Below are 138,269 nucleotides of genomic sequence, written 5' to 3' on the forward strand. Positions count from 1 at the left end.
TTAGTTTTAGCGAGGATGAATGGAAACTTGAGACATTCATTTTGAAGACTCTATGGTTCTCTTTTCGTGTGAACAAACAAAAACTGAGAAAGCTACAACGTTGTGTTTTAGTGCGGATGAATTGAAACTGAGACTTTTATTTTGAAAAGTCCAGGACTGCGTGGACTAACAGAGAAGGGGACTTTTAAATTGAAACCTGTGTGTTTTTACTGTGGACAAATGGAGACTTCAAATATATTTTAGTTCACGCTGCACGATCTTTCAGCCCAATAATCCTCTCACCGACGAGTTTCGTACCAGCAAGCTGCTAACTGCGCCAGAAAATTCAAAATATAATGTCAGAACACTTTTTTTACAGTGTTACGGGGACTCAAAACTTATATTATAAACTTTTCTGCAAATAAACACACTGACGACATCCATGTAGTGCTTATTTTTTTGTTTTTATCACCTTCTAAACCACTCGAGGCTCGATGGAGGCTTCACAGAGGTCTTGGCGAGCAAATAACAAAACAAGCGTCCCTGAAGACAGCCATGTCTCCATGGAGACAGACAGACAGGCGGGGGAGGGGAAGCGGTGTGTGTTGGGAGGTGGGTTAAGACACAGTACCTTCTCCAGCTGGGGTCGGGCGGCGGGGACAAGTAGGCGGAGTTATATGGCGAGCTGTCCACCTGAGGAGACAAGTGGTTAAGGAAACAACAAACTCAAAAGGTTGCAGCTCTGTGGTTTTATATCTGATAAAAAAAACTTCCTCTATTTCTCTTTCCTTTGGAAAACAATATTTATTTTCCTTTTCAGTTTTGACCACCGTCTGTTAAGATTCACAATCAAACTGTTTCCACTTCCACATTTTCACACTTTCTCCTGAACTGACTGTGTGTTCAGCGTGACTTGCACCTCTGGCCTGAGATTTCGTGCTTTCTCTTCCTTTTAAAACGTTGAATCCACTATTTCACAAAGCACGTCATTCATTTAATGTAAAGTCAGTGGTTCTTTGGAAAAAAAACAACCAAACCGTGGTAGAAGTGAAACCAATTGACCAAGGATTATTCTGCTAACACATGCTTCCACTCATCCATCATTTCTCATATCCATCCGCTGTACTGTTTATTCTTGAAGTGGCGAAGGAGGAGCTGGAGTCATCAATATTTCGTATTTAGTTTAGAATTTCACAACCTTTTAGATGCTGTCTTGGCTACTTGGACATTTTTGTGAGCGGTTATGAGCATAAATGTCCCCTTTGTCTCAGCAAAATGTGTTTGTGAGTTTCGGTAAATCCGCTCACTCGCGCGCACCAAACTCCACAGAGAAAATAGTCAATTTTACATCACAGCAAACAGTAGTTGTTGATCCACTGCTGGACTTAATCAGTAACGTCTCATATGTTCAAACTCACCACATACTTTTGACACAAAATCCCCAAAACACAAACTGAACAACTTTGTACATGTACCGCCGTGCGTTTCTCCTTTAAGAAATCGACTGGCATTGATTCGGTGCCAGCTGACGGCAGACTAATGTGAGGGGATGATGGGAACAAAAAGCATGCTGTGTGTCTGCGTCTGACCTCAGAACAGATAATAAAACTACCACTGACACAAAGACATAAAGCAAACCTGACATGCCATAACGTCATATCTGTGTATGTACGAGATGTTCCACAGCGGTGCATTGTTGAGGTGATTTAGATGCAGCAGACGGGGGGGGAATTCACAGACCCGGGGCTGCCTGTCGAGCTCATGTCATGTTAGACGAGGAGGCCGCGGAAATTTTACTTTACGGTCGTCTACAAATCTCATGTGAAGACTTCAACCAACAATGAATGTGTTTAAGATTTAAGAGATAGTTCAGGCTTTTGAAGAGTGGCTGTATGAGATACTGACACAGACACACCCAGCATGCAGCTGTTGTCCGTGGCTGCCAGTGAGGGCACTAAGAGAAACTGACTTTAGCCACTTAAAACTTTAATACATGATGCCTTATATAACATTCTTAATGCTGTATTGCACTGGTAAGATAGCCGTTATCTGACAGGAAACTCACATTTGTAAAGAGTTCACTCCTCTGCACCATAGTCCATAGAGAAAATCAGAGATTTTAGCTCACAGTCTGAGCAAAGGATTTCAAATGCTTCAGTTAGAAAATGACACATTATTGCAACCGAAACACCCTGGAGCAAGTCTGACGACCAAACACCGTAAATTTAAATACGCGGCGCTTCGAGTGTCAGGCCCGAAGCCTCCGCGACTCAAGGTGACAAAAACAGCGGTGAGCAGACGCCCGCGCCACAGCCAGCGGCAGAAATAAACCGTTGAGCATCATCTCCAATATTATCAGGCCGAACAAAAGGAGATTACATGCTTAAAGTTACTGATGGAGGCATAAGTGGATCAAAAACTGCTGTGGGACGTAAAGATCGCAGATTTTCTCGACGGACTTCGGTGCGGGAATCAAATGAAACTGTGTGAATAAAGGATTATTTCCTCAGTGAAAGTGAAAAACTAGTGGAGAGCTCTGATCCCAGGAAAACACAGCACAGTGTACAGCACAGTTCACCCAGGGTTGTCGTTACGTGGTCATTTACAGTACATGTAATTGTAGCTTTATTGCCGTAAAGGCTGGAAAAGCTGTGTCGGTTAAAATATGAAAACAGTGGGAGTGATCAACGATTTGTGGTATCTGTGCATCTGTACCATTAGTGACCTGGTAGAGAATGAAAGGATACTTGTCGGTTGCGGTACGGTCGGACCGGGGAGATGAAACGACGATCTCTCTGGACTCGTTCCACCAGGCCGTGATGCCGCGTCGACCGGTTGGACTCCAGAGTGGAAGGGAAGGAACCCTGAAAACACAGAGAGGGACAGATCTGAGATAAGTAGCAACAGAAAGAAACGGCGAGACACAAAAAGTGGCAATGTTTTTCAAGGACAGAAGCGTTGAATGTTATTATTAATAAGATTATTATTATATCTGTGGCTTTCCAGTCATTTTTGAGGGGGTTAACGTGCATAAAATCTCTTTAAATTTAGCACGGAGGTCGGGTCAGTGAAAAATGCGATAGTGGCATAGCGCACAAACCCGTTCGTAGCCCCAAGGCTCTATAGCGCCCCCAGAGGTCAGGTCATGGTCAGACAAAAGTGGTTGGATTGGGACTCCTAGTGGTAACTCTGGGTTTGTTTTACTTATCGAACTTATTCTTATTTATTAGGGACCAGAAACTTGCATGTAAGAATTAGAAGTTGTTCTTGCTCACAGGGTGAGTGAAACATCTAAATGAATAAACCAGATTTGTCAGAAATCAGGTGCCGCGACAGACGGTGGATCTGTGGATCTTGCAGACAGGTTCTGTTTGTTTGCTCTTCTCTGTTTATCTTGCATCCACGTGCACGTGAAACCATTTCTTCTTGGAAAGTCAGAACCTGGAAACGTTCACAGGAAAAAGGCACTGCAGCGGGTTCAGCCTCTCACATTCCTCTGCTCAGAGCAGCTAAAAACATCCTGCTACCTGCTGCCAAATTAATTTAATCTGCCTGACACCAGAGACACAGGAGCAGAGAGGAGGAGCAGGAGGAGCAGGAGGAGCAGGAGGCGCAGGAGGCGCAGGAGGAGGAGGTGGAAGAGTTCAGCTCTGCAGAGCTGATGACTCACAGATGACGCACTGTCCTCTGAACAAGCCAAGCTCAATTTCAACACCTTCTTTCTTCTTATTAATATTTTTCTTTTATGATTTCTTTGTTTTCAGGAGCAATGAAACCAGAAAATGTTTACATTAAAGACGCTGAGAAATAGAAACTTGCCTGAGATATAAAAATTTAAGTCAAAACTGATGAATCGATTATCAAAATAGTACAGCCCGAGATTCTGGCTTCTTAAATGTGAATATTTTCTTGATTCTTTGCTCCATACAACAAAGAAAATCATTAAAACTGCAAAATGTGACCAAAAACATCAACATTTCCAGGTTTGAGAAACACTGATTAACATTTTTCAGTATTCCATCCGCCAACTTTGAAAATATCCATTCATTGCAGCCCTAGAAATTCAAATTTATTCCTCATGTCACAGCAGATATACTTTTTTTTGCCATTGTAAAAAATAAATAAACATCAAAATAAATAACAGCTGTAGACGGTGCCAGCATATAATTCAAAGAAGGTAGCAGCTTATTCAGTGTACTCTTTTAGTACTTAGTCATATCAGGGGGATCTTGGTGTGTTTGACGATATCTGATTTCAGGGATCCAGACTTACTTTCTGCATTGGTTGCATTTTAGGGTGCACTCGAATATTTTTAACACGCCGACCTACAGGGCAAACAATTTAAAAGTGTTGCCTTTATTTTGTCAATTCCCCTTATACATTCATACTTATGTAAAAAGAAGATGTACGCGTAGGTAAATGTTTGTCCTCATTAGAAGCACAAACACAGTAAATGGTGACGTTATTGCTTCGCTGGTTGGATCGACGGGGAAAATGTTTTGTAACAGAGCGAAATATGAACACACAATAAACTCATCATAAATAAATGGAAAGGCAGACTTTATTCATTCACTACTGACTAACTCTTTTGTTTGAAATATGTTTATGCATCTATGCTCCCACACCTTGGTTGACATCAAATTTCCAGGAGCAATTCCCTCAAAAGAATGTGCCGACACAGCTTAAGATGGGAGGGCAACTTGTAGCCTAAAACTTGGCAGGTGACTTCCTACAAGCACCAGTGTGTGCAGCACCAACAATGTTTCAATTAGAAACGCAAGCGATATTAGTAGAAATGTGACAAATCACATGGAGAAATGAATGCAGCTAGGTATTCAAGGATTTTTCCAGGATCAATCCCCTCAAATTCAAGGACTGAATGTGCTGACACAGCTTAAGATGAGAGGACAACTCGTAAGAGCCCATGATGGCATCCACTTTTATTGATTTGCCAAACGCTCTGCATCTGGACATGTGATTGTCCTTTTTGGGATCTTGGTCAAAGTCAGTCTTTGTCATTTTCTTTAGTGAAACAAAGATCTTGGAATTTTCATTTCCCAGGCATCACGTTGTCATTTGCGCTCTCTTGTTTTAACTTTACTCGCTCATTGTTCTGCACGGAATCTCACGCCAACGGCAGAGAATGAGAGACAGTGGACAGTGTCCCCAAGACCGTATCCACGTTTGTCCTGCATAGGCCTTGTCTACATACATCAAGCAATGCAGGGCATGAAACAGCAGGTGGCGTTGTTACAAACAAGCAAGACAAAATTCAAGCACTTTCAGTGTCTATTTAGGGCGATTTTCAAAAACTCAAAAAATAACGATTCACAAACTTTGAAGGATTTCAAGGACCCGTGGGAACTCCGTTTTTAATAAATACTACTAGACATTATAAAGAGGTGTCGTGTGGTCAGTACAATTTTACATAGAGTTTACATTCAAGAGTGACGGTGCTTCGCTGGTTAGATAATAAACAAGGAGGTTGACTAGTAACTGGGTTTTAACGCCATCTGCTGGGATCAGACTGCACGATATTTCAGTCTTTGGCGATGGTCACCGCGTCAGATTATCGATCACAGTCGCAGATTATTACTGTGTCTTGTTCGGGGGGGACAAGACACGGCATAAAATATGACCCCTAACCAATCGTCGGTCACAACAGTGCGAGAAGTCATAGGTCATCGCGGAGGCGGGGGCCAGGAGTTGTCAATCGTGGCTACGGGAGCAGGGTGATGCTCGCGACCTTGTGCTCAGACACAAAATAGAAAAGAAAGGAAAAAACGGATTGAGGAAAAGATGCTACGCCGCGTCTGTGTCTTGTTGGTCAACGTCCAGGAGCACATCCCGGACGATGTACACAATGAATGAATGATATGAAAGCTGCATTGAACGGATGCAGTTAAAAAGGGGGGGTTCAAGAGTCTGTTGGTCGTCACCTGAAAGTCCTGCGGGCTCCTGCCGATCTGGTTGACGTTGGGTAACGAGCCGCCGTAGTACGGACCCTGACTCCTGGCAAGACGGAGCTTCTGAGCCTGGAGCTGAAACGACAAAGACAGAGAAAGCTGTTGATGGGAATCTATTATTCATTTGGTCCAATATTGCAAAATAAGTCGTTTACAATCTGCAAATACGCTTCATCTATTCCCGAGTAACCAAACTAGAAACTCCCAAACTGTCCCTTTAACCCTTTAGCAGAACAAGCGACTTCCACACGGCTCTGAGACAATTACAATACCTTAAAATATGTTCACTTGCCGTTAGACAGACTTTTACTCCCAGAAAAAACAAGTTTGTCGCTGTAGCCTTGACTCTTGTGGACTCTTGTATAAAGACGCTGCTGTGCCTGTGGCAGCCATTTAACATTGTGGAATTGTTTTGAAGAACCAGCCATGAACCAGATTCACGGGTATAAAAAAACAACAGAAAAGAGAAACCGCTGAATCTTGCAAACCTATAAATACAGGTCTATATTCACACACACTTTCTTGGAGAGTGTGATGAACTGATTTTGTTCAGTTCTCTCTCTCTCTGTCCTTGTTCTGTGCGGTTCCTCGTAACATCCTGTTACGGCACCACAGAATATTCATAGAATGTTGAATAAACTTTAAATTAAAGGTTTAAAATTTAAAAACTGAGCACCGGCATGTCAGTCCGACTCTTTGAACTACTTTCTGACCGTACCACTCGGCTCAGTACTCGCTGTATTTGCTGCTTTCTTTTCAGCAGAACAACTATGGCATTGGAAGTGACATAAAAGGGCAACCTGAACATGGTCAGAACAGAGGTGGGTGATATGTCTTCGTCCTTGTCCTCGTACAATACGATAATCGATATGCCAGAACAAATATTGATAATTAAATTAATAAATTAAGGCGCTCTTCACTCGCCAGGCGTCACTACGTCTTGTCTCCTCATGGTGGCGCTGCTCAAATGAATGAATTTGAGTCAATTTTTACTCGCCTACATTTCCTCTAACTATCTTTGTTACTACCAAACAAAATCAGAAGAAGAAGAAGACGAGTTGGTATTATGGTCTGTATTTATATAGAGCTTTTCTAGTCTTGATGAGCCGTTTCACACAACAGTTTTCACTCATTCACACATGGGTTTAAGTGTCTTTGCTCAAGGACACGTACAGGCGAGCAGGGCCAGGAAATGAACCCACAACCTTGCGGTTTTATTAGTTTAGTTTTTTTAATACTTTTACTTCTAAAACTTACGTACATTTTATATATCGAAAATGATTTTTGATACTCAAGTACAGTAAATACCGTATACTTTAAGACTTTTACTTAAGTAATATTCTAAAAACGTGTGCGAGAGAGAGAGAGAGAGAGAGAGAGAGAGAGAGACGTCCTCTACAAATTACACATTTGGTTCATATAAACTTAACCAGGTTCTCCGCTATGAGGTTCTGCCTCATTAGGACCAGGTTTTGGTCTATATGAGGACTACTAGTCCTGACAAGGTCAATGTTTATGGATGAAAAAGGTCCTAAAGAGGTAGCAAATATAAGAACAAACACAAACACACACACACAGAGACCATGAGTGTGTGGGTGGCCCAATCAGCTAATAGCATCAGGGTGTGTGTGTTGCTGGTGGCAGTGGCTCCATGATGAAGCTGTTCAGTATTGATAGGCTGTTGCATCCACCACCCCCTCACTCACACTCACACACGCACACACACGTATGTATTAAAAATGACATCACACAATCACAGATGCACTAAATACTGACCTATCTGCAAACGATAAAGCTGTGCCTTAACGACGTGTGGAGCTAGTCTAATCTAATCTGGAGATTACGGCTGCAACTAACTATTATTCACATAATCAATCAATCTCGATTAATCCATTAGTTCAAAATTGAAATGATGTCTTTTTTTGTTCACGAAACCAAAAAGGGATTCAGTTTTTAATGATTTATTTATGTCACGGAGCAAAGAAAGCAGAAAATATTCACATTTAAGAAGCTGAAAAATGGGCGTTTAATTTTGTAATTGATTAATAATTAGTCCCCCGCCCAAACCTCAGAATGACAGTATTCAGTTTACTGTCAAGAAGGAGAAAAGAAACCAGGACAAATTCAGCTATTTTTGATAATCGATTAATCAGTTTTCAGAGTAAAAAAAATCTAAAGGCAAGCTTCTCTGATTTTTCAGCTTCTTTCTTGTGAAAATGTTCCTGATTCTTTGCTTTGAAAACAAAGAAATCATAAAAACTAAATCAAAGAAAACATCATTACTTCAAGGTCTAGTTGTTTTTGAACCAAACAACTAGTTAGAAAATAAGCGACGACAGGTTGTTTGATGATCAAATAATCATCATTTGCAGCCCCACTGGAACTGACTCATCGCTTATTACATTATTACATGACCAGTTTAGTAATCGGTTAATTGCTGCAGTCGTGTGTATTTAAAACGCACACACACTGACAGATTCTCTCAAGTTACATGAGCAAAAAAACAAAGAGCCACTGAGACCTCAACGTTAATTATTAAGTTTAACTTAATCTTTTCTTACTGCTCGCACATTTTAATCTCTTACTCTTTAACATATCATAACTGGAAGTGATTCGGGGTCGAAAACTTATCAAAAACACGCGTAATATTATATAAATATTATGCTTTTAACTCCCTTCAGTCACTCACAGGCTGCTTGTTACAAACATGAACATGAAGGCCTGAGCTAATTAAAAATGTGCAATTAAATTCATTATGTGAATGTATTATCAGGGCTGCTATGGATCAATTACTAAATGAACTGACTATTATCACTGTTAGTATAATTAGTCAACTATTTCAACAGTCAATTCAAGGGTTTAAGTTTAAGTAATAAATCATTAAAAGTGAATAATTTTGGTTTATGGACAAAACAAGACATTTGAGAACATCATCTTTTCCAGGTTTCGGGAAACCCTGATCGACATTTTCTAGACGAGACAAATAACCATTAGTTAACTGTAAAGTCTGTGAAGTTGAGAAAATAAAATAAGAGTAAATAAGAGTTAAGATTTGTTATTAGGATTAAAATCCACGGGTGTGAATACACCAAATGAAGAGAGACCTAAAATTTGTACATTGTGTATTTTACAAAATCATAACATATTATACATATATTATGATGCATTAGTGAACCATTTTAAATGAAGAATTCAACCGTTGAGTGGATTCTTAACGGCAGAGATCCCACTTTGTTTGGTGAAGTTGACAGTTAGCTAGGCTAGATGAGGCTGAGCCGTCCACACTTTTAAAAGTTGACTGACGTGAAATAAAACGCATCTGTGTGACTTTACTGGCAGCCGAATTCACTAGGAAAACGCTACGATTCGCTACAAATGTCGGTTAACGTTGTCCGTGGTCATTTTCGTGTAAGTGTCCGATTTTAGAACGCACTTACGCGGGGACGCTCTCTCCCCGCGGAGCCAGCGTAGTGACAGCGACGTTAACATAGTAAACAAGCCAAGTTAGCCGTGGTAGCTAACGCTCGCTAACGACGCTAACCGCGTATCGGAAACGGGCAGCAAGAGGCGAGAAGTTTTTCCGCGGACACTGACACTGTCTGGGGACAACTGCTCACTTCTGTCCGACCAAGTTCGCTAAAAAAACGGACATAACAAAAGCAGAGCGCCACGTCCGGGGCGGCACGCAACGTTATCTCGGAGTCTGACAAGCCCGGGCAAGGCCTCTCTTCCTCCGGGCAGCTCTCCTCCTCCTGCCTCCGTCTCAGACTCACCCTGGTCGAGGTGATGTCCATCATCACCTCCTGGAAGGCGGCGGTCTCCTCGGCCTGCCGCTGGGTGTGCAGCGCTATCTTCTCGCTGAACTTTCGGGGGTTGGAAGCCCCGGACCCGGTGCCCGAGGTGGGTCCGGGTCCCGGTCCACAGCCGCCTGAACCCGTCGCAGACATCTTCACAGAGCGGACGGGACGACTTGACGTAGTGGAATGATTTTCATCAAAGAGTGGGCGAGACCGTGACGAGGTCTCACTCTGCCGCTAATTCCAGGCACCAAAACGTTAAAAAAAACAGTGTGCGCCGAAATCTGTCACTTTCAAAATGACTCACTCATCTTCGTCAAGAATTAAAAAGTGCTATAAACAAAGATGATAGTTTTTAGATCATTTATATATTAAATGATCTATTTATTTCGTCTAAGTAGCTATAATTCATGTCGTAAATAACGACAACAAACAAAAAATAGACAAGAACAACTAAAACACAAAACCGCAGCAGAAACAAAGAAGATATATTACAGCCAAAGCTTTATTTTTCAAAACAGAAAATCTAATTTAATTAATGCACAGTGACATTTTCACAAATTGGCCCTGACGTTACTGTTATTTCTGACTATTATTACAAAATTCTGCTTCAGGCAGTGTAACGAAAAAAAATAGATATTGGTTTCAGGTGTTTGGTCGAGTCGCCATGGCAACAGCTTCTCACCTGTACGAGGTTGCGTGAGGTCGAGGAAAGGGGCGTGAACAAGCTCCCTTTTAGCCTTTTACTTTGGTTTCTGAAACAAAGGATTTGAGTGAGTCATCCTGTCGAATCACGCAAACTTTGATCTGTGGGAGCAAGTGGCGGCGCGCCCTCTGGCGGCAAGTGTCGGCTGCTGCACCCCACCAGTGAGCCGCTGCAAGCAACTTCCGGTGGTCGTGATTAGTTCAGTTTCGCTTTTCTGCTCGGGGATTTTTACAGAAAAGAAGTAATAACATTTAAAAAAAATGTTTAATTAATAACAATAACAACATAATAATAATAATAACAGTTACATAATTTTACGTTACGTACGTAAGAATCCTACGTTGTCTGCAAAGTCTTGTGTTGATAACTGATTTTTTTGACTGTTGGAAATGTGCCTTCCCGTGGCTGGACAGATGATAATCCTGCCCTCTGGTGGTTGATTTCAGTCATCGCACGAGATCAATTTGAAATTGAAATATTAAAATTAAATGTTTTTTAAAAAAAAATATTTAAGGTATTTTTTGTATACACACGTAAAACATTGAACGTAAATTAATTTAGTTAATGAAATTGACAGCTCTGTGGACAGTCTTGTATTTGAATTGTTTTTGTTTGTTGTTTTTTATTGAAATATGCATATATTACAAACAAAAACAGCTGTGTCCTGCTTGTTTAGAGTAAAGTCGGTGGAAATACAAAAAAAATTAAAATTTGAATTAAAACTGATATTAAATTTTTTTTTAAAATAGTTACATAAATCACTAAAATTTCCAAAAATGAGGTGTGTCCTGTTTGTCTAAGATTAAATGATTGGATTTGGAGAGGTCACATGACAGGGAAGCTATTCAATATCTAATATTGTATTAATATTCATATAAAATATGTGATGCCCATTTTTTAGCAGTTTTTTACCATTTTCAACTGTCCAGCAGAATATAAAACATTATTATTTAATCCACATTAATAATTATTATTATCTTATCTGATGAAATGATGGCGGAATTAAAAAGAAAATAATTTAATTTACAAAAAATGGAAAATATGAGTCACTGTGCGATATAAAAACAATTTTCTGTTTAATTCTTTCATGTTGTTTCACAAAAACAAATATTACACTGCACACATTCAGCTCTCTGGTCCTTTGGTGACAGAATTACAAAAATACACTTTTGTCAGTGATTTAAAAACCACACGTTAATGTCATCACACACAAAAAAAGATGATTTCATAAAGAATATCGTCTGCACTCCTTTGGCATCATGGAAATTAAATTAATCAAAGTCGCCGAAATATATATATATATATATTTTTCCCTTTAAAAATAAAAACGTGTGAATTTTAAGGCTGGAGGTTTTTTGGAAACTGTTTTTTTTTTTATTACAGTTTGGTTTCATTTCCACAAAAAAAAACCTTTTTGATCCACTTCTTGACTGAATGACTCAAATATATACATATTTGAGTCATTCAGTCAAGAAACAAACAATTAATATCTCATCAACTGAAATCAGACTACAAAACTACAGATAAACATGAGTGAAAATGTATTAAAACAGATTTCCCAAAGTCGGACTAACACAGACCAGGGTTCTCTGCCCCACCCCCACGGCTAATACCCGGAAATAATAGAAGAAAACAGAGACCAAAACAAATTTAAATAATAATTTGCGAAATCCAGGCCGATAAATTTGCTGGACTGACGAGGACAGCTAAAATGATTAGAATCTTTCACGGAGATTAGGAATGCTAACAACTAGCCGCATGCTAATGCTGCGTTCCATTTACATCGGAAAATGCATTTACGACTCGGGTCACATTACCAGACTATCTGGTAAAAAGTTTTATTTTTTTTTAACAGTTCTACGCGGACACAGGAAATAATCCCTGATTTTCAAATCCAGTTTGCGTCAATTCAGTATATGGTCCCCGATCAACTTTTTCATCACCATTTCCGATGCCATTATCAGAGACTTGAGTATCTCTCGGCCAGCGATTCTGCAGATGTGTCCGGCAACGACGCCGCTTTGGCCAACTACGGGATCAACTAAAGAAAAAAAAAGGAAAAAAAGGGCGGAACTAATCCCAAACTACTGGCGTGGTGCACTAGAGGCGGGTTTAGAAGGATGGCGACAGAGACGCGATGTCTAGCAGCATTTGTATACGTCCAACATGGCTGATTCCACTTTTAAGCTCCCCAGTAAAAAGCCGTGAGACACCATTACTGTCACGTGCATAAGTCGTCCAGCTCATTGCTCTGAGTGGTTGCAGGTTTGCCCAATTGCGTAGAGAAGCATATTGATCTACGTCCATTGGTCACACCTCTTGAAAGCGGGGGGGTGACTCATTCGGGTGTTAGCCAGGCAGGTCTTTTTTACCAAATTTTACCAAACCGCTTGGCTTTTCCGCTCTTTTATTTGACGTACGTGTTTTTGATATGCAATCTGGTATCGGATTGATAATGAACATCGTATTTGGCTGAATTTAACAGTGTGTTTGTGAATGTGACTGGATTTTGGTTTCTGTACCTCGGGCCTCATGAAGCAGACTGAGGTTTGTTGCCTTGTTTCTATAAAAACGTAGCATCAGGGAGACAAGATTGTCGTCAAATGCGCAAACTCTTGCCGATTCTCTGCGTTGCCATGGCTACAGTTTGATGAAGAGCACAGCGGTCACCACAGCGAAGCCCAGCAGCAGCATGGCCACCTTGGGCATGCGGTGTCTGGGCGAGCTGAGCTCGTGGGGCAGGATCTCCATGAAGGTGATGTAGATGAAGGTTCCCGTGGCCAGTCCCTCCAGTGTGGAGCGAGCCAGCTGGTGCGCTCTGGTGTCGGTGAGACCGATGCCCAGGCCGATGCCCAGAGGAGACATGACTGCGAACAGCAGAAGGCAGCCGGCCACCACAGACCGCCTCAGACGGCTCTGGGACAGCTTCAAGGCCAGACTGAAGGAGATGATGCTCTTGTGGATTATCAGCGCCAGGCAGATCTCCAAAACCTCCTTCCCCTCCTCCTGCAGCCCCACCGCCAACCCCTCGAACACGGAGTGCAGAGAGAGCGAGAAGACCAGGATGAAGGCGCGGAGGGCTGACTGAGAGCTGAAGTCCACGTGGAAGTGGCCACCTTCACTGTCCCTGGATCCTCGACGGTGGTGATGGTTTCGGTCGCTTGCCTGGACACTGGAGTCCACCAGCAGAGACCGACGCTCCTCCACATGTGACGATGACTGGTCCTTGAAGGCCAGGATGATCTGCTCCAGGACCAGGACCAGGAAGAAGCCCATGGCCACGATGAACTCGGGCAGAGGGAACTGGAGCTGTGAGGAAAGACAAGCTCAAATTAAATATGCAGTGTGTCATTTTTGGTGATTACTATCTCCACCAACGAGGTTGTGTTTTCCTTCAGTAAATTGTCCTGCTGTTTGCAACTTCGTTTGTTTGTGATGGGTAGGTGATCACCCAGGTGTGTTCCCATTCAATTTTGGTAAGAATCTACCATGTGTGAAAACTTTGCTGGATCAAATAGTCTACCGTCTCATCTGGATTTGATCCAGATTACAGATGCGATAACATGGTTCAGTCCCATTGAACAAGTTCAGGTGTGTATTTCTCAGCGACATGTTAATGGATCAGGATGCAGCGCGGGAATATGGAGCTGATAAGAGTTCATCAACACTGTGAACTCATGACACAATGGTTTCATGACTTTAATGAGCTTTAATTGCGAGTTTTCAGACAGGAAACTGAAGGTGGGAGTCTCGCCACAAGCTTTTTTAATGAATCACTCACAAACGCGGTGTTACAGCCGGGACGGGCATTCTAATGCAATGAATACAACATCTTAATGTCACACTTCATTGCACCTTTTAAGTCTTTTTTGATCTGCTGCCAGTCGACGCAGGATGTCAAACAACTGACGAGTGGAAAACAGAGGATGTGGATAAGATTGACATCAGAGATAAAGATGAAACATCCGGTCACAGTGTTCAGCTTTTAAAGGTTTTTAAAAATCCAGATCCAGTCGTTTCAGACCACATTCAGAGCTGGTCTGAGGCAGAAGAACCTGAGGCTGAAGGCAGTTGCATGCGTCATCGAGATAAGACAGACTGGACTGGACTTCCGGGGATTTCCCTGTTACGTCATGTACCTTTTTTTTCTTTTTTTAAATCAAGTTTCTGAACACCTTCATTATTATCATGTGCTTCGTAAAAATGTGTCGTTGTTCTTACGATTATCTCCTATCAAAATGTGTGAACTGAGTCCTGGGATAGATCTGATCTGGTATGGTATGATCTGATCTGGTGTGACTTGGCCTGGTCAGAGCTGGTCTAATCTTGTCTAGCCTGGCCTGGTCCTGTCTGATTCAGTCTGGTTTGCTCTAGTGTGGTCTGGAAGGGTCTAACCTGGTTTGGTCTGGCTTAAGGGCCTGATCTCATCTGGTCTGGTTTGGTTTAGTCGGTCTGATCTGGCATAATCAGGTCTGGTTGGATGGAAGCGGATCTAGTTTGCTCTGGTCTCATCTGGTTTGGTTTAGTTGGTCTGGTCTGGCCTAATCTGGTTTGATTTAGTCAGTTTGGTCTGGCCTAATCAGGTCTGGTTGGATGGGATCTGATCTGGTTTGCTCTGGTTTGGGCTGGCGTAATCATGTCCAATTGGGCCTGATCTCATCTGGTCAGGTCTGGTCGAATCTGGTTTGCTCTAGTCCAGTCTGGAAGGATCTGATCTGATCTGGTTTGGTCTGGCCTAATCAAGTCTATCTGGCCTGGTCTCATCTGGATTGGTTCAGTCAGTCTAGTCTGGCCTTAGTCAGGTCCGGTCTGATTTGGTCTGTTCGAAACTAGTTTGCTCTGGTCTGTTTTGGCCAAATCTCATCTAACTGGACTTGATCTCACCCCTGGTCTGGTTTGGCCTGGCCTAATCAGGTCTGGTTGAATCTGGTTAGATGTGGTCTTACTGTGATCCCTGCGTTGCTGAAGGCCTCGTCGATGGCCTGCAGGTAGTCCGGCAGCAGGTCCAGCAGGCAAGTGGCAAAGAAAACTCCGCCAGCGAAACAGCTGATCAGACTGAGCAGTCGACGTTGCAGATCTGCGACAAACCACGTGAGAATTAAAGCAGAGGGACAAAAGGTCGAGATCTTATTGGTCAAGTTTAACAGTGGGGGGTGGAGCCAGAAAAGTGCCATCATGCCACTCCCTCCGGTCAGCCCTAGGGTCAACACCACAGCTGCCCTCATATCTTTACATCACGTAAATGCTTGCTGTAACTTTGGCTACATGTTTTTGTAAAAAACAAAAACACTCAACTTTACTTTCTTGTGTCTTTGGACAAATATTTGGTTTTGTCCTCAAACGTGGATCTTCTCCTCTGACTCACCTGGGTCCACGCTGCAGCGCCCCGACCCCCGAACGATGCAGAGCGGGGCGAACCCAAACAGCAGTGTGACGGACAGCAGCACCGCCAGTGCTCCCAGTTTGACCTCCAGGGTCGGGACGTTGGCCGGGTCGACCCGCAGCGCCGCTGTCTTCCCAGGAGACAGGAGGACAGAGGACGCCATCTTTGATTCCAGTTTCTCTGCACCTGCTCTGTTTGTCAGGCCGTGGGTGGAGCGAGTCTCAAAGTCCTGCCATCGAGTCTGTCAGACAGAAAAGGTAGTTAGGAAAGGAAGGTAGGTAAGGAATAAGGGTAGACAGGTAGGTCAGAAAGGTAGATAGGTAACACAGGAAGGAAGGTAGCTAGTTCGGTAGGAACAGTATGTAGATAAGGACAGTAGGAAAGTAGGTTAGTAGGTAGGTAATTAAGAAGGGTAGGAAGGTAGGTAAGGAAGGCAGGTAGGTAGCTCAGTTGATGGTAGGTAGGTAGATAGGTAAGAACTGAAGATAGGTAAGGAGTGTTCTGTAGGTAGGTAGGTAGATAGAAAGGTAGGAAGGAAAGGATGGCAGGTAGCTGGGTAGGTTAGTAAGTAGGTAGTTAAGAACGTAGGTAAGTACGGAAGACTGGGAGGTGTGTAGGTAGTTAAGGTCAGTATGTAGTAAGGATAGGAAGGTAGATCGGTAAGAACAGTAGGTAGGTAATGAGTGTTCTTTAGGTTGGTAGATAAATATGGTAATTAGGTGGGTAGGTTAATAGCTAAGCAGTTAATAACGGTAGGTAGGTAAGGAAGGCACGTAGGTAGATACGAACAGTAGGTAGGTAGATAAGGATGGTGGGTTGGTTAGTAGGTAAGTACAGAAGGCAGGGAGGTGGGTAGGTAGTTAAGGTCGGTATGTAGGTGGCTTGGTTGGTAGATTGGTAATAACAGTAGGTAGGTAAGGATGGTATGAGGGAAAGAAAGGTAGGCAGATAAGCAGACAAACCTCTACCTAGAGCTGCAACTAACGATTATTTTCATAATCGATTAATGTGTTGATTATTTTCTCGATTAATCGTTTGGTCCATAAAATAGCAGAAAACCTTAAAAAATGTTGATCGGTGCTCGTCAAACCTGGAAATGATGCAGTTTTAATCCATCTTTAATTTTCTGACATTTATCACGATAATTAGCACCACGTTATTTATTCACAGTAACCGTTTTGCTCACATCATGCCTGTGTCAGTCAGTCAGTCAGTCATCATCTAACCGCTTTATCCTCCACCAGAGGGTCGCGGGGGGTGCTGTGCCAATCTCAGCTACATCGGGCGATAGGCGGGGTACACCCTGGACAGTTCGCCAGTCCATCGCAGGGCCACACACAACTAGAGACAAACAACCATTCACTCTCACACTCACTCCTATGGTCAATTTAGAGTGTCCAATTTACCTAATCTCCACATTGCATGTTTTTGGACTGTGGGAGGAAGCCAGAGAACCCGGAGAGAACCCATGCAAACTCCATGCAGAGACCCGGGTCTTCTCACTGCAAGGCGAGAGTGCTAACCACTATTCCACCGTGTGGCCCATGCCTGTGTCAATAAAGTTAATAATAAACCCGGAGAATAAAGCTCAGGGAACAGAGTTCAGTTCCATCACACTGTCAATCATGTGCACCTTACAGGTCTGCTGCTCCATGAAAACACTGACTTCATCATATTCTGCTTTTTACAACAGACATGTGAAAAAAAACCATGGAAACAAGACAAAAAAAAACAGATTTTAGCCACAGATTATTAAGTCTATGATGACCTGCAGCTGTCTTTGCTCATTTATCTTATCTAGAGTGCAGTTTCTACCTGGAAACTGAAGTTCGCTCCCCGGCACCAAACTCCATAGAGAAAACCAACAAATTTAACATCACAGCTCACAGGAGTCGTTGATCCACTGCTGCCAATGTCAGTAAATTCAAACGTATTATTTTGTCAATTCGGTGTTTGAAATCCTTGGTTCAGGTTTAACCCATTGACATAAACTGACCACACGAAGCAGCAGCAGCCCAGCAGCTCCTGTGTCCCAGTGGGCTAAAAACAGGGATTTTCTCTATGGACTTTGGTAGCGAGGGAATTACAAAGCAAACTTTACTTTCCAAAGTCAGCATACGTGAAACAACCAAGTTAAAAACCTACTTTTTTGGTTTGTAATTCATTTATAATCATTTGACAGTTGTATTATCATTGTGTGTTAATATTTTACTAGTTGTACCTCCGGTCAGACTGTGTCAACAACAACAGGCTGCGTACGAACTTTAGTTTAAGAGTCATCGGATCCTCAAAAAAATACTTTTCTACTTTTCTTACCTTCAGGTGATCACATGAAAGTCCAGATGATCACATGAAAGTCCAGATGATCACATTAAAGTCCAGAACTCTCCACTGTTTAAAGGCATAACACGGTTCCTTTCTTCTCGCTGACTTTCCACACTTTAGTCCGGGAAGTGCTTGGTGACTCAGTTCCCATCAGCTGATCCCGCGTCAAGCTGTTGAAGCAGAGGCACGGCAACACGGCACACTTCCTGTTTTCAAAATAAAAGCTTCATTGTTTAAATTAATTAAAAGTATATGTATTTATTTGTGAATATTTAGTATGATTACTATATTTATAGGGCCACACGGTGGTGTAGTGGTTAGCACTCTCGCCTTGCAGCGAGAAGACCCGGGTTCGAGCCCCGGTTGGAACAAGGGCCTTTCTGCATGGAGTTTGCATGGGTTCTCTGGCTTCCTCCCACAGTCCAGAAACATGCAATGTGGAGATTAGGTAAATTGGACACTCTAAATTGACCGTGAGTGTGAGAGTGAATGGTTGTTTGTCTCTAGTTGTGTGTGGCCCTGCGATGGACTGGCGAACTGTCCAGGGTGTATCCCGCCTATCGCCCGATGTAGCTGAGATTGGCACAGCACCCCCCTCTGGTGGAGGATAAAGCGGTAGATGATGACTGAATATATTTATAATGTACTAATATTTTTTGGCTCATTTTTTTTAGATGATTTATCGTTTCTAATTTTATGTTTCTTTTCTTTCCTTGTTGTCGTATATTCTATGTGGATCTTATCTTTTATTTTATTTTTTTATGCTTTTCTTTAGGCTTATTTTCTTCTTTTCCTTTCTTTCCCCTTTTTGTGACTTTTATATTTTTCTAATTTTCTTTCCCTTTTCCTGCTTTTTTCCTCGCACTTTCTTTTCCCATCTTTTCTTTTTCTTCTTTATGGTGGTTTAATAGTTTCCCATGACGTTGCGTTACTGACACATTTTCATTCCATTCAGCTTTTTCTTATTTCTTTTATTTTCTTCCTCTTCTTTTATCTTTGTTTTTATGTAAACTGCAAGACATTTGTCAACATATAATTGACTCTACATTCATGTATTGAAACTCAGCTGTTAATATAACATTAAAGTGTTGTGTTTGACATAAAGCTTTTAATGCTTTTATTTTGAAGGCTGAGATGCTCGTGTTCCGGTCCTGTTGGGTGTAACTTGATGACGCTGCTGTTAAGAGGAGGAGCAGCTCCTGCAGGAATACTGGAACAGTTGGGTTTGTCCATGGCCGTTTCTCAATATCCATACTTGTGCGTACTTGTGCGTACTTGTGTACTCCCGTACTTATAAGTATATATACTCCCAGCTTACTTCTCAAGTATATACTTCCCAAGTAAGCAAGTACATACTTGCTAACTTGAGTAAACAAACACACTGAGATTATTTAATCCCACAAACCATTTAAAGTTCAGTAAATGATGTCAATGATTCTATTTTCTGTGGGAAAATCTGCTTACGTTTCTGGGATTAAAGGTGAAATTCGACACAAACAGAAAGTTTAAATCACTTTAAATCAGCCAGAAATCTTAAAGGGACAGTTCATGTGGTTCAGGGTTGCAGTTTTTCAACTTTTAAAGAAGAACAGAAGAATTCGATTATCAAATATTCAAATAACGACATAGACATAGACGACTCAGCAGTTCCCCAACCTCTTAAATGTGTGTTTTTTCATATAAAAGTGCTGATGGTGCGACACGTGAATTTGAACATCATGTGAAATCATAAACTGTGAACCTTTGTCTTTGGTGCAGTAAACAAACTCAAATAAAGTCTTTTTTACAGAACAGAAGTGAGTCTGTCACTGAAATATTCTACTCAAGTAAAAGTACCACTATTTTGATAATATTTATTAAGAACTCTTTTTACCCCACTGCCATCAGAATCCTCAACAGCTGAACGGGACTACAATAATCCTGTCACTGGTTACACTGTCATTCTGTTACATTTAAAACCTGTAAAGTGTTCACAGTACTTCCAAAAAACATAACCCCCGCCCCCAACTTATCATATCTTTCCCTTATCTTATAAACTCAAAATGATATTTGTGATATTCCATCGAGATATTGCATTCTATTTATTTATTTATTTTACGATATTTCACATTTCATCTCAAAATAAAAATGTTGGCTTTGATATGGAACGATGTTGAGTTCACAATAATAAAATAAAAACACATTTATGATGCAAAGTCAGTCTATAAACACCAAATAACATTCAAGCGAGCACGAGTTTGACACCTGACCTCGGAAATTCGGAGTTACAGAACGGAAGTGTCCTCACAGGTCCAGAAAGGCCAGCATGTGTGTGTGTGTGTGTGTGTCACAGTGACGGAATGGGAGCAGCGTCTGTTGTAGCCATGGCAACCAGGGACTCAGCTCCTGCTCACCTGTATCGACTGAAAACGCAATAAAACGAACGTATTTCAGCTTCAGTAACTTTTACGCCAATGTCGCGGCGTCTGCGGTGAAAAGCAACGACACAACTTTGTCCCGGAACACGGGAATTTAACCAGGAAACACGCGCGTGCTGCTCGTCTGCGAGGCTGGAGGAAAAGTAAGAGAGACGTCATTTTGTCCTTTATTTTTTATTTTTGTGTTAAATTCGCCTCAGAATCTTGGCCACATCAGGTGTTTTCTCTCTAAAATAAATGAAATATCAGCGTGTGACACGTACAAGGAAATTCAATGATAATGTAGGTAAATAAAGGCAGTTTAATGTATTCATTTTAAAACTGCTTTTATATACAGAAGCATTTACAAATACAATATATGGAGAAATTTGAAATAAAACAATACAAAGAATCTTCAGGTCAAATGTAAGTGTTAAAAATGAACAAATTAATACAAATAGAAAAACTGCAATATATGCTGGAAACTATTCAGTATTACTATTTTGTTAATGATGTTATAAGAATAGGTACATTATGTAAAATATCTAAAATAAATGTTCATTTGGACAAAAATGTTATCAGTCTAGATTTAATAAAATAAAATAAATTATTAGTAAAACCATTATCTGTACTTTATGTTAACCAGTTATTATTATTAGAGACAGATTAAAGCAGATTATAACAATATTACACAAAACTCTCTTTGAAGCACAATTCACTGCTGAAAGTTACAGATTTTCTTGCTTTTTTTGATGCTTTTTTGATGCTGTTTGTATCAAACAGCACCACCCAGTGGTTTACCTGCAGAGCTGCATCTGGATAGACTCAAACATGAGGGTCAAAGTGTTTTTAGTATAAGAATGTTCCGTGTGAGTGTTTTTGATGTAAACTGGCTGAGACTTTGACAACAATAATAATAAAAATACACTTTCTCCAGGTCAGATATCAATGTGTAATACAAAGTTAGTCAGTATTGTACGTGGGAGATTGATAACATTTTACTGTTTACTGTTGATTGTTGCTCTGTCCACAAAATACAAGGATTAATCATCACAATACTGAAAAAGAAAACTTCTACTCATTTTTTTTAACCTATTTACTGATTTAGTGTGAGTAAAACTTTGTCTTCTTCTCTTGTTGAAGTTGAACCACAGGTTACTCATGGAAACAAAGGGGAGCGAGGAAAATGTCCAACTCGGTCAAAAAAGCCAAACAGGGAGATAAGTCGCCACTGAAGTCCACGGGAACCCAGAGCAAGTAAGCCGAGTCGTCTCCTCTTAAAGATTGTCTATGTAAGACACAAAATGACCAGCAATACTTGTTACTGTAGAGGCCAGGTCTTAGGTTCCGGCTCTGGATGGCGTTGTGAAACCGCGCACGACAGTGGTTTCTTCTCTGCAGATGTTTCCGACAATGCGTCTGATATTAGCCATGGTTGATACTGAGAACTTCTGTCCTCCCATTACGTCCAAAATATGCCAATCCCACGGCGTGATAGATGCCAATTGTGTGGTGCAAAAATGCTGGGGTTGATGAGGTTGCTCCGAATGTCAGAGTTGGAAATCCGACTTCCAACAACTGGAACACACCATAAAGGCCCTGGTATACTCGCGTGTGAGGGTCCTGTAGTATCCCACTACACCATTGGTAATTTGTGCTATCCACGCACACTGTGCAATAACTAAGTACAGCTCCTTGTTTCTGTGTTCTGGAAACAACTCTCTACCATGTTTTCAATTGGGTCTTCAGGAGTTAGCTTGTGACGATACCTTCAAGGACTCATTTTGACTTGGGATTTCAGTAACCGTTTTAAACACAAATGTATCATTGTGCAGATTTGACATGTATCCCCTTTAAAGCACCACCATTTTAATGTTTCTTGTTTTTAATTCCAGGGCTTCTCATGATCTCAGGAGGCTTCAGTCCCTGCTCACCAAAACCAGCCCCAGACCAGAGGTGACCAGCGACAAGAGGCGCTTCGATAACGATACTGACGTAATAAAGAAGTATGTGCAATGTTTTTGTTTTTTTGCAGGAGGCAGCGCTGAGTCACAGCAGAGCTCGCAGATCACAAGGTCTGCAACATCAGAGAGACGCCATGAGACAACAGAGGGAGAGAGACAACAGCAGTGAAGCCTCTGAACTGGACAAATTCAGGTTCACCTCCCAACGGTTATTTATACTTATGTATGCTGTATGTTGAGAGAACACTCTGATTTTATGTTTACTAGATTTATGTTCAATAGAACAACATAATAGTACGCCACACGGCGGATATAGTGGCTAGCACTGTTGCCTCACAGCAAGAACCAGTTTCACCAGTTTGAATCTGGGAGTTCCCAGAAATCCTTTGTACTGAACCATGTAGAGTTTGCATGTATCCCAAGGTTCTCCATGTTCTCCGGCTTCCTCCACAGTCCATAAACATCCGATTAAGCTAATTGGACACACATTGACAGTGGGTGTGGATGTGGGATTAAATGATGATTTGTGCACCCCGCCTTTCGCCCTATGTCAGTTAATATGTAAAAAAAACAACCAATTAGCATGAGTCAGAATTTTACAACTCAAAAAAATCAGGTGGAAATCAGTCACGAGTTTTGCAATTTGGGGCAAGTCAACATTCATTATGAGCACGACTGTTGGTGTCATTTAAATAATCAGAAACCACTCTTTTGTACCCAACAACATTCATCTTCCAGCACGACATACAGAGAGCAGAGATGCTTCAGCAGTCACCCGCTGCATAAACACTTCTCCGACATCCTCGTGTCTTTGGTCAAGAACCGACTCTGCAGGTGAAGCGCCGTTCGTCTGTGTCGCCGTGAAACACAAGATGACGGTGACTGACTGGTTGTTATTTGTTCTGTAGCGACTGGATCTGCCAGGCTGCACCGGAATCAGTCCTTAGGGTTCTCATCTGCCTGAGATTATTGATCAGAGATCCTCAACATCAGGTATTAATCAATAGACTTTTAGCAAACTTGTGGTTATCTTTAAACTAGCATTTAGCTGATAGACAGACTTTTAGCTAACTTGTGGTTATCTTTAAACTAGTATTTAGCTGATAGACAGACTTTTAGCTAACTTGTGGTTATCTTTAAACTAGCATTTAGTTGATAGACAGACTTTTAGCGAACTTGTGGTTATCTTTAAGCGAGCATTTAGTTGATAGACAGACTTTTAGCTAACTTTAGTGGTTATCTTTAAAGCTTTAGCATTTGCTGATAGACAGACTTTTAGCTAACTTGTGGTTAGCTCTTTAAGCTAGGCTTATCTTTAAGCTAGTATTTAGCTGATAGACAGACTTTTAGCTAACCTGTGGTTATCTTTAAGCTCCCATTTAGCTGATAGACAGACTTTTAGCTAACAAAGATTTTATTTTGTTCACGTGGTAAAATAAGAATTATAAAAACACACATACTTTGTTATCCGACAAATCAGTCAATCAAATTAGTCTGTCAATTCAAAATTGCTTTATTCTCCCCCCCAGCTACAGAACAAGACACATCATAAGACAACAACCAAGGACATATAATTCATAGAATATTAAAGGAAAGGAAAATAATTGCACTTAAAATACTTTGAAATATTTACAGTAAAATACAAATGCAAGTAATCCTCAGTCGCCATCAAAGCTTAGAACGTGCACATAAATGAACAGTAATATGATCTGTAATGTAACCGTTTCCACTTTCAGAAAATCCTCCATCAGCTGCAGGGCATCACTTCACTCTCCAGGGTAAAGTCTCCATGTTTCCACGTCACAGGCTTACATTTGTGTGACGTCTTCACGTGTGCACACGTCTCATGTCGTCTTTGTTTCCTCCTGAAGTACATGGAGTCCGTCACCGCCGTGTATTTGTCCTGCGGTGACCAGGCGTTCGCTGCACAGACACTGGTCACGCTCACCTGTGAGTGATGTCACAGAAAACTTTAGCTGTGTGTTGACTTCATCGTCCTCATTGTCGCTTTCTCTACAGACATGTTCCAGAAGCTGTCGGCCGCCGAGGGTCAAAGGGCACGAGTCATCGAGAGTGGCGCTCACAAGGTGTGTGATGAGTCGTGATCATTTATTATTTATATTTTAGATTCTAATTTGTTCATATGATTATTTGATTGTTAAGACATTTTCATTTAGCCGAGCCACTGCACGTTTACGTCCGCAATTAAAAGGCTATACGTTGTTTTTTTGTACATATGTTGAATATTTTTTTAATATATATTTTAAACACTTAATTTATATATTTATATACTGTGCATACATATAGAGTATAGTTAGAATTTGTCTTTTCATACTTTTTTGTAGTATCATTTGTCAAAAGCGATTTTACTCAGTGTGAGATCAGTAAAGTCTAATTTAATCTAATCCACTCAATTATAATCCAATATAATCGATACTAATCTAATCCATACTAATCCTTATATTATCTAACCGAAACTAATCTAACCTAAAACAAACAAATCAAATTTATCAAAACTAAGATAATAAAAATTTACCTAATCTAATCCAATCTAAAATTATTGAAACTAGTCTAATCTAATAAAATTGTATCTAATCTCAACCAGTCTTCTAAACCAATATAATGTGATCCAATCTAATTGGATAACGAATTTGAAACCAATCTCGTCTAATCTAATCAAATTGAAATCAATTGAATCTCAACAAATAAAATCGGAAACTAATGTAATGTAATCTCATATTCCACTTCTAAATTTGCTCTCCTCATAACTCAGATTATAACTCAGTGTTGTGTCCATAGACTCTGGTGAAGCTTCTGTGCACAGATGACAGCAGTGTTCTGCTGGGAGCTCTGCTCTCTCTCACCACTCTGGCCCAGAGGTAAACACAGACACATCATTATCATCATTATTGTTTCACTGCATTCAAAACAGTTTAGATTTAATCTGGTGTGAAACATGTTCTTCTTCTGCAGCCCTGACTGTAAGGAGGAGATCGGGGAGCCACCGATCGTGGAGAGGCTACTTGTGATCCTGCAGGAATATGACATGCTGTCAAAGAGGTTACAACACTGTTTCTTTAAGTCTGTGCTTAGTGTAACTCTGTAAAACTATGATAGGAACAAAACTTGACTCGATAAATGAATAACAAAAAACTGTTCCAGATTCTGTAATCCCTCAGACTTTCAGGTAATTATCACGTACCACACTAGGGATTGTTATGGAGAACCAGTTGTAAATTTGAGCTGGTTCCTCGTTGGTCAGTACTGAAGTATCAATAAGTGCATGGACAAATCAAATCTGTTGCTATCAAAGTGGAAGCCAGCGGTGATATTTGATGGACTGGGTGCCTGGATCTTGACAGTAGTCACAAGTACTCTACTGCTATTGTTGTGTTTGTATTTTACTGAGCTAGTAATTCAGGTGATGCCAATTCCAGACTGTCTCCTAATAATTAAGACAGTGATGTTCTAATCTGGCCATCTAGGGGGAAAAACACGCAAAAGATTGGACTCACTTCGCTAAAATGAACAAATGCAGCAACGGCAACCTCATCAACCCTGGCATGAGAACCCAAGATGGCTGCCAGCCAGTGCTAATTTAAGTTATATTATGTTCACGCCAATCTCGAGTTTTTGCATCTATCGCGCCATGGGATTGGTGTATTTTGGACGTAAGCGAAGACAGAAGTTTTCACCGTCATCCATCGCTAATATCAGACGCATTGTCGGAATCGCCTGCAGAGAAGAAACCGCTGTTGTGTGCGGTTTCACGACACCATCCGGAGCTGGAAACAAATTGGTGAGTTGGTGATACTTGCACATGACGAGCAGACGCTCCGCAGCTGGTATCTGCTGAAGAAAGCTAGCATTTCTGCCACTGACAACGGCTCCAATGATGCTAGGCAGTTAGCATCACTTTTAAAAGGCCTAGATTTTAGCATCTGGGACGTTTCACTGGCAGAAATGGAATATAGTAGAAATCGCTTTAACATAAAATAAAGCAATGAAAACAAAGGAGGTAATGTGACCCTGACGAGAGAGGAGTGAGGGGTGAGTGGCAGAGTTGTTGCATTCTGCAGTTTCACCAGTTTAGATGTCACTATTCTGACGAACTGGTCCCGCAAGAACAAATTGACATGTCTGCACCGATGAATAGCATCGATAAGATGAATAAAGTATCGGTATCACTAAGCTGCACCATTATCCGTTCTATCAAAATACGTTACCCATCCTTACATCATGATAACTCCACCTGCAGGATAAGTGCGGAGTTGCTGAGGCTCCTGTCCCCGGTGCAGCAGGTGAGGGACCAGGTGAGGGAGCTGGAGGGCCTTCCTGTTCTGCTGAGCCTCCTGCACGGTCAGCACCTCAAGCTCCTGTGGAGCCTCACCTGGGTCCTGGTCCAGCTCTGTGAGGATCCAGCCACCAGGACGGAGATCCGGAGCTGGGGCGGGGTGCAGCAGCTGCTGCGGCTGCTCAACAGGTCGGTGACACGGTTGCTGTTCAAGTGAGACGACTGAAGCTTCCACGAAAGGTTTCAGAAGTGAATTCTAATGCTCAAAAAACTCGTTCAGCAACATGAAGCCAACCAGCACGTCCATGTGAGCCAGCCATCCATTCATCTTCTACCACTTTGTCCTCCACACGAGGTTAGCGGGGGGGCACTGGTGCCAATCCCGGCCGACATGTCGCCAGTTCCTCACACAAACAAACAACGATACACTCACACACCACGTGGGCCCCCTAAAGGTTATATTTGGGCTGAAAATATGAGTGCCGAGCAGATTTGTCCGTGGTTTTCCTGGTGGCCCCCATATGGGCTTCCCATGTGTGACCTTTTGTCACTGAAACCATATGGGACCTGCATAATTTGGCAATTTAAAGCCCATGCCCTGGTAGCCTGGAAAGGGTACTAAGTGGATAAATATGGGTGGGGCCACCATGGAAACCACCACAGACAAGCCCACTTGGGGCTACATGGACATTCCGGCTGGCGGAGCAGACATTTTCTATAATGGACGATCGCTTTTGTGAGAATCCAAAATCGTGATCACGTGTATTTTCCGCTGAAGAAGTCACTTCTGAAACTTTTCATCAGCGCTTCTTGGTCTTCCGCAACAATTGCTACACAGAGAAACCCAGAGAGAGTCAGGTGGAACTCACAGACATTTGTTTAAATTTAAAAGTATGGCGCTACAGCTTCAGCTGCAGTTTCTTTTAAATCTTACAGTGACAGACACTACGTCTGCGACCGTTCGTCGATCGAGATGCTCTCCAGCGCCAATGCAGCCGGCCGCATCCAGAGAGAGCACATCAGAGACGAGCTCAGCCCACAGGAGGAAGTGGACAACGCCGAGGCCCTTCAGTCAGGTCCGGCCAGTATAAGACACAAAAACATAGTGTTACAATACGAGGACTAAAAGTTTGTTGTGCTTTTGTAACGAGAACGAGAAGAGATATCAGGCAAGAGATACTTATCTGATACTTATTTTATACAACATCCATTGTTAGTCCCACAGTGTTCCGTTTACGTTCATTGCCGTGTTAAAACTATGAAGTCAAATCCCATTCAATCCCCCGTTTTCCAGCCTGTTGTACAGCGTTGACTGAGCTCAGTCTGGATGACACGTCCGCTCACCACATTGTGCAGGTAAAGGAAGAGTCTGTAATATGAACACAGTCCCAGCCTGTATATTAAAACTATGTAAAACGCTGATTCATTTTGTGCTTTACTTTCTAAGGAAAATGGGATCTTCATTATCGCAAAGTTGATTTTACCAAAAAGCTGTGAAGCAAAGGCCACGTCTTTGCAGGTATATATGTTATACGGCACAATTACACGTGTGAAATGACATTATAATGCAAATGAACATGTTTTTACTTACATAGAATCACGTCATTGCAAATCTGTTGACAGTGCTATGCATTCCGGACTCTTCGATTTCTCTTCAGTGTGGAAAGAAACAGGCATCTGTTTAAAAGGTGATGCTCCACGAAAGAAAGCAGTTATTTGGGGAGAAAATAGGTGATGTTGCACATAAATCCATTTAAAATGAGCTTCTGTTTATCGTTTACAGGCTCTTTCCCACAGATCTCTTTGAGATGTTCATCGACGTTGGCCATTATGTGCGGGACCTCACTGCCTACGAAGGACTGCAAACCAAAGTGTCACTCTACACTGTAAGAAAACAGCCACTACATTGGTTCCTCTGTTTGTCAAGGTGGTTTTGGAGCCACAAGATAAATACAAGATGGTCCAGACAGCCTTCAAACAGCCTAAAAGGGCACATGTCACCCCTGTGTTCATTAAGCTCGACTGGCTACCCTTAGCTGCCCGTATCAAATTCAAATCCCTGATGCTACAAAGTGCAAGGTCTGCTCCCGCCTACTTAAATGCTCTCCTAAAGGCTTGCGTTACCCCTCGACTACACAATCCAGACTCTTTTCATGTGTAGTTCCACGCTCGTGGAAGGACCTACCGAGCACTACGCACTAAGAGCAATATGCTCTTATTATAGAACAGTGGCAAACAGGTGGCCTGTGGGCCAAAACTGGCCCACCAGCTTTAATATCTGGCCTTGTAGACGAATTAAATAAACGTTTTTGTCTTTCGGGTGCTCCGTCTCTAAGGGACACAGCGGATGACCCGCACATTTGAATTGGCAGAGATGTTTATACTTCCTGACGCTTGGGACTGCTACAGGAACTGCACTGGATGTCAATTTAGAGTGTCCAATTAACGATGAGCAATGGGGATTGGAGACTTTGCTCAGCGGTACCCGAGCCCTTGACCTGGCAACCTTTTGGTCACAAGCCAAGTTCTCGTTCCACGTGCTAAGTACGTAGGTACTAAGGTGGATTGATTATCTTGGTGTTTGTTTTCAGGAAGAGGAACTGGACAGTCTGAGAGAGAGCATCGAGGCTGTAGACCAGAACCGACCTCCACTCAGAGTCATCAACGGTTACTCTGTACTGGACCATCTGGGCACCGGGGCTTTCGGAAGTGTCTTCAAGGTGCATTATTTTTGACTTGAAATGACATTAATTCATTCATGCAGATCAAACATAAAGGCATATTTTTACTCAGGTCAGAAAACAGAGTGGTCAGAACCTGCTGGCCCTGAAGGAGGTGAACCTGCACAACCCGGCCTTCGGCAAAGACAAGAAGTCCAGAGACAATAATGTGGAGAAGATCATCTCTGAGCTGACGATCATCAAAGAACAGGCAAAGAATTTTTTATAAGGGACTGACACTCTAATATGAAAAGATATTGTATTTCACTCACTCAAAAATCTATACATTTTTTTTTCCGAATTAACAAAATAATTTTCTCTCTTTTTCTCCAATTTTTTTCTGATCCATTTCTATTAACCAGTTTTTTCTCTATGTTCTTCCTCCCTATAGATGAATCACCCAAACGTTGTTAAATATTACAAGACATTTGTGGAAGGTGAGGATTACTACTTTTACTTAGTTGCAGGGTTGCCAGGTCTGTGTGACAGAACCAGCCCAAAGTCAGCACCTAAAAATAAAAAAGCCCAACATAAGAACACCGGACCATCGCCAAATGTCTCCAAACATGTCTTTGGCATGTATCCACTGAACTGGTGGATGAAAACAATTAAATCCAGCAACACTTTAAAAAACAGCCCTGCAGACCTGGCAACCCACCTTGTCCCTCAAACTTTAAATTATCAACGAATAATAAGCAACGATGTCGCTTTAAGGTGACAGGCTGTACGTTGTGATGGAGCTGATCGAGGGAGTTCCACTGGCCGAACACTTCAACTCTCTGAAGGAGAAACAGCAGCGACTCACTGAAGACAGAATTTGGAACATATTCATACAGGTAACCACCAACAATGTTAACCACTTCACCACCGTGTGGCCCATGGATTTTCTTTTTTTCAACAACCCACAAAAATACTACAATATGTAATATACGCATTAAAAACACGAGTCACCCGTGAGACATGAGACCCGGCCAGAAAACATCAGCACATGAAAAACTAGTCAAGGGAATAGCACCACCTGCTGGCAGGGTGGCAGCCTACACAGTGAATAATATTACTGATTTCCCTCCAAATACCACCAGAAGAAGCTCACGTACCAATGTACCTTTTGTAAAAAGAAATGTCGCCCACCCTTGGGGGGGCCCAGAGCTTCTCTGCTAACAGCAAAGTGTTTAACACTCCCTCAGATGTGCCTGGCTCTGCGGTACCTGCACAAGGAGAAGAGAATCGTCCACCGTGACCTCACACCCAACAACATCATGCTGGGGGAGAAGGACAAAGTCACCATCAGTGAGTGTGTGCGTCTCATGATTGTCACATCATGTCATGCCTTGTGACTTTTTTACGAGCTTTTTCTTTCTTTGCCCTCTGCGTGAAGCCGACTTCGGTCTGGCCAAGCAGAAGCAGGAGAGCAGCAAGCTGACGTCAGTGGTCGGCACCATCCTTTACTCCTGGTGAGGAACAATCAAGGGCAACGTGAGCCTTGATTTCTGCATGTTCAGGGTTAAAGTGACAAAAACAACACTGACACCGACACAGAACTACACAGCACGTGGTCTGCAGTTAGACCTGCACTGTTCGGACTTCATGAAGGCCTGGGATCTTTTGTTTTTGGCCCGCCCACTTAAAATCAAACTGTGATTGGTCAATTTGCCCATCACTCTCTGAATTAGCCTTCCCTGGGATTTGCAAAGTCCTAAGCAATTAATGAGCCAGCTAACCGGGTCTAACAGAGACGGACGATTCTGATTGGATAACATGTTTCAGGACAGTAACCCTTTCATTGCTGATGGGCACTTGACAGTAAACTTAACTTTAGAGCATAGATGAGAGAAAATGTATTAAATGTTTTGTATTAAATTAAATGACATAGATGTTTTAAATATAAATACATATACAGTATATATAATTTAAAACTCATATTTTTTGGTCCAGAATTATTTTTTGGGGTAGAAGGCCCTGAAGGTTAAAAATCACTACACACTTGACTGAAAACTTGGTTGTAGCAGATCGTCTGTGAGAAAAACTAGACAAAGTAGTAAGACTAAATTAAACTAGACTCACATCAGTAATGCATCCAACATATATTCAGTTCCTCCCTCAGGACTCAAGAGAAACAACATAAACACCAAAAAACCCACTTATTAACTCACAGGAGCATGGTCTTTGTTCCAGAGATTGTTTGGAGGGAAAAGGAGGGGTCAAAGTTCGTCAGGGCTGGCTTTTATAACTTAGGGGGTGTGGCTATCTGATGGTGCAGGTAGTGGGTGGAGTCATGTGTTGGAAAAAAAACAACATTAAAACTAATGAAAACAAACCTTTGTTTATATTTAAACGTAACGTACTGCAGCTTTAAAGCTTCTTACTCTTGGTCTACAAAGTGCTAAATGGTCTCAGACCAAAATACAACCCACATTTACTGAGATCATCAGGAACAGGTTTACTGAGTTCCTCAGACACAGAACCAAACAAAGTGCGTTTCTCTGTGTATGAACACAACTGTACAAATAAACGTGTGCTGTGTGTCAGTCCTGAGGTGGTGAAGAACGAGCCGTACGGAGAGAAGGCCGACGTGTGGGCTTTAGGCTGCGTCCTCTACCAGATGGTCATGTTACAGCCGCCGTTCTACAGCAGCAACATGCTGTCACTGGCCAGCAAGGCAACACACACACACACACACACACACACACACACACACTTATATTTAATGATTTACTCAATAATCCTGTTCTGTCGTCAGTTTATTGATCGTCTTCTTCTGCGTTGCCAGATCGTCGAGGCCGTTTATGAACCGATTGAAGGAGGAGTTTATTCAGAGAGAGTGACTGATATGATCAGATGGTGAGACTTTTATTTTGAAATATTGGATATAATTTATGGTGATGATGATTTGGAGAACTTCGTACTGTGATTAAAAACTTCTTATTGGGATTACGAACTTCATACTATCGTTAAGAACTTCGTACTGTGATAAAAAATTTCGTACTGTGACTACAAACTTCGTACTGTGATTACGAACTTCGTAGTGTTAAGAACTTTGTACTGATTAAAAACTTTGTATTGTGATTACGAACTTCGTACTATCGTTAAGAACTTAGTACTGTGATTAAAAACTTCTTATTGTGACTACAAACTTCGTACTGTGATTACGAACTTTGTAGTGTCGTTAAGAACTTTGTACTGACTAAAAACTTCATATTGTGATTACGAACTTCGTACTACCGTTAAGAACTTTGTGCTGCGATTAAGAACTTCAAACTTCATTATGACTGTGACTCACCATGACTCTGACGACCTGTCAGGTGTTTGAGTCCAGACGCAGACCAGAGGCCGGACGTCGTGGCCGTCAGCGCCAGGATCTGTGACCTGATGATGAGGCAGATGGACGGTCTCTGCATTTCCCAGAATGCACTGGAAAGGAGAGCCGAGAGAGACAGGAAACGGGCGCAGAAGTACTTCCTGGCGCGCGGGAGGAACTGCTGCGACTCGCACCTGTCGCAACAGGTAACGAGAAAAAACAAAATATCCTCAGAGACATTTAAAGGATGTTTTGTGTGAATACTTTCTTTACATCCAGGAAACGTCCTTCACCACAGAAGAATATCCGATTCCACAATCCTCCGCGGCGTGCAGATTAAACCGTGGCGAGCAAATCACCTGTGCAGGTGAATGTTTAAGCTCACACTGCCGAGGTTTTTAGACAAACTGCATCATATGACTTGTTGTACCGTGTGTGTGTGTTTAGAAGGCGCCTCGGACGATGACCCCGAACCTCCTGAAACTAAGAACAACACCGCAGCCTGTGTAGGAAAAGACAGTGGTAAGTTCTATGTTCACTGAGACAATATTTGTTCTTTTAGATTCAATAATGCAATGTTTGTTTTTTTTGTGTGTTGTTGTTTTCACCTGAAAGGACTGAAGTCCAGTCTCTGTGTTACACCTGATCAAGTTCTATCAAGGTAAGCGAGGAAGTTCTGATGTTCTGCCTCCTGGAACGTCAACTCTATTTCTTTTAAATGTGAAAATAATTAAAAATGTTCTGTTAGAGAAGAGACTGTGATCAGTAATTCCTCAGGAAAACGTTGGAGAAACTGCATTTAGCTGCTAAAAGTGAAGAAGACTGCTTTATCTTTGCCTTTTTTTTGGACCGGAAACTGAAGTTTGTAAACCGCTCACTCTGCCACACCAAAGGCCATATAGAAAACATAGCATTTTTAGCTCACAGAGACACAGGAGCTGCTGCTCTACTGCTGCCTCGTGTGGTCACTTTGTGTCACATAACAACAGATTTGAACAGTGGATCAACGGCTCTTGTGCGCTGTGATGCAAAATCGTTGGTTTTCTCAATGGACTTTGGCGCTGGAGAGCGAGAGGTTTACCAAGTTGTTTAACAGAGAGATGAAGACCGACCGACCCACAGTATTATTATTTCTGACTTCTCTCAGTGGCGATGACGCTGCAGCGCGGACGAAACAAAGACCAGGTAACTTTTCAACTCGACGCAAAAGCCTTTAAATGTCTTGACGATGAGTACAAATACGACACGTGGAGTTGGACTTTGTGAAACGTTTGAAAACTTCTCTCAGCGTCAGCGGGGATCTGCGTCTCGCAGAAGAAGCTGCGACAGATTGACGATCCGAGCCAGAGGCTCCTCGTGCAGCTGCACAAAGTCGTCTACATCTCTCAGGTACAGTCGTGACACAACGTCCACGTTAGACTTTACACCAGAGAGAAAGTCCTCGTGACTGTGTGGTCTCATCATCATCATCCTCCATCATCCCCAGCTTCCACCAGCTCCACACCACAACGTCAAACGGCGGCTCATCGAAAGGTTCAAAAAGTCCCTGTTCCAGTGCGGCAGCGACCCCTACAGCCTGAAGGTGGAGCTCAGCAAGGTTTGTACCGACAACTTGTGACCGATTCACCGAGTGCAAACGAGACGACTGACTCGCGATGACTGACTCGTGTTCGCAGCTGCTCCACTCGTCTCCAGAGCTGATGGAATTGGGCTCGACCAGTCCAGAGTGGTGGCCTCTGGTCCACCGCGTCCCAGGAGAGTCCGTCGCCGCTGAGATCGCAGGTCGACCACAATGACCTCAAATATTCGTGTTCACACACACTTTTAAATCTCATCTTGTTCTGTTTCGCCGACAGATGACGGGAATCTCAAAGAGGGAATCACGTACCAGCAGATGCAGGTCAGTTTTTTTTATTGAATTTGTACGTTTAATGCAGTGTTAGTCAACAACAAGGCTCCATACACATTTTTACAAACCAGGGGCAATTATTTCCCATAATCCAGGAAGCCCAAGCCTCTGGTGCTACTATCCCCATATCCTGATATTTTACTGGGCCCCTAAAACCAAATAACACTAGTTATGTGATGTGATATATCTTTAAAGGGCCCCTCAATCATTCACCCACGACAGATGAAAGGGGCCCATGGCAGAATAGAACATATTTTTAGCCAATTTTTCTTTATTCTTTCCACCTGATGAAATATTTAATAGTAATAGTTTAAAGATAAACGACAAATAATACAAAACAATTGCTTAACTTCAGTAACCTGTGAGACACACTGCACTCCAGTGAAATTATACAAAGTGTTTTCAATGAAATCCATGGAGAAAGTAAATGATTACATGAAATGCAGTAAATCAGCCAATGCTGATTATTAAGAAATGGCAAAGATTATAACTAATTCATTGTTCTACCTCTAATACAACTAAAATAAATTGATGATGTTTCTCCAAAGGGAATCATAGAAGAGCAGCTGGAAGAGAACAGCTACTATGAGGCGACAAACAGAAGGTGACCTCAGATTCATTTACATTTACACACATATATATGCATATATATATTATGTATATATGTACTATAAATAAAAAAAAAACTTCCATACATGTGTCTATAAATTGTAGGTTTTTAGAAATGAAGTGAGAGGATGTTTTTGAATTTTTGTTCTTCTCAAAAGGTAAGTGACATGAAATAAGTGCGACTCAGTGGGATATAATGTCTCAGGTGTTCACAGAAAACACAATAATGTATACGCACCGAAAATAAAAATAAAACGAAAGAGATATTTATAATAACGTTTGCATTTTGCTGTTTTTTCTTAGAGTTGCAGAGCAGAGGAACGACCGTCGACCGTACACGTCCTCATGAGTCACAGAAGCCTCTGCTATGTTACTCTTTCATTTCATTCCATCACTCTGATGTATTATTATTAATGCTATTATTATTATTCTAATAATAATAAATAATAATATGGTTGCAATAAAAAAATTACATATCATACAATTACTTATTTTAATAGCACCATGTTTTAATTGCTAGCTAACTATTAAAGGTATAGGCAGCTACCTTAGATATATAGATAATTACTAGCTAGATAGAAAGAGCTAGTTAGACAGCTGATAACTATATAGATATTTCATGTCATTATTATGTATTGCTATTATTAAGATGCAATTAAAAATATACAGATCATTTATTATTATTTTAAAACTATTATATATTGTATTTAAATAGCCAGCTAGCTACACAGATGGATATGATCCTCGCTACGGGGGTATCTAAATCTAAAATAATAGTTTATATCATTCTTATGTATTATATATTACTATGATCGCAAATGAAAATATACATGTTTTTTTTCCTTTTTATTTAAAATTGAAAAGCTTTATTATTGTTTAAATTCTCCACCTCTTAAATAATCTTAAATATTAATGTTTGTGCAGATTAATCACTGAATAGGTTGTTTTTCCAGGGCTCAGTGTTGTTGTTTTTTTGTTTTTTTAAAAAAGCTTTGTTTGTTGTGCACTTTGAAGCAAAGGGAAATTGTCAGTATGAGCTGTACATAGAAAAGCAAACGATTTATGAAATGATATACGTTAAATAAATCTCTGTTCATGCAGAGACATGTTTGCAACTCATTCATATTTAGTGTGGCTGCACGCTGAGGAAAAGAAACTGGAATCATGAAATTTAAAAGAAAAAAAAAAAGAAGATAAAATGTTGCCTAATAATCAACGACGTGGACGACAACTCCTACTTTGATGAAGCAGCGTGGAATCATGGGAGTCAGTGGTGGCGAGGAGAACTTCAGCAGCCAACAGCAATACGATAGTTGTTGTGATCTGTGAGTTAATAATAACACAGAATAAAAACAAACAAACAAACAAAAGACGAGTAATACTAAACCTCTCCTGACGTGGAAGTTGCAGCAGAGTCGCAGGAGAAAACTCACAGGTGTTAACGGTCAAATGAAAGATGGCCGTGATGAGTGACACCTGCTGCTAAAACCTGACAAAATGGCCGCCATTCAAACTGAGTTTCCTCATACGCAGGAATCAAGATTCAGTGGACTGAGTTTTTCATCAGTGCAGTGCTGCGACACACCAACAGGGGGCAGTGGGGGCCTTCCCTTCAGGCGGAGAGGCGGGACGACCTGGAACGACCTCCTCAAAGCTTCCATGACTAGCATTAAAATGCATAACCATCAGATGGCTAAAGCCAGATCCTCCTACTTACAATGTATGGATCCAGAAAATATGGGACATTTACCAGATGGAGCAAATCACATATTCATTAAGACTTCAAAAACCTATTTTTATTAAACGATGGAAACCTGTCATAGCTCACATCACAGCTAACATTACACATCACCATCACATTATGTAATTTGATACCTAGAGTGGATTTTTTCTCTTTCATTTATGTATTTATTATTTTATTTATAAATTCCTTTAAATTATTATTAACAATATGGCCATTCTTTGTATTGTATTTTATTCCATAATTTATCTTCCCTTTTTTTTTTTTCTTTCTCTCACTTTGGATTTATGTAATTGATTTTATGTCTTATTTGATGTTTTGTTGCGCTGCTTTAAAAGATGTACATAAAGGGAATGAATATGTTGTGCTGTCAAAATAAATAAAAATTAAGTTCAAAAAAAAAAAAAAAAAACTTCCATGATTCGACAGCGGGGGGTGCTGTCGCCAATAACGGCGGCATCCTGCAGCGTCAGAGGAAACATGAGCGCAAATAACCAGAAAACAAGACTTTAACGGACAAAACACAAGACAACGGGATTCAAATGTGACCTGTTTAGTTCTGTCGCACATGAAGAACGACCACAGATTGAATATGTACATATGAACAATGTTTTTGAGGCACAGTGAGTGTGTGTGCTCTTTAACGAAATGTACATTATTTATCTTGTTACGTTATAGAATTATTCCCACAGCCTTTCGTGTCATTTTGTTCAATGAAAAACATGTTTTCATAGAAAACATTTACACAGTAATCACTGAAGTAAGTTAAAACTATCAACAGTACATGTTTATTCATTCTAGATGTACATTCTGGGATTAAAAGTCATGTGTGTGTGTGTGTGTGTGTGAGAGAGAGTTTATTGTATTTATCTGCAGAAATCTGAGCTGACACAAACTGAGCTTAACAGATTTTATGTTGTTTAGGATTAAGAAATCCACATTGTATGTAAAAACTATAAATAATCCACAGGTTTTTCTATCCCTGCTAGACTAATGCTAACGATAATGTGACTTATTGAGGTAAAGTGAGTATCACCAAGTATGAAAGCAACAAAATCTAACTTTTTCTTTTTTGTTATAAGAAATAATTCAGATGAATGTGATACACATTTTTACAACACGCCTCAAAAAAACAATGAAATATTCCTTTCAACTGCTGAGAATTCATGACAGTAGCCCGACTGTAAGTTAAAAGACTCAGAAATAATCAAAAATCAGCATTCAGCTCTGATAGTTTCATGGGAAACTTTAAAAATATTGCAATAAAATGCAGTTGGAGTTTGGTTTATTGTGACAGAACGTCTGGTTCAAGGCTCTGGATCACAATCTGAATTCAACACAACTCATTTCCACTTGTGGCTGCAGAGGGCGCTGCTGCGCAACAAAAACAACTAAACACATACTGTTTCATTAAAAGAATTCTTACTGCATCGTTGTCTCTGAGCACAGACTGTGGGTGTGTGTGTGTGTGTGTGTGTGTGCACATACATGCATACATGAGTAGATCTTCAGCGCCTCCAGCAGCACCTCCCCCTTCCTCCAGGTCCTGTCGGTCTGTTTGGACACGGTATAAAAAGGACCACTATGTTTGTTTAAGTATATCACTGTTTAAAAATAAAAAAATGTTTCTACAGAAGCCCAAATGGACAAAGCAGCCCAACGTGAAAACCTGGTCCGTCAGTGGTCCGAATCCAGCGTTGTGGATCTGCGTGCGGGTCAGGGTCAACCCATCGGAGAAGGTCACGGTGTCCTGGTCTGGGGCGTAGTGAGTAGAAATCCTCAGGAGCTGGAAGACGAAACAGAAGCAGGAAACAAATGAGGCAAAAACAAAACAAAACAACGTTTATCGTCTCACTGAGAGTGATCATATCTACCCCCCACTGCTGCTATCAGAGAGTAAATTATCAGGCTGTGGCATCGTTTCCGTGGCGACGACAGATTTGACAGATCTGACGCCTGAAAATGCCGGTGAATAAAACATGCGGCACATTCTGCCTGAGGGCCTTTCTCTGTCTGTCACTCACTTTGTCTTTTGGCATGGATGTGTGTGTGTGTGTGTGTGTGTGTGACTCACCTTGTCAGGACCAGGAACCTCATTTTTGAGGATATCCTGGAGTTTAGAATCCGTGGGCTTCAGGACAGACTTACCAGGATGATCTGGTCAGCGATGGTCAGACCGGTGAAACCCCGGCACTCGCTTGGCGAACTCCACCACCGTGATGATGCACTTGGTGGTGAGCTCACTGAATTTAGAGTTCGGCTTTTACACTTTTTGGTTCCGAGAGCGTTCTGGGAACATTACCTTCTAGTTGCGTGAACGTTCCCTGAAAGTTTTCCCCAGGTAGTCCTCTGGTTGTCATGGAACGTTCTCCTGACGTGTTAGAACATTTCCCTAACCTTCAGTCAACCTTTGTGAGAACGTTCTCAACAGCAAACCTTTCATGGCGCTGGTTCAAACCTTCTCAGAGCTTGATCTCTTAGTTGTAAACACTGGGGACGTGATGTGGAGACCGCGGTGCAACGACAGGAGAACATTTCAGTTTTTGGTTCAAATGAAACTCAGGAGAAACACGGTCTAACTTGCTTTTGTCTGGCTGGGTGTAGTGTTGTAGTAGTCGAGATCGGTCTTGGTCTCGAGACCACTTTTTGAAGGTCTCGGCCTCGGACAAAGCGGACTCGGTCAAGACCACAACTGTGGGGATATCGATTTTTGGATGAACTTGTTAATATCACCCGAAATGTCACCCCTCCCGCCCCCTTTCACACGCCCCCCCACAAAAGTGCATGTGAGTGACAGGAGAAGAGGCCGTGAGAAGATGTCAGCCGACTCATGTATAATAAGATGTGGTTACCTGAACCACAAAGACTTCCTGTGCATAAATACCTCCAAAAGAAAACACAGTGCAACGTGTAAATTATGCAACGCGACGCTAACGGAGACGGCTGGGACCACGTCCAACTTTTACTGCCTTGGTCTTGTCTCGATACAATGTGGTTTTGGTCTCGGTTTAGGTGGTCTTGACTACAACACTAGCTGGGTGGCAGACTCAGGTCAGGATCAGGATCATCGGCATCACTGACTCGTTCATTTGGTTGTGAAGTGGCGGCAGAAGCCACTCACGCAGGTCAGCTGAACAGCGTTAATCTTGTTCCTTAGATCCAGCTGTGTTTGTGTTTGTGTTTGTGTTTGTGTTAATGTTTGTGTTTGTGTTTGTGTTAATGTGGCAGAAACTGTGACAGCTGCAGAGAATGAACACGCTCCAAATATAATGCAGATATCCTGCAAAGTTTCTGGGAAATTCAGAGACGTGTTTATATCCTGGATCTCTGTACAGGGGTGTTACTGATAATCCACTGAGCTCTGCTGCTGCTCGCCAAACCACAGTGACGTTAACAACACGTGTGTGTGTGTGTGTGTGTGTGTGGAACAGACACACCCTGACACGTGATAATGGATTACTCTTTTCATGAAGGGACCTGCACCTGTTTTTAGGTTTTGTCTCTGATATTGAGACTTGATGAACACGGCGTCGTAGATGACTTTGCACAATTATTTATAGATTTCACTACACACAAAAATGATCTCTTGTGACTCCACAATCTCATACATTTCTGTTCATATAGAACAAATCAGGTCTTAAAAAGTATCATATATATATATATACATATATATACATATATATATATATATATATATACATATATAATTATATTAATTATATTTATATATATTATGTTATATATAACATAATATATATAAATATAATTAATATAATAATTCTTGTAGGCCGCCCACTCATAACCTTTTATATGTGTGTGTATATATATATGTACATACATATATGTATATATTTATACACACACACATATATATACAAATATATATACACACACATATGTATAAATATTTATACACACATATATACATGTAATATGTTTATATAAAATGCTTAACAAAAACCTATTGATATTTTAGAATTCTGTCAAGAACTAAAAATAACAAACTGAATTCACTTTTTTTTTAGATGCAAATGTGAGCCAGAAATTAAGACTCTTTTTTTTTCCAAGTAAACAACAATTTCGCATCTTAATGAAGAAAATAATCATGTGCAACTGCAGCAACAACTCATTTATTCCATAAATATACATTTTCTATGTTTTTTTATCCATGCATGTGTTTGTTTTTAACATGTTGTGAGTGTGAACGTCACATTGACGCATTTTGAAAAGCCACCTGCAATGTCACTGTATCCCACGAGTAAAGCTTCCATAATCCAGTTTGTCTATAGGAAGGTAATTCAGCAACTAACTGTGGATTTAAGTTTGTTTTTAGGTTTGAATGGAGGAGCAGCTCTGTTAGTCTCTTCTTCTTTAAAAGGACTTTAAATAGATAAAGAAAAAAAGCTCCATTATGAAACATATATTACAATATTTGAATACTGTGTACAGTAGAAAAGATCTCTCTCTGTCTGTGTTTATTTAAATGTCTGTTGCCGTGCGGACAGTTTTGCATTTGAGCACTGTTGAAAAACACGCGCGCCTCTGTGATGAACGTGTTTGTGTCACAAACACAGTCAAACAGCCCCATCATTTGATGCAGAGCTTCAATCAATACATATTTAATTATAATAATAATAATATTTATTATGATTATATGATGATTTCAGGTGCTGTTCATGTGTGCTTTTCAATGTCATTCACACTCTTATATATCATATTAAAAACATTTTTAATACACCATGTTTACAAACGTCCTTTTTAAACAAAAATGATGTTTAATGCTAAAATATAATAATTATTATTGTTATCCATACATTTATTCGCGGATTCAAATGTAAATAAAAATAAAAAGGCAAAGCACATTATTATCATTATATTGATTAACATGTCAAATCAAAGTTGTAATTTATACTTTATACTTTATTTATACTGAACAAATGTAAGTTTTAGTGGTTGAATGTTACGCTTGATTCATTTCCGGCTGAAATTATTAAAATAAAAAGGTGAATTAGTTTGTTCTTTGCCAAACAAATAACAATAAAATACTATTTTTAGTAACATTTATGAGGGTCATTGTGTATTTATGTTGATGTGTAATTAGACACTTTGAGAGTGACCACCTCCTCTGTTAGATATTTGCAGGATGTTGCAGACGAACGCATGTTTTCAGGGCTTTTAAGTCGTTTTAACTTTGAGCTACAGCTGGACATTGTTGGCTTTGATTCTGGTCTCGAGACACTCAGCTCACTTTGAACATCGTCAGACCAGGTACCAGGTACCAGGTATAATATGATCTCTATAATCTATAATATAATCAGGTATATAATGTCTGATGGAAAAGCAAAACAAACCGAGCTGAGTCGTGGAAAATCGCCATTAGTGTAAAATGAACATGAGCGATGGGGATTGTGTACCTTGCTCAGGCCGCCCCCTCAGTCACAGACCAAGCTCTCTTTTCTGTAATCTTATCTTATCTTAACTCACATACAGTACATTCTTTTCCATTCACACTCGTGCGGCCTCGTGACTCACTGTGGTGTATTTTCCCAGCTGACGAGGGGAAGGTCTCTCTGTGAGCCCTGCACATCTTCTCCTCCATCAGCTTGTACGTCTCCGCCACCACCGCAGCCACCGCCTCTTTCTTCCCCTTCCTCCTGTTCCTGTCGTTTCTCACCGCTGGAGGAAAGAGCGACAACAGCTGACATCAGCGCTGACGCCTGAGCGACGGAAAGAACTGAAATGACATGTTAGAAATAGTCAGTGAGATTATGTGGGGATTTCTGGACGTGATTCAAAAAAAGACACTTAAACTTAAACTCATTTTCATTCAAGGATTAAGTCAGTCAGTCAGTCATCATCTAACCGCTTTATCCTCCACCAGAGGGTCGCGGGGGGTGCTGTGCCAATCTCAGCTACATCGGGCGATAGGCGGGGTACACCCTGGACAGTTCGCCAGTCCATCGCAGGGCCACACACAGATAGAGACAAACAACCATTCACTCTCACACTCACTCCTATGGTCAATTTAGAGTGTCCGATTCACCTAATCCCCACATTGCATGTTTTTGGACTGTGGGAGGAAGCCGGAGAACCCGGAGAGAACCCATGCACACACGGGAAGAACATGCAAACTCCATGCAGAAAGGCCCTTGTTCCAACCGGGGCTCGAACCCGGGTCTTCTCGCTGCAAGGCGAGAGTGCTAACCACTACACCACCGTGTGGCCCTTCAAGGATTAAGGATGCCAGTAAATCTGAGGATAACAGGGCCTGATATTAATGCTGGCGGGCCAGTTTGGGCCCACGGGCCACCAGTTGCAGACCACTGTGGTGGAACCATGTTATCTTTTTCACAAATGCTGCTGTAACCCTGTCATCACATTACAGCGTCCTCCAGTCCACTGACTCAGTTCAGGCAGCTGTAACACACATGTCAGGGAGGCTCAGGATTACGCAACAACACAATCTCTGGCTTCCTCATTCTACACCCACGGCCCTCCCCCCCTCCTCCCCTCCCCTGAATGCCCCATTTCACGTCCACATTGTGTAAAGTGTCCGACTCAGCTCATGTTACACGCTGACCACAGCAGTTACATAGCATCCGTCCGCCCGCTACATGTGCTGAGCTGCGTTTATGTAACGTGTGCCAGCAGCAACAATGTGAACATGTGTTTGGGTGGATCCGTCTCTGCCGCCCTATCACTGCCATCAGCCGCCGCTGTGTGACACCCACTCGCTGATCTGGGTCACAGCACTTGTGGCTGTTTGTTCCTCTGACACTGGAGTGTCAACGGAAGTGTCTCGGGGTTCAGGGAATAAACTTAAAGATAAATAAATAAATAAGGGATTGAGAGTGGTTATTAATGAGTGTTCAAAACTGTGGACGCACGCGCTCTGGCAAACTGCACAAATAATCTGTGTCGATAACGATGATAACAAAGTTAGTTAATGTGTTTTTTACGAAGCGCTAAAGCCATTCATCGTTGACCGCGTTATCCTCCACATGACCAGAGGGGGCCGCTCTAACTGCTCAGTAGCAAGAAACACAATAATCCATCATGACATCGCAATGAGAGATATTCATGACGACATCTGACAGAGTTTCAAAGTAAAAGTACCTGTTTTGATATGGAGTGATCTGTAAATCAAAAACAGAGGAATCTATTTAAAAGTCTGTGTTGACGCTGTAATTAAAACACCAAAAAAACTGCTCGTATGTGTCATTTCATTTAGCGTTGAATGTAATGTGTAATGTGAAAATTACGACCGAATGTCTTATTGTTACTGTTGTAAAAACATTGCGAGCAAATCATATTTAGTATAATATTCCATATCACACACTTGCTTTGTTTTTATTATAACTTGTGATGTTATGGGCCGCATGTGGCCCACGGGCCATCAGTTTGACACCTCTGATTCAGAATAATAGAAGAAGTAGTAGAAAATAGTAGAATTATTTATTATTTATTTACTTATACATGTATTTATTTATTAATGTATTCCTATATTTATATATACATTTATTTATTAAGCTGTATTTATTTATTTATTATTTATTTACTTATACATGTATTTATTTATTAATGTATTCCTATATTTATATATACACATTTATTTGTTAAGCTGTATGTATTTATTTATTTATTTCTACATTTATTTCTGTATTTATTTATGCATAAGTCAGGTTTCATCCTCCATATCAGAGAAGTTGTCCACGAAACATTGGCTCAGTTCAGTGCTTCCGTGTTGGAGATGATACATTTGCTTTATTTAGTCTGAGGACACAAGTTACAGAAGATACTGAGGAAACATCACGCCGCACATACTAACAACATTATTCTCTGTTATCGTCGCCTATTAGCTTAACTCCTCCATAAACAACACAATCATTGGGAAGCAGCTCAATATCCTCTCGACTGCTCAGGAGATGGAATAAAGATGGTCCACTCAGGTCTTTTTGGTTTGGTCTGAGGGAAGATTCTTCCACTGAAGCTTGAAGTCTGTCCATCTCAGGTTTGTCAGCCTTTTGACGATCTGAGGAGAAATAAAGAAATGTGCAAGCTTGTGATGACTAGTGAAAGCTCTGATATGTAACACGAGTGGTGGAAGTTGAGGAGAAGGACGAGTGCGGAGATGCCAGAACATTATCAAATATATTTTAACATCTAGCAGCTTCGGTATAGATACAACATGAGATTGAGATGCAGTCTGACGTAAGCGAGGCTAGAAAACTACGTGGGATGTTACCTGCTGGAGAAACTGTTCAATAACAGCTGGATCTGTCATATCTGCATCAGTCATAATCTTCATCCCCACCGTGGTCTTCAGTGTGGTCACTGTAAAGTACAAAAGAACAAGCACGTCACTCATGTACTGTGAAATTGAACTGAGACTTATTCTTCTTATTGAACTATCACCTTGATGACAAATGAAAGGCCGCGACAACGAACAGGGTACGTCATCACAGTAATGTTGAGGCCACACTTCGACCACACAGAACTGGTTTAAGCTTAGGTTATCTGGTTGAAGGCCTCTCCAGTTCTTGAAGGAACCGTGAGACCCGTCAGACCATGTCCATGGCACTCGGTACAGGCCGATCCAAGACGTCTGATTAGCAGTTTTTGAAAAGACCAAAGCGTTTTCTTCAGCGTTCTCAATCACAGCAAGGTCTGTGTAGTGTTGTCTGCAGTATTCCTGAGCAGAATTCCATGATTTCACAGTCGGGATGAAATGATAGACTCTCTCTGTTTGGTTTGTGACTGCGATGGACAGAAGTGAAGTCAGTGTCTTTATATTTGTTTGATCTTTTCTGTGCAAAAAGGCAACAATTATTACACTTTATTTGACACTTTCTTTTTCTGGCTCACAGGAACACGTCTAATATTTTTATAAACAGAAATAAAAAGTGATCTTTTTTTGTGGATAAAACCAAAACGAGTGCGGAGTTGAAGAAGAATATTTAAGGAAAACATTAAGAAGATCAATTATGAATTCATGTTGCATTTCACCAATTCATCTGTGCAAGTTCAATGTATAAGGATCGTACAGTATAAAGGGTAGTTCAGTGTCTATTTCATTAAAGGCTGACATGAAATGTTTGCATATCTTATGAATGTGTTTGTTGCCTTATCTCACCATTACACCGACAATGGTGTGTTGTTTGGTTAACTCATTTATTTATACAAGCACTTCCTCCTAAAAATAAACATAAACAGAGCTGATGTAACCTCAAATGTCTTCTTACCTGTGTAACAAACAAAAGCGTAGGCACCGGCACAGGTGGCGTCGCCCCAAGTTCCATCAGGATTCACGACGACACAGGATTCACTTCCATTCGTAAACGAGGGCTCGCCGCTCGCCCAAGCCTCAAAAGTAGTTTTGCCTGCTTCACCAGACACTGACCATCTCCAGGAGTTGGACTCATTTCCGAGGTTTTCCTTCCAGGATTTGGGGTCATCAAACAGTCCGATCCATGCAGCCTTATAAGAAAGTGTAGGTTCTCGCATGCTTGTATCATCGTAGCTGTCAAAGGTTGCCAGGTCGGTGTAATGCTCTCTGCAGTAGTTCTGAGCCTGGAACCAGGTCATGTTCTGGTTTATGTAGTAGTACATACGAGGAGGAAACTTAGAGCAGGAGCTGAGGCTCCATCCTGAGATTTGATGATAGAAAGTATCTTTAGTGTTTCATGATTGAATAGTTTTAAAGGTCCAGTGTGTAACAGTGACTGACATCTCATAGTAACACTGCAGAAATAACAAAATGAAGGACTCCTCCCCTCACCGCTCCCTTCCCCAAGTGCATCAGGCATCTACGGTGGCCTTTGCATACCGGGAAGGATGTTAACACTCTTTCACCGCTCTCTTACGCTCTCTGCTGTTCCCTCTTTGTTGGTTTATGCATCAGGTTCATGTGGACAGAGCTGTTATTTACCCTTTTCCTTTTTGGTTTGTCAATTCAGGCTGTTGTAGAAACATGGTGGTGCAAGATGGCGGCCGAAAGTAAACACACCTAAAGGCTTATTCTGAAGGTCTCCGCACACTGGACGTGACGCAAATACACGAGACACAAAGTGTGGATCATTCCGATGCAGCCGGACACAGCAGCTCGGAGTGAACGTCGGAAAATTGCCCGGGAAAAATCGACCATGATCTGAAAACTAACATGAAATGAATGCTGATTGATTCGAAATATTTGCAAATAATTTGCCCGGAAAAAAAACAAACATGTCCGGTGTGCAAAGGCCTTAAGGCTCCATTTTTATTTTGAAGTCATTATACAGTTATACAAACATGTATAGTTAAGTATAGGGTAGTATATTCAATTTCACACACTGGACCTTTAAAAGTTTCTAATCTCTTACCTTAAACCAAGCAGCCCTTTAATGTTTAAACAAATACACGTACAATTCATCATAATATCATCAATGAAATAAAATAATTGAATCTTTTCCCTGACGTGAAGCATAGAAACAAAGATGTACTCGCCTCTTCATTTCACTATCTGCACTTCTGTTTCTTTCACTTTAAAGAAATTCATTTAAACACTGTTTTACACGACAGTGCATGTAAACACTTGAACTCACCATAAAAGATCAGAGTCAACGTCACATAACAACCCATCTCTGATTTGACTGCAAACAAGAGGAAAGCAGGTCAATAATACAGTATTTTTTTTTAAAACAACAAAAAACTGCATACATATTTTCTGGATGTGTTCCAGTGAAGTGAAATAGAAATAATTATCCTCTATTGTCGTTATAGCATTACTAAAACAACAAATCTAATGGTGGCCTAAGACGTCAGCACAGCACTGTATATATTCAATCTATCTCCATTTCCAACATGAGTTTGAGTTCATGCATTTGTAGTTCTTTCATTTTTTTTAATTTTCCATCTCATTAACTCACTCACGAAGACTCACAATACTCACAAGTTTGAAATCCAGCTGCTGAAGGATGTTCAAATCTGAACTCCAAAGGAGCCGGTTCTAAACGGGATGTTATAAAGCCCTGGACAATTTACATATGCGACACGTGCGGTGGTTTTTTTTGATGCACAACTAACTAACCACCAGCAACAAACAGGCAAACAGGATTCAGCTGCAGAGCGCTAGAACCTGAGGTCATTGTGGCAGGAATAACACGGATTACATCTATAAACGCATATATCAGACAACATACAGTATATATATCTATATCTAATATAAGAACATTCAGACCGTACCTAACTTAACAGACTACCCAGCTCTTGAACAAGCGTTAGTCATTTGAAAACTGCTCGATCTCTGTTCTTGAGTCTGTGACCTGAAGATAAATCAGAAAATTCAATCGGATTTGAAAAAAAAGGAAGAAAAAAGTACTTTTTGTTTGTATTTCTATAGTTTTTTTTCCATCAGATTGCCTAAATTGTGCTGAAAAAAAGGATATAAGACACTCTATATTGCACACTAGTATAGCCTCTGTATATACGTTTTTAATATAGTAACACATCCTAAATCCTTTGAGTTCTAAGGGTTAATATAAAATATGGATGAGCATTTGCATCTGCTAATAAAGACTCTGTGTGGTTAACCTCTGCAGGACAAAGCCTCTCAATGAGTCTGATATAGGTAAATGAGACATTTGAATTCAATTCAAATGTCCAAAACACTAGTAAACAAAAACACATGAATAATCTGCGTGGCTGAATCTGAGACAGGTGTTGCATGAAAATAAATTATGCAATATTATATTATTAATATTGGCCAGTGATAATTCCTCTGTTTGAGAGTCGGTTAGGGGCTTTCTTTCGATTGATGGTGTTGGGGCAAACACAACTATTGTAAAGAGCATATTTTTTGTCCTTCCTAAAAAAAGATTTTTTCATCTTTCAAACCAAAGTGTTCATTTCAAATGACATGATTTCTTCAGTACCTGCTCTGGTGAGGTTCCAATAAAGCTGAGACGAAGATCCCCCAATTGGGGAACCCCGACAGAGTCACTATTCACTATTTTCGATCGTGAAAAAAGTTAATTTTGAGAGAACATTTCGAAGCTGGGCATCAAATTAAATCTATTTTAAATGTGACAAACACAGCTTAAATACCACCTATATGAATAACTTCGTACCAAGCTTCGTAAATACCGCTGTGTCAAGATTTATTGCACATTTCGCCGCATTTCTGGAGCTAACAAGCCACCATTTTGTCACAAACACACACCACATGGCTGAGACTCTGCTGTTTCCAACGGTGTACACCAAAGCAGCATACGACAAAGCATTAGGGAGATAAAAGCCACAGAATACAGACAACAGAAGTGTAAAATGTTCTTACCTTTCATGAAAAATTCATCTTTTCCCGGTTAGACTGACTTCCTGTGTTACATTCAAAAGCTTCCTGGCGTCTCTATGTGATGTCATCACGTTTTGAGAAGCATTACTCTATCCTAAGGCAGCAGCCAGGCACACCCGCGCGCTCTGTTGCTTCTCATTGGCTAACAAAGCTGTCAATCAAAATTCGGAGCCAACAGCGTCCTTCTATTGGCTGTAAGGAAGCCAATGAGATGTCGTCCATTCATTTAGACCACTCCCTCGCAGAGATACAGACCAGCACAGAGAGACAAGTCTCAGTGGACCCATTTGGTGTTTGTTTTTGGAATGGAAAACACACCAAAGTCTGCAGGAACTTTGAAACAATGCCATACATTGTTTTATTGAACATTAAAGTTATATAAAAGTGAAGAAAGTAGTTTTATACGTGGTTTAAATACAGATGGCACAGATGTTTCCAAAATGTGCCAAATGAGTCAATTTTTGCACTAAAATCTCTCTAATTTTGTTCTGCTTCCCTTGATCAAAGTCAAACTTTGCAGAGATTATGTTCACAGGTTGTACTTTGATGTGAGTGAATTTAGAGCTTATTCTCCATCATTCCAGAGAGATTTTCATCTTTATAATCTTTTTTTTTTTCCAGGAGAAGCTGAATTATTTTCATTCTTTTTGTTTGCCATCTTCATTTACTCTTCACCAGTAACACTGATATTTACACATCTTAACAAATCCCACAATTTTTCCCTTTACTAGTGTCAAAATAACCCTTCCAAGTTTATATCAGGCTGGTGTAGGCCAACAGCTCCACCCTGTGGAGGAGCACGGTTACTACTGCTCCAAGGACTGGAACACAAATAAAAACACAAACTAAAGGGTATTCTTCACTTGAATTTATTCATACTATACCATTTTATATTCTATGTTCATCAGATATTTATATATTTATATATATATATATATATTTATGTAGATATTTACATGTGGCATTCGTGTTGCCAGTAGAAGAAACATAAATTCCAACAAAGTGAACAGACAAAAACAAAGTGTCAAGTTCAGTGCTGTGCTGAAAGCAAACGCACGCAAAACAAATCTCATTTTGAAAAAAAAAGAAAAAAAAAAGGCGTCATAAAAACCATAAGTGACAAACAAAACACCTGGGTGTCGTTATATGTACAATAAAAAGCTTTACATGGTGCCGCCTCACGCTCATCTGTGGGTTGTTTCTGCTCCAGAACTCGTGCAAATGTCCCCCAGAAATCACCACGTCAAGACAATCAGAACAAACGCGACACGCGGTCAAACTACCAAAACTGACGCTTTCTGAGGCAAAGGGGAGGAGCCATGCATTAGCAGCAATCGTCACACATTCTTTCTCTTTTTGTTTGGATTTCCCCCGATAGCTCGCCTTTTTCTCGCCGCCGTGTTGTCAGTCAAAATGTTAACCACACAAACGTTTGTCACATTCACTCGCTCACCACAGAATTACACTTTGGAATTAAACGACAAACATTATCATCTCAAAAATAATGATATTCACCAGTTGCTCGTCGTTTCTTGGAAAGGTCCAGTGTGTGTGTGTGTGTGTGTGTGTGGTGTAGGAGCGCTTATTGGCCGAGAGTGAATATAGTAACACAGTAATGTGTTTGCGTTTGAGTGAGTGTGCGTTGGTGCGTGTTTCTAACAGAAAACAGCCAGAGTGTGCGCTGTGGAGCGGGAGCTTTCTACGCTGTGGTACGTGAAGAGTGTTAGGTGTCGCCAATTCTTACACACTGGACCTTTGAGAGCCAGTTAAGTCCTCTTCTGTCTGCGGGACACTTGCATGTGTTTGTGTCTCTCTTCTATAAATACAGTACGTCTGAAAGGTTCTTTTCTACCGACCTCGTCAACTTAAAAAAATAGAATAAAAAATGAACAACTTTCAAATACATTCTGGAAACACACGCAGAATAAGGGTTGGTCAAGTCCATAGGGCGAGGAGGTGGCGGCGCCGAGAGGCAGGTCCTGGTGGTGGAGGTGGAGTCGTGTGAAGGAAGAGGGAGGAGATTCACCCCGAGGAAGCTTTTCAAGGGTGAACTTTGAAGGAGAGCAGTTCCTCTGAGTGCATGTTGTTGAGCGAACGCAGCTCGGGAAGCTTGAGGAGCAGCTTGGTGAAGGTGGTGGCCGCCGCGTCGCCGTGGTTCTGCACGACCAGGTCTCGCAGAGCCCGGATCAGATTGTCCTGCAGGGCTTCCACCGAGTTCAGGTCCTGGATCCCGGAGCGGTCTGTGGGGAAAGCGCGGTTGCGTAAATGCTATGGATGTAGCCACCGGACGAGTCCAGAGTCACACATACGTGTACATTTACGACGTCAAATGGTAAACCGGTTCTTACCGGCTGAGACGAGCACCACGGCGGTGAAGAGGCTCATTTCGTCGGCGTCGAGCCGCAGCGCTGCCAACTTCTCGCTGAACTCGCACATGGAGTTGAGCAGCTCGCCGGCGCCCAGCGAGCGCAGAGTGTCCAGGCTGTAGCACTTTCCGCTCAGGAAGGTCACCGTCCGCTCGACCACGTTGAACAGTGAGGCAAATCGGACCATGAGCACCTGGAAGTCAAGCGGAGGAGGATTTTTAGTCGGACCGGCTCTGATTGGCAGAACCACAGTAAAAAAAAAAAGCTGCCTGTGTTTTTCCCGTTCTCTCACCTCGAAGGTTCCGGCCTTCAGGAGGCTGACCTGGTCGTGCTCGGGGAGGTTGCGGAAGCCGGGGATTTTCTTGGCGAACTCGACCACCTCCCGCACAGCGGGGGTGAAGCTCATGGAGAACTCCTCCCAGACCTCCTGGCTCGGCTTGTGGGGGTCCACGTAAGGCGAGGTGTTCATTGGGCAGACCTGCGAGAAAGAACAACGACAGAAGGTCACCGTGAGTTCAAACGCTTGCCTGTTATTTCAAACAGCGAGGGAGTAGAAAAGGTGAAAATGACTCACCAGGTGTGCTCTGCTGTTCGCACAGCTGCTCGCTCCATTATAAACATTTGAGGCAATCTGTGCGTTCAATCTGTGCTGTCTTTGGCTGTCTTCTGACAGCTCACAGCTGGGGGCGCTGTTGAGCCGCTGCTGGTGAACGCCCCTCTCGTCTCTGTAAGCGGCGTTGGTGACGTGTTGGCTGTTGCTGTACGAACTGTGCCGGTAAACACCGTTGCTGTTCCACAGGTTCCAGCTCTGTGGTTGCTCCTCCGCACGGTTTCCACACCGCGTCTCCAGGGCGACGGCGGACGGCGAGACCTGGCCTTGCCTCTGTGACCTCTGCTGGCTGAACGCTAAGGCGTGTTGGTGCTGCCTGCCGGTCGTGACGACGGCCTCGTCCTCGCCACTGTCTGACGAACAGGAGGAGGCGGAGCTGGAGTTGGTGTCCATGGACAGCACTGACTCAGAGTCCTGGGGGCATTGCGGCGAGGACGGGCTGGAGCACGACGGGGAATCGGAAGCTGAGGACGAGGAAGGCGAGGCGCCGGCGTCGCTGGTCATGGCCTCCATGGGCAGAGGCGGGCTCTGGTGGCCGTGCAGCATGCTGTGCAGCTGGCTGTTGTTGCTCATCATGTTGTTCATGGCGTTCTGCATCTCCAGCAGCATCCTCTGCTTTTCCCTCTTTGGGATGCGGCCGAATCGGACAGCTGGTGGGGAGAAACGGCATCCATCAGATGACACACTGCAAAGTACGGAGGTGCTGAGTGAACAGAGTTCAACACAAAACTGAACGCTCACCATCTCTGGACATGCCGACAGCCAGACACTTCTTAAAGCGACACTGCTGGCAGCGGTTCCTGTTGATCCTCATGATGGTGCAGTTCTCCATCTTTAGACACTTCTTGTACTGGATGTTCTGCTGGATGCTTCTCCTGAAGAAGCCCTGCGGAACCACAGTTGGCATAAATGAGCATAAACATTCGACATGAGACGGACAAGCGGAGGGGCGGAGCTTCGCTCCAGGAACTCTTCTCACCTTGCAGCCCTCACACGCGTGGACGCCGTAGTGGAAGCCCGAGGCTACATCGCCGCACACCTTGCACAGCAGCACCATGCCGTTGATTTCTGCAGAAACAGAGGTCAGTGAGTCACGGGCGGTTGTTTTTCTTTCCTTCCTTGATGAAACCCCTCCCTGATGCTGTGCTTACTGGTGATGCTGCTCTTCGAGGAAGCGGAAGAGCGGCCAGCCTTGTCCAGGCCGCTGCCGCGCTGGAGCCCGCTCTTGGCCGGCGGAGCGATGTCCACTAACATGCCCACGGCCCGGCTGGGCAGCGAGGGGCGGGGAAGAGTCGGCGACGTGGACAGGTAGCCGCTACTGGGGCTGGTGCTCATGAAAGAGTCAGGGCTGGGGGCGGAGCCGGAGGAAATGTAGGCAATCACACCTCCTGTGGAGAGAGAGTCACATGGTTCATTCATCAGTCCGGCACAAGGGGAGCTGGAGTTAAACCCAAGGTGAAAGGTCACCAGGTCACTGCGGGGTCTTTATGCTGCAAGGCATCGGTGCTGGCCACTACACCACCGTGCGAGGAGGGAAAATTGCCCAGTTGTTGTCGGACGTGGGAATTTCCATGTTGTTTGTCATTATTTGGCATTTATGACTGAAATGCTCATAAGTTTTAAACAACTGTGTCAGACTGTTCATCCTTACACATAGAATTCAAATAATACTCTAGAACAGAGACAACGGCAGGAATTACAGCGTAAACCACCGCGATAAAAAAAAAACTGGCAAATAAACAAACTCTTAGTAGGACAGTGGCAACAAAAAACTGTATCTCTGACACACCGTGTGTGTTTTCACTGCTGTGATTGACCTGCTTTATTACCTCCACTGCTAACTGGTTGGATAATGTGGTTACGTAACACGCAGGGGTCCGTGTGCGACAGCAGTGTACAGACGGGGTCAGTGTAACGCGGTTGTAAGGAGGCAAATCAAGCAGCAGCAGGTTATACAAGCACAGGAAAGGTCTCAGTGAGTCAAACCCTTTGAAATCGCCAACATTTTAGAAGTTTATTTGAACTGAAAAACCGTAAACAAAGTCAAAATATTGTTATTTTTTGTTACAAACTCAATTGTTTCTGCTGTTTTTTTCCCCATTGTGAACTTTTAGTGAAAGCAGATTTTTGATCTGAGAGAAAAGGTGTTTTTTGTTTGACCAGTTGTTTTTGGGTTGACTTTTAAAAAAGGTCACAGTTGACGATTGAGGCTTTAAAAAAAAAACATGTCTTATTTCTATTTTAATGCAAAAAAAAAAAAAGAACAATGACGATGTAAAATAAAAATGACTCAAATGAAGCATCTACTGTTGTTTTTTTCAGTGTGAACTCAAAGGACCAAGGACAGACAGACGATTACCTAACCACAACCATGACTGTTCTCTTTCAGGTCCGCCCACACGTGGACCTGTCATGGATTTCTGTGAAAGCAGCAGCAGAAGAACACAGAGAGAAAAAAAACTAGGTCAGCCGCAGCGCTTTCCCTCCACTCTCACGTGGACCCTGTAGCTCTGCCTCGCGCCGCCTGCTCAGGGCACACGCCGCATTATGCAACGTGCTGCGTCACGGGCCCGCGCCGCGCCCAATCAGCGACGGGAGTCGGCGCGGCGCGGCGCATGCGCCCACTGACCCCGCGCTTCAGCCAATCAGAGGCGTGTTCCCGCGCAGCGTGTACACACGGGCACATGGCTAGGCCACGCTGTCCATGTGAGCGCGAGGAGGAGGGTAACACTGTTGTTGTGTCAAATGCTTGAACACGTTCACGCTGCTGCTGCCTCCAAAAAAACACCGTAACCGCCCTTTAACCATCCACCATGACACTTACTCAGCCCTGTCATTACAACACTTACAAAAAAAAACAACAACTTTATGTGTATGTTCAAAATAAACACAGAATCTATGATTACTGAGCGCGCGCACACACACTGTACTTTTACAACTCATTTCCATGTCTTTAAGCTTTAATTTGACAAATTATTGTCTGTTTTTGCTTCTTCTTATCCAGAGTTGTCCTCACCTCGTCAAATATGAAGTATATATATCAAAAAGAGATTTATTACATATTATTGATGATAAAACACGGATTATGTGATCTGTAAAAAAAAGTTGATAAAGCCCAGTGAAGTAAGTTCATTCAAACTCTCTACTTATTTCTTTTTAGTTTGAACACTAATAATAATAATAATAATAATAATAATAAGTATTTAAGTGTATACAAGTGAAGTCTTTTTTTTCTTCTTCTATCTATAAAGTTTGTCAGCCATTTTGTTTTCCCTGTGTTTGTGTACATGTATGTGATCGTTCACACGTTCCCATTCAGAAAATGATCAACAAGAAGAATTAACACTACTGCCTAAATCTTCTCGACGACACATACACATATATATGTTATAATTACGCATGCAGTGTGTTCTACAGTCCTAACTCTGCACCACATTTAAAAGTTTGAATGACATTTACATTTGCTGCACAAACAGTTGAGTTAAAAAATAAAAAATAAATAAACATTAACAACAATAACAGCTGCATTTTTAAAGCGTTTTCATGCAGATATGTCCTGAAAATATGTCAAAACGCGTTCTTCTAACCGGGCTTGGCTGTCCCGACGTCCTCAGGCATTTTTCACCGACACGCGCAGCTCTGTTGTGGGTTTGAAAAGTGGATTCACCGGTGTCACGACGTCACGAAGTGCGAGGACGGTGAGGATTAAAGTCGCGTGGAAACAAGTGATGAATATGAAGAAGAAGACGTGGAGGTCATAGCAGAGAGACAAATCATCAGCAGATCCACAGACGATGTGGCTTCTTCAGAGAGACACTGAGACACTGAGACACAGAGAGAGAGTCTTCCAGGAGTCAAACACAGGAAACTCCCCCCCTTACTCTGTGTGTGTGTGTGTGTGTGTGACTCAAAGGAACTGAATGTTCTCAGTATTGCAGGCCACGCCCCTCTGGCAGGCAGATCTGGCCACTTTAACCCAGTGACACACTTTCAGGACCACGAGGGGGCGGAGCCATGCTCCCCGTCGACGTAACGGTGGAGGGGTGTCGAGGGCGGTCACGTTGCACTGCACAACGTGCGGGAGGGTGAGAGCAGCGCGAGGAACAGTGGCGGCACACAGCCGTGCAGCGTGCGAGCGCGCGCGCGGACTCACGCACGCGCGCGCACATGCTGCTGTTGCTGAAGCAAAGAATTATGTCTATCTATCTATCTATCTATCAGTCTGTCTGTCTGTCTGTCTGTCTGTCTAGCTATCTATCTATCTGATTCTATCTAAATGTCAGTCTGTCTATCTGTCTATCTATCTATCTATCTGATTCTATCTAAATGTCAGTCTATCTATCTATCTATCTATCTATCTATCTATCTATCTATCTATCTATCTATCTATCTATCAGTCTGTCTGTCTGTCTATCCATCTATCTGATTATATCTATCTATCATCTGTCTGTCTGTCTGTCTATCTATCTATCTATCTATCTATCTATCTATCTATCTACCTGATTCTATCTAAATGTCAGTCTGTCTATCTATCTATCTATCTATCTATCTATCTATCTATCTATCTATCTACCTATCTGTCTGTCTGTCTGTCTGTCTAGCTATCTATCTATCTATCTATCTAAATGTCCAGTCTGTCTATCTTCTATCTATCTATCTATCTGATTCTATCTAAATGTCAGTCTGTCTATCTATCTATCTATCTATCTATCTATCTATCTATCTATCTATCTATCCCTAATATAATCCATCTATCTGATCTATCTATCTATCTGATTCTATCTATTTATCAGTCTGTCTGTCTGTCTGTCTATCTATCTATCTATCTATCTATCTATCTATCTATCTATCTATCTACCTGATTCTATCTATCTATCAGTCTGTCTGTCTATCTATCTGATTATATCTATCTGTCAGTCTGTCTGTCTATCTATCTGATTATATCTATCTGCCAGTCTGATCTGTCTATATCTGATTATATCTATCTGTCAGTCTGTCTATCTATCTACCTGATTATATCTATCTGTCAGTCTGTCTGTCTATCTATCTGATTATATCTATCTGTCAGTCTGTCTGTCTATCTATCTGATTATATCTATCTGTGTCAGTCTGTCTATCTATCTACCTGATTATATCTATCTGTCAGTCTGTCTATCTCTATCTGATTATATCTATCTGTCAGTCTGTCTGTCTATCTATCTGATTATATCTATCTGTCAGTCTGTCTGTCTATCTATCTATCTATCTATCTGATTATATCTATCTATCTATCTGATTATATCTATCTATCGGGTTCTATCTATCTGAAAATTTAACATTATTTTATATTGTTTTTAATTTTTATTTTTTCAAGTCCCAGAACCTCTTGGGCAGGAAGTAGCCTATTTCTGCAGGAAGTAGATGCACATGCGTAGAACAAATTGGGTTTTCCAGTCCGACATGGATACTTTCACATGTAATCTCGAGCAAGTTCCCATGCTTTCCGCCTTCTTTGGTGTCTCTTTTGACACAAAACAAGAGTGTTGTGCTACTGGAACAAATCCCTGCACTCCTTCAGTTTGAGTGGCCCCACACGGATTTGAGCGAATGACGAAAGTCATGTTACGCGGCCCCTCATGGACCACTTGAAATGTATGACCTCGCCCTTTTCCTGTCACATGACAAACTGAACTAGTTAGCTGAACAAAATTAAATTTAACTTGATTGATTTATGAGTTTTGGTGCAAGAGAAATATAATAAAGAACAAGGGAAACTAATTTTATAATTTCTTATTATTGTTTGGACAAATCCGCCCTGCTCAGACATGGGTACTTTCTCATATAATCCCAAGCAAGTGTCCATGGTTACTGCATTCTTTGGTATCTCTTTTGGCACAACACAAAAGTGCGCCACCAACTGGACGAGAAAGTGTTGCGTTGTGTCGTTCCGCGGACCCGAATGGACTTTTTAAACAAAATGACATTTAAAGGATTAATGGATGAGTTCTGGTGCAAGAGAAATATAATAAGGAACAAGGGACACCTTATTGTTATTGATTTGGACAAACCTGCCCTGTTTCCCACACCTCGCGCACTAATCTCAATGACATCTCTGACCTATTTTAAATAGAACTGGCAGCTCATACTGTTCATGGCTAGAGAACATTCTGTTCTTGTACTGATAATAATTGCATGTCGTTATGTGACATTCAATGTGCTTACTGTATCAAACGGGCGGGGCTGGCTAGCTGCCCGAAATCACGTTCAGGTGGTTGAATTCAAGAGAACATTTCCGAGTTCATTGAACGTTACAGTGTTGCAGAGAAATGCAGGGAGTTTCATTCTTTCTTTCCTGAGATAAAAATGACTGAAATGGCGAGAAATGTTTGTTGGTTTGTGATTGAATATGTAAGAAAACGATAAAACGATAAAAATATGCTTTATTATAGATTTTGTTGGCTTCTTGAGCAGAAACGGGCAGAGCCTTCATTTGGTGACTCTGTCAAGGCTGCACTTTATCATCGATCCTGTTCATATGGACAGGACTTCGAGGCGCAGCCGGGTGGCGGAGGGTTTGGGAACTAGAGGATGACGCGGTCCAACCGGCTTCACCGAACAGTGACCTATAGTTTGCTCTGGGAAGAGGATCAGCACCTCTTCATCTGAGGCCATGGCACTCAGACGGAGAAGGGTGGATTGTCCACTTCAGGTCAGCGGGGAGTCAACTCCCCAAGTGTAGGTGTTTCAGGATCTCTTGGTCTTGTTGGCGAGTGAGGGGAGAGTGGAGCGAGAGGCTGATGGGCGGATGGCGGCACCAGAGGGAGCTGAGTCGAAAGGCAAAGCTTTCAATTTACCGGTCAGTCTACGTCATGGACTATGGGTAATGACCGAAAGAATGAGATCATGGGTATAAGCGGCCAAAAGGAGTTTCTGGTCTCTGGTTGAGGAGCATGATTATTCGGGAGAGGCTCAGAGTTCAGCCACTGCTTGTTCCGCATCGAGATGGTGGCCCGGGCATGATGCCTCCTGACCCGGGCGTGATGCCTCCTGCCCCGGAGTTTGATGCCTCCTGATCCGGGCGTGATGCCTCCTGGCCCGGGCGTGATGCCTCCTGGCCCGGAGTTTGATGCCTCCTGACCCGGGCCGTGATGCCTCCTGGCCAGGGCGTGATGCCTCCTGGCCCAGAGCTTGATGCCTCCTGAACGCCTCCCTGGGCAGGTGTTTCGAGCATACCCGACCTGAAGGAGGCCCAGGGCAGGACCCAGGACACGCTGAAGAGATTATGTCGCTTGACTGGCCTGGGGACACCGAGGTGTCCCACCTGGAGAGCTTGTTGCGGTGGACGGGGAGAGGAGCGTGTTAACTGTTACTCATGGAGACTTTTTTGCCCGTGACGCACAATCATATTGCCAACAATCTCATCCCTAGAACGTTAATCAGGAAGTTGGTCTGGAACAACGTCCTGTGTGACATTACAAGGATCAGATAGATTGAGTCTGTGGAAGTGTGCAGTTAACTCTCACAGGTTAAATCCAGCACTCGTCCCCATTCATTGTTGCTGCATCTGAGGGTTAGGGTTAGCCCACACCCATAGAGACTGAGTCATGTGACGTGCAGAGCTCTATACTTTGGTGGTTCATCTTGGCCTCATCCATCCGTCCAGAACACTCTGCTCCAGAGCCTTTGCGGCTCCTCTCTTCACTTCCTGTTTCACTGTGGTCTTCAGATTTTCCTGCTCATGCCTGATTTGCATCTCGTGGTATTGGTCATCTATATTTCTGCTTTCAAAGTTTGCTTCACATTTTTAAGACCGTGACGCTTCACTGCTCTCACAGACGGCCATCGTCGTCCTTGTCTGCTGCTCACTATTTACTTTCTCAGGACATTAAGTCGTTGTTTTGGCTTCACCTGATTTTCTGTGGCTCCGGTTCTCCGGTTCTCCCCCATTGATGTCACCGGTGAATTCATTCGGTGCCATGTGCCGTGTCCTCAGGTGTTTGGACAAATAAATGAATGAGCTCTTATTAAGTCTTATTCCTCTTAATGTGAAGTCTTAGCGTCATTTTAACCAAAGAACGGAGTTTCTTAGGAGATAAATCTGCAGAGTACTAAAACTTGCATATTAAATTAATATTTTCTTTCATTTCACGCAGTTCTAGTTATGTGCTCAATGTATAGTCTCTAAAACATCTAAAACACCGGGTGTCCAGCATGTCAGACGTCATAACTCTGAACTGCTAAACCTTTAACTTGGCTAAATACTTGATGGCAGTAATTAGAGCCCGAGTTTGTTGTGATAACTTTCGTGAGTACATCACGGGGCTTCCCCATACCACATGTACAGAACACTGTGTTCTTCCTCGTCATTAATTGTAATAAGTTTCCGCTGTTCTCTGTCTGCAAACTCGGACAGGACCAACGACATACCGTACCAGCTGAGTAAATGTGCGGTCGGCCAAACTACACACCTGCCAACCACAGGAATGCGTTTAATCCAGTGGGAGGATTTGTTGTTGCACGTGTACGTGTGTCGCACGTGTACGCGAGGGCGGCTTTTACGACAAACTCCGGGAGGTAAGAGTAAGAGAAGATTGCTGAAATACACAAGAAAGTCAAGTAAAAACAGAAACTCTCCCATGTGTTCGGCTAACATTTGGACGGAGTGAGAGCATCTCTTTATTTCCCAGGCTCAGCTGGTGCGGCCACAGTTCAAGCCTCGCAGGATTGGTTTGCTCTCGGCAGAACACGAGATCATCAAATCGTATTTTAAGAGCTGAACACTGAAGCACACATTTAGAGAATTGTTCAAACAGTTTGTTATAAAAAAAACAAACTCCCTTCTGGGGATTAAACCCATGTATTTGTATTATATTTCTGCCAGAGCAGAGCTTTTGTATTTTGTGACACATTATTATGGTTATTTTTATGGTTGTTGTTTATGTTGTTTATGGTTGATGTTTTTATGTCACTCCTCTCGCTGTGGTTTCTCTTTTATAAAAAGAGAGAATAGTGATGTTGGGCCAAAGCTGCTGCCATCAACTGGTTTTCCCATTGTTAGCACCCTCTCTCTTGGCCGGTTGAGGATTTTTCAGAGGGCTGTGGTGCAGGAAGTGACGTACTGGGGGCCCGAAGTTTTCACTACAATAGAGGATTTTGAGAGAAATCTCAGAAAAGCGAAAAAAGAGACGGCTTCTAAGTATATGACGTACAAGAAACAACTCGATTTCGGGGAAAAGAGCACAAAGTTTTGGGGAATTTGGTGCGACTCAATTTTGCCTCTGTTTTCACCTTAGAGGGCGCTATAGAGCCCTTGAGCAACACACGGTTCCGGGAACTAAGCCAATATCGCATTTTGGCCAGACCTGACCTTCATGCAAAGTTTCAAGAGTTTTTATGCACGTTAACGCCCCCAAAAATGACCGCAAAGCCACTGATAGAAAAATAATCTGAAGGATTAACAATAGGCTCCTCACATGAATTTGTGCCAGGAGCCGTTTTGGCCCCTGCCGTTCTTGGCCTGGGCCGTAGTAAATGCTTTCTTCAGAGAATCAGCAGAGTAAAGGGAAGGGAAGTGCATTCCAAAGCTGTGGAGCTGCGGCCTGGAAGAAGGAGGAGCCACCGAGTCTTTGATCTGAACATCTTCATGATCTTGTTGGCGCACGTGTTCTCAGAAGGCTGGAGGTGAAGGACGAGGCTTGACCATTAAGAGCTCCGACAGTCAATACTAAAATCTTGAGATGAATTCTAAAATCGATCGGCAGCCGGTGAAGGGAAGAGAAAACACAGGTCGCGAGTTAAAAACCTTGCTGGACGGACATGGACGTTTATTTTTGCGGTTCCTTCACAGTTTATCATAAAACAACTCCCAGGTTTCATAGGCTGGTGATGAGTGTTTTATCTTTACCTCCAACAACCGTGACATGTATCCTGAATTTACTACGATCGATCGCACTTATAACTACATGTTTAACTACAGCGGAAAACTTCAACAAACCTTTACTCTGAAAGCAGGATTCTCTGCTGACGTCTCTCTGATCTACATACTGTGATAATTACGAGGATCCTATATCTGACATAAAGCTATAAATGGAGTGATACGTGTTGTTGACAGAGTGTGTGTGTGTGTGTGTGTGTGTGTTATTATCTTGGCATGGTTACAGGATGTGGAAACCTTCAGGCATCATGTTTCTGCAGCACCTTCACTGACACGACAGCGCAGGGCAGAAAAGGGGGTCACAAACAAACGTGGATTGAGGTCACCTGCTTTCAGCTGGCAGACTAGCTGGTTACCAGTTAGTAACTCCAACTGGGTAACCGGTAATCCTGCTTGGTGTTCCCCAGAGGCGACGAGGACTTCACTCCACGCAGGGCCCGAGCCATGGATGGCAGGGGCCAAAACGGCTCCTGGCTCAAATCCGTGGGAGGAGCCTATTGTTAATCTTTCCGATTATTATTCTATCCGTGGTTTTGTGGTCATTTTTGAGGGTGTTACTGTGCATAAAAACTCCTGAAACTGTGCATGGAGGTCAGGTCTGATAAAAACTCGACTTTGGCATTGTTCCTGGACCTGTGTGATGCTCAAGGGCTCTATAGCGCCCCCTAAGGTGAAAACGGAGGGTAAAATTGAGTCCCACTGAATTTCCCGGAACAAAATGAAAGATTTCAAAATGTGAGGTCAGGAAACTCTTGCCCCCCCGACTTGTGTGGGGACACGAGGGCCCGATCATGACTACAGACGGCCCTAGTTTTATCTGTCGTTATGCACATCGCTACCTTATGTCTGAGTAGGGAGTTTACAGCGGATAACTGGAGAATAGCTACGTTCAGAGATGCTGAGGGGGGCGATTTCACTTCAGAAATTACAACTTCCGAGTACAACCGGAACGCAACGTGATACGGTTAACTCGCATTTCGTCTTTTATTTTACAGCCAACGCCTATCATATGAAATTTGCCAGAGTTGTAGTTTTAGTTACATTCGTCACCTTAGGTACAATAAGTGTCTCCGTAAAAAAAACATTCAATATTGCATCCTACGTAATTATGCTTTCACTCCAAGATCCTGGTCCAAAATGGATCTTTTTTTTTTTGTTAATATTCATCATCATTTTGACGTAATCTTGTCTATTTGGTGAGGAAGTAATTTTCCTGGTAATCCAGGTGAAGAGGAGTTGAAAAACAAATGGAGCCTATACAGAAAATACTGAAAAATTACTTAATTTTGAGGATTTCATTTGGTTGTTTTATAATTAGGACTAATGTTGGTAAAAACAAACAAACTAAATCATCAGATTCAAGGAAATTAAATTGACATGATGGGACATATTTGGCACTTAAGGTGCTGAGAGGAAAAATCCATGTTGTTAAGTTGACATATCGCAGTCTGTGTTATCCCTCCAACATACATCCAATAATCATGTAGCATATTTTGTTTTTTACTTCCAGTTCCCAGTATATGAAAAACCTCCTGTCGTAATCACTTATAAATAAATGAGGCTCTGGGTATTTTCACCATGAGTTACACAAAAACGTGGGAACCGCCCTTTTAAATCAACACTGTAACAAAAACAACACTAAAGAAACTCCAGACATGAAATCCTTTCCATTGTGTTTACTTTATTACCATATTTGCAGAGATAACTTAATCAAGGAAGCAAAAAATATACCAGACAATAAAGTACTAAAAATCTGAGATAAAAATAAGCCCCACCCCGCCCAACACAGATCAACCCCCCTCCCCCTGCCTGCCACTCCCCCTCCTTCTCCTCCCACCACCAACGTCACCGCCGTCTGCCGCGGGTTTATGTGGCGTATCGTTTTGTCCACTGTTTGGCTGTTCGGTCGTGTTCCGCTCTGTTAGTCGTGTACTGGGTGGCGATGCTTCCCACCAGGGGATCAGCTGCACAAAAGAATCAATCAATCAATTAATCAATCAATCAATAAGTAAAGTACAATTTCAATAAAACTGAGTTAAAGAACCTGTCGCACTTCATTTACCAGCAGAGGGCTTCAAAATAAGAGATTAAATAAAGAGAACAATAATCCCAACAACCACAAACTACCTGACTTTTTTCTTGTTTTTCCTTTTAAAGTAAAATAACATGACTCATCGGAATCAGACAAATGAGTCCTAACACAATCTTTTATTCATGACTCAAACGAAGTGTCAAGTGAGACTGTGGCGACACAAATAGAGAAAAAAAAACACAAAAAAACTTTGGTTTGTTTGTGAGTTCCCACAGTAGCTAAAAAAAATTACAAAACTCTATTTAAATAAAGAAAAAGAAAAAAGAAAAAAAAGGCGACTCTGTGGCTGCTTCCTCTGAAAATTACAGAGTGGATTTCTTACTGGAAATCTGAGCTTGTAAACCGCTCGCTCTCCTGTGCCAAACTCCACAGAGAACATCATCACAGGGACACAGGAGGAGCTGCTGGTCTATAGCGGCCTCGTGTGGTCACTTTGTGCCACTGAAGCAAATCCCAACAAAGCCTTTTTCTGGCTGAAAGTGGTGACACAGGACCAGGGAACTCAGGTTTTAGCCACTTAGCGAAAGACTCACCTATCAAACATGTGTCTGCTTTAATCTGGGACTTCTTTAGATTATGTTTCACAGCCGTTTGTGTCTGGAAATTGGACGTTTGTGAACCACTCGCTCTCCCACACCAAAGCCAATAGGGAAAATCAGCGTTTTTAGCTCACAGGGACACAGGAGGAGCTGCTGGTCAGTTTGTGCCACTGAAGCAAATCCCAACAAAAACCTCTTTTTTTTTAAACTCCTAAGACAAAATGCAGTTATCGCTGATTTCCTCCATGGACTTTGGTGTGGAGAGCGCGCGCTGCACAAAACACAAGAAACTTCCTTCTCCAATGTGAGTGAGTCGGCAGAATCCTTACCTGGGTTACAGTCTGTGAGCAGGGAGCAGATGGACAGCAGGACCTTGGAGATGGTGAGGGCGGGGCTCCAGTTGTCCTTCAGGATGTCCAGGCAGATCACACCCTGACTGTTGATGTTGCAGTGATAGATCCTCGTACGAAACGTTACCTGCGGTGACACAGACAGCTTTCTTATTCTCTTGATTATGCACCGTACGCGTCCCTTTAAAGTGGCCTTACGAGCCACCTGAGATCGGCACAGCGCCCCCACAGCTTTGTGCTCATATACATCGGCTGCTCTGTACCGTAATTCCTAAATGGTTGAATAAGTGAAAGCTATCCTGGACAAAGAGGAAGCAGAAACACTCACTCACTCACCATTTTTGTACAATTTTACAGCCATGAAACCTAAGCAAATCCAGACGGGAAGTGATTAAGTTTCCTCTTTTGGTTTTAGCTGCGCAGCAATGCAATATATTTAATAAGAAATAACCTGAATGTAAAAGCAAAGACGCGTATCTAAATTGACTGTCAAAGAAACGTCGTTAGAAGGCATCACATTAACCACGATGTGACTGAATGGAGCTGAAATCATCTCAGCTAATGAAAGGGATTAAAATGTAAATAATATGAAGAATAACACTGTGTGAGGCAGAAACAATGAACCTGGACCAGGGACTTCCAATCATCTTCCTGTGTAGGAGACAAGCACCCTCTGGTGGCTGAACAGAGGAGCTGCAGTCTGGCCTGTAAACTATGATGTGTTTAAGTTGAAGCTTTTATTAAAAAAGGTGATAATTTACAGCAAATTAAACTAAAAAAACAACGATAAATGATTTATATATGTGTATAAATGTAAATCCACAGCTGCTGCTTTACAAAATCAAATAAATGGGTATTTTCTGTTTAAATTTAGTTTTTCTTCTTTTTTTTGCTGTGGTTTCAACTTCCCGCTCACACACGAGCGCTTTTAGAAAAGAGAAGAACAAATTTCCTTTATTCACCGTTTATCAGTTTCATCACATCCACGTTTCACTTCAGTGGAATTTCACCAGGCCGACGATAAAAACCCTCACATTTACCGCGTTTGACGCTTCACTGAAGGACACAAATGATTTATTGTAAAAAAACAAACAAACTGGTGAAGTGGAAGAAGCATCAACATGGAGACTATTTTTCATCCGACGGCACAGACGCATCGAGGCAGCGAGAGAGCAAATCCACAGCTGAGAATAGTCCCCAATAAATAAATACTAGCACGACACTTCACTCTTGTACAAACACAGGTAACTCAACACAAACGTTTGTGTCTGGAAATTGGAAGTTTCTAAACTGCTCGCTCTCCCACACCAAAGCGGGTTTCAGCGGGTTTCTCAAGCAAAGGTTCCTCTACAAACTCTCACTTAAATGACTTGCTAAAAACACACGGCGATAACGTCAGTACCTTGGGGGGTTTGAAGGGATAATCGGGGGTGAAGGCGATGTCCAGGAAGAAGACGCCTCCCTCGTACACGGAGCCCGGTGGTCCCAGGATGGTCGACCTCCACTCATAGATGTTGTCTCCTTTGGGGCCAGCACTGCAGACGGGCGGAGGCACAGACAGACTGTCAGCCAACTCCAAAACACCACAAACTTCACCACCATATTTTTCCCTTTGTCATTTTTAACATATTGAAGCGTCTCTAAGTGCTGCCGTTCATACTCCAGGCCTGTATGCGGCGCTGTAATGCTGCTGCTACAGAAATACACACCAAACACATGAACAGTGCAACTGTTACTGATGCAATGACGTCCTCAAATGTCTCGTTTTAAACTTTTTTTTTGTCACGTGGAGCAAAGAAACCAGACAATATTCACATGTAAGAATCTTTAAAAAGAACAAACACCAGATTCATCAGCCACAGCAAACCCTCGATACATATTTCCAACCATCTGCGTTTGCATTCTTAAATCACACGGTCCATCAATAACGCCAGAGAAAGAAGAAGAAACAACATGAACATTTAAGAGAAATCAGAAAACTCAAGAAAGCTCGTTCTAATAAAAAAAGTTGATTACTTTAATAACCGATGAATCGCTGCGGCCTTAAAACAGTGTCTATAGGTTTGGCAGAGATTTATTACACAGTATGACAGTTGAAATTGATAATTATTGCAGTTAATATCAAACAATTATGAGTGAAAACTCATAATTCGGTCATTTTCAACTACTTTACGGCCAGAAAAACCAACAAGACACATTTTTTTTACACATTCAGAGCTATTACGAGCGTCATTTATCGCAATGTGTTTGCACAGTTTCTCATAAAATTGCCTAATAAATTGTGATACATACGGTTATTGAAGTATTGCGTCACTGGGCCGTGTAAGGACATGTCCATGAGGGTGTTGTCCTTTTTCTTTCTTGGGCGTATAGAGTTTAAAATAAAAAGGCCTATGAATAACTCATCATCATCATAATCATCATCAGCGCTTTTGTCATGTGTCATTTAAGGGAAATTCCACCAAACGCCTCCAAACGACTGTCAACTCTGAAGAAACATGATCACAATCTCTCCTCCTGTTCCTGAAGTGCAGATTTTAGTCACTTAAACACAATAAATACATAATAAAATACACACCAGCTCAAGCCTATGACATCTTAAGCCTCTTTATCTCACCGTCCGTTTGTAAACACACCAAAGCCCATTGAGAAAATCAGCGATTTTACATCGCAGCAGGCAGGTGTCGTCGATCCACCGCTCAGTAAGTTTAGTTGAGTGTTTTTTGTGACTTCAGCGCCCACGCGAGGCCAGAAGCTCCTGGACCAGAGGCTCCTGTGTCCCTGTGAGCTAAAAAATGCGGGTTTTCTCTATGGGATTTGGTGCAGGAGAGCACAAACTTCAATTCAAACAAACAAACTTCAAAATTTCCAGCCAAAAGTAGCCGACTAACAATGAGATAACGCGGCAAAGGTGTTCTGAAGATATCGTAGACTGAAGCAGGTTTTGCGCTGATTTTGCTGCAAATTAAACTTCAGAAAATCCAAACCATTTTCCAAAGGATGAGTTTGGGTGTGTGTCAAGTACACAACGCCTGAGTTCAAAGCAAATCCCCAGTGCTGTGTCCATGTGTCATGATCTGTAATCTGCATTGATTTTTCCCCTCAAAGCAGCACAGCTCACATGCAGAACATGTGGTCTTGAACCCCTTGGGGCCTCATGAGTACAAGACAGAACAGTATTGATCGTGAACTAAAGGGGGGTAAATAGATGTTGATCACGGTGAACACGGGTGTTTGGCGGAGCCTCAATCAATCCGATCAGCTCAGAAAACTTCACTTTTCGTCGGAAATCGGGGATGAATTCATTTTGATATCTCAAGGAATTCATGTTTCAAAGGCTCATTTTTACTTTTCCTTGAAGAGGTTGGTGAATAATCTGAACACAGATTATCAGCAATTGAGATTAAAGGCTTTAACAATGGGAAAAAAGACAAAGGGGATATTGTGCATTCCATTTGTAATAGTGAATTTTCAAGGAACTCCTGTGCAAAATACAACTTGGAGTGTTGTTATTTTAACCTGTATTGCTATTGTGATTGTGGTATTGTGATTTTTACACCACAGAACTTAATGACTCTGTTGATCCACTGCTGCCTCGCGTTATTTTGTCACTCGTGTTTAAAATCTTTCATTCAAATTCACAGCAGCAGCAGCTCTTGTGTTTCCCCGTGAGCTAAAATCGCGTCTAATCTCAATGGAATTTGGTTTGTGGGAGAATTTGTGTTTTTAGAAAAGGTGAAAAAAAGGCTGTGTAACAGCAAGTTTACGCCGCATAAACAAAATAAAAGATTCTATTAAGTGCACTGCTGTTAATTGCTCGGGGTTATCACCCCTCAGAAAACCCAACAATCACTTTAAACCGCCATGATTCATTGTTGTAATCCGGCAGTTTTTCCCAAGATATGATCGCTCCCGTCTCCTTCAAGTGAGTCAAACGCAAGCAAGGCTTCACTTAAATACAAAGGCTGGAAAACACTACAATTCACTGTCTGTAGCTGAACTAAGAATCCTGGCTCTTCCTCCTCCTGACTCGCTCACTCGCTCGCTAACTTCTCTCCGCTTCGTCTGCGTTTGCCTCTCCAGGTTTGTTGTGGCTACTTTAATCCACGATGTAAGCTCCTTAATGTGACCGAGCACATTATCATATTCTAATTAAAAATGACATTTCACTCCACGAAGAACAGGTTTTTACCACAGGGATACATTTCACTCCTGCCTTGTGAAACCTCTGAAGTCACTGCTGAAACACATTTCAGGAACTTTTAGTGCTGTTCGTGCCAGGTGTTTCCCCACAGCGAACCAACAGCTTGATCTTATAAAAAAAGACCCAAGTTTCAAATAAAATAAAAGGCTGGTTGCCAGTGGGGTACGACAACAAAAGCAAATTTCAACAGCTCCTGCCTGCTGCTATTTCTGCCACCCAGACTCAGCGTGAGGGGGAAAGTCTGAGGGAAAGAGGCAGCAGTGGAAAAGGTTTACAGCACGAGATCGAGATCCGACGCAACAACGTGTCCTGTGACGACAACAACCACAACAACGTCAGTCGTGTGGACGCCTCTTTGCCTTTCAAAGCAGGAGAAGAAGAAAGCCGTCAAAGCAGGCAGCAGTAGACGAGCACCGCCCCCGTTTCTGCACGCCGAAAACCATGATGACGATTTACCGAATAGATTTCACAAGTGGAAGAGTGAGCAATTAGCAGACGCTTTTATCTAAAGCGACTTACAAGAGAGAAATAAGCTACAGAGAAGAAGTCTTGAGAGGAACAGTGGACTGACAGAGGGTGAGAGTGCAGAAGGAGATGGTGCGAGGACAGAAGATGCTCTTGGAAGAGCTGGGTCTTCAGGAGCTTCTTGAAGATAGACCCTGTTCTGGTCACACAAAGAGTCTGGATCGTCTTGTGCGAGGTGTTGGCACCGGCGGACGACAGTAGTCGAGGGGTAACAAGAGTTCTTTAGGAGATTATTTAAGTAGGTGGAGCAGACCCATGAGTTCAATGAGAACAATTGTGTCCAACGCCAAGACAAAAGCAGTGACCAGTGCCTCGTGTCTCGACTGGCCGTGTCTACCGGTGTGATTTTGAATTAGTGTCAAATTGCGATTATTTGTAATTAAATTGTGATATGGTTCGCGATAATTCCTCTCATTTTCATGTCTGTAACATATTCAAAAAAAATGATTGCTATCTGATATTTGTGCAGCTCTGTGAGAGGAAACACACATGTCACACACAAACACACATCTCCTCAGTCAGAGCAGAACCACACTTAAAAAACCAGAAATATAACAAACACAGAATTCTTTGTTTTCCTTTGAGCAGCAAACATCTAGATGCCGTCCTCTTCTGTAGATGTCTGTGGCCTGAGGTGGTTTGTTTGATCTGCTGAGCCCTGACTGCAGAGAAGGCCCTTTCTTCTTTTTGTTTGGGGGGTGGGGGGGTGGGTGGGGGGTCAAAGGTCAGACTCAGCTGCTGACAGAACTGTGCAGCACTGAGCAGTGAGAGCCTCAGTGATTTGCCTCAGGCTGCTGCAGGAGGGAGGAGGCAGCAGCTCTGGTCTGGACCTTCCAGTTTTTAAGATAGTCATCATAATCACAACATCATCACACAAAGGTCAGCCCCAGCACGCACAGCGCCGCTTCCTTGTGTTAAATACCAGGTAAACTCACAGGTGACGTGTGAGTTTAACACTTACACCAGTTTCTGACACGTTACATTATAACAAGACCCATTGTGAAAATAATGCTGGAAAATAATCCCGACGGGTGCTGGATGGGATTTTGGATTCACCCTGACATCAGTGAGCGGAGAAGAACACTGAGATTATTCCCTGAAAGTGAGAGTGAAACTGACCTGCAGTTTGGTGGAGGGTCCAGTGTGATGTCAGCCAGCTCTTTCTGAATCCTGCACACAGAGAGGAAACAGAGTCAGTCACTGCAGGACCACACAGTTTCACCCCCAAGATAAAAAACTGTTTAGGATCTGTGTTACATAGTTTTAAAATTCACTTTCTTACCTTCCACTTATGCTTTATTTCGTTATCTTTTTAATGATAAATTAAGGATATTTACGTGTTGTTAGAAACAATGAAAAATGACTACAAATATAGTCAAATTCTGCTATAACACAAATATTTAGGCATAAAATTAAAGACAAATAATGAGCTGTTCTATACATCCACCGAGAAATTCTCTGCCAAATAATGAGCTGTTAAATACATCTACCAACAAACAGACTGCCAAATAATGAGTTGTTAGATACATCTACCAACAGACTGACTGCCAATTAATGAGCGGTTAAGTACATCTCCCAACAGACTGACTGAAATGGTGAGCTGTTATGAACCTCCACCTTATCAGGTGATCAGCTAAATATACGGACCTAAAAATAAAATTGGCATTAATTATCGGGTCATAGAAAAACCCACATCAGTTGCCCTCTATGTTGTAGTCCAGAAAATCACACATTAACACCAGATACCAGATTCCAGACAAACACCGGGTGAGATTTCAAGAAAAAAACAACAACAACATAATTACCAATTCATCGCGATAAACTCACCTTTTGGCGCTGGTGGAAAGCAGCTTGGAGGTCTTGCTCATGCTGACTTTGCTTTCCCGTTTCTTCTTGCAAGTTGTGTCCCTCTGTCTGGTTTGGCTGGATGAAGGTGGTGATGAGGAAGAGCTGGTGCTGGCACGGGAATCCTCATCCGACATACCGGTTTGGATTAATGAAGAGCCGGAACCTGGGGCAGAGGAGAACACGGCAAAAATCAGCCGACCACGCAACAGCATCAGCTAATTTGCCCAAACATGGATCTGTATTTAGTGTTGTTTTCGTTGAAGGAAGGGACATGTTGACTAAATTACGTTGTTATGACAAAAAACTAGGGTTGCAAAGGGGGCGGAAAAATTCTGGTTAATTTCCAGAAACTCTAAATAGGAAACATTTAATTGGAACAGTGGGATTTAATGGGAATTAGCTGGAACAGTTTGGATATCATTTTTAAAAAACGTGTCAAATATAGAAATATGAATATTTTGATTTCTCATGATGCATGAAAAATTATACTATTTTTAAAAAATGGCGGTAATATTTGCATTAAATCTGGTTAGTTTAGCCAAAAATTAGAATACAACATATTATTTACCAACTATATTCAAGTTCCCTACCCTGTCCAGTTTATTCCCATGGAAAGTTTCCAAATAAACCCGATTAATCGATTAGGTTTGATAAAATGTTGACAAGCGGAAATGACGATGTTCTCAAATATCTAGTTTTGTCCACAACCCAAAATGATTCAGTTTAATGACGTATTTTAAACAGAGCAAAGAAAATATTCACATTTAAGAAGCTCAAAAATCAGAGATTCAATAGATCCAGACAAACCTTCACACGCACAGCATGTTTAAGACGGAACTTATTGATTTGTAATCATACTCCAAATGCCTCAGCTTGTGTTAAAAGACCAGAGGTCATAATAGATTTAAATTGTATTTGTTTAAACTCATGTGGGTCTTCCTTCAAACAGGGCCGTTCTGTTTTTTCTCGCACCATTTTTTGTTCAGTTTTAATTTTGTTGTACAGCTTGAGCTTGTACAATGTGTGTGTGTGTATATATGTATATATATATATATATATAAAAAGCATTTAACTCAATTCAATGTTTGTGAACATTGGTGTATGACAATTTAGTGCCAAAAAAATAGCTCCCGCTCCTGTTAAATCATGATAATGGAAACACACATAAAGGTGGGTTTTTATTAAAAGTATAGCAAATTAACTGAATTTTCCAAAATTTACAAAAAAATAAAATGAATTTCCATCCGCAGCTCTTAGGGGAAAATTGAGTTAGTTCACCAAGAAGAGCAGTAGGTGGCGCAACACTACACGTCACAGTGTAAAACCCAGACGATGGAAACACTCCTATTCTAATTAAAATGAAATGAAAATACGATTGAATTTGGGGTTCATTTTAATTAGGCTGTGTGTACCACAATATCATTTCAAAAGCTACAAAATATAAACTTAGACATTGTGTAATCACAGTCAAACGTGTTTGTTTTCTTCCTGTTTTAAACCACAATTAAGTGGCTTTTACTGTACCGGGAACATTTTTGGTCATACAGCCCCAGTGGTTATTTTAAGTGAAAACACTACTTATATTGTACACTCTTGTGTGTAATTTACACTCTCTGATGAAGGGGGCGCTAACATAGCCGTGATAAAATTAGCTAGCATTTCTGAAAGAAAAGACCTAGCTAAGAGCATAGTTTGTCATCCTCTGTCCATAAAAGTAATTTAAAACAAATAAATGGTTTCTACCACTTTCATTCAAGAGCAAAAATCTATCTTTAATTAGCTGATATTTGAGCGATAATTATAACTATTTATTTGACAAAGAATTAGCATGACTACACTGGATCATATTGCCCAGCAGTTACTTTCATAGAAACCAAGCTTTTATTATTATGTAAATTGGTTCACTAGAGGTGCCTACTTCTATGCTAGCTAGCATGTAGTTTCCCGTCTCTGATGGATGAGGGCGCTAACGAGCTGCTTTTCCGTGACGGTAAATGAAACGCCATTCACGGTCAAGCTAGTCAAGATGACAGTTAACCATTTTGTGCATAAAATAGAGGCCGACATATTAAGTTAGACACTGTTTTGTCTTTGTTTTTATTCCTCTGTTCATAAAAGTTGTTTATTCAGGACCAAAAAAGTATCTTTAATCAGCTGATATTTGAGTGATGATTAGCGGTACATATTTGAAAAAGAATTAGCATGACAACAATTTTGATTATATTGCCCGGCAGTTACTTTCATAGAAACCAAGCTTTTATTATTATGTAAATTGGTTCACTAGATGTGCCTACTTCTATGCTAGCTAGCATGTAGTTTCCCGTCTCTGATGGACGAGGGCGCTAACGAGCTGCTTTTCCCTGATGGTAAACGAAACGCCATTCACGGTCAAGCTAGTTAAGATGACAGTTGACCATTTTGTGTATAAAATAGAGGCCGACACTGTTTCGTCGTTGTTTTTATTCCTCTGTCCATAAAAGTTGTTTATTCAGGACCAAAAAAAGTATCTTTAATCAGCTGATATTTGAGCGACGATTAGCGGTACATGTTTGACAAAGAATTAGCATGACAACAATTTTGATCATATTGCCCAGCAGTTATTTTCATAGAAATAGGGTTGTTATTATTTAAATGTCTTCACTAAGGTGCCTACTTCTACGCTAGCTAGCACGTCGTTTCCCGTATCTGACGGAGGAGGGCGCTAACAAAGCTGCTTTTCCGTGACGGTAAACGGAACGCCGTTAGCAGACGAGCTAGCTAGGATACACAATTTCACGTCTAAAACAAGGTCTGACGCGTGTTTTTGAACGCGGTGTGAATAAATGTCGGAGGTTCGTTACAGTTAGCTTCATCATGGCGGTGAAAACCTCCCCACACACAAAGCTGGTGCTGCCTGTTCACCCTCACCACCGCCTCCCTCCTCCCGCTTCACCCCCCGACACTGAGGCCCAACCACTTCACTGATGACACCAGTTACATTTAAACCTCCGGTGTTTTCTCACACTGCCTAATAAACTACAAACTGAACGTAAACGGGGGGCTAAACACGGCAAAGAAGCGTTTCTCAAAAAACGCCGTCAAACATGGTCCAGGAAACACTCCGCTGCTGCTGCTGCTGTTCCAGCTCCGCACACGCTCCTGTTTGTTTTCTCGTCTTTTCTGCGCCTTGAGAAGCGACAAACCGAGCGTCCACCACCGCCGAAAACACACACGGGCTCCGAACCGAGCCGTTACCGACACTGCGCCGCGAATCATCGGCCCAAACGCGCACATTTGTGCTCGCATTCGAAAACTTACCCCCGTCTATTGTGTCTGGACCTCCGCCACAGTCTCGGCTGCCTGCTGCTGCTGCCTGTCGCCCTCTGCGGAACGGAAGTATCCTCCCGCGGCTGCAGTGAGCTCAACGGCACCGGTGCTCCGCTGGAAACTAGAGCTCAGCGATATGAGCGGCGTTTACGTCCAATAGCGATTTTTTTTGGAGCGTAAATCGAGATAAAAATGTGATTGGACCCCTTCTTAAATTTATGCATTGATTTATTTGTGTCAACAAACATGCGTGCAAACACATGTACATGAATTAAAGTGTATCAATTAAAGGTCTAATGTGTAATTTTAAAGAGATAATTCATCTTTTTTTGAAATGTCCTACCACGAACTGTGAAAATGAAATTACTATTTTGATTAGACATATGGATATTTTAGGAAAAGTGTGTATTTTATCAGCAGAATTGGTTAATTTACGTACATTTACGTACATTTTCAGCAGATTAACGTGGGGTACGACAAACAATCGACACTACAAAATACACATACAAAATACTCACTTTATTAATGTTACACCTGCTTAAACCAATGATTTCTAAACAGTTTGTCTACTACTATTCATTTTTCCCAAGTGATCGTACTCTCCTGCACCAAACTCCATATAAAAATTGTGTGTTTTTAAACATGGTGGCACAATCATGGTCTTCTGCTGACTCGTTATGTGCATTTATGTCACTTAATAAATCAAAACAAAAGGATTTCAAACTCCAAAGTCTAAAAAAATCAGTGGATCAACAACTGCTTTGTGCCTTCATGGAAAATTGCTGATTTTCCCAATGGAGTTTGGTGCAGAAGAGTGAGAGGTTTACAAACTGACATCGAGCAGCCTGCACAGTCAGGCCTCGACTATGAGTCATCACGCCAGAGACAAAACAACCTGAAATATCACTTTATTTTAAGTCTAACTACTTCAGCTATGACTAAGTTGCTGCATCAGTGGCCGTCAGTTGAAACTGAAAACCCACACTAACTGACCACATGCCTGTGGTAAGACTTGAGAATTACTCATGACTAACACGGTGTTATTGTAATGTCACCACAGAGCTAAATATAAATGTTGATTGTTGTCACACACACACACACACACACAGGCAGTGTGTTGGTATTAAAGGGCATCGCTCGCTCTGTGTGTCCATCACGGGGCAAACAATCATTTCAAAAACTCCCGGCCAATCTGGACGGCGTCTAATAAATGACACACGAAGAGACCCGTTAAGTGGAAATAAAGGCCTCGCGGCAGTTAAATGGGGCATGAAGAACATCATGCGCTGTGACCTGCTGCTGCTGGACGCATGAGTTGTAAAGGTTTAATAGTGTAATCTCATAAGACTGTGAGCGCCGCTGTGCCAATGTTTTCACAGTAACACGTGCTCAGTACAAAAAAAACACCACTTGTAATCTCTTATATTTGAAAGATTTAAAGAACTTTCATGTAGTCCAACCCATATGAATGAATATGGAAAATATTCCATATCCAGACTTCTGTGCCATCTTTATGCTACGGTATCGAGCTGTTCTGGTTCAGATGGTTTGACGATAGCAGGAGAATCCAGAGATCTGATTGACCTGAGACTAGTTCTACATACTCTGTCTGAAAAGGTCCAATTCCTCTCTTACATACAGTACAGGTCCCTCAGGGCCATCGCAGGAAAATATCTGGATTTTTAGTGTGGATTTGAAAACGTAATATGGTTAACAGAGTTATTATTTCTAAAAACTTGGCGCAGGAAAAGTCCAGAAATCTGACTGACCCAGGAGCTGAAATGAGAAGTTTCCAGTACAACACAGAGCCATTTTGTGGTTTTTACACTTAAATATAATAAAGGACTCATTGAAAAACATCAGGATAATGTTTTATTGATCAGAGAGCTGGCCGGAGAAGTTCTGGAAGGTTCCAGTACATCTTTGCATTTTTACATCCAGTACAGTTTTAAATGTCAGCTAAATGTCTTGAAAGTATTTAATGATTCTCGTCCATTTCTAAGGGACTCCCTCCCTCACATTAATTGCATTCACTTCTGCAGTGCTGGGTTTCTGGAGCTTCAAACCTACGACGCCGTTATTCACCGTGGCATTTAATTACTGTGTCTATATCCCACTAATCTCCTGCACAAAGGCCAGGCACCTTATGAGTGGACGGCTTGATCTACGGCAGGTTTAACATCCAGCTGCAGAAGCTCATTTACCGTATAATCTGCACCAGGTTTACCGTACACTTACTGTCTCAGCGTCCATCACCGCAGCCATGTTTGGAAAAGCTTCCCACGAGGTGTCTCATTATTTATGCACCAACACTGGCCCATCAGAGAGAGGGAAACAGGTCGGGGGTTCCTTTCTGAAGTACGGGAGATCATCAGTACCTCACGCGTCTCCTATGAAAACCTGGAACTATTCCTTTAAAAAGGCTCATTTATAATGATAATCAAAACTTGTCATTTTATGTGTATTTTCTTGACAAAAAAAACAACCTTTACTAAACATTATTAGCATCTAAATCTACTATCCATAACCGTGGTTCCCAAACACTGGGTCGGGACCCACATATGGACCTCATCTCACAATTCCGAATTGTGAGATAAAAGTCAGAATTTTGACTTTAAAAGTGAAAACTGGAAGTAAAAAAACATCTGTTATGTTGCCGTAGTTTAGGGAGCGCTTGGTTTGTTTTGCTTTCTGTTGCCGGACGCCGTTTGCGTCGCCTGCTCGTGTAGCCACAGACACGAAGAAACACTGATAAGCCCTTAAGACGTTTGTTTATTTAAAGTTACGTGCTACAGCTTTAACGCTCACCTTTCTAATCTCCACGCTGTAAATTTCACACGTTTCTGTCACGTAAACAATTTCTCTGTCCGTCAAATGTGATTTTATTGAGCTCCGCTCACGAGTTCTTTTTGTGGCGAGCAGCAGACGAACAGATTAAAACATCAAACTTCAGTGTCAGGGGTAATAAAGATACACGAGAGAGCAGCGAGGGGAGTCATAATCCCACAGATACACTGTCTGATAAGAGGAAGTGTAAACATGTTTCCCGCTGTAAACTTTTACGACCACATTCACGTGAGACATGGAGTCAGTGGAGAGGTGAGAAATAATCCAAAAAAAACCCCAACAAGAAACAAGCGTTTTTTTGAACTCACGAGCCAACCACAGTGTGTTTTATTGGGTGCTTCAGTAATACAAGTGCACAACAAACCACTCTGCATTGGCAGAGGTGGCGCTATAGCCAGTAAATAAACACGTCCTGCCTCTCACAGGCAGACCCTATACATCTGTGGTCTGCCTCAAAAGCCTTTGAAAAAATACATACAGTACAAAGAAAATCAGAGGAAGTTTAAAAAGCATGAAGGAGCCATCGACGCAAAAAAAACCCCAACAAAAACAACAAAAACAACCTTCCTGTTCCATGCAGATCACATCATCAATGACAAACACAGAGAAAAGAAAGAAAAACAAAGTCAAAGCATTTACTTTATGTTCTGCACGTTTGTTCCAGGAGCCTCGAAGAAAACCAGAATACTTTATTTACTGTGGAGCTGAAGAAACAACGCGTGTGCACGCATGAGGAGGAGGAGGAGAAGAAGAGTCAGAATACAGACAGAACTCTGAGATTTGAGTCAGGCTTTAGCCAAAAAACTAACATTTAGTTTTCAGACATTTCTGAGAAAAAACTTTTGAGATTAGAGACAGAATTTTTATTTTTTTCTGCCAAAATCTGACTCTAATCTCAGAATACAGATTTACTCATCAGATTTCTGAGATTAGAGCCAGAATTTGTAGGGGAAAAAAACTTTTTTGGCTCTGAATTCTCTGATTAGAGTCAGAATTTTAAGAAAAGTCAAAATGCTGACTTTCATCTACATTTTATTTTTCAGAATTTTGAGAAAATGTCTGAGAAAAATAATCTTTTATGATTAGAGTCAGAATTCAGTTTTTTGCCAAAGTCTGACTCTAATCTCAGAATACAGATTTATTCATCAGAATTCTGAGATTAGAGTCAGAATTCTAAGAGAAAAATTATTAAATTTTTAGAATTTTGAGAACATTTCTGTGAAAAAAATTCTCAGAATATAAATCTCAGAAATGTATCTGAACTCTGAGATTAAAAAATCTCTGAATTATGAGTTATAAAGTCTGACTCTAATTTGAGCCACAATTCTAGAAAGAAACTTTCATTTCAAAATGTTTTTCTGTGAAAAAAATAAAAATTCCGAGCTTTCATATTAGAATTTTAACAGAATTCTAAATTTCTTCTCAGAATTCTGACTTATTTGTTCATGTGTGACCCTAATCCTAATCCTCTTCCATACGCATGATAATTATACAATTATGTTGATTTTTTTTTTTTTTACTTCCAACATTCACATATTGGAAAATAAAAATCCCTCAAATCTTTGTATAAAAAAGACGTTTTCAAGTCAACAAGGAACAAGAGGACTTTTGTCTTTTGTTGTCGTTTGATTTTCTTTCTTTTGTTTTTTTTTTACACAGAAAAGGTAGATAAAATGTTTGAGGGGAGGAGGAGGAGGAGGAAGAGGTGATACTGTTGCACTGAGTGAGTGTGCTTTGACAGACTAAAGGGGTGAGAGAGAGGTAGAGAGAGGTACAGCGAAGGGAGAGAGGGAGGGAGGGACATGAAGAGGGGCGGGGCTAACAGCGGCGAGTCTATGTGGCGTATCTCTTCGTCCATTGTTTGGCTATTCTGTCATGCTCTGTTCTGTTGGTCAGGTACTGTGTGGCGATGCTTCCCACCAGAGGGTCGGCTGCAGAGAGAGAGAGCGAGAGAGGGGGAGGGAGAGAGAGAGAGAGAAAGAGAGCGAGCATGTATAAAAGACGACGATGATTTCAAACCAAAAACATTTCATTTTCAGTGATGAAAACACTGATTTGTAGTGTTTCCAATATCGCATTTTCACCAGAGTTGTTAAGCTCGTTAAACAAAAGTGTATTTTCAACTTCCTGTCATTTGTGAATCCATATGAAAGCAGTTTTGTTGAAGTATGGACGTTAGAATCAAGGTTCCTCGCCTGTTTCCTCAGATTTCAGTGCGTCTGATCCGCTGCATGTTCCTCGTGTTTGCCCTCGGGAGCAGACGTGACTCTGGCTTTTATTAGCGTGACCTTCAGTAGACTTGATTACACGCTGTCAAATTCAGTTGAATCAATGGCCAGTTTATCGTATCAGAGACAAAGAATCCCCAGGAGAGAGAGACGGCGGTGAAGCAGCGCGGAGAACGACGGCAGGTTAATACTCCGGACCTCCACTATGCTCACGTGTATCATATTGAACATAAAGTCGCTCGGCACAAAATGGCCATTTAGCAGTTTTAAAAGGTGGATCAGTGATCCGCTGAGGACTGAACTCACTGTCCTCGTGATGGAGGGCGGTGCTTTAAAGTCATCGTTCATATTGTTTTCTCTGAGGTTTTCACACAGTGCTAAACGCTCCATCCATGTCGAGAAACCAGCTTTAGAAACTCACTGAAAACACAACATAAGTCAGGTCTGAACCAATCTTGGGAATTATGTTTTTTCCCATAATCTCACCTTAAAACAGTCTTTTTCAACTGGAAACTGAAGTTTAAAAAAAACCGACTTGTGTTCACACCAAAGCCCATGGAGAAAATCAGCGTTTTTAGCTCACGGGGACACAGTCGCTCACAGCCGCTGCCGGCCTGTTTGTGCCTTAGTTAAAGCTTAGGTAAATCCAAGAGAAGGATTACAAACACCCAAGTCAGAGTTATCCACGTTTTGGATTCACTGACGGAGGAAACAACTCCTTCTGGTTGTGACGCAAAATCGCTGATTTTCTCTATGGGCTTTGGTGTGGGACAGTAAGCGGTTCAAGAACTTCACTTTCTGCACAGAAAAGGCTGTAAAACAGGGAGGAATATGTATTTTTAAGAGAATGTTGACTTAGTCTTCATACACAATAAACATCCCATAATGGGTCTGAACATTCTACTGTATATGAAACGAAAGGCAAAGACAAAGATTTCTTGTTCTCATAAATATGGGTACGGAGCCCTGGAGGTGACATAGACAGAAAATGTTTTTAAAATCACTCACTCACACTCGCACATGTGAGATACTAAGTCACATGTGCAAGATACTAAATCGCATGCACAAGATAATAAGTCACACACGTGAGATACTAAGTCGCACGCGGAAGATACTAAGTCGCACGCGGAAGATACTAAGTCGCACACGTGAGATACTACTGCCACAGCGTGAGATACTAAGTCACATAAGTCACATGCACAAGATACTAAGTCACATGCACGAGATACTAAGTCACATGCACAAGATAATAAGTAACACACGTGAGATACTAAATTAAGCACCATTGAGATACTAAGTCGCACATGTGAGATACTAAGTCACATGTGAGATACTAAGTCACAGCGAGATAAGATACACACGAGATACTAAATTAAGCATGCAGGAGATAATAAGTCACATGCACGAGATAAGTCGCTGCGTGAGATACTAAGTCGCATGCAGGAGATACTAAGTCACATGCACGAGATAAGTCGCACACGTGAGATACTAAGTCGCATGCAGGAGATAATAAGTCACATGCACAAGATAATAAGTCACACACGTGAGATACTAAGTCACATGCGTGATATACTACGTCGCACGTGGAAGATACTAAGTCGCATGCACAATATAATAAGTCGCATGCACAAGATACTAAGTCGTATGCAGAAGATAATAAGTCACACGCATGAGATACTAAGTCGCACACCGTGGAAACCGTCATTTAAGCCAGTGTAACTCTACAAATAAATATTTTATCACAACTTGTGACAATAAAATTGTTAAGATTATTTTTATTGATCTGGCGGTTGACCTAATATTTTACCGGCAGTGTTCACTTGTTGTCATAGCAACTGTAAACCTCCTGTGTTAGCGGAAACAGGCAACATGTACTGTATATCCGGCTACTAAATCTGACGTAACACCCTTTCGAAATACGATTTCCGGGTCCCAACGCTTCGTTGAATCAAAACAGACGACAGAGGCCGAACATGTGAACAATTCCGATTTTTCTTTCTTCAGTGAGACCAGCTGTAAAATGACTCATACGTTGTTTTTTTTAATGTCCAAACAGCGGGAAACGGAGCCCTGGAGGTTGGGGTGCTAAGTCGCAGTTATAAAGTTGCGAGTTCAAAAGCGCGTGTGCTGTTCAAAAAGAAATTCCGTCTATGTCACCTCCAGGGCTCCGTGTACGGGCCCTCAAACTGGTGCATATTTTATTATTACTATTATTAAGTCATCCGACCACACTTCAAAAAACACCACAGTTTGATTATTTCTTTCTGAAAGAGATTAAAATGACAAGTTAGTATTAGTTTCTTCTTCAGCGCTCACTGTAGGTCACGCACTCTTCTCGGCAGAGGAATCGTGGTTTTATTATTTATAACATTGAGCCGTCGACTGTCGACATTACACAGCCTTGGGACAAAAAAGAGTTTAAACCAGCCGTGGTTTAATTTAATCTTTTCAAAGTGTGGAAACCTAATTTTGACGGTGTGTCAACATTTGGGCCTTGAGAATCACACACGAGCAAATCTTTTTATTTCCTTCATATAAATGAATAAATCCTCACAACAGAAGAAATAAAAGAGCTGTGTGTTGGGATGACGATCTCACCTGGGTTACAGTCTGTGAGCAGGGAGCAGATGGACAGCAGGACCTTGGAGATGGTGAGGGCGGGGCTCCAGTTGTCCTTCAGGATGTCCAGGCAGATCACGCCCTGACTGTTGATGTTGCAGTGATAGATCCTCGTACGAAACGTTACCTGAAACACATTTCATAACACATTTCCACCAGATTTCCTAGTTTAGTTTGTTTGTGTTGTGTCTAAAACCACGTCACCACAGTTTGACTGCGGCTGACTCCGCCCACATGGAGGAAATACTATAATACCACCAAAGAGTCGTGCTTGAACCCTTTGGCGATGGTCGAATTTGAAATGCGACAAATCTAAATCATTATATGCTACAAATATTTTTATCAATGATTGCATTCATAAAAACTAATCTTCTACTCCAATTACAACCTCGGGGAGTTTCGAATATTGAAATATTTAGACAAATAAATACCTCATCAAATATTCAACTTAAGATGAATATTATAAACGTATAAACAATGGGTTTATACGTTTGGTGTGGGAGAGCGACAGGTATTTAACTTTTCTTATGTAAACTGACACAAAAACAGCTCCAGGCAGAAGAGCATTAACACACCAACAGACGGTGATTTGTTTTGTCAATTAAAGCAACATTATGCAAATATTTTATCTTTCTTTCATGGTGCAGTAATTCATAATTAGACCGAGGTCTGTTTTTTTTATTCCCACTCTGTGTCTCAAACACCTGCTGAGATGAATGTGTGATCGAAAAATGTCAAAATAAACTGAAAAGTGATTCCCATCTATTAAAAAAAAAAAAAAATAGAAGACATAAAAATGTATCTGAGAATCAAAATGGCTGCCGAAGAAAATCAGAGCTACAACAATACGTAGCCGCAGATTAAAGGGATAGTTCCATTTTTCCACAGGGGGTTCACAGTGTGTCGAGCGTATGCTGCGTTTACATCATGATGCGGTTCGATGTGGAATAGTAAAGACCTGGTTTTCTTTAGTTTCTTTACGTGGTAGGCGGGGCGTGGGCTGTGACGTCGCATCAGGGGTCAAACTCTGTGCGATAATATTCTGCGGCTTTACTCTGGTACCCCAGAAAAATGGAACGGTAAGGGCCGATTATTTTGGTACTGTTCCTGTTAATTAAAATAAAATTTTAGGCATGTTCTTTGAAACATACTGTAGTGTATTGTAATACCAGGAGTGCAGTACTCACTGTGTTCGCTAGGCGGCACTGTAGCCTTGCTGTTGTGTTACTGTGTTTGTATTGAGACGGTATAATAATAAAAAGAGTGTTGTGGAGGGGACCCTACAAAAGTGACTCACGACCCATCTGTGGGTCCCAACCCAGTCTTTGAGAACCACTGCTTTTGCCACCTTGTGGGAATAGATGCGCTACAAATACATTTTAGATTTTTAAATTTTAAAGTAGATTTTGGGATTATAAATAGATTTTGGGATTATAAATAGATTTTGGAATTATAAGTAGATTTTGGGATTATAAATAGATTTTAGAATTATAAGTAGATTTTGGCATTATAAATCGATTTTGGGATTATAAATAGATGTTGGGATTATAAATCGATTTTGGGATTATAAATAGATTTTGGGATTATAAATAGGATTTTTAAGTATTTTTAACTGCTCTACAGTTTGCCTTTGTTCATTTTGGAATATAATTCTAAAATCTTATTACCCACTCACTAACAGTTGCTAATCCGGACCTGCCCTCCTCTCAAACCAGACTCATTGGCCCTGAGGTCATTTGAGTTTTTCTTTACATGGTGTTTAACGACAGTTTCATTAGGTCGACTTCACTAAACATATTTCCAGGTCATCTATCGCCACGTCAACCCCAGCGGCTTCCTCTTCGTTTGGTAATTTGACGACCAGATTAACATAGTATTCACCGCACAGCTCCCATAATAACGGACAACATTTCTAACACGACTGAGTTTAACGGTCAGAACCAGCACGGGAGTCAATTACATTTGTACGAACACAGAAAAAGGAGGAGACAAAGGAGACAGTGGTGATATAAACGAGCCCTCAGATAAGAAAGAGCACGTTAACAATAGATGAGGTTAAAAAAAAAGACAATGGACAGGATAAAGTGTGTCTCGGGATGAGTTGAGGCGATGAGCTGTAAACCCCCCACATTAACACCGATGTATCAGCGTCACTGTGAGGACAATGGGGCGCTTGATTGCTCCATTGAGGGACGTTTAACACCATTTGACCCAAATATGCCTCTAAAAAGGTGGGTATTTTATTAGACTGTGAATTACACCACCTGGGTTTTTACTGGATGTTATTATTTGATGGATTTCAAACAGCATTTAATTATTTTTTTATACGATTCAGACATTCACACACGTGCAAAAGCAGTTGTTATGAGGCGTCTATGAAGTCCATGAAGACAATCAGCATTTTTAGCAGCTCCTGCTCTGTTTGTGGTTTGTGTTGCTGAGGTAAATCCACACAAAGTGACAGTCATCCAGAGTGATGACAGGTTTGGAACGCACAGGCGGACGCAACTATGGACTTTGGTGTGGGAGAGTTTCTTCTCAAAGTGTGGTCTGTGGACCACTGGTGGTCCGTGAACGACCGCGAGTGGTCCGCAAGGTGACAAGTAAAGTGACATATGTTTTAAAGTAAAGAGTTTTAATTTCAGTGTTCATTTCAAACTGCCTGTGACATATATGTGTTGTTTTCAATATCAAATCAACTAGTAGGCAATGTGAAATCAAAAGATAATAGTTTGTCTGACGACCAGGGGCAGTGGACCGGTTTGCGACGCCACTGACCGCAACCGGTTTGGAGTGAGGTGGTCCGTGAGTGTTCAGTGGTCCTTGGTCTGAAACACTGCAGTAAAACAGTGAGAGACAAATTCTTAAGATATTGTAGACTTATAAACGTTGGGAACAACATGGAGCAGACGTGTAGTGTCACATATTTGAAGAACAGAGATTCCACGAAACCCAGGCGAGAAGACCAGCATGTTAGATTTTCTTCTATTTTCCTGCCTCGTCCGACATCTCCTATGACTCCTGTGCTCCTGGACGTTGACCATCTCTCCTCAAGATGGTCAACCAAAAAAACAGGTGAGTAATGATTGGCAACTAGGGCTGTTACGATTATAGATGTTCTTGGTATGATTATTGTCAGAGAATTAATCACGATATTACGATTATCACGATGATTATGTGTTAATTGATTTCACTACAGTGTGAACGCTGCTTATAGGTCTTAAAGTTTAATGTATTTATATCTTTTGATGCTAACATAACAAAATAATGTAGCAAATACACTAAACTATTGTATATGAACAATTAATCCCACAGCGGAAATGTTTAAATTATTTAAGCCATCAATTGTCTATATCTATCTATACCAGATGTTTATTTTAATCGTTTTAATAATTTATCTATTTGTATGTGGCCAGACATAAAACGTATACATATTACTGTGGTTTGTTTATTTCATGTTTAAATTACAATGACACAAATAAATGTGTAATAAATGAAACGGACATCACATGACATATATATATCATGTACACTGAAAGCCGAACACGTGTCGTACATCATTAATTGCAAATGACACGCTGACATTTCATTTCCTACCAATTCAATGTGACGTTGGTTGAACATTAGCGTAATTTAATCCAGTAACTGCGCGTTTACCTTTACTCTGGTGCTTATCCCGCAGATGGTGAAACATATTACTCGTATTTCCTCCTTTCGCTGCAATTTTTTTTTATTTTTCCGACCCAATTTCCACCACAGGGATTAATAAAATATTCTGAGTCTGTGTGCAGGCCGGGCCCTGAAATATTACGAGGGCATCAGCGTGTTTAGGTGTTTAGAAATGACGAGGATTTAAACATAAAGCTCCAAACTTTGAAGAGTTTTTGTCAGAAGGCGACCTGTGCTTTGTGCTCTCTGAGTAAAACAAGTCATGAACATGCGAACACTGGGGGAGTTTATAAAGATTTGAGCTTGACATCTGTCTGGTCCTGACACTTGACCCCCCTGTGTTTGCCCTGCTGCTCCAATCATCCACATCTGGCCCCGCTGACCCTGACCCTGCAGAGGAAATCTCTAATGAGCCTCAGCATTATCCCCGCCCCCCTCACCCCCCACCAACAACACCACCCCAAAAATGGGCAGGAAGTTATAAATAACTAGGGCTCCTTCACCCAGGCGGTGCAGAGCTTCTCTGCTGCTGCTGGTTCAGAAAAACATCCACCTGGTGAATGTGTCAAACCAAGAGAGGCAGCTTTTGTTTCTGGGTGAAATTCCCAAGAGCTTTCACCGACCAAGCTTCTCTGAGGAGACTGGTGTGTGTGTGTGTGAGTGTGTGTGTTTGGCTGCAGATCACAGCGTGTCAGAGGGGCAGGAGCTATTGAAGAGGGCGGAAACACTCGAGGCCCTCTGGCTACAGAGAGCCGGGCCAGGGCCTGTGGGTTTGTTTGAGTCTGCTGTCAAACACAGAGCTGGTGGTTATACAGCACAAAGAGCGGGAAGGAGGGAGAGAGGGGGGCGATCGAGAGCTGGGAGGGGTGTGCATAACATGGGGGGGGAGGGGGGGGGAGAAAATGAAGGCCAAGTGAAAGGGTAATTGGGTGCAGTGCAAACTAAAAAAAGGAGATTGGCCCTGACGTGCTTGTGTGCTCAATAATGACATCCTCTCAACATGACTGGAGTGGGTCTGCAGACGAGACGGCACATAAAACAAGAAGAGGAGTCCTTCACCAGCTGAGCACCGACACAGGTCGCGGCGCCGCTCGACCCGCTTCACGACGCGCAGCGCGGAAAAAGGGCGACAGCGACGCGGCTCCGAGGCGGCGACCGCGACGTTTCTGTTCCTGTCACCTGTCTGACTGTCACCGGTTCCTCTTTAAAAGAGTCTCATTTTACATCATCATCACGTGTAACATTCACAATGAGGCAGAATAATTAGTGTTGGTATCCAGCCAATAGTTGTCACACTAGACTAACTAACTAACTAATTAACTAACTGTTATTTTCATCATCGATTCATCAGTTCATTCTGTTCTCGGGGGTTAACCTGTCCACAAAACAAAATTATTCAATTTTAATGATTTCTTTGTTATGTGGATAAAAAAACCCTCTAATATATTCACATTTAGGAAGCTAAAAAACCTGGTTTTAATATTTGAAAAAAACAAACACTGTCAAACCGATTAATTCGTTTTAGTTATTATTATTCATCGATTAAACCTTAACCAACTTTGTCAGAAAACAAAAAAGTTCTATCATAATAACTGTGTACAAATACAAACTAAATTTTTTTTAAATACTAAGTAATTTACGATCGATCTAATAAATGATTAATAAACAACTAATAATCACTTAATCATTAAAATGTAATCTGATACGATCCAAAACAGGTAAATTAATCAGAAAATGATCCAAATTGAAACAAAACCCAAAACTAAAGACACAGGAATCATTTGAAGTTGATTAAATGTGTGAAAAAATGTTTTTGTTGATACCAAAAAATATCAAGTCTTTTAGTTAAGATACAAAAATGATCAGTTTTACCAATTATTATGATAACGTTTGAAAACATCATCATTTCCATGTTTGACAAAAAATTATCAACATTTTTAAACATTTTCTGGACCAAATGATTACTCTATTATCGGGAAAATGATCGACAGGTTATTCGATTGTGAAAATAAGTAGTAGAATAACTAGTTTGTCAAAAGCAAATTCGTGCAAAAACAATCTCCTGTGACCTCTATGTGGGCCCCCGACCCAGCCTTTAGGAACCCCTGGTTTAAAAGACGGTGTTGGACTCACATTGAATGAACTCAAGGTTGTGATACATGTATCAGTTTCTGCTCGATTCATTCTTTCTGTCATAAACTCAAACCTCACAGAAAAATCTTTGGTTATTCTCTGACCTGCAGCTTCATCTCATCACTCTCGTGCTTTTGGCTGAAGCTGGTGTTTATTTTCAGTGTTAAAAAGAAAAGCCCAAGGGCCACATATTTTATTTCTATCTGGAAAAAAACATATTGGACTCATAATTCATCGGGTGACGAGAAATGTGACCTCAGAATGAATGTCGCTCCCGGTAAAGACAAAACACAAGGACACACACGGCTGCACGGAATACAACACGTGCAGATGTGTTGTAACCCCCAATGTTGAATTTGGAAAAATACCAAGTAAGCGGGTGATGAAGCTTCAGCTCCGGTGTTTTTTAAAAGGGGGGAGGAGTCTGGGACAGTGGGTGACCAATGGTGGAATTTGAAGGCAGTAGCTGGTCTTTGGCCACAGAGGGGCAGTAGACACATCCATTATTATTACGACCAATACAAAATAATTTCAATATTTTACACTAAACTGTGAAGATTTGCACCAGCACTGAACAGTATTCATAAAAGCCAAAAATGTGCATCAAAATATCATGTTAGACGTCATTATTGTCTTGATCTATACACGTCTTATTCCACAGACTCGCAGATCCGAACAAATATCACACAGTGACGCCACAGCCGACACGTGTCCTGTACCTAATAGTGGTGTGAGATTTTATCGCTGCTGACCTTGGGGGGTTTGAAGGGGTAATCTGGCGTGAAGGCGATGTCCAGGAAGAAGACGCCTCCCTCGTACACGGAGCCCGGTGGTCCCAGGATGGTCGACCTCCACTCATAGATGTTGTCTCCTTTGGGGCCGGCACTAAAAGAACAGACAAGAGTAACATTAGCATGTTGTATGCTGTTTGGTAAACCATGGCTTTGCGGCCATTTTTGAGGGCGTTAACGTGCATAAAAAGAAATCGATCAAAAATCAAAGAAAAACAGTCTATTTTGTGACTTTTTCACAATTATCGCTACTCCTGTTTAAATATATATATATATGTATATATGCGATATAAAATGTATCATAATTGTGACTTTTTTTGACACCTGAAGACACGCCCCCAGGATTTCCGTATGAGGCAGGAGTAAACATTTTAGTTAGTAATTTGACATCAAGTGGGCCGGACCAGGAAAATCGTAGCATAATAACCTATAAACAACAAGAACTAAAAATATTTCTTCACAAAAAAAACCTGAAAAATACAGTATTTCAGACAAATGCATCAAGCGGGCCTTATTGGACCCTCTGGTGGGCTGTTTCTGGCCCTCGGGCCGTACGTTTGACATCCCTGGTGTAAGGAGTTGGTGCACCTGGTTAAGCGTGTTAGTTGAAACATAAATCTGGACCCAAAAAACTCTCCTGTGACCCATCTGTGGGTCCCGACCCAGTCTTTGAGAAAAAAGAAAACAAAAAACAAAAACCAGAAGCTTAACGAGAAACAATTTAGGAAAAAATGGCTTCATATTTGAGTCAGTGTTGTGTTTTTTTCATGAGCGATGAGTATTTACGCCGAGCGGAGTCTGAAGGTCACAGCTGCTGTTTAGGTCCAGTAATTAATGCCATTTCCATATTAACGATCCCCCCCGTCCAACTGTTGTGTTTGTAAGACCCCCGATTTGGCCCGGAGCCAAGAAGAGACGAGGACAATGTCCAGATCACAAAGCCGGAGACAAAGAACAATCCCCCTGATTTGGTGTAATTATACCGGGTATTGTGTTCCAACACTGACGCCGAGCTGCCGCTGCTGCTGCTGCTGCTGATGCTGCTGCTGCTACTGCTGCTGCTGCAGATGTGGACCGCAGCCACACAGACTTCTCTCTCTCAGTCAGCGCCGTGATATCACGGCTCATTTTCACTTCTCTGCACAAACAGCATGGTCGTATTCCAAATATAAGTGTGTACAAAGAGAAAAGCATTGATTCAATGGTTTTTCATTTGTTTCCTCTGTCCACATTTATACCAAAACAGTGCACACATTTGTGTGATGAACATATATCGACCACCTTCTTCCATTCTTAGTGTCAACTATCGATTATTTCCCTCACCGATTAATCCATCTATTATAAATTGTCAGAAATGTCGATCAGTGTTTCTAAAACTTGAAGGTTTTGAAAGGTTTTGTCCAGAAACCACTATAATGATTTCTTTGTTACATGGAGCAAAGTAACCACAGATTTAAGAAGCTGAAAAACGATATATTTAGTCATGGATTAATAATCCTGCTCTGGTGTCAACACAACAAATTTCCACTCATTTCTAGACTGTCTCTCACTAAGGTCTCTTTTAATTAGCTCATTATGATCACTTCATCTCTGGGGAATAACTTCAGAATAACTGCAAAGCTGGATTAGATAATAGATAGTGTTGTCTTATATTATTGTGGATATTTAAAAAGCAGAGTTCAGTGTGTGTGTGTGTGTGTGTCTGTACGAGGCACTGACACACACTCAGTGACCCTGTGGTGCTGGGAAGCAGCCAGGAACATAGACACTCGCTGTTAATGAGAACATGAGGACATGGGAGAATTACACAGTTTAGCCACTGAAGAAAAAATGCCTCATTTTATAAATGCAACGCTTGTTTACGTCGACTTTGTCTTGGCGTGAGACAGAAAACCTAAGTCCATAGAGTAAATAATCAATTTTACATCACAGCAGAGTGGAGTTGTTGATCCACTGCTGCCTCCGTAATACGTTTAAATGTGTTATTTTGGGACTTTTCTGTTTAAAATCCTTCATTCTGATTTACTTACGTGACAAAACTTTAAGAAACGAGGCAGCAGCTGACGAGCGGCGCCTGTGTCTCCCAGCAGCTAAGAACCATGAGCAGGTAAAGGTTGTATTTGATGAGCCTTGAGTTACGTTTTCCTCATAAAATAATAAAAACTTGTTTTAATCCTTTTAAATTAAACATATTCACATATTTTATGAGTTTTTATTTTATTTTTTCGGTTTCGTTTGTTTTGGCAGACAGGAGGTCACGAGCGCGGGGACAGATGTTGACATGTGATCGTCGGCAGCTTGTGCACCAAACGCCTGTCAAAACAAAATAAAGTCGGGACAAGCCGCGGCGCTTTTATGGACCGCAGCTCACGTCCAGCTGTTCCCACATCCGCCCGTCGTGTTATTAAACACGAGTTAAATGAGAGACACGCGGCACCAGTGTCGTGTTTGTGGCACAGAATGTCAAAGCTCTGCCCGCGGAATGACCTGAACTTGAACGGCTGTCACTGGCTGAAAGAGACGCGCCCGCAGGCACATCAGTTATTATTGTCATTATTACAACTCTGTTAAGGTAAGACAAACCTTTCCTGGTTGGTTATGTTATGTTACGTCTGTGCCACGAGACTATGACATAATAACAAGGCAGTTCAGAGGGAGAGGTTTGTTCTTATTGGCTGTTTTTGCTGAGAAAAAATTATCCAAAATTGTGCTGTAAATGTAGAGAAATGAGTCAAAAAGGACGTAGATGTAGGACTGCAACTAACAAATATATTCAGGGCAAGAAAATGTTGTGTCCGTGTTTCCAAAATGATATATAAGTGATGATTTCTTTGTTATATTGTATGGATCAAAGAAACCGGAAAATATTCACATTTAAGAAGCTGGAAAATCAGAGAACTTCAAAAAAACCCACTCAATTATCAAAATAGTTGATGATGAAATGGATGATGGAGTGGTTTTTGGGGCATGTGTCACAAATGAGGAAGTCCCAAAAATGAAATATTTAATGACTATTGTTCAAGAGATTCTGCTAACTTTAAACTTTAATCGCAATCCACTTGCATTGCAACGTGAACTGAATGCAATTCCAATGAACATTTTTCAACATTTTCGGACATTTTTTGGTGCCAATCCCAGCTGACATAGGGTGAAAAGCGGGGGACACCCTGGAAAGGTCACCCGTCCCTCACAGGACATACAACCATTCACACTCACATGTAGAGTGTCCAACTAACCTAATACCTATTTTTAATAATCCATGTACTCACACGGGGAGATCACACAAACTACCCATAAAAAGACCCCCAGTCAAACCGGGATCTGGACCTTCTTGCTGTGAGGCAACAATGCTAGCCACTGCAGCACCGTGTGTCCTCGGCTGAATCAAGCATGAAAGTGACGGTTAGATGCCGTGCGACAGTTCAATCCTCATCATCACAGCTCCGGTATGAGTCAGTCGTACTGTCAGACATGAAGTGTGCAGAGAGAGGGAGAAGAAAAGCAGCAGTGAAACCTATGAATGAGTGAAATGTGTCTCCGGGGAACAACAGTGTTGAAGTGAACACTGCTCTCCGTGTATTTACATAACCATCCCTCTCTTTGACAGCAGGCTTTTCCCCTCAGTCTTTGAACGAGCCGTAAACGCTCGACTTCAGTCACGACGCCACGAGGCTCGCTCCATCCTAGCTTGTAATTAGACGGCGTGACAATGACTGATTGATTGTTATATTGACAGATGTGGCTGATGATGGGACCTGACCGCTCTCTTAACTCTCTGTTGTTATTCCTGTAGAGCAGAGGTTGACCAGTGTGGTAACTATAACTACCAAGCTCGTTCACTCCTGTATGGTGCTCCTGAAGATGACACCTTGACTTTTTAACGAAACATTTGGTGGTTTTAGTAGCCACTGCATCCCTCTGTCCTCAGCCTCCGCTAAATTCTCTAATTTGTCACGAAACACACTGTAGAACGTCTCTGCATCGTTGCCTGTGTCAGTTTCATGAAAACAGTCTGGCTTATTAAAAAACCAGGAAGGGATCGTTGATATCGTCAATTGATGCAGATTTTGTGTCTTTTCTTTTCTTTCTCCATCTGATTAAATAGAACCGTTTCATGAAATAACAAATAATACAAACACTAATGTTCTGTCTGTCCAATCAACATTTCAAGTCTGCACTAAATTATTGCCTCGGCACGACACAGCGCAGTTATTTTGCGTCCCTGGTACCTGGGACTTTTTTTGGCGAGGTTCTAAGCGAGCTGAGGCGATGCTATGCGTGACGTCACCAGACTGCAGCTCACAGGAAGAGACGTCTGACACAAGAATCAGAGCCGAACAAACCAGAACTGTAAATCAGTTAAGAAGACTTAACAATCCTAAAAACGTGGGTTAATCTCCAACAATTACAACGTATAAAATCTCAATATTTAACAGAGGAGTCTGGTGTGTTTAGCGACCGCACTGCTGATCGTATTGGGCACAGAATTTCCAAAAAAGGGAAACAATCTCAGACGGGGTATTTGTTTTTCTGACAGAAAAGCTACACTGTACATCTTAGCTGCTTTTGTAAACATCCAAGACGATGCAGTTGCCTTTGGATTTGACAGTAGCTTCCATTTTAAGCGACTTGCCACTTGCCAAACAAACACATTTGTCGGAACATTTCCCGTCACTCTGCGTACGTCATCCTCATCATTGGTCTGACTGGTTCTCCGTCCATCCAATTGCCTACAGAAGCATTTTCATCTACGTCTATTGGTCACCTGGAAGTGGAAGGTGACTACAACCATTTCCAGACTGGTCGTACTCAACGCCAGGCTAGTAATTAGCAATTACCAACCCTAATAAATCATCCCAACTGATATTGGTCTACCTCTCCTGTCGACAGCTCATTTCCCTCGCTAAAGGCAATCTTCCCGTTTCCTCGTGCTACACACACCTCAAAGAAACACCTCCGTTATCACTGGGATGATTCACAAAGCTTCCCTGACACCGGGCAGAAGGAGGGAGACGGCGTTTCCATTTTACCCACAACATCTCCAACGGAAGCAGATGTCTGCTTCCTTTGAAGCTGATGAGTTTGTAGCGGCGATAAAAGCTCGAGACGTGAGGGAGCGACAGAGGTGAGCAGGCATGGCAGAGGTCCTCGCTCAGCAGCCACACTGCTGTAGGGGATCTGACAACCTGCACAAGGGCTTCTGATTGAAGGCTAAGTCAATAGCTGAATGTGCATGCCACCACTGGCTGTTGCCTGGAGACCTCCTCCTCCTCCCCCACTGGCTTGGGCGTTCCTGCGGTGCTTTGTTGCAGCTGGTTGAGGGCCAGCCTCATTCAGGAGCCCACAGTCTCTCACTCTGCCATTCCTTTTTCAGCGAGGTTGAGCCGTGTGACCGGTGGTGCGGATCCAAAGACGCGGCGAAGGAGCTCGAGCTCCTTCGTCGCGTCTTTGGATCCGCACCACCAGTGAAAGTTTGCACCGGGCTTTAATTAATGTCAGCAGGTCACGGCTCACGGCTCCTCAACCATGGTTAATAACTTTGAGTTGAATTCATGGAGGAAAAATAAAGCTAATAAAAGCTAACACCTTTTAAGGAAGCAAACAAGTGAAAAATGAAGCACAAATTGCAAATAAAATATGGATTTAATAATTCCAAAAATATTGGTTTTTATTGGCTTGAAAATACACTTTGTTTTGCAAGGATCAGAATTTTGTTTGCTCAGACTCTTTTGCGTTGCATACTTGTTCTTGTTGTTTGCGATGTTAACCGTGGGCGGGGCCTTAGGACACTGTCACTGGAGCTGTCACTCCAAAACTCAGTAGCCAATCGCGGCACAGCGAGTGAGGGAGCGCAAATGCAAAAGAGTTGCTGCAAATTGACACAAATCTAATTCCACAGGTTCAGTCTTTTCACGCACAATTGCAACTTCCTAATGGATATTTTCTCCTTTCTTAAGTTGACAAAGGAAACTGTGAGAGACGAGCACTAACAACCAGGAATCAGAACCAGGTGATCGTGAGACAAACGTCTATTGTTCTGTCTTTGAGCAGCAAAAGTGAAAGAGTAAAGGACGGATTCTGGTGACATTTTCTGGGGACGCACATAAGTTATGGCCCAAGAAAGTAGTAATTGGATTTAGGCTGTGATCTGTTAACCTTACGAGACAGAGCAGTGTATTGGCTTGGAGAGTTAAATGAGTTGTACTCTCTAAATGCCTTCTGTGCTCGAATCAATGTGAAGTCAATGAAGATGATTAGAGAAGACAAACATGTAGCCTTTAAACTGAGACAGAGAGAGAGAGACCTCTCTGCTCTCAAACAAACTCTTCTGCTTCTACTCGTCATATCGTCTCCATTAACCAGTGATTTCATCACAACAATAGCCGTGTTTGGTCCGACTGTATTGTGCGTACATGTGCGTCAGAATATTCCATTATGTGGAAGTAGAAGCAGAAGAAGAAGCTTCACTTCCGCAGTAAACAAACGGCACACGTGTCTGCTCGTCTTTTTCAGAATGGAAAAACAGCACTAACAAAAAATGGAAATATGCCACGTTTACATGGACCAATTCAATTCAATTTAATTCAATTTTATTTGTAATAGCACCAAATCATAACATACATTAACCAGACACGTGATGGCACCAAAATAGGAAGTCACGATCAGCACAAATCAGCCCTCTCGTTAAGAATGACATGTATTGGATCAGAGTTTTCCGATTGGCACGTTTACATTACTTTTATTCCCATCAGGCTCCGATTCCTTATATCCATGTCAACATAGCTAGTGATTTGTACAAATAGATCAGTTGTGGTTTTGACAGGTCTTGGTTCTGGACAAGACTGAGACTTTCAAGAAGTGGTCTCAAGAGTACAACACTACTGTAACTCTAAATACAACACTTCACTGTTTAGTTCTGTCTGTAAAAGTCTTGTCTTGGGCTCTGTGTGATCTGGTCTTGGTAAGAAAATAAAACAAACTTTTTGTCTTTGCTCCCACACAAAATACACAGCTTCTGCTCTGTCGTATTGTCTCCATCGACCAAAACTTTACTCTTTGAAAAGGACGAGAGTAAGTGACCCAGTTGTGGTTATTCTGGTTCTGGCAAAACTAAAATTGGGATTTTCCCTTTAACCCCTCGTTTCACTTTATTGTTGTTTTTACCACAAGTGGAAAGAAAGCCATGAGTTGACAGCCCAAAATAAACCTGTCGCTCTTAAATAATAAATCATCCCGACTGATATATTTAGACGAAAAGAAGTTGAATTTTTTGATTTAACATCAACAAAATGTGTCTGAATCCAAGACACAGACACAACCCTACTGAGAGGTCGGTAAATATGACACGTCACCGTGTGTTTAGAGACAGTTCTCTGCACAAACACATGACATTAGCTGGTGTTACAGTGCTTATTATGGGCTTTATTGTAAGCGACAATAATGATAACCTGTGTGTCATTTCTTTGCGGAGTCTTGGTCACTTTACTGACCTGTCTGCCGACATTACGCTCACATACGAGTCCACTTTGACAGCCAGGACCTTCTTCTTCTTTCACAATAAAGTCCAAACCCGACGGAGTCAGAGAGGTTATTGACCAACACAGTCAGAATAAGATAAGTGTATTTTCACTATCAAAGTTTATCGTCACATCCAGGAAGAAGCAACTACAATATGAGTTTTCACCAGCACTAAAATGTCGGATTCACTCACGTTCTTCTTTATTAGCTTCTGTTGAGTTGTAATCGCTGAAAACTCTTTATTCCGAGTTGTTGTTTTCAGTGTCTTCTCACTATCAACCGTATTTTCTCACGTTACAAGTGTTTTTTAAGGGGGCAGTAGCAGCAGATTTAGCGATAGCTCCTGCATTTCTTATCCAAACACAGCTTTTCTATTGCCATTCACCCATTCACACCTCATCACGCACACATTCATACAGTGAATCACACTCACTCTTTGATACCCGTTCACGGGCTAGTGCCACAACCTCCCTCGACCACTTTTGTGCTCACTTGGTGTTTGAACGATCACTGTTACTATGACACAGCAGAGCGGGCAGAAGCCTTTCACTTTCCACCTTTATATATCATGCACATCTTATCCAAACAATGACGGAATCTGCATGGCACCCACTGGTGCCCCGAGTAAGTCACCTGCCAAGTTTAAAGCCCGTCAAGCGAACCGTTGGGACATGAATGTGATTAACAAATTGTTGCATTAATCACTGCATGCACCCCATTTTCATATAAGGCAATTAAAACAGGATTTAAATTCATCCTACTTTAGTCTATGTTTCACTCAAAGATCGTGAAATTACAACATCAACTGACGTGACCAAAATCTGACCCAAGCCTGACAATCAGTTCTGGATTTCATGTCTGAATGCAAGCCGAGCCCGTCGGGAGGTATCCGAGCTGCTCTGCTCTCTTTCTGGAGTTCGTTTTTCCTTCATTGCAATAACAGCTGTCCGACAGCTTGTAACGTCAGCATGATTCGGTCATAAAGTCATGTTTCCGGTACCTGTGAGGGAGCGCGGTAATTGCATCTCACACTGACCTTGTTTCAGAAACACCCTCATCACTGCACACGAGGCTGAGAAAGACTCTGACACCCAGAGACTCCACTGAGACACTTTTCAGAGGCGGAGGATTAAGGAAACACTTGTACCACAGACCTTTTCCATCATTTTTTTTTTACCTTTCATTCTCATGTCCCTGAAAACTATCCAAGCTGTGCCTCATAATCACAGACAGCAGTAATGATTTCCATATATATTGAATGACCTTTTCTTCCCATGATACAGTGCAGTAGCAGAGACCGGGGGCATCCTCTGCCCATTTAATCTCCCAATTCTTAGACGAGGCAATCTGCAGATTGGTGCCAATGCCAAAAGATAACCTTTATCTTGCGGCGTGACAGCTGAGCTAATCTCCACCAAATCTCTAATCTATCTCGTGGTTACTGTCGCCGCGAGCCAATTCCCACAGACATCAGGCCTCGGGTTAAGTTGATGAAAGAGATGTAGTCGCGAGATAAACCCGTGCCTCTGCAATATCTTTGGAATAAGATTACTACTTTTCTTCACCATTAAACAGCTTTTCTTTGACTGCGAGCTTTAGTTTGTAAACTGTTCCTTCACCTGCACCAAAGTCCAGAGAGAAAATCAGTTTGTGTCCCTGAGTTAAACATGAAGTAAGAAGTTTAACAAACAAACAAACGTCACTAAATAATACATTTGAACTAAGTGATGGAGGGAGAAGTGGATCAACATGTGTGCAGTGACGTAAAATCACTACTTTTCTCTATGGACTTTGGTGGAGTCGAGTGAGGGGTTGACAAACTTTGGTTCTTTAACAGCCAGATAAAGAGGCAGATTATATTCTTGAGACATGTGTTAGGAAAACAAAGTATCCTGGATGAAAATATTTTTTTCCATAAAAAAAAAAAAAAAACGTGTTCTAGATCACGAACAACTGGTAAAAATTTACATTCCTTCATTAGGGAAAACACGGCAAGCAACCGCAAATAAAGAATGTGAGGCTCAAACGGTTTGCCGCGCAGTTGGTGCTTCAGAGGACCGTCTGTCTGTCTGTCTGTCTGTGGTCATTTCACTGAGGCTTCAAAGACAACCCCCGCTTACATGCTTTGTTTGTGCCAGGTTGTCTTGAGTAATAAAAGCAGAGCGGCAACAGAGCAGGTTTTCATAGCCTGAGATAAAAAAGGATTCTCCCTCCCTCACTTACGTCCTCACATCACACGTCGCCATGGTTTTCACCGCTACGCTGACGATGCGCCGCTCTTTATTAGTGCTGGGCGACAGTCGACTAATCATCGATTACTGAAGCGGTTAATCAACTAATGGAGTAATAAATCTGTACCGACGTGCTCCGTGAAATTTCTTTTCCCCTCGAGTGAAAATCCTCCGTCTCTTTGATCGTTTCGGGCGAGACGGGCTGTTCGATCAGCAGAAAGCGAGATGTCTCACTCTGTGTCAAAAACGATGTTGTTCAGATGCACAGTGTGAAACAGCTGCGCGATTATGGAATTCCATTTGTCTTTTTAAGAAACAAATAAAATTTCGATTTAATCATTCAAAAATATTCTATTTCAATGTTTGAAAATACACTTCTTTGCGCTCCCTCACTTGTTCATTGCGCCGTGGTTTTATGTTTGGGGGCAGGCTTCTGGAAGCTGCCGGACGGTTGGCTACTGAGTTTTGGAGCAACAGCTCAATATCTAACGTTTGTCAGATTATAAGCGTTAGATACTTAGAATTCTTTTGTCGGATGTCGACGGGGACGAGTTCCAGACGACTTCCGGTCCGTTGAGCTGTCGCTCCAAAAGGACCAAGCACTAGATCTGGAGCAACCGATCCCTGGAACTCTCTCCCCAAACAAATCCACGACTGCACTGACCTCGCCTCATTCTAGTCTCACATCAAGAGCCACGTCTTTAGAACCGTCTTTAACTCGTAAATATTCAGGACATCTTCATCTATGACTTCAACACATCTTTGAGCGCCCTTTACATAAGCATTACATAAATAAAATGTATTATTATTATTATTGTTATGTCCATTTTAAATAATCAGGTATGATGTAAACCTAACAGACGTTAGTTACTCACAGCCATGGCAGAAGTTGTACGAGTGTTGAGTAATTGGTGAAATTCTCAGAGCTCATAAAAGGGAAACCACAAAGTAGAAGACGATATAAAAGTGAAAAGTTTCTCTTTTTCCAAGAAATGGATTTTACGCAAGTTGTGAACAGTAAATCGAGTTGTTTTTGGATTAAAAAGCACAATGGCTCGATGGTGATGTGGAGAGTTCCTTTGTTTTGATATAATCACCATAAAACATGGCTGGGGGGGGCGGGGTTACATTGTAGTCAGCATGAATCCAAGCCGACCGCAGCTGCTGTGCTCCATTAGAGAAGAAACTACACACTTGTTTTGTTTCGTGCTCTGAGGATTAGGTTACGTTCAAAGTCAGTCGACGATCACTTTAAAGCTGAGGTAGGCAACATGTTTTCAGTGCCATTGATCAGTGATTCCATTAGAACCTTTCAGCATAATGTGAGTCAGGTGATCGGAGAGAGAACTGGACTTCCGCACCTACGCTGTGTTCCATTTGTAGTCGGAACTCGGAATTTCCAAGGGTTAGTGTTAGGGTAACTTAAACAGAAACCGTTAAACATTAATATCGGCCACAGTTATTCTGTCGATTATGTCAAGACATGTGATCTTTTGTTTTGTCCACAAACCAAAATTATTCCGGTTTAATGATTTCTTTTGTTATATGGAGCGAAGAGACTGGGAAATATTCACATTTAAGCAGCTGAAAACCCTGAGAACTTGATTTAGTGACAAACTGAGTAACCGAGTAAAAATGAGTTAAAATGAGATAAATTTAGTGATAGATCAACAAGCGATTCATTGTTGCAGTCCTGGTTGTTTGGTCCATGAAATGCTGACTGGTGTTTCCCGAAATCCACAAACCAAAATCAAAATTTTGTTTTAAGTAGTGTAAAAACCAACCAATCAATTATAAAAAGAGTCCGATTCATTTAGGAAGGAATTAATAATCCCAATGAAAAAATTTTGATTGGCATTTCCTTAAATATTAAATGAGGACGAGTTGTTTTGTCCACAAACCAAAGTTATTCCATTATAATTTTTTTTTAAATTTTAGATACTTTATTAATCCCCTTAGGGAAATTATTCTCTGCATTTTGACCCATCCTAGAGTTAGGAGCAGTGGGCTGCCACACTCAGTAGCGCCCGGGGAGCAATGGGGGTTGGGTACCTTGCTCAGGGGTACCCCAGCCCTTTCAACCTGGTGGGGACTGGAACCGGCGACCTTCTGGGTTACAAGCCAAGTTCCCTTTCCACTTGGCCACAGTGGTGATGTGATATTCACATTTAAGAAGCTAAACAAATCTGAAAACTTGTTTCAGTCGTTCAAACTGATAAATCACTTGTGAAATGAGCTTTTATTGACTCTTCTCCCCACTCATTTGGGTCCATAACATATCAGAAAAGGTTGAATCAAACCATAATTAGTCATATTTTAATGATTTATCTTGTTATATGGATAAAAACAAGCCAAACAGATTCGTGTGATTCATGAATGAGCTGAACTGAACCGTCGCAGCCCTTCATTTGAAAAAGGTCGGCACTATGATAACTAAAACAGGAACGCAGAGCAATAAACGAGGTTATGTTTTGGATGGTGTAAAAAACCACAGAACACAAACAGAGCCATTATCTGCATTATTCCACTTCATTCCCCACAGGTGCTCCCCCCCCCGTCTTCCCTTCAGTCAGTTAGGATCCTCTTTTCTACCAGCGTGGCTTCTGCGGTTATCAGAAGAGGAACTTTAATGAAGCAATCTTCTTTTCCCCCGACCGTGAAAGAGCTCCGGCGCCAATTACTGTGCAGCTCAACAGGCGAGGGCGACACCTCCTTCCTCTGTTCCTCGCGTCTCTATTGTCTCAAATGACACGGTTTGTTTTTTTTTAATCAAGCCTTTTATTGTTCGCGCGCACAATGAATACTGCGATTACTGACCGGACGGTTTTACGCGGCGACGAGGGGGGGAAACGGTTGAGTAGGTGGTTTGCACGCTTTCCAATTCGGAGGGAATAATGTCATTCTATTCTCGGAGGAAGGCGACCCTCGCGTGCGCCGAGCTCAATCAGTGAAGAAGAAGAAGAAGTGAGGAAGAATTCTAGGAAAAGAAAGGTTTCAAGTCTGTCCTCACAGGAGGTTTAAAGTTCAACGTTAACAGAGCTGTAAATAAAGCAGCGGGTCCTTTTTTATCATCCTTTCCTTTTTGTCCGATTCTTCTCTTTTGTCAGATGTTTTTTTGTGCTGCAGTAAGCATTCTGCTTTCTCCTCCGCCGCAGCAGCAGCAGCAGCAGCAGCAGCAGCAGCAGCAGAGAGTGTGATGCAGTGCAAATGTGGGCCCGTGGCTAGAAATGAATAATGCAGAGCATATATCATTACCATAATAACACGGGCGCCACATAAAGGGAAACGGCAAAATATCACGAGTCATAAAAATATCACTTAGCCGACAAAAGCGCTTGCTGTTGTGTAGCCACGGATGACACAACAACCGATAGTCACCACGAAATGAAAGAATATGTAAAGATCCCGGTGCTAAAACTTCATTTCAGCACAAAAATGAAATACTGGTTTCTGTTCCGCTGAATGCAAGTCTTCCCATTAACGGGGAATAATTACTCACTGGTGTTGCAGAGGATGGAGCTCGATGACGAGCCGCATTTTCAACATTTCCCGCTCCTCCTCGTTGTTTCCCTGACAGCGACGGACAAACATTTAAGTCGCAAAACTTGACAAGAGCGACTACATCTGATCGTTATAATGCCCCGCGGCGGGCTTCGTTACGAGTTCGGAAACAGATTTGCAGGATCCTGATTCCACTGATCTTCAACTTCATGTCACTACAGAGAGTCACTGAATGTTTACAAGAGCCTGGAGGGAAACGAACGCACACAATCTGGCTTTGTGACAAACAAACATTCAACTCTGAAGGCTCCCGGCTAAAGATAGCGTTGTTGTCGTCACTGAAAGTGTCTCGTGAACATTACTTTAGCATTATTGTCGTAAGTAATTAACTGTGGTGCGGACTAGCTCCTGGTGAAGCTAGTCTGAGTCTGTGATTTACCACTATGTTAACCACTTTGTATTGATTTTTTTTTTTGTGTGAGTATGTCACGATATAAGATTTTCAAATATGGAATAGCGGTGTCTCCGATGATACAATAAAATGCTTTGAGAAGTTTTTGGTTTATTTGTACTCATGTATTTCAGTAAGAGAATCAAAAGAATCGTTCTTCCATTCACCGGGCAATCAGTTGTAAAATGATAATAAAGGATTAAGTGTTAAATTAATGAAGTTGTTATTTCATTAACACGTATTGAGGAGAAATCCAGGAGTGTGTGTGTGTGTGTGTGTGTGTGGAGGAGTAATTATAAACATTTGCTTTGCTTGAATAGAAACAAGTTTGAATTTGTGCTGACATGTAAATCAGCTCCTCTGGCTCGGGACTCCCGAGGAAAATCGCGTCAGGAGAGGAAACTGGAGAGACAGAGGAACACCAGCAGATCTGCCTCCCAGACAAAACTGCAGCCTGCTGCACTTTATGAACTAAATGAGTCCAGAGCACGACGTTCAAATTTTTAATTTCACAGCTCTGCAACAAATGCCTGCAGCCTCTCGCTGCTCCTTCCACACCGAGCAGCCATTTGGCCGAGGGATTGGTCTTATTACCGAAAGGTCAGCGATGAGGACGAGCTGCGCTGCCAGCTCTGCCGTGAAGCCGCGCGCTGTATTCCCACGACGCCGCATTAGCCCTGTGGTTTGCAGGTACAGAGATGTAACACCAGGTTTCCAGAGAGAGAAAAAAAGGGGGGTGAGTTACAATTCATCTCAACACTTAACAGAAGAACCGGAGTGTTAACATTTCATTCCGTCGTCCTGACCGCAAATATGTTATTAAGGCACTTTAAATCTTCTTGGCAGGAGCAACAGGAGTGATTTGTGGCTCCGCGAGGGAAATCCATGAAGGCTTTAAGATCCCAGTCACAAGGGTAATGGGATCTCAGAGCGATTGTTTACCTCTGAGTTAGTGTTATTTGTTCGCTTGCCAAACAAAAGATTCTCGTGGCCTCGCGACATTATCGCTCACTCGCTCTGTGAAAGCAGGTGCGGCGACAAAATGTCGGCACGCGCCGCGCTCCGCTTCCCTCGCGGAGCCGTTAATAACGGCCGTGGACGAATGTCTGCCGCTCCCGAACGAGGACGCCGAGAATTCCGCGGCACACATGAATCAAGGGCGCGCTGTGTTCGCTGTCAAACACGCGGCGCAGCGGAAAACATTAAGGATAAATTAAACTCAGGCCGAGCATATGCTGCTCCGGTTCTTCGGGAGTAACTTTATTCCCCCTTTCCACTCCAAACTTTGTGAGTGGAGGAAAAATAATGAGGGCAGACTGGTCTGCTTCAGCAGAGAAAATGATTCTCAGCAGATGTTTCATAGGTGCACTATAGGAGAACGGTGGCCATAACAGTCTGGCACCATCCATCTGCTCCGCCGCCAGACCCAGACATCTTTATTTATCTTCAGGGAAGACGGCTCGCGCACTTTCACTCACCTGCTATTGTACGTTTACAGGTCATGTTGGCGAATATAAACAACTGACACGGTCTGGGGCAAATCTACACCCACTTGAGTTTAATATGTATTAAAATGATGTTTACATTGTGGTTCACGCAGGTTTTTCTGAGCCTAAACTGAGGTCTGTACACTCCACAGAGCTGTCGGGGGACACAGGTCACTGGGTCACTGAGGTCAATCCAGACTCAAGAGTTCAAACCATGACGTCACCTCAATGCTCAGTGTGAAACTGAAATGTTGAGTCTGAATTTACAGCGACTTCAGCCTTTGAACAGACCCTCCCCCCGTCACATTTCGTCTGGTTAATAAACAGAAAAGTGTGAGAGGACAACAGTGAGAAGACATCATAAGGCTTCATAAGAGGGAAATGACTGTCTGTTAGACACTAAGTTAAATAGAGATTTTGAGGTTTAAGCGAATCCAAGGCCGTTTAAGTTGTTTATTTTGCTATTTTTGGAGTCTTTTAATGTTGTCAAGTGGCATCAACTTGATATTTTTACGGGAAAACAATGATTTGAAGACAGACTGCATGTGGTGAAAAGCATCATCGCGCCTGTTATTGACATTTCTGTTTTCAGCAGAAAAGAAGTGTCAGATATTAACAATGAAACGTCTCTGCTTCCCCGTTCTTCATCTTCTAACCATTGGATTAACTTTGCTAAAGGTCAAAGGTCAACATTGCCCGATAAAGCGCCTCACTCGTCTCTGACCCGGCCCTGAGCCTCGCGTCAGCACTGTGAAGCCTGTGTCGTCATGAAGAGGACCACCCTCTCTGGAGAGGTCGGGCTGATGTCAGCGTCTGACACAGACACAAACCATTCCGTCCATATTTATCAAAGGTAGCAGTTACGTTAGAAATCCACTGATTCGAGATGATTCGCCCAAGGTCAAACGGAGCCGCCGCCGTCGTGATTAAACGCTGCGCACGATACAGTGATCCATTCAAACAGCCCAGAGCTACGGGCAGCTAATCCCACACACACACACACACACACGCCTCCCTCATTAATATTGATAACCCTCCCTGCCGTGCTTAATGGTAACACTGTGAAAAATGACGCTGGGTGTGTCACTCGCATATAAACCCACCTCCCCACACCCCGAGGCAAAAACCAGGCAGCACAGACATGAAGATGTTCCCATCAGCCCGAGGAGACACTACGATGATGATGATGATGATGGAGATACACATTCATGTAAACAAAAATCTATTTGTTTTGACACGAGGACATTTTTTAGACTTTTCTGCCACAATAAAAATACGGTGATATCCGTGTTGTTTACGTGACGTTAAAGTCGTACTCAAACAAGCAGCCCCGCCCCTCCCCCACTCACCACATGTGAGCGACCACATGGCGACAGATACAGGGGGCTCGATGATGAGATGGACAATGAAGAAGCTCCACTTGAAGATGGAGACTGAGTTTCACCTCATGTCTGGATTTACGCGGTGGAACGATAAGACAAATGTGCTCTTTGCGTTCATGACTTTTTTATCTATTCTAAAATGAATTCTTTCTCATTTTAATGCTCTTCTCAACATAGAAAAGTGGATCTGCTTGCTTTGTGCAAATCTGTCTGTCACCCTGAATATTTTGAGTTATTCCTTCAACACAGACGGAGTCCCGTGGTTTCCGAGCTAAAGGAGCTAGCGGTCTTCGGGGGTCTCCTTACTACGGTTTGGGGGTCTGCCAGCTTGGTTGGTAACACTGCATACATCATTACTTCGATGTGGGAAGAAATGATCCAGGCTGCGTTGGATACGTAACGTTAGCCTACTACTCTCTGGGTTAGACCAGTACTGACCATGAATGACGTATATTTATCTTATTTCAGAGATGAATGGTTAGGGTTAGTGTTGGTGCTAATGCCGTGCCTGTTTTAACGACATAGATGAGAACTCTGAGGTTGTAGCAGTCCAGGACCAGACCTCTTCTTTCAAGTGGACTGAAGTTTGGTTGCTTGGTCCACATCAGAGGTCTCGGACCACATTCACACCGATCCAAACGAATCGTACCGAAATAGGTAAACGCGCCACTTTTGATTTAACCACACTAAACGAATACTCGTGTGCAAAGAAAAAAAACATGATTTCTGCTTCCTGGCAGAGTCCTTTTACTGGGTTTTCTTCAACACGTACATTTGCTGTGGTGTTAAATCACCTGCTGCTTCCAGGCTGTGGAAAATGTCCCCGGCTAAATTTCTTGGTTTGAAAATGTGGCCCCACGGAGTGTGTAATAATGAACAGAACCTGCTCCAGCCTGGAGAAGCATGTTTGTTGTCCTATGTGGTTTCATACTCATAAAAAAAGACTGAGAAACTATTTTATATGGTCGTTCAACTCTTGTGAAAAAGCCACAGATCTCGTGGTGACCTTGGACTTTTGCACAGCGCTGCTTTTATTTATGTTTGTTCCTCCTTATCCTCTCTTCAACGATTGTGAGTCTTCAGGAGTTTGGATGTCGTCAGCTGGACTTGCTTTTTAGTCTGCTGCCTTTATCTAAAACTCCCGCAGATACAATGACCTGGATGAACCTTCACAGACGAGCAGGGAAATCAATAATTGGATATTTAAAAACCAAACATCTCAGCTGTCTGTATCTGTTTGCCTCCGGCTCACTGGAGCCGATGCCATGAAATAACCCTCCTCCCCGAGTTAAATACACTTTAATTACAGGACTTAGAAAAACAGCACAGAGCCAGCAGAGCGGTAAATATTGTTGAAAAATTATTAACGATTTTCCAGCAAAAATCAGCTGGAGGACTCGCGGGGAAAACGCTGCTCGCTGCAGTGAATCGTTCTCTTCCCTGTTTCAGTGTGTGACTCTGTAATCACAGGATCTGCTGTGATGTCGTATCACGACTTTCATCCTTTTTGGGTTCTATTTTACTGCTTTTACCGTTCTCAGATTACACGGTGTGCTTGAACGCGACTTTTACGCCGCTGAATATTCTGAGGCATCTTAACTGTCAATGACTGTAAAAAAAAATGATGCGTCTTTATTTTTTATTATCTTTATCATGACTGCATTTTGCCGCGTTTCCACCGCCTCGACTCGCGTGAGCTGAGGCGTGACGTCACCAGACTGCCGGCAACCGATTGGTCCGAGTGACGTCACAGGAAGAGAAGTCCGACACGAGAATCAAGCCGAACAGTGCTGAACTGTAGATGAGTTAAAAAGACTTAACGATCCTTAAAAACGTGGGTTAATCTCGATAGAAAATCTCAATATTTAACAGCTGTAACAATGTAAATGTCCCTATTGTGGGAATAATAAAGCATTATTTTGTCATTGCTTTTGTTTTTCTTTGATCTTTTTCATTCATTTCACCTTTATTTTAACCAGGTTAAACAAAACCACTAAAGCTTTATCCACACGATGTGTACGTCTTTAAACGCTGCAGTATATATGCCAGGCCTGCAGGTGGCACTGTAGGCTTCCCAAATCACTGACATGTTAACGAAACGTTTGCGTATTCTCTGAAACTCAGTCGTGCGTGTGCAGCCCTAATGCGACACTGAACTAAATTAGTAATAAATGTTGATATTCAAGATTATTTTCCTGTGACACGTTGTTGACATTGACTTTAATAAAAGACAAAAGTAGTGAATATTCCTGATGATGTAATTACAGCATGGTCCAAAAGTACAATTCTGACGCGTCAGAGAAAGCAGAGAACGCTCTCGTAATCCCAACTGGATCAAATCAGAAATTCCAACCTCTAACGTCATGAGCGTGTGATGGAACGACCAGCTGTGTGTGTGTGATATCATCGGGGAGAGATGGCTCCATTTTAGGCACCGTGGATGAATGACATCACAGTGGGAAAACTCAGGGACCGGAGTGGAAGGACGCTGGTTCCAAAGGGCGGCCGTGTTACTACACAGCGTGTAATGAAGAGGATCCAAGTGACAATTCACCGACGTCAAAGACATCTTCACATGTTTGGGTTTCTTCTGAGCAACATATTTAATGAAATGTGAAATACCTGTAAATAACCTGTATTGATAAATGGTCAATATTTATATTAGGGGCGCTGATTGAAAACACAGAGCTGGAAGCAGAGTTGGGTACAAATGACTGAGTAAAGCAAATTATTGGCTAAGTCACATGAGACGACATACATTATTATACTGCTGATGGAACAGCATCCGTCAATCTCATATAATTATCGCTAATAATTGCGAGTTATCCGACTGTGTTGATATTTAGCCACATTTCAAATTCTATCTCTGTACACGATTTGACCTCGACTTGGACGCTCACCGCCGCCGCCTGTGTAGGCATATTCCCAGATTAAGGTTTTCACAAATAACTCTGGTGCTGCATCAAACCTCCCACAGCTCCATCCACATCCAGTTCACTCAGCAGCGCCTCACATTTCCCACAATGACTTTTGACAGCCTGACGGAGGAGAAAAGAGTGAACCTATTACTGAAGCTGCACCAGGGGTTGGGGCTGCGTTGCATCGTAACTATTTGAGCTGCCTCGGGGCTTTTATTTATTATTGTTATGGTTTCGGCAGCTGAACATTGTTCATCTCTCGCTCTTTTGTGCGAGTGATGTTTGTTTGTGCGTCTGTGAGGAGGAGAGAGCGCCGCGGCGGCGCAGGAGCGCAGCCAGCAGCCAGCGTCAAGGTGTCTTTGTTCGTGGATTTCGGCTCGAGACGTCGGCGTAATCGACCGGCGGTACAAAGGAAGGGAGCGTCAGCGGCTCGCCGCGGTCACACTGCAACTAACGCAGCCGAAACGGGGAATAACACAAGCAATAAGAGAGGAACAGAGAGGCAGAGAGGAGTGTTTCTACCACAGGGGAGTTATCAGAGCGAGGCTGGAATGATTAGATTCAGAGGAGAACGTGTGATCAGTTTTACAAATCACTTCTACAGTCAACGACAAACATAGTAGTTTCATTTGGTTTCATTTGCTTAAAAAAAATGATTGAATCTGATTTCAGTTCCTCACGCCCGGACGCTTCTCTGCTTCTCTGTGTAACAAACCTTAAATATTTGAATAAATGTGGAGTTTTTTCGACTGAAAAACGAACCAGCAGATAGAACAAGCAACAAAAGGAGAGCTGCAGATGATTTTCCACTTTTCCTTTTCATAGTAATGCACGATGTTATCAGCATATATATCAGTATCAGCCAACACTGACCTCTGAACTCATGTATCAGAAAAACACGATCAACATTTCCAGGTCGACGACAGTTTCCTTAACGATTGCAACAAGTTCCCAAATTCACTTTTGTTAAGACATCACTGGTGTGATAAATCAACACAATCCAGACTGAAAGTACTGTTTATATCTTGATTCCCGTTGACAAGAACTGTATTTATTTGTGCAGGAAAACACAGTTTCCGTCACTTAAAGCACGAGCTGCAGCGTTTACTGTACATTACAGTGTAAATCCACAGTTAAAGGGAACGACAGAGGGAGAAAAATGGCCAAACGTCAACTCCTCTTGTGTTTCAACATGTTCCTGTGGGTCTCAATGTCTGACGACTGTCACGGTGACAGGCTGAGCCGATCTGAGATTTAGCTCCGAGACAAATTCAAAGAGTCGCTCGTGGCGGAAAGTAATACTCGTCTTCTTTGCACTGTACAGGACTGATTTTCTTCAGCCTTTGTTATGACAGACTCTTCATAGTCGGAGAGATCGTGTTAACGTACGTCCTGAGTCAGGGACGGATCATGTGAGGATCAGGTCTGAATCCGTCCAGACGGCGTCCTCAGATCCCGTCGTCAAAAGAAATTGACGTCGACAGATACGGGTACGTCTTCAATCAGGGTAAACCCATGGCCGATATTTCACACCACAACAACAACAACAACAACAACAACAACAACCTCACTCTTTATCTTCCACATGAGGGTCTCATGGGGAGCTGGTGCTAATCCCAGCTGACATAGGGTGAAAGGCAATAAACAATTACTCGATTAATCAATTATTAAATGAATCTTTTCGATCTTTTAATAATCGATTAATCGGTTTTCTCACTATTAAAACGAGATTTCTGATCGTTTCAGCTTCTTAAATGTGGATATTTTCTGGTTTCTTTGCTCCACATGAACAAAGAAATCATTAAAAACTGGATCATTTTGGTTTGAAGACAAAAGAAGACACTTGAGAACATCATCATTTCCAACTTTGACAAACACGGATACACATTTTCTGACATGTTATGGACCAAACGACAACTCGATTAATCATGAAAACACTCCAGGTTAATCGATGATGAAAATAACCGTCTTGTTTTGTCCAAAAACCTCCTTATATGGAGCAAAGAACCCAGAGAATATTCACATAATCCTTGCCGATTAATCCCTAGCATCAAGCGATCCATAATTTCATGTTACAGCAGCGTAGTAGAGCAGATGACTGTATTGGTATAGCAACAGCTTTTAACCGTGGCCGACGGTTAGAAGGCAGAGACCTTGGATGGATGAATGAATTAATGGACGAATGGATGAACGTTATATTTTTTGATCACCTCGTGCCAAAGATGTTAAAACTAGATTAGACCTTGAGCACTTTTGTGGCTGTTAAACGGTGAATTTATGTCTCTCGACAGGATTCTGCGCTGACAGACACAAAGCAGGGCTCTCCATTTTTACACACACACAGACACACACACACACAGACACACACACGCACACACAGCCGGGGAAGAGACTGTAGGTGAGACGAAGGAGACTGCAGATTTTAACCACGAGGACGGCAAATTCTCTCCAACCACGACAGAAGCGGTCTGAGGTTCTTCTCCTGACCCTCGCAGCTTCTGCCACGTTTGTCGATCGTTAACAGTGAATGTCTCACACACAGTTGTGTGTGTGTGTGCGTGCGTGAAGGGCCTGTGTCTGCATTTGTCGGCAGGAATGAAATGAAAAGAATAACCTTTCAGCCGGGCTAACCTGGCCCGAGAGCGAGGAGAGCGTGGCATACAAATGATGTGCGTGCGTGTGTGTGTGTGTGTGTGTGGCCCGCTCATGCGAGAATGTAAACGGCGCCATGGTCGTTTTTTGCATGAGAAATTTTGATGTTGAGTGCATCTGAACCGTATCTCCCCCCTCCCTCCCCCTCCCTCCAAACGTCTCTTTTACCCCTTCATTGTTAGCAGACAGCTAATCTGTTTGGGTGCATCGCAATAGAAAGACGTTTAATAGATTTTGATATCATTTTAGAGCATAAAAAGAAACACATACACACACGGGGAGGGGGGGAGCGGGGGGGAGGATTATCCTGGAGAAGCTTAATTGTTTCCCAGGCAACTAGTTCCCCCACTAAGAAGATGACTGTGAAATTTCCGCTAGCAATTATTTTACTTTCAAATGACTTGCCCTTGTCCTCTGGCTAAATCCTTCAACCTAGATCTTTTTTTTTTGGAGGGGGGTAGGCAGTGGGATAGGAGGGTGTGTGTGTGTGTGTGGTGAAATAGATTATAGAGTCCTGGAGGAAAACAACATCTCTTTCAGCCTCCAGTACAATAACAAAACTGGGGCTGCGAGCCGGAATGAAAAGGTTAGCGAGCGTGTTTACGGTTAATGACGGTGGGCTTGTGATGAGACCCAGCAGGGGCGATTAATTCATGCAATAAACAGCGCCGTCGAGGGGGCACTGATTCCAAATCACCAGATGACTCGCACAAAGCCGCCGTTTGGTTTCCCTCAATTATTTTAAGCAGGTGCCACAAAAAACAGTCCCTAAACATCGGCTGCCATTTTCTTTTCCTAACGTGCAACAAAAGTGCTGATTCACACGCCGATAAGAAGCATGGTCATCGTCCATGACTGGCTCCTGCCCTGCATCCCAACGACTGATGCTCCTGTGGTCTGCCACCCTGTCTCTTCCTCAAAGAGCAGCAGCAGCAGCAGCAGCAGCAGCAGCAGCAGCACAATAATCATTGTCTGTGGTAAATCCCCAGGAGCGAGGGGGGGGTGCTTTTTCTTTTTTTTAAAGTCACACTACCTCTCATTTTCTTCCATTTCAGTGCAGCCGTGATACCGTGTGATCTAAAAAAGCCGTTTTCCCTCTTACTGCAGCAACAGTGCGGCCGTGTTTGCTCTAATTCACCTGAGATTACCATCTCCAACAAAACAACACAACACACAACAGCAGCAGCAGCAGCAGCAGCAGCATTATTATTATGGGAAGAGAAACAAAAATAAAGCATGGCCCTTCCTTTGTACAAACAGACAAGAGAGCACACTTCTGCTGCCGGCATCCATTACAGCGTGGAAATCTGTGCCGTTGTGGATCGGGAGTTATTTGGGAAATGGGAGCAAATCATTACCTGCAGTTTGGAGGCGGGTCTAGTGTTATTTCTGCCAGCTCTTTCTGAATCCTGGAAGAGAGACAGACAGACAGACAGAGATATGATCGTTACATTTCCACAGTATGAGGAGCTACAGGCCTTTATCTTCAGCGAGACGTGACATGATTCCACCATCTATACGAGAAGCATGCATGACATAAGAAGGAGACAGAGGACATGAGAGGATGAGACTGAGGAGATGAGAGGATGAGACTTAAGAAGTTAGACGGGACTCCAGAGAGGAGATGATGAGAAGAAGATAAGACTGAGAAGATGCGAGGATAAGATGGAGGAGATGAGAGGACGAGAGCATGAGACTGGAGGTGAGAGGATGAGATTAAGGAGATGAGACAATGAGACAATGAGACTCAGGACAGGAGATGATGAGACTGAGGACATGCAAGGATGATACTGAGGAGATAAGAGGATGAGACTGAGGAGATGAGAGAGGACATGCAAGGATGATACTGAGGAGATGAGAGGGATGAGAAGAGGATGAGACTGACTGAGGATGATGAGATGAGAGGACATGATGATACTGAGGAGATGAGAGGATGAGACTGAGGAGATGAGAAGAGGACATGTGAGGATGATACTGAGGAGAGAGAGGATGAGACTGAGGAGATGAGAAGAGGACATGAGGGATGATACTGAGGAGATGAGAGGATGAGACTGAGGAGATGAGAAGAGGACATGCAAGGATGATACTGAGGAGATGAGAGGGATGAGAGGGATGAGACTGAGGAGATGAGAGAGGACATGAGGATGATGAGATGAGAAGAGACATGAGGATGATACTGAGGAGAGGAGAGGGATGAGAGGATGAGACTGAGGGAGATGAGAGAGGACATGCAAGGATGATACTGAGGAGATGAGAGGATGAGAAGAGGATGAGACTGAGGAGATGAGAAGAGGACATGCGAGGATGATACTGAAGAGATGAGAGGATGAGACTGAGGAGATGAGAAGAGGAAATGCGAGGAGGATACTGAGGAGATGAGAGGATGAGATTGAGGATGAGAAAAGCATGAGACTGAGGAGACGGAAGGAGTTTTGGGAGAAAACAACCACCATGAATGTCAGTGCTACAGTGGTTGGTGTTTTGTTTCTTTTACTCCAGGAACCTCTTTCCTCTTTCACTGGATCTTTCAATTGACCCAAAAAACAGGATTAAAAAATATCCCTGACTGACAAACATTCAAGGCTATCTGCACGATAACGGACGGAAGACGAGCAGCAAATTTCCACTACTGACAAAAATAAAGAAGATGAAGAAGACATTAGAGTGTTCACCCACAGCTCGTCTTCCCACACATGCTAATCAGCAATGCAGAGTCATTTCATCCGAGAGTGAATGCAGATTAAGCACAATCCCACTCCTTAATTTACTATGTGTTTATTTATTTATGTTCTAAAGAGATTTTCTGCCTTTATTTAACCTGACAGCATGAAACATAGGGAGTGTAATCAAACCCAGGTCACAGCTGGAGACAGTGCCCTCAAAACCCCATTAAAACCTGGGTTTGTTCTTTTGTTTTTACCACTGGGATTGAGGTGCGAGCGACGTAAAGGAAGTGTTCACACTGTGTCACCAGCCACGTAAAAAAACGCAGCGATGAGCACGAGCTCTGATCGCGTGCAGCAGGTAACTGAGCAAAGTGACGACTCAGACTCCAAAAAGTCACGTACGCGTAAACGCTGCGCTTCAGGCGAACGCGGAGCCCCGCCTCCTCCACAGAGAGAGACGTACAGAACCTCCTCAGCCAGCCCTGCTTAGATCATTCTGTCGTAGCCTGTGTTGTGGTTTTATTTTGGTGACTGGTGGACGTAACAGAGCGACAGAGACACGGACAGAGGGAAAGAGCCTGTTCAAACAAACGAGGCTGGATTGGGAATATCACTTTTTGAATTTCCTTCCCGTTCGTGTGTGAGTGCGTTTTAGTACAGTGTCGCACTGAATACTGTGGATGTTTGAAATGACAACGTCAGTAGGACTACACTCCTTTTACATAACTTCACAGCCGCAGGCACAGAGAGAGAGAGTTAGAGAGAGAGAGAGAGAGAGGCCTTTATAGTTAAACAAACAAAAACCCTGTGTAAACATCTCTCTCTTTCTTTCTCTCTCTCTCTCTCTCTCTTTCAGACACTAGCCACACTCACACATTTTCATCTTTAATCAAAAACAGTCGTCGTCGAATGCCATCGCTGGTGTATCTGATGGTTCAAAAAGCCAATCAAACATGATTTAACTTTGCCTAACATCAACATCCGACGTCTGGACTGACAGCACTAAAACTGACTGACTTCGCTGGCTTTCTCCAAATATTGGTTACGCTATTGGTTATAAGGACCTTGTGACAGATGACCCCACCCTTGGCCGGCCTGAGACTTGCAACCAGCTCCTGCTGCCCTGACGACAAGAAAATAGCTTCCTCTTCCCAATGCCAGAGCGCCGAGGTAGAAAAATGCATAAATTGATGCACCTTTAAATGAAAACACCGCAGTGTGGATGAAGCCTTCAGCTGAACTGACAGAGCCAGGCTCCATCTCGTGTTTCTTTACCTCTTGGCACTAGTTGAAAGTTTAGCAGCAGTTTTACTGGAGATCTTGGTCTCCTTCTTTTTGGGCTGTGCTTGCTCCCGCTCCTGCTCAGGAGGCACGGACTCCCTTTGTTCGATGTCCGAGCTTCCCCCGCTGGTGCTGGGGCTGTCGTCCGGTCTCTGCACTTCGCTGGACATCGTGGGCCCTGCGCGGGCGAGAGAGCGAGAGAGAGAGAGAGAGAGAGGGAACATAAATGTCAGCGTGAGAACAAAGTGCTTGTCCGCCTGCCATCACCGAAGGGGAGATTTGAGGTGAGCCACTGCAAGACAGGTTTAATTTAATGAACGGCTGATATGGGCGTGTGCAGGCGTCTGACAGATCTGTGAATCACACACGTGCAGGAATCCCAACCCTTGTTTATAGCGGAACAATCATCAAACGAAGCGCGAGGTGTTGAAGAGTATTGGCTGACAGTTTGGGACGACTTTATTACGAGTGGCCTTAATGGCCTTGATTTATTATATACAGTGAACGCCACGTTTTCTCCCTGTGCAATTATTTATTTTCTCTTTTATTTGAATGGAAACTGGGAGTTAATGTGGACTGTGGGTCTTAAAGTCAATAAGTGACATTGTACGTTGTTGAGTTTGTAATTTTATACTTTTTCACATCACAATCACGTCACTGATTAGAGAAAACAATCATTGAATTAGCCTGTAGGTGTTGAACAGCGTTGACCGACAGTTAAGACATTGTTATAAGTCTTGATTTATTAAATCCAGTGAACACCATGTTTCTGCCTTGTGTCATGATTGATTTCCCCCTTTAGTTTAATGGAAAAGGGGGGAATGGGTCAATGATAGTAATACACATATACAATAATCATTACGGTGAGGTAAATAAAAGTCAGTATTTGAGCTGGCATGTAGTAAGTCAAAAACAATCATCGAATGAACCTCTGAGTGTTGAATTGTTGGGGTTGACACATTAGAAGACTATAAACGAGTGTCCTTAATGGCCTTGATTTATAGCACACAGTGCACACCATACTTCAGCCTTGTGTAATGAGTGATTTTCCCTTTTATTTTAATGGAAAAAGGAGAATTAATGTGACTGTGTGGGGCCAATGTTACGTCCTAGTACATTTCCACAATGGCTCTCAATTCTCCAATCATAAATTATAGTAATACACTTATACAATAATCAATAACAGATCAGAACGACACTCTGGACATAAAGAGGAGATCAATGCACATGGATTTTGTTTTTCAAATATGACGAGGCAGAATCTATTTCCTCTGCCATCAAAGATCCTTTATTTACTTTACTGTAAATATGTGCATCTTTCTCTCTCCAGGAATCTAACATCAGGTGGTACACGAGTAAATCTGCTCAGTGATCTGCAGGACAACCGCTCCAGAACCAGAACCAGAACCAGCCTGAACATAAAAACATATTAAGACTGTGTCTGTGATCCTTATCATAATGAATATCAATCGTAAACAATCAAACCACAGGCACGGTGTCTCGTGTTTCAATGGGTTCAGATTGAAGGACTCTTATGTGCATTTTTTGTCCGTCTTTAATAAAACTTAATAAAAAAGTCTCAGACCTGTCTGTCTGTGTAAAGATTGGAAGCCATTATTGTGAGATAGTCCAAATGTTTTGACTGCATGACTGAATTTTAGGTTTGTGTGTCATTATTTGAGGTAGTAATCAGAGTTTTGATCTTGGTTTCTTTGTTTTGCAATAGCAAATGTTTTTTGCGATATTACGTACAAATTTAGATAGTTAATCTTAAGGTAGTAAGGCTGAATTTTACGATTATGAGTCACTATTTCAGGATAGTCCTAAATTTGACATTTGTTTTGTGATAGCATTTCCAGATATAGAATGTTACGATATCGAGACAGAAGAGACATTATTTTGGATTTAACTGATCTAAATTTTTAGATGTAACTCTCAAATTTAAGATGGTGAATCAATATTTTGAGATTTTTAGATAGTAGGTCAGAAGGTCATTATTTGAGGTAGTGATCAGAATTTTGATGTTGGTTTATCAACATTTTGAGAGTGAGTATTTTAAAATTTTGAATTTTAATCTTAAAGTAGTAAGGCCAAATAATACGATTATGAGTCACTATTTCAAGATAGCTGCAAATTTGAGATAGTAAGTCAAAATTTGGACAATGGAGGGTTGGAATTTTGAGACCTTACTTTAGTTAAGATTTTAAAATAGTGAGTCACTCTTGTGCGATCGTATTTCCGAATATAAAAAGTATTAGTACTATCGAGACAGAAGGTCATTATTTTGAGATCTTTAGATGGTTATTCTTCAGTCAGAATTTTGAGATTGTGACTCAATTTTGACAACATTTTAAAAGTCATTATTTTGAGATCTTTAGATGGTTATTCTTCAGTCAGAATTTTGAGATTGTGGCAATGGTAAGTCAACATTTTAAAAGTGATTATTTTGAGATAATCCAACATTTGAGAAAGAAAATCACTGTTTTGTGATAGTATGTCCGAATTTAGTGAGTCAATGTTTTGAGTCATCATTTTTGAGATGTCAAAGTTTGAGATAGTAAGTCTGAAATTTAAATCAGTGAATTATCCAAGGTTATTGTGAGATAAATTAGGGTTAGGGGTTAACCCTAATTGTGACATTAGGTCAAGTATTTTGCATTAGCGAGCCAAGATTTTGCGAGTCGCTATTAAAATTTGGGGATAGTAAGTGTGAAAATTAAGACAGTCAATCATGAGTTTGAGATAGTCAAACTTTTCAAAAGAGGGAAAGTCAATTTGTGGAGAGAAAATCAGAATGTTCAGATTATCTGGAGATTAATGGGAGTCAAAATTATGAAATAGTAAGCAGTTGTTTGGCAATAGTTGGTCCAAATTTAGAAACGGTAAGTCATACCAAGATAGAGGCTCATTATTCTGAGATGGTCAGTCACACAGTTCAGATAACGTGTCACTATTTTCAGATGAAATTTGAGATCATTTACATTCAGTGGGTCATTGTTTTGGGTACAACTATTCATTTGTTAGACATGAATGAATCCACACCTCCATCTAGGATGTAAATTATATATAACATATGATATATACTATATAACACAGCAGCAGCAGCAGTATATAAACAGCTGTGTGTGTTGACTGATAACTGGTGATTATGTTGATCATGTACAGACAGAATGAAGTGGTTGTGGACAGCACAGCTGACCCTCTACCCCGACCGGGGGGGGGGCGTTTCACGGCGGTGATGAGGGGAATGTACCCGGTTCAATAACCACTGCAGATGCGAAGACATGACCGTATTCACCGCCCCCCCGAAAAAACCCCAGCAACAACACGGACAAGTTCACGGTGTTTACGTGGAAACAAACATCCCTTAAGTCAACGTTTGTGGGCAGAAAAACACAACACGATGGGGGTCGCGTGGAAGCTAACCGTCCTACAAAAGCGGCCGTGAACGTTGTGGGGAGCTAGCTAGCGTTACGAGGCCGGGGGGAGGAGGCGGGAAGTCGGGTCGTTACATGACTGCTGCGGGGTTTGGTTGTTTTCAAAGCGGGGTGAAAAACGAAAGAGGGGGAGAGGAGTAGAGGAGGGCCCCTGTGTTTTAAACTCGGGAGAAAATACGCAGACGAGAAGGCGTTTCTGCCGGGCTCGTCCCATCCAGCCCACCGCGGCGGCGGCGGCGGCGGGGCTGATGGAGGACCGTGACCGGCGGGAGCCGCGGTGGCGGTGGCGGCCGGGAAAATGTGCGTGTCCTCGGTGTGTGCGAGTGTGTGTGTCTGGAGGAGCAGTGTCCACATTGCGCGTGGAAGAGTAGAGTGACCCTGCCTGGGCACAAAGAGAGGTTCGTCCCACACACATCAACCACCACCACCACCACCACCTCCTCCTCCTCCTCCTTCTTCTTCACGGGGGAAAAGGACACTTTTCACGGGACATTTACTTACTTTTCGCGGATCTGCGACGCGCGGCGGACTGCGTGTGTCGCTATTACCTGGCGGCTGGCCGTCGATGCTGCAATCCCCGCGTCGTAAATCCCACGGTAGCGGAAAAAAGTATATCCTCACACACGGCCGTGTGCTCGCTCCCGTGTCCTTGCTATTTAACTGGAGGTAGCAGCAGCAGAAAAAGCGATTACAGAAAACTGAGGCAGCGCCGGACCGCCTCCGTGCGCGCTCCCGACACACTGACGGGGCGCACTGCTGGGCGCGTGCACGCGAGCGGCGAGATAAATGAAATAAAAATGATGGCTTAATTCATTTGCAAACTTTCTCTAAAGTATGACTCGAATGAAAGAGAAACTTTTTACGAGGCCAAGTTAGAAAGTCAATAATTATTTATTATTTATTTAAGTCCAAATCCTGAGAGCAAGTCATCATTTTCTTCATTCTGGGATATGTAATTAAAAAATGTTTACAGTCGGGTCAAATTTTGAGAGTTGTGCAGACTTTAATCTCAGAATTCTGACTTTATTCTTGTTTGCTAATATGGTCGGTTAACAGATCGCCTAACCCTATTCGCTAGCTTAACTTCAAATTTAGGGTGTGCGTGTAAGTTTAAGTCACATGCTGAGTTTAAAGTCAGAATTCTGAGAATAAAGTAAAATATTTTTTTCCTCTGTGGCTCTAATCCTCTTCTGTACATTTGTCAGTAAGACCAGATTCTGGCATAATTATTTAGAATTTTGAGATACGAGATCAAAAAGTTTGATAGTGTGAGACCCAATTTTGAGATAGTTATTCATAATAAGTTGAATTATTTTTCAGATAAGACCACATTTTATTGCAGTTATTCACTATTTTGAGATAATAAGTCTAAAGGTTTCATGGTGAGACCAAATTTTGAAAATAATTCAGTATTTTGCAATAAGTCAAAAAGGTTGAACATAAGACCAAATTTTGGCAAGTTATTTGAGAGTGAATGCACATTTTTGAGTGAAAATTTATGGTAATTCTTCTTTTTTAAGAGAAGCCGTTACTTCTCAATTTTGAGAAGTCAAAGTTGAGTCAAAACTTTGCTGTAAGAAGTCATTAGTTTTTTCAAATGCATTAAAATCATATAACGTTATGTCCATTATATGTGGGGTCAATTACACTGAGGCAGCCATGTTTGTTTGGTCATAATATTCTTGAGCACAAACGTGGATCTGTCAGATCTTTGAGGGAAAAACAGTTCAGTGAATGTTGACGTAAACTTTTGAGTTCACAAATCAATGGTCGAGCTCAGCGCGCGCGTGTGTGTATGTGTTTGCTTATATAACCACCTCATACACAGCTTTAAAAAAGTTCAACAACAAACTTTGTTGTTTAAAATTTAAAACCCAGGGCCATATAGTCAGGTAGAGTCTGAACAAGTATCTCCCAGCTTTACAAAATGTCAATAAAACAAATAAAAGGTAGTAAGAAATCCTTGGGATTTTGGTAAAAAGTATATATATAAAGTAAGCAAGGCCAGTTCACAACCAGCAGCATCACAGTGAAGGTCTCACACCTCCTCACACTGGTGACAGCAACAGTTTTGGGTTAGAAAGAGGAAGTGAAACTCCTCTGTCACTGAGGCATGACACAGCCTCACAGTTTTCACAAGCACAATCATATAAGCTTTAAAAGAAGCCATTAACATCTGCTCAAAACATTTATGACCGATGAATGACATTTATAAACATGCTTTGTGATGTTTTTTTTTGACATTTTTAGTCATTATACTGAGACATTAGATGACAAAGATATTGATAGAAGACCAAATCTTGGGATAGTGATTGCCCTAGTTTGAGATATAAGCCAAGATGTTTGATAGTAAGACCAAATTTGTTGGTATTTATTTGCTATTTTTAATAATAAGTCAAACCAACTATTTTGAGATAATAAATCAAAATGTTTGTCATTAAGACCAAATTTTAAGGTGGTTATTCGCTGAGTCAAAGTTTTTGATTCTAAGATTTTAAGACCAACTTTTCAAGATAAAAAATCCAAAAAAAGCTTCATATAGCATGACCAAATTTTACGATACCTCACTCGCGCTTGGCCGAGTTTGCTTATTTACGTAGGGTGCAAATCGCCAATTATGGATGCCAAAATTCAAAATGTGCCAACTTCCTGTTGAGTTGAAGCCATGTTCGTCTTGGTCTATAACATCTTCCCACCAAGTTTCTGGAAATTAGGTGGAATCCAATGTGTACCGAAGTCATAGGGCACTTCCTGTTTCGCGGTGAACGGTCGAAATTCGAGGGTTGCCGTGGCCACGCTGTTTTGCATCCGTAAAACCTTTTGACAACTTTTCATCTGTGATGTGTGTAGTACAAATTGGCACTTTTTTTATGTCTGTATAACAAACTCGGATGACTTCACTCATTTACGGAGGGTGCAAATCATAAAAAATGGACGGCACATTTCAAAATGGCTGACTTCCTGTCGAGTTGAGGCCATGGTGGTGTGGTTTCCCACCAAGTTTCCGGGAAATTTGATGGAACTCAATTTTGCCTCACCTTAGGGGTGCGCGATAGAGCCCTTGAGCAATGCACGGGTCCAGGAACTATGCCAATATCGCATTTTTGCACGTTAACCTCCTCAAAAATGACCGCGAAACCATGGATATAATAATAATCTGAAGGAATAATAGGTTCATTGCACGAATTGGTGCCAGGAGCCACCTGATTAGAAAAAAATGTATTCAGGTGAACCCCCCCTTGCAGTGTAGGGCCCCGGGCATTAGCCCGCGCTCTGCCGTCTCTGTTACAGCGGCCCTGGTCGCAGGGCGTGTGTGTAATTACTCTGTCTGCCGCCTTAATCTCAGTCCAAACACGCCTCATTGTTGTGATGAAATCAAATGACAGCTTGTTCACTGGCTGTTGAGGCCATTTGTGGCTTAACCGTCTCATATCGTGCAGGAAAAACAAGTTTTGTTTTACACCGAAGAGGAAAAAAACAAAGTCATTTAAAATAATAATTGACATACATTGGTTAACTCTCTATAAAACATGTAGCAGTTGCTTGTTTGGTTTCCTGCGACGCTGCCTCCGTATATAAATCATTTGAAATGCTATACGTTTAATACATATCTTAGTAGGCGATAGAGGAGGGGGGTATTTAAAATGAGGACTGGGCATAAAAATGTGTCAGTTTAACAGCGTGAAATGATGAACAGTTGATTTCATGCCCTCGTCATGTTGTTTACTTGTTGCCTGTTTGTCTGCGTCGCCCTAAACTCGCGTCTGTAATGGACACAAATTCCCCCACAGGGACGGTTAAAGTTACATCCCCAAACCCTTCCATTCTGCTCTGATTTACATGTAATTGTCAAGCGTGTCACACGTGAATGCTCCTCCTCCTCCTCCTCCTCCTCCTCCTCCTCGTCACTGGAGGGGTCTCACAAGTGGTATAGTTGCATTTACCGGGGCGCTTGACGGCCCGCTATTATGCTTAATACAAAACAGCTAAAACATGCTAAGTGCAACCACATGACTGCCACCTCAGATTAAGTCGCGTGCACAGCGGTGCTCTGTGCTCTGCGGCCGGGTCGATGGAAATGTTCAGATGTGGCGGCGCTCAGGTTACAGCTGCAAAAAAAAAAAAGGGGAAATAGACCTTTTATGACAGCCAAATGTAAAGAATATGAAATAAGTGAGTTTATTCTTTGTTTGTGCTGCTTTTCTCACCAATAAACACACGTTTGCGAACGGCTCGCTCTCCCTCACCAAAGTCCATCGAGAAAATCAACGTTTTTAGCATTTATTTATTTTATTTATTTATTTATTTAGGTCCTCTGGTTCGTCTGTGTCACTCACTTAGAAAAAAATGAAGGATTTTCACAGAATATCACATTTAAACTCACTGACTTAACTTACTCACAGCAGCAGTGGGTCGATGCTCCATGTGTGCCGTGATGTTAAATCCCTAAAATTCTCAATGGGCTTTGGTGCAGAGAGTGAGATGCTTACAAACTTTATTTTTCAGTCAGAAACGGCCGTCTAATAACCATGAAATAAAGATGTAAACATAACGTGAGCCTGTTTTAAGTGTTTCTGGTTGGTTCCGGAACCTTTAACTGAAATCTAGTTATTATGCTTTATTTATACCTTTTTTTATATAACATCACAAGTTTGATTTCTTTCTCAATGGTCATTAATGTAAGTGGCCTTATGCCTAAATAAATCACCAATGAGAGGCAATATTTTCTTTTTCCATAAAGGGATGTGATATCTTTATAAGTACATTTACAAACGTATTAGCATTAAAATAGAACGTCGCTTTTTCAGAGTTTCAACGACGCACTGACTGTGTAAATATAATTTACACATCATCTAATCTTTATTTCACTGCCTATATTTCAGACATTTTCAGATTAACATACCAAATCAAAGTAGAAAAGGTAAAAAAGTACATTAGTAACAGCAAATGTACTCGTCCAATCACTCATCACGGTAAAATATTCACCACGGTTTCCAAAAGCTGTCTCGCGTATAAAGGCTGTAACTCTGCCTCTGGAGCTAAAAGCCCACACTGTAAATGTAAAACATAATATTCCTGAGAGCTGAAGCCTTTATAGTCTGGATTAATAACCACATACTCAGAGGTAATGGCTCACAGGAAGCACGGCTCTTTTCTTCTCCTTTTCTCCCGAGCTAATCCTCCGAGATCTGTCGGAACGCCGGAGGGGGAAGCTCGGTCGTAAAAAGTACGGGGAATAAATTATTCAATAACTGGCTCCGAACGACGTGAACACAGTGAAATGTCAGTTCAAAAAATAATTTATTCAAATAGAAATAAATAGAGAAAAGTCATAGATTACACACGACCAACAGTCCCCGAGGGGAAGATCCTTCACAGATCAATAAAACACTTAAAACACATAAAGGTCTGGGATTTAAAGCACGTTTGTCATGTTTTTGTTTACACAGAGATTTAAAGGTTTATTCTAACTGGGAACTTAATGACACGAGGATTTAAAACAACAACAATAAACACTGAGCGAGAGAAACTGGAACAGCGAGGGAGGGATGGATGGATGGATGGATGGATGGATGGGTATATAGATAGATAGATAGATAGATGGATAGATGGATAGATAGATAGATAGATGGATGGATGCAGAGAGTGGTGAATGTTTGGACAGACAGACAGATGGACAGTTGGACGAATGATGGATTGATGGAGATAGATTGGTTGAGAGATGGATGGATGGACAGACAGACAGAGGGTTGGATGAATGATGGATGGATGGGTGGATAAATGCATTTATGTATTTTACTTTGAAAGCACATTTTTTGTTTGTTAAAACACTTTCATATTATTTTCATTTCATGTTTTGTAAAATAATTCATGCTGCCTTTGCTGCTTCTCACACTGTGTGTGTGTGTGTGTGTGTCTTTGTTAAATCACTGTTCTTATCTCAGGAGGTTGTTAACTAAAATCTCCCACTGTGAGATGAGATCAACAGGAACTGATAAATAACTAAAAGAGAAAAAGGGTTTCTGCTTCTTCTTCTCCTGCTCACACACACACACACACACACACACACCCCTCCACAGTCATTAGATCAGCATAATAAAGGGCTGTAGACAGTGTGAGAGGACGGGAAGGTGGAGCGAGGGTCGAGCACTTGGCGTGATCGACACCGCCCTATTAGGGCTTCACGTGAATGGGGATACTGTGCTTGAGTGAATTCACTTCCTCATTTTTTTCTCCTGCAGGCCCCAAGGTCACGTCTGCTGACTGCTGAGGAGGCTTTTGTGATGGAAATCCTGTGGGTAGAGTTTAACCCCTGGAACAATCCAAAACCTGGTCCTCCATGTTCTCCCCCCCGTCACCCTTGAGGCCGCGAGTCCCGTGGCAGATCGCTGTCCCTAGATTGGATGGATAAGTACTGTTCTTGAGTGAGGGTGTCATTGTGCTGCTCAGATTTGACACAGATGTTGGGTGAGGGGAGGTGGAAGGAAAGAAGGAAGGAAGGAAGGGAGGAAGGAAGGAAGGAAATGAAGTCCATCTGTAACAGTGTGCCTGAATGATCGCTGCACAAATCGACTTTATACTAAAATTAAACCATAAAATGTGATATTTTTCCAACTGCACTCCAATCTTCACAGTTCAATGAAGACTTACCACGGAGAAGAACTTCAAGGTACAGTAGGCAGGAGCGTTTTTGGGGGCGTTGTCCAATCATCTAAATGGGAACATCATTTAAAGAAGACCTGGATCTAGTGATTGAGAACTGCCTTCTTAATCGAGCTCTAGTTCATTTGTCCGGAAAGTCCGGTCCGTTTGGGAGAGGTGTGAATGTGCAACCGGACTCTGATCCGCACCAAATAAACAAACTCTGGTCCGACTAAAAACCAACAGCTGAGAGAGTTTTCTTGTTCCTCGTTTGTCTCGTCCTTTCCTTCAGTAATTCTTGATGCAGCGCCGCCTCAGGCGAGGAGGGGAACACGTTATTCGGAAGGTTCCTTTTGTTACGAGAGTGTGAAAAGCAAACTCGGACTGGCTGAACGTTGCAACCCCCAATTGAAGCGAGTCTAGCGGAGACTGGTAGGTGTGAAAACACTGACTTACTTGGGGAGTTCGACTTAAAGGTACAGTACAGTTTAGTGATCAATGATATCTTCTTTCGACAGACATGTCTGGTGAGGACCAACTTCAGAAGTCTTTCGATTGGGCAGCTGCTTGCTCCATGGAGTTCCCCCGGGCAAAGTCTTTAGATGCCGTTACTAGATAACCAATATACCACGTTTTCTGTCGCTCTGCATTCGTCATCCGAATCATTGGTCTGATTGGTTGCAGGTCTATTTAATGGCGTACTGAGGTATTTTCATCTACGTCCGTTTGGTCACGCCTCTTGGAAGTGGGAGGTGACTACACCCTGTCCAGACTGCATCTCTCCGATCAATGATTCCATAACAACCGCCAGTTGCAATCAATCAATCCCCAATGAGAACCACACTCTTCTGGACTCCCCTGGACCCTGCTTTGACCATTCGCAGGGCAGTTCAGAGAGAAAGTGCAAAGTCCAGTAGACCTTATTTTTGACATCCACCATCATCTTTGTGTGAAAATTCCAGTTTGACATTTTCGATTGGGTAGTTCAGCAGCTTTATGCAGTAAATTTGGTCCATAACATGACTTCTAGAACGGAAGTCAATGCAGTGTTCTTGCAAGAATAGCTGCACCAATCTGTGTGTGTGTGTGTTCATGTCTTTAATAGGCTGTGAGGACACATGTTGGACATTTTGGCTGGTCCTCTCAACTATAAAGTGCTTTTTATGAGGTTAAGACCTGGTTTAAGGGTTAGGATATGGATTGAGGTCAAACAGTTATTTGTACTGACCAAAAGGAGGCATGTCTGTGTATGAGTGTCCTCATGGAGAATATAAACCATAGGTTTAAGACCTGGTTCTAGAGTTTAGGTCAGAATTAGGTTTATATCAGGTTTAGGTAAGGGGTTAGGAAATGTATTCTGTCTATTGGTGTCCTCACTAAGTGAGCTGTACAAAAATGTGTGTGTGTGTGTGTGTCACACTTCCTGTCTTTGAACACAAGGTGGGGCTGTGAGACCTTTGCTAATCACCAGCTCCTCCTGTCTCTTGTGTCTCATCATCTCCCCTTGTTCACTGCTGCTGCTTCAGTATCAGCGACGCGTTAGCGTGAAAGTGGGTCACGTGACGTGACGTGACACTTCTCATGTCACTCTGGAAAAACAAACACACTTTACAAAGTTTAGCTTCGTAGGAGGTTGGAAAAATCAAGGCCGGTCCTGTGAAGTCTCCTTGTTTAATCCTTGATTCTGACACGTGTGTGTGTGTGGCCCATAAATGTTGAAATATCCAGCGAAAAAGCAAAGAAACCGATCTCATCCGAGGGCACGGGGGAGCTCTTTATGGCTGCCTCGTTCTATTTCAGGGTCAATCATGTGAAACTCGCTGGCCGCGTGCCAATTCGCTGTGAGTCAGAGCTCAAGTTGTACGAAAAAAAACAAAATAAAAAATGATTAAACGCTTCCATTATTGGAGTGAAGGGGTTTGTGTTACCATCACTGAAACTGAGACATATGGTTTGTAACTTTTCTTTTGGTTCCCTCGCAGCTCTATTAGCAGAATAAATGATGCCCTTTTTCTGGGTTTCTTCACCATAATGTAATTAGGAAGCAGGTTTATGGAGCTCACACGCTGATTTTTATTTTGTTTTTTTTTTTAGCAGAAACCAGATTTTTATTCATGTCCTTGTAGTCGCAGAGTTTCCTCCAGCAAATTGCCCGTCACCAACTATATTTACATGGATAAACATATTTGGATATTAACCAGATCTCCTAGCAGAACCATGCTATTTTTACTTTTCTGCAAATGTTTGGGAAAATGTGTATTTTATTGTGTTTTAATCACTGATTTTTCTATGTGCACTCGCAGCAATAACAGATTTTATCCACTCAATAAAAGGTAAATTAATAATGACGTTAATTCACACCAAAGTCCATAGAAATTTTACAATTCTTACATGTAAATACCACACATGTAAATGATCGCTCCAGTAAAAACAAACAGCTGTGTCGCATCACAGAGATTCAGTCTCATGTTCAACCTCCATATGTTAAAAAATACAAGCACTAGTTTAAAAGAAGCTCAGAAAGATCATTTTTACATATTCACACACATTTCCTGTGCCGTCAGCTGACGATCCGGTTCTGGTTTTCTCCATCTGCTTTAATCATCAAACTGTTGGTATCAAACCTCTCCCTCGACTGTGTTCAGCTGTCGACTGTTCCACTGCTGCTTTGTCACGCTCCGCTTCTCTGCTGCCTCTCTTTTTTCCCTCTGAGCCTTAAATTAAGTGTGACTCAGCTCCATGTCCCGTCTACTCAGATCCTCAGGAATCCAGAGACGAGTCGGTGTCCAGACTCCAGCAGCGGCAGTGGCAGCAGCAGCAGCAGCAGCAGCAGCAGCAGCAGCAGCATTAGCAGCAGCTGCAGCAGCAGCAATGGTTAGTTCATTGAATTAAAGGTCAACTGACAACACTTAAATGAATTAGTTAATTCAAACTATAGTTAATGTGTGGTGTGAAAGCTCTTTCTGTGTCTTTTATTTTCTCTTATTGCAAACAATAATAGATTAAAACATGTACATGTACAATCTCATGTGACAAATAAAGGAATCTTGAATCTCTTTACAGTAGAGCAGCGGTTCTGATTTTCCTCTGTGTACCACCAGAGGGAGCTCGCGTACCACTGGTGGTATATGCACCACAGTTTGAGAACCATGTGTGTAATATAATAACACAGCCATAATTAATGCAATGTACAGCGTTACCATTTGTCGCAATAAACGCTGGTTAAACACTGGTTACTGGAGGTGGGATCTCAGGGCCCCATAAATGCTTTGGCCAGCCCTGGATTGGACTGGATTATCCTCTCTCTCAATCTCTGTTTCTCCACAGTAAAATATTAATAAACAGTTGTGTTTGCAGTTGTGTGTGTGTGTTTAATAAAAGCTAAACACACTGTGTCGACTGATCATTGGCCTCGGTCTCAGCGAGCAGAGGAGAAAGAGAGCGAGAGTTTCGGGAGGGTTCGGGAGATTAATGGTTTGTTTGTAATCCCGCCGTGCTCTTCGTCATCTGCGATGTCCCGAGCAACACTCTGCTGTATACATGCAGGACATAGAATGTGTCAGGGAAGAAGTGGGATCATCTTCCCGGTGGATTTAAACGTCCGTCCTCACAGACGCAGAGTTTAGGTCGGTTAATGTCGCACTTTGTTTTCTTTATGCGCGTTTAGCCTCTGACCTACGGACAAAAAACGAGGACGAACTGCAGTGTTTGTAACAGGACTGGTCTGTGGCCCTATAGCCACCAGGGGGCCCCCTATAAAATTGGACATTTTAACCCCAAAATCAAAAAAATGTCTAGAAAATGGTGGAATATTTTAGGATTTAAGAATAAAAATAAATCTTTGAGGTTTTGAGGTTTACTAAACCCTAAATCTCTAATATTTACTATCACATGTGCTGCTGACCTCTTGACCTCTCGTTCAGGTCAGCCTTGGAAAAGAGATTTCGATCTCAATGAGTTTTTAACCTGGTTGAATAAATGTTTAATAAAAAATAAATGTGTTAAACCCACAGATCCATGCACAACTCCTTTTCTTAATTAGCTGTAAATTACTGAATCTCAATGTTGTTGATGATAAAAAAAACATTTAAATTCACTGTCCTGACAAAAAAAACACGTTTACTTTATCTAAAACACAAGTTTAGAGATTTTGTCTTATGCAGACGACATTGTTATGTTTAAATAAGACTGTAACTAAGAAACTGAAATTGTATCGTTTTTACTGCTAAAACTTTAACATCAAGTCAAAACATGCGTCTGCTTGAAAATAAAACTATAGATGGAGTAAAACAGATTGTCTTATTCATGTGTTTTGATGCTGAAAAACTTATTCCCTCTGAGATGTTGATGTTTATTCCACAGTCTGTTGTTTCATTTTCGCCGATAAGACAAATTGTTGTCGCGTGAAGCCGAGTTGGAGACGCTCTTTCGTTCTGCGTCTCCTTTTTTAATAAATAACTGATACATGATTATATTTGAGTTGATGATAATTATGTTTTTGAACTTCAAAAGGCTGACATCAGTCTGTGCACAGGGGATTTATCTGCTCACGGCGACAAATAAACAAAGATTTGACTTGTTTTCTCGCAGAAAAAACATCTTGTTTGTCGGTTAATTAACATGAATTTTTCAAAGATAAAATAAGGAAAATTCTTTGCAAAGATTGAGGATTTAATTAGAAAGAGTGTCCATACACATTTGGTTATGACATAAAGATTTTTTACAGTTTTAAGAACCTTAACTTGACCCTAAATCCCAAATTTTGGTAAATTGCTAATAGTAATACTAATAAATCATCACTAGTTAATTTAATCCAAACTCAACTGACAAACATAACTCAAAATGGTTTATGGGTTGTAATCCACAACATTTTGAGGAATTGAAGAATTGTCAATCAAAACATTTTGGACAACATTTCAAATGAAAAACTTCTAGTTCCGTGGAATCTTGAATTTTGAGAAGTTTGATTAAAGCAAAAACTAAATATTTATGTAAAATCAATATAGCACATAACATTTCCACAATTTTGTACAGTGTAGTAAAGTCTTTATACATTTTTAAACCAAACTTTGGTGAATTGAATTGGTTTAATCCCAACTATAACAGATTACACATATTTCAACAATAATAAAGTAGATCTGTTTTCAAAATTGACAAATTAGTTGAACTGACAAACATAACTCAAAATCATCCAAAGAAATTGGAGGAATTGGAGAATTGTCAATTTCGCCAATTCATAATTCAAGTTCCCTGAAATCTAGTATTTTGAGGACTTTTAAATAAAACACAACTAAAACCTAAATGTTTAATTAAAATCCATATCCATATATTTCCCCCACAATGTTTCATAGCACCTTAAGTGTTTCATAATAAACTAAAAGGCTTAATCATATTGAGGAAAAAGTATCCCATAGTTTGAGCCTCCTGACAAATGTTCACATGTCCCTCACTTTCTCACATAATTTTCTTCAAAATCTTCCAATTTCTGTACGTTAACTTGAATAAATACTGTTTTTTTTGGGCTCATGTTAAGGTTTTTTCTTGCATGGAGCTGAAGTCATGAGGAAATATCATGAAAAACACATTAATTATGTTTTTGGAAACTTGATAAATCTGACACATTAGAGGGAGGATGACTGTTGGAGCAGTGCTGGACAGTGCGACGACGTCAAAACAACATTTTTTCCGTGCTTTGTCATCGCAGCGATGGACCGTGACCCCGGTGCGAGCCTCTTCAGTCATTCTCTGCCGTCTGCTGTTCATGTGTTTTGTTTGTGTTGTTGTTGTTGTTTTCCTGGAGGCTATGCAGACTTCAGGACGCTCATTAACAACCAGAGAAGAAGAACGTGCGTCTTCTCTACGAGGCGCGTTTATGCAAACACAGCTCATAACACAGGAGAAGCTGTTTGCTCTATTTTAGCTGCATATATTTTTAATGATGTTGACGTTGTTTCCTGGTGGAGGCAAAACAAATCAGGGCACAATGCAGTGCCACGTTTGGCCTGCAGGTGACAGCAGTGGCATGTTTAAACATTTATGCAGAGGAACACACACACACACACAGGCTTGTTTAAAGTACATTAAAGTGATAAAAGTACAAATATCTTAACCAGAATTTGGTAGAAGTATTTTTTTTAGTATGATGTTACTTAAGTAAAAAGTCATAAATGTAGTCATTTACCTTATGTGAATTTTATTTTTGTCCCCTTATGGAAGACAAGTCCCCACAACATGAGGAAAACCAGACACACACACACACACACACACACACCCACAATAAATAAATCCCTCAGACAAAGTTCTTGGTTTTTTTTGTCGTGGTCCCAGAACTTGTTTGATCCCTGATTTCTGCTTCATGTGATTAATCCGTCTCTAATCTCTAATCCGCTTTGACAAACCAACACTTTGCGGATTCTTCTGTGTGAGATTTCACTCGCTCTGCGTTTTTCTTCCTCCTCAAACCAGCGACTCCATAAACTACGTTTTTTTATTCAGAACACGAGAAAACGAAGCATCAGCACATCTGTACCTGTGTGCAAATAACAACCATCACAATAACAACAACAATAATAATAATAATAACAACAATTCAGCAAAAAAAGAAATCCATTTCAATCAAAGCAGGTGACATTTCCTCCACATTTGTGCACAATTCCAATAACGTGTGAGGACGTTTGACGTCTCTGTGGAGAGGAAATCAAACCCTCAGGTTTTTAAAAGGGTCAGAAATAACAGGAGATTTTTATACCACGCCTAAATCTAATCTACTAGTTTTGACTTGGAATAAAAAGAACAGCTGCAGGGAATAAATACATGAAAGTTAAACATTAAATCAAATAAATGAACCATAAATTGAACAGTTAAAGCAACTGTCAGGTTTGATGAAATTAGTACTAATGTACTTTACATTAAAGTGCTTGGTTTTATCTTCATATTCTGTTCTTTTATTTCCACCTTCTTACAAAGAGAGAGAGCCTCACCAGGTTTCATTGTACCATAACATATGATGACAATAAAGATATTCATTCATTTATAACAAGACATGTTTCATCTAAGAATAATCTTACGAAACAAAATAAATATTCCAAGAATATCAAAATCATAGAGAAACAACTGAATATTTTGCACCAAGACTCTGGGAGACTTCTGGGAATGTTTAATGCAATGTTTTTGTCTTGTGCAGGATTTTAAATTGTGTCTTTGTTGTACACATGTGTGAAAGTAACAAAATGAGCCTCCTGGCTAATGCATTTGTGTTTTGGTTTGCAAAACATTGGTGTGTTGAAAAACCAACACAAGACAACGGTTTCTTCTCTGCAGACGTTCCACAACACAGAGTGCAACGATGCTTTGGTTGATGGCAGTGGCGGAGCTAGAGGGGAGGCAGGGGTGGCACTGGACCCCCCTGAAATCTGTTCGGCCACCCCAGTTGATTGACACAAGTTGTACAGTAACTCCTGTACAGTAGATGGCGCTATGTACCTCAAAGAGTTGTGATCCACCTTACAAAGAGAAGAAGAAGAAGAATTGAACTGCTTTGATGGAAAGTGAAATCTTCGTTTCACAGTGGTTGTCTAATTACGACGGAGTATTAAGGCCACATTGAGAAAAAAGTCTGAATTTACGAGAATAGTCTAAAATTTACAAGAATAAAGTTGTAAATTTACAAGAATAAAGTTGTAAATTTACAAGAATAAAGTCTAAATTTACAAGAATAAAGTCTAAATTTACAAGAATAAAGTTGTAAATTTACAAGAATAAAGTCGTAAATTCACAAGAATAAAGTCGTAAATTTACAAGAATAAAGTCTGAATTTACAAGAATAAAGTCTTTATTTACAAGAATAAAGTCTTTATTTACAAGAATAAAGCCTTTATTTACAAGAATAAAGAATAAAGTAAATTCACAAGAATAAGTAAATTCACGAGAATAAAGTCTAATTTCTGAGAATAGTCTTAATTTAAAGAATAAAGTAAATTCACAAGAATAAAGAATAAAGTTGTAAATTTACAAGAATAAAGTCATAAATTTACAAGAATAAAGTCTGAATTTATGAGAATAGTCTCAATTTACAAGAATAAAGTTGTACATTTACAAAATAAAGTCTGAATTTACGAGAATAGTCTTAATTTACAAGAATAAAGTTGTACATTTACAGGAATAAAGTCTGAGTTTACAAGAATAAAGTCATAAATTTACAAGAATAAAGTATTTACAAGAATAAAGTCTTTATTTACAAGATTAAAGTTGTAAATTCACAAGAATAAAGTCGTAAATTTACGAGAATAAAGTCTGAATTTATGAGAATAGTCTTAATTTACAAGAATAAAGTTGTAAATTTACAAGAATAAAGTTGCAAATTTACAAGAATAAAGTCTGAATTTAAGAGAATAATAAAGTTGTAAATTTACGAGAATAAAATCATAAATTTACAAGAATAAAGTCTTTATTTACAAGAATAAAGTCGTAAATTCACAAGAATAAAGTCGTACATTTACGAGAATAAAGTCGTACATTTACGAGAATAAAGTCGTAACATTCTAACCTGTTGTTTTAGAAGAGGAAAGCAAGACAACGCATCTTTTCCGCAGAAAGAACGGGGCGGACTTGGAGGAAATATCTGAAATATCTGAAAGTGGTCGACTGCAGGGTTATCAGTGGATGCACCAGCAGCCATTCAGAGGGGTTTTGTGGTTTCTCTAGTTTATCATATGAATCCATATAGCACAAGGTGTCGGAGACTCCTTCTGGATCCAAAATCCTAATTATCAGTCGGATTGTTTCTTGAGAAACCATAGATAGATGCGATTGGTGCGGAGTGACGCAACAGATCGCATTCAGTCGTTTGTGTGGAGCAGCTGGACGTCACTCGCCCGTCTCCCCCTCGGCAGAGTGCAGTTCAGTCGTCCGACGACAGGATTACATGCAGCGCTTCCATTTTCAGTGCCGAGCTGCAGAAGATCCCGTGTAAAGCCAAAGGCCACGTACATCACTTCTCCTTTATCGGCCTCGGCTGGAAACAGAAACTATCTCATAAAGTCACTTTATATGACAAAGAGAAGAAGGTTTAAAAGTTCAGAGAAGGCTCCACAGAGGCAGTGAAGCTGTGCGCGCATGCTAATCCTCTTCTCAGCAAATACCCACGTATGAGGCTTATGATGTGAAAATCCACAGTGAACTCACTTCCTGCTGCTCAGGAGCAGAGTTGAGAGAGCACAGAGAAACGTGGCGTAATGACCTTTAGTGGGGACGCTCTCCATTGTCTTCATGCAGCTGAACGAGAGTGACATTAAAGGGGTAGTTTTGAGACTTTGCTGCTCTATCTGTTTAACAAGCTACGTTTGTCAACCTCCCACTCTCCCACACCAAAGTCCATTCAGAAAATCATCATTTGTAGCTTGTGGAGACACAGGAAGTCTGCATCTACTGCTGCCTCTTTTAGCACGTTTGTCTGACTTTGTTAATTCTAAGACAAATGTCAAACACTGAAGGCACTTTTGAACTTATAACAACTCACCGGTGGAGGCAGAAGTGGATCAAAAAGTCCTTTAAGCCATGATTTAAAATCACTGGTTTTCCCTATGGACCTTGGTGTGGGGGGGCGTGAGTGGATTTACTTGCAAAAGGTTGTTTTAAAGGTGAGAAAAGTGGCAAACACATTCTTAACATGTCATAGACTTATACAGGTGTATGTTATATGGCTTTAATCTGTTGTTTTTCAGGCTGCATCTGTGTTTTCAGGCTCAAAATAAGCTGAAATATGAATAGAAATGTCGCAGTGATACTGGGGTCACTGAGGAGAACAGTTATTGTTATTGTTATTTGACCCTGACAAATTCTCTTTCTCTGTGTGTGTGTGTGTGTGTGTGTGTGTGTGTCTTCCACTTTCAGATATAACTGCTCAAGGGTCACAGCGAGGACCTTGGAAGTGCATGCGGCGTCTTATCAACACTCGCTGCTACTACAACGACGACGACGACGACGACGCTGTCGGTACTCTGCACCGCTCGGGCATTTATGTGCAGAGCTTTGAAATCCCCCGGAGGAAGATAAGCGTTAGTGGGAGAGAGAGAGAGAGAGGGAGAGGGAGAGAGAGAGAGAGAGAGACAAAAGCACAGCCACACACACTCAGGGGCACACACACACACACACACACACACACACACACACACAATAAATACATCTCCAAAAATGTTTTAACGGGCAACGAAAACCAGAGCTAAATCTCTATGCGAGCACTGTTTGTCCTCGTGCTGAATTTATGTCACATTTACCTTTAAATAATCACAAATAAACAATGTTTAAGTTGATTTAAGTCACCTTTTACCAATATGTTTTTGTTTTGTTTTTAAACTTAAAAATACATAAAAACATTAAACTCTAAATCAAAATGATAAATGTTAGTATAATATGCAAATGAGCCAGGCTATCTATCTATATATATATATATGCTTTTCCTTGTATTTTTAAGTCGGTTAAAGTCGGTTAATTAAATGCACCATTTATTTTGTCATCGTTTGAAGTTAAATGTGTCAAAAATGTTAAAGCTTAAAGGTGCAATATGCAACACACAAGAACTCAGGAAACAGATTCTACTAAAGTAAATCAACTGTTAGCGTCTGTTAGCACGTGTTAGCATGTTGCCTGCATGTCGAAACAAAGAGGCAGAAAATGTTAGCTTTTCTCCAAGGTGCGCCCCCTTGTGTCCTGTTTTGGTGTAGCATGAACCAGTGAGAAGAAAAGGAATCAGCACTATTTTAGACACAACAACACATGAAAGAAAATTATGAATTATGATTTTAACTTGACTGTTTCTGTTTATTTTGTTCGGTTCGGTTCATTTTTAAATAAAACATCACAGACAAATAATACATTTAAAAACCTCAGCGATCGATGTTTTCAAACACAATAATGCAAAATAAAATATCAAAAAATAAACCAAAATAATAATGTATATAATAATATTGATTTATTTTAAAAACAAATTTACCATCATCTCATCCTGAATTTTAAATTTGTAAGATTCTTTAAAAATATTGGTAACTACTGTATATCTTTCTTTTGACCTTTCACACACATGATTCAGCCCCATATTTCACATTTTCAGGGTTTTTTGTTATCAAAAATATTCACTTATTACAGCAAACACAGTTTGTTTTGAAAGCCTTGTTTAGAGAAAAATGTGCTTGATTGTTTTGTTGTTTTTGTTGATAAAACTCCTTCTTAGCTGAAGCTACAGTGAAAAACAAGACTGGAATAATAAAACATGTTTATCTGCCTCTGACAACAACTGAATAATTGATGCTCCGGGCTTTTATGGCACTTCCTGGTTTGTCCTTGGGGCTCGTTGACTCGTGACGCCGGGGGTCGCTGATGCAGCAGCGCCTGCGTCGTCGTCGTCGTCGTGGTGATGCTTGAGTCGTTCGTCACAGCCTCGCAGCAGCTTCACATTCGGGGGGAGTGAGCGGAGGTGACAGAAATAAAATAAACGCATTAAAAGCTGCTGCTCTGACTCTGGCTGAGAGTGAATGGAGGTGAATGATGCAGGACGGAAAGTAATGTGACAGCAAAATAAGTCATTATCATTAATATTATTATTATTATTATTATTATTGTTATTATTATAATTATAATAACACCGTGATAAGATGCGTGAACAGTGTAGGACGTGGTTTTTACAAAGTGTTTAATGACAAAAGACCTGAGAACTGGAACTTGTTCCCGGAGGTTTTATTTTTGCATTTCTCAGCACAAAACGTCAACAGCTACTGAGTCTGTTTATATTCTGAAGTCACGTTAAATCACGCGGTGAGTTTCTGTGAGATCTCCTCCCTGAAACCAAGTGTGTGGTCCTGAGTCTGGACTGGAGCGTCTACACCAGCAGTCTGCAACCATTTCTGATAAAATGAACGTGGAGCCACAAAAAGCCATAATTGACCCATAACATGAATAATTCATATCTACTGTACATATATATCAAACAATGATATTTTGTTGGGTTTATGAAATTTAAGTTAATTTAACTACAAAAAGAAAACTGTTGACATTTCATCGCTGTTTATATTTTTATTTTAAAATAAAACAGATTTCTGTTGACCTCGTCCTTCCATTGTTTGAGGCAAATGAAATTAAAATGAACCCACTTTGAAATAAATGAAGAATGTAATGTATGTAGTTCATGCGTGAGAAGACCTGCCTGGCATAAACAGATACAGTATGTGGATCCAAAGACAGACACACGTACTTCTTCATGTACACATTAAGTGTCAGGAATGGCTTCACATATTTCAAACACTTTTATTTATCACCTTGATCTTTAAATAAGAAGTGCTCACTTTCTCAAAGAAAAACAAAAATAAACATTTGTTTCACAGGTTGCAGGATCCAGGTCTAGTCTGTGCTTTCTCAGGAGTAAAATGTTGAAAATCTGTGGCGTGCCATGTTTTTGAAAACAGGCAGGATTAAGGCAGGGCTCACGTTGAAGACAGGACAACATGGCAGTGAGTGAAGGAGTGAACAACACTTAAATACTGAGGTTGATTGGAAATGACGATCAGGTGTGTCGCCCCTGCCAGCTGCTGAGGAAACCCCAGCCACGCCTACTCTGTAAGAAAGCACACAACAGGAAGTAATGACTTTTTAGAGTTG

The 138,269-nt window shown here is 41.7% G+C and overlaps 7 protein-coding genes across 13 annotated transcripts in view; 1 reads left to right on the forward strand and 6 right to left on the reverse strand.

Moving 5' to 3' along the window:
- The window catches only part of LOC122775118 (CREB-regulated transcription coactivator 2-like), a 23,560-nt gene extending 13,601 nt beyond the window's left edge, over nucleotides 1-9,959 (reverse strand). Inside the window, exons 1-4 of the mRNA XM_044034865.1 lie at nucleotides 9,719-9,959; nucleotides 5,919-6,020; nucleotides 2,727-2,843; nucleotides 611-672 (exon numbers count right to left, since the gene is read on the reverse strand). Of these exons, the coding sequence (XP_043890800.1) occupies nucleotides 611-672; nucleotides 2,727-2,843; nucleotides 5,919-6,020; nucleotides 9,719-9,892 (455 nt within the window). The 5' untranslated portion in view covers nucleotides 9,893-9,959. The remainder of the gene's footprint in view (nucleotides 1-610; nucleotides 673-2,726; nucleotides 2,844-5,918; nucleotides 6,021-9,718) is intronic.
- A 1,552-nt stretch (nucleotides 9,960-11,511) lies between these two features.
- On the reverse strand, nucleotides 11,512-18,296 carry LOC122775178 (zinc transporter ZIP1-like). Its single transcript, XM_044034973.1, has 4 exons — nucleotides 18,148-18,296; nucleotides 15,814-16,072; nucleotides 15,395-15,525; nucleotides 11,512-13,757 (listed from the first exon to the last, which is right to left on the reverse strand). The coding sequence occupies exons 2-4, from the start codon at nucleotides 15,992-15,994 to the stop codon at nucleotides 13,089-13,091; spliced, it is 981 nt and encodes a 326-aa protein (XP_043890908.1). The 5' UTR covers nucleotides 15,995-16,072; nucleotides 18,148-18,296; the 3' UTR covers nucleotides 11,512-13,088.
- Nucleotides 18,297-20,525: 2,229 nt separating this feature from the next.
- Nucleotides 20,526-35,771, forward strand: nek10 (NIMA-related kinase 10). Of its 4 annotated transcripts, none has more exons than XM_044033884.1 (36): nucleotides 20,526-20,716; nucleotides 21,696-21,809; nucleotides 22,448-22,508; nucleotides 22,588-22,709; nucleotides 23,255-23,350; nucleotides 23,425-23,509; nucleotides 24,253-24,294; nucleotides 24,388-24,466; nucleotides 24,536-24,603; nucleotides 25,316-25,395; nucleotides 25,490-25,576; nucleotides 26,775-26,999; nucleotides 27,747-27,886; nucleotides 28,105-28,166; nucleotides 28,258-28,329; nucleotides 28,434-28,498; nucleotides 28,594-28,696; nucleotides 29,402-29,530; nucleotides 29,604-29,741; nucleotides 29,922-29,967; nucleotides 30,245-30,366; nucleotides 30,718-30,820; nucleotides 30,909-30,984; nucleotides 32,060-32,189; nucleotides 32,301-32,371; nucleotides 32,833-33,034; nucleotides 33,108-33,195; nucleotides 33,276-33,350; nucleotides 33,444-33,489; nucleotides 33,976-34,013; nucleotides 34,117-34,217; nucleotides 34,315-34,425; nucleotides 34,505-34,610; nucleotides 34,685-34,728; nucleotides 35,286-35,341; nucleotides 35,650-35,771. In XM_044033884.1, exons 2-36 carry the CDS (start codon nucleotides 21,739-21,741, stop codon nucleotides 35,693-35,695), a joined length of 3,186 nt encoding a protein of 1,061 aa, XP_043889819.1. In that variant the 5' UTR covers nucleotides 20,526-20,716; nucleotides 21,696-21,738; the 3' UTR covers nucleotides 35,696-35,771. The 4 variants fall into 4 exon arrangements, with proteins under 4 accessions (XP_043889819.1, XP_043889820.1, XP_043889821.1 ...); XM_044033885.1 differs by having other exon boundaries at nucleotides 33,279-33,350; XM_044033886.1 differs by having other exon boundaries at nucleotides 29,616-29,741.
- A 9,060-nt stretch (nucleotides 35,772-44,831) lies between these two features.
- On the reverse strand, nucleotides 44,832-49,443 carry LOC122774517 (hepatic lectin-like). 2 transcript variants are annotated; one of them, XM_044033889.1, is made up of 6 exons: nucleotides 49,398-49,443; nucleotides 47,668-47,715; nucleotides 46,330-46,734; nucleotides 45,503-45,844; nucleotides 45,333-45,421; nucleotides 44,832-45,119 (listed from the first exon to the last, which is right to left on the reverse strand). In XM_044033889.1, exons 1-6 carry the CDS (start codon nucleotides 49,402-49,404, stop codon nucleotides 45,033-45,035), a joined length of 978 nt encoding a protein of 325 aa, XP_043889824.1. In that variant the 5' UTR covers nucleotides 49,405-49,443; the 3' UTR covers nucleotides 44,832-45,032. The 2 variants fall into 2 exon arrangements, with proteins under 2 accessions (XP_043889824.1, XP_043889825.1); XM_044033890.1 differs by lacking the exon at nucleotides 45,503-45,844.
- Nucleotides 49,444-50,268: 825 nt separating this feature from the next.
- On the reverse strand, nucleotides 50,269-56,275 carry nr1d2a (nuclear receptor subfamily 1, group D, member 2a). Its single transcript, XM_044033888.1, has 8 exons — nucleotides 55,979-56,275; nucleotides 53,543-53,779; nucleotides 53,371-53,459; nucleotides 53,133-53,277; nucleotides 52,356-53,041; nucleotides 52,074-52,259; nucleotides 51,764-51,974; nucleotides 50,269-51,655 (listed from the first exon to the last, which is right to left on the reverse strand). The coding sequence occupies exons 1-8, from the start codon at nucleotides 56,007-56,009 to the stop codon at nucleotides 51,456-51,458; spliced, it is 1,785 nt and encodes a 594-aa protein (XP_043889823.1). The 5' UTR covers nucleotides 56,010-56,275; the 3' UTR covers nucleotides 50,269-51,455.
- Nucleotides 56,276-63,965: 7,690 nt separating this feature from the next.
- Nucleotides 63,966-75,245, reverse strand: LOC122774332 (ubiquitin-conjugating enzyme E2 E1). The gene is made up of 6 exons (XM_044033482.1): nucleotides 75,160-75,245; nucleotides 71,842-72,025; nucleotides 71,134-71,184; nucleotides 66,688-66,820; nucleotides 65,265-65,412; nucleotides 63,966-64,268 (listed from the first exon to the last, which is right to left on the reverse strand). Exons 2-6 carry the CDS (start codon nucleotides 71,994-71,996, stop codon nucleotides 64,171-64,173), a joined length of 585 nt encoding a protein of 194 aa, XP_043889417.1. The 5' UTR covers nucleotides 71,997-72,025; nucleotides 75,160-75,245; the 3' UTR covers nucleotides 63,966-64,170.
- On the reverse strand, nucleotides 64,623-119,662 carry LOC122774331 (ubiquitin-conjugating enzyme E2 E2). 3 transcript variants are annotated; one of them, XM_044033480.1, is made up of 6 exons: nucleotides 119,528-119,662; nucleotides 115,537-115,720; nucleotides 112,954-113,004; nucleotides 89,417-89,549; nucleotides 82,842-82,989; nucleotides 64,623-65,264 (listed from the first exon to the last, which is right to left on the reverse strand). In XM_044033480.1, exons 2-6 carry the CDS (start codon nucleotides 115,710-115,712, stop codon nucleotides 64,978-64,980), a joined length of 795 nt encoding a protein of 264 aa, XP_043889415.1. In that variant the 5' UTR covers nucleotides 115,713-115,720; nucleotides 119,528-119,662; the 3' UTR covers nucleotides 64,623-64,977. The 3 variants fall into 3 exon arrangements, with proteins under 3 accessions (XP_043889415.1, XP_043889414.1, XP_043889416.1); XM_044033479.1 differs by having other exon boundaries at nucleotides 119,481-119,662; XM_044033481.1 differs by lacking the exon at nucleotides 64,623-65,264 and adding an exon at nucleotides 77,923-79,946 and having other exon boundaries at nucleotides 119,481-119,652.
- Between the last annotated feature and the right edge of the window lie 18,607 nt (nucleotides 119,663-138,269).

The sequence above is a fragment of the Solea senegalensis genome, linkage group LG9 (genome assembly GCF_019176455.1).
Source record: "Solea senegalensis isolate Sse05_10M linkage group LG9, IFAPA_SoseM_1, whole genome shotgun sequence".
NCBI classification, from domain to species: domain Eukaryota; kingdom Metazoa; phylum Chordata; class Actinopteri; order Pleuronectiformes; family Soleidae; genus Solea; species Solea senegalensis.

Coding starts and splice junctions, on each gene's coding strand:
- LOC122775178 (XM_044034973.1), bottom strand. CDS start 15,994: ATGGCGTCCTCTGTCCTCCTGTCTCCTGGGAAGACAGCGGCGCTGCGG. Junction 15,526..15,813: donor GCGCTGCAGCGTGGACCCAG/GTGAGTCAGAGG, acceptor GGTTTGTCGCAG/ATCTGCAACGTCGACTGCTC. Junction 13,758..15,394: donor TCAGCAACGCAGGGATCACA/GTAAGACCACAT, acceptor CTTTCCTCACAG/CTCCAGTTCCCTCTGCCCGA.
- nek10 (XM_044033884.1), top strand. CDS start 21,739: ATGTCCAACTCGGTCAAAAAAGCCAAACAGGGAGATAAGTCGCCACTG. Junction 28,697..29,401: donor CCAAAGTGTCACTCTACACT/GTAAGAAAACAG, acceptor GTTTGTTTTCAG/GAAGAGGAACTGGACAGTCT. Junction 30,821..30,908: donor GAAGGACAAAGTCACCATCA/GTGAGTGTGTGC, acceptor CTCTGCGTGAAG/CCGACTTCGGTCTGGCCAAG.
- LOC122774517 (XM_044033889.1), bottom strand. Junction 46,735..47,667: donor GTTGACTCTGATCTTTTATG/GTGAGTTCAAGT, acceptor ATCAAATCTCAG/GATGGAGCCTCAGCTCCTGC. Junction 45,422..45,502: donor GCCTTTCATTTGTCATCAAG/GTGATAGTTCAA, acceptor TGTACTTTACAG/TGACCACACTGAAGACCACG.
- nr1d2a (XM_044033888.1), bottom strand. CDS start 56,009: ATGCCTGAGGACGTCGGGACAGCCAAGCCCG. Junction 53,042..53,132: donor TGTCGGCATGTCCAGAGATG/GTGAGCGTTCAG, acceptor TCTCCCCACCAG/CTGTCCGATTCGGCCGCATC. Junction 51,975..52,073: donor TGAAGGCCGGAACCTTCGAG/GTGAGAGAACGG, acceptor CTTGACTTCCAG/GTGCTCATGGTCCGATTTGC.
- LOC122774332 (XM_044033482.1), bottom strand. CDS start 71,996: ATGTCGGATGAGGATTCCCGTGCCAGCACCAGCTCTTCCTCATCACCA. Junction 71,185..71,841: donor CTTTCCACCAGCGCCAAAAG/GTGAGTTTATCG, acceptor CTCTGTGTGCAG/GATTCAGAAAGAGCTGGCTG. Junction 64,269..65,264: donor GCTCACAGACTGTAACCCAG/GTAAGGATTCTG, acceptor TCTTTTGTGCAG/CTGATCCCCTGGTGGGAAGC.
- LOC122774331 (XM_044033480.1), bottom strand. CDS start 115,712: ATGTCCAGCGAAGTGCAGAGACCGGACGACAGCCCCAGCACCAGCGGG. Junction 82,990..89,416: donor ACCCCTTCAAACCCCCCAAG/GTCAGCAGCGAT, acceptor AATGTGTTTCAG/GTAACGTTTCGTACGAGGAT. Junction 65,265..82,841: donor GCTCACAGACTGTAACCCAG/GTGAGATCGTCA, acceptor ACTGTAACCCAG/GTAAGGATTCTGCCGACTCA.